At 48.5% G+C, this 122,054-nt stretch overlaps 36 protein-coding genes across 36 annotated transcripts; 19 read left to right on the top strand and 17 right to left on the bottom strand.

Moving 5' to 3' along the window:
• Nucleotides 1-2,518: 2,518 nt before the first annotated feature.
• On the bottom strand, nucleotides 2,519-4,517 carry VTN77DRAFT_3740 (uncharacterized protein; the record flags this gene model as incomplete). Its single annotated transcript, XM_069419722.1, has 3 exons — nucleotides 2,519-2,773; nucleotides 2,829-4,087; nucleotides 4,376-4,517. The coding sequence occupies 3 exons, from the start codon at nucleotides 4,515-4,517 to the stop codon at nucleotides 2,519-2,521; spliced, it is 1,656 nt and encodes a 551-aa protein (XP_069278311.1).
• A 592-nt stretch (nucleotides 4,518-5,109) lies between these two features.
• VTN77DRAFT_3739 (uncharacterized protein) lies at nucleotides 5,110-6,690 on the bottom strand (the record flags this gene model as incomplete). Its single annotated transcript, XM_069419720.1, has 3 exons — nucleotides 5,110-5,302; nucleotides 5,358-6,169; nucleotides 6,223-6,690. 3 exons carry the CDS (start codon nucleotides 6,688-6,690, stop codon nucleotides 5,110-5,112), a joined length of 1,473 nt encoding a protein of 490 aa, XP_069278310.1.
• Nucleotides 6,691-11,713: 5,023 nt separating this feature from the next.
• On the top strand, nucleotides 11,714-13,527 carry VTN77DRAFT_3738 (uncharacterized protein; the record flags this gene model as incomplete). Its single annotated transcript, XM_069419719.1, has 6 exons — nucleotides 11,714-11,905; nucleotides 11,993-12,591; nucleotides 12,649-12,667; nucleotides 12,729-13,039; nucleotides 13,097-13,367; nucleotides 13,438-13,527. The coding sequence occupies 6 exons, from the start codon at nucleotides 11,714-11,716 to the stop codon at nucleotides 13,525-13,527; spliced, it is 1,482 nt and encodes a 493-aa protein (XP_069278309.1).
• An 814-nt stretch (nucleotides 13,528-14,341) lies between these two features.
• On the top strand, nucleotides 14,342-15,259 carry VTN77DRAFT_3737 (uncharacterized protein; the record flags this gene model as incomplete). Its single annotated transcript, XM_069419718.1, has 3 exons — nucleotides 14,342-14,408; nucleotides 14,503-14,980; nucleotides 15,097-15,259. 3 exons carry the CDS (start codon nucleotides 14,342-14,344, stop codon nucleotides 15,257-15,259), a joined length of 708 nt encoding a protein of 235 aa, XP_069278308.1.
• A 40-nt stretch (nucleotides 15,260-15,299) lies between these two features.
• On the top strand, nucleotides 15,300-16,419 carry VTN77DRAFT_3736 (uncharacterized protein; the record flags this gene model as incomplete). The annotated part of the gene is made up of 2 exons (XM_069419717.1): nucleotides 15,300-15,416; nucleotides 15,982-16,419. 2 exons carry the CDS (start codon nucleotides 15,300-15,302, stop codon nucleotides 16,417-16,419), a joined length of 555 nt encoding a protein of 184 aa, XP_069278307.1.
• A 1,090-nt stretch (nucleotides 16,420-17,509) lies between these two features.
• VTN77DRAFT_3735 (uncharacterized protein) lies at nucleotides 17,510-20,119 on the top strand (the record flags this gene model as incomplete). Its single annotated transcript, XM_069419716.1, has 10 exons — nucleotides 17,510-17,564; nucleotides 17,616-17,684; nucleotides 17,750-17,856; nucleotides 17,906-18,079; nucleotides 18,134-18,546; nucleotides 18,594-18,642; nucleotides 18,700-19,066; nucleotides 19,128-19,229; nucleotides 19,298-19,712; nucleotides 20,062-20,119. The coding sequence occupies 10 exons, from the start codon at nucleotides 17,510-17,512 to the stop codon at nucleotides 20,117-20,119; spliced, it is 1,809 nt and encodes a 602-aa protein (XP_069278306.1).
• Nucleotides 20,120-25,053: 4,934 nt separating this feature from the next.
• On the bottom strand, nucleotides 25,054-25,912 carry VTN77DRAFT_3734 (uncharacterized protein; the record flags this gene model as incomplete). Its single annotated transcript, XM_069419715.1, has 3 exons — nucleotides 25,054-25,181; nucleotides 25,253-25,267; nucleotides 25,828-25,912. 3 exons carry the CDS (start codon nucleotides 25,910-25,912, stop codon nucleotides 25,054-25,056), a joined length of 228 nt encoding a protein of 75 aa, XP_069278305.1.
• Nucleotides 25,913-25,949: 37 nt separating this feature from the next.
• On the top strand, nucleotides 25,950-28,488 carry VTN77DRAFT_3733 (uncharacterized protein; the record flags this gene model as incomplete). The annotated part of the gene is made up of 6 exons (XM_069419714.1): nucleotides 25,950-26,143; nucleotides 26,210-26,285; nucleotides 26,429-26,629; nucleotides 27,038-27,592; nucleotides 27,645-27,796; nucleotides 27,852-28,488. 6 exons carry the CDS (start codon nucleotides 25,950-25,952, stop codon nucleotides 28,486-28,488), a joined length of 1,815 nt encoding a protein of 604 aa, XP_069278304.1.
• Nucleotides 28,489-28,905: 417 nt separating this feature from the next.
• Nucleotides 28,906-30,042, bottom strand: VTN77DRAFT_3732 (uncharacterized protein; the record flags this gene model as incomplete). The annotated part of the gene is made up of 3 exons (XM_069419713.1): nucleotides 28,906-29,257; nucleotides 29,329-29,914; nucleotides 29,991-30,042. 3 exons carry the CDS (start codon nucleotides 30,040-30,042, stop codon nucleotides 28,906-28,908), a joined length of 990 nt encoding a protein of 329 aa, XP_069278303.1.
• Nucleotides 30,043-31,302: 1,260 nt separating this feature from the next.
• Nucleotides 31,303-31,886, bottom strand: VTN77DRAFT_3731 (uncharacterized protein; the record flags this gene model as incomplete). The annotated part of the gene is made up of 3 exons (XM_069419712.1): nucleotides 31,303-31,380; nucleotides 31,425-31,679; nucleotides 31,701-31,886. 3 exons carry the CDS (start codon nucleotides 31,884-31,886, stop codon nucleotides 31,303-31,305), a joined length of 519 nt encoding a protein of 172 aa, XP_069278302.1.
• A 2,351-nt stretch (nucleotides 31,887-34,237) lies between these two features.
• On the top strand, nucleotides 34,238-34,772 carry VTN77DRAFT_3730 (uncharacterized protein; the record flags this gene model as incomplete). Its single annotated transcript, XM_069419711.1, has 2 exons — nucleotides 34,238-34,425; nucleotides 34,517-34,772. The coding sequence occupies 2 exons, from the start codon at nucleotides 34,238-34,240 to the stop codon at nucleotides 34,770-34,772; spliced, it is 444 nt and encodes a 147-aa protein (XP_069278301.1).
• A 393-nt stretch (nucleotides 34,773-35,165) lies between these two features.
• On the top strand, nucleotides 35,166-35,951 carry VTN77DRAFT_3729 (uncharacterized protein; the record flags this gene model as incomplete). The annotated part of the gene is made up of 1 exon (XM_069419709.1): nucleotides 35,166-35,951. The coding sequence occupies one exon, from the start codon at nucleotides 35,166-35,168 to the stop codon at nucleotides 35,949-35,951; it is 786 nt and encodes a 261-aa protein (XP_069278300.1).
• A 1,820-nt stretch (nucleotides 35,952-37,771) lies between these two features.
• Nucleotides 37,772-38,133, top strand: VTN77DRAFT_3728 (uncharacterized protein; the record flags this gene model as incomplete). Its single annotated transcript, XM_069419708.1, has 2 exons — nucleotides 37,772-37,789; nucleotides 37,837-38,133. The coding sequence occupies 2 exons, from the start codon at nucleotides 37,772-37,774 to the stop codon at nucleotides 38,131-38,133; spliced, it is 315 nt and encodes a 104-aa protein (XP_069278299.1).
• Nucleotides 38,134-39,533: 1,400 nt separating this feature from the next.
• Nucleotides 39,534-40,599, top strand: VTN77DRAFT_3727 (uncharacterized protein; the record flags this gene model as incomplete). Its single annotated transcript, XM_069419707.1, has 2 exons — nucleotides 39,534-40,489; nucleotides 40,551-40,599. 2 exons carry the CDS (start codon nucleotides 39,534-39,536, stop codon nucleotides 40,597-40,599), a joined length of 1,005 nt encoding a protein of 334 aa, XP_069278298.1.
• A 938-nt stretch (nucleotides 40,600-41,537) lies between these two features.
• On the bottom strand, nucleotides 41,538-43,276 carry VTN77DRAFT_3726 (uncharacterized protein; the record flags this gene model as incomplete). The annotated part of the gene is made up of 2 exons (XM_069419706.1): nucleotides 41,538-42,273; nucleotides 42,381-43,276. The coding sequence occupies 2 exons, from the start codon at nucleotides 43,274-43,276 to the stop codon at nucleotides 41,538-41,540; spliced, it is 1,632 nt and encodes a 543-aa protein (XP_069278297.1).
• A 680-nt stretch (nucleotides 43,277-43,956) lies between these two features.
• Nucleotides 43,957-46,344, bottom strand: VTN77DRAFT_3725 (uncharacterized protein; the record flags this gene model as incomplete). Its single annotated transcript, XM_069419705.1, has 4 exons — nucleotides 43,957-43,991; nucleotides 44,061-44,227; nucleotides 44,307-46,003; nucleotides 46,126-46,344. The coding sequence occupies 4 exons, from the start codon at nucleotides 46,342-46,344 to the stop codon at nucleotides 43,957-43,959; spliced, it is 2,118 nt and encodes a 705-aa protein (XP_069278296.1).
• Nucleotides 46,345-46,770: 426 nt separating this feature from the next.
• VTN77DRAFT_3724 (uncharacterized protein) lies at nucleotides 46,771-48,228 on the bottom strand (the record flags this gene model as incomplete). The annotated part of the gene is made up of 3 exons (XM_069419704.1): nucleotides 46,771-47,531; nucleotides 47,585-47,668; nucleotides 47,727-48,228. 3 exons carry the CDS (start codon nucleotides 48,226-48,228, stop codon nucleotides 46,771-46,773), a joined length of 1,347 nt encoding a protein of 448 aa, XP_069278295.1.
• Nucleotides 48,229-49,494: 1,266 nt separating this feature from the next.
• VTN77DRAFT_3723 (uncharacterized protein) lies at nucleotides 49,495-49,970 on the top strand (the record flags this gene model as incomplete). Its single annotated transcript, XM_069419703.1, has 3 exons — nucleotides 49,495-49,679; nucleotides 49,734-49,761; nucleotides 49,824-49,970. The coding sequence occupies 3 exons, from the start codon at nucleotides 49,495-49,497 to the stop codon at nucleotides 49,968-49,970; spliced, it is 360 nt and encodes a 119-aa protein (XP_069278294.1).
• Nucleotides 49,971-50,787: 817 nt separating this feature from the next.
• VTN77DRAFT_3722 (uncharacterized protein) lies at nucleotides 50,788-52,344 on the top strand (the record flags this gene model as incomplete). The annotated part of the gene is made up of 2 exons (XM_069419702.1): nucleotides 50,788-51,179; nucleotides 51,231-52,344. The coding sequence occupies 2 exons, from the start codon at nucleotides 50,788-50,790 to the stop codon at nucleotides 52,342-52,344; spliced, it is 1,506 nt and encodes a 501-aa protein (XP_069278293.1).
• A 1,128-nt stretch (nucleotides 52,345-53,472) lies between these two features.
• Nucleotides 53,473-54,486, bottom strand: VTN77DRAFT_3721 (uncharacterized protein; the record flags this gene model as incomplete). The annotated part of the gene is made up of 1 exon (XM_069419701.1): nucleotides 53,473-54,486. The coding sequence occupies one exon, from the start codon at nucleotides 54,484-54,486 to the stop codon at nucleotides 53,473-53,475; it is 1,014 nt and encodes a 337-aa protein (XP_069278292.1).
• Nucleotides 54,487-57,253: 2,767 nt separating this feature from the next.
• VTN77DRAFT_3720 (uncharacterized protein) lies at nucleotides 57,254-59,208 on the bottom strand (the record flags this gene model as incomplete). Its single annotated transcript, XM_069419700.1, has 3 exons — nucleotides 57,254-57,264; nucleotides 57,332-58,919; nucleotides 58,993-59,208. 3 exons carry the CDS (start codon nucleotides 59,206-59,208, stop codon nucleotides 57,254-57,256), a joined length of 1,815 nt encoding a protein of 604 aa, XP_069278291.1.
• Nucleotides 59,209-59,238: 30 nt separating this feature from the next.
• VTN77DRAFT_3719 (uncharacterized protein) lies at nucleotides 59,239-62,473 on the bottom strand (the record flags this gene model as incomplete). The annotated part of the gene is made up of 5 exons (XM_069419698.1): nucleotides 59,239-59,386; nucleotides 59,985-60,183; nucleotides 60,232-60,373; nucleotides 60,424-60,968; nucleotides 61,024-62,473. 5 exons carry the CDS (start codon nucleotides 62,471-62,473, stop codon nucleotides 59,239-59,241), a joined length of 2,484 nt encoding a protein of 827 aa, XP_069278290.1.
• A 1,714-nt stretch (nucleotides 62,474-64,187) lies between these two features.
• On the top strand, nucleotides 64,188-65,694 carry VTN77DRAFT_3718 (uncharacterized protein; the record flags this gene model as incomplete). Its single annotated transcript, XM_069419697.1, has 4 exons — nucleotides 64,188-64,247; nucleotides 64,308-64,364; nucleotides 64,437-65,609; nucleotides 65,668-65,694. The coding sequence occupies 4 exons, from the start codon at nucleotides 64,188-64,190 to the stop codon at nucleotides 65,692-65,694; spliced, it is 1,317 nt and encodes a 438-aa protein (XP_069278289.1).
• Nucleotides 65,695-66,333: 639 nt separating this feature from the next.
• On the bottom strand, nucleotides 66,334-67,288 carry VTN77DRAFT_3717 (uncharacterized protein; the record flags this gene model as incomplete). The annotated part of the gene is made up of 2 exons (XM_069419696.1): nucleotides 66,334-67,062; nucleotides 67,127-67,288. The coding sequence occupies 2 exons, from the start codon at nucleotides 67,286-67,288 to the stop codon at nucleotides 66,334-66,336; spliced, it is 891 nt and encodes a 296-aa protein (XP_069278288.1).
• Nucleotides 67,289-68,461: 1,173 nt separating this feature from the next.
• On the top strand, nucleotides 68,462-70,345 carry VTN77DRAFT_3716 (uncharacterized protein; the record flags this gene model as incomplete). The annotated part of the gene is made up of 2 exons (XM_069419695.1): nucleotides 68,462-68,963; nucleotides 69,012-70,345. 2 exons carry the CDS (start codon nucleotides 68,462-68,464, stop codon nucleotides 70,343-70,345), a joined length of 1,836 nt encoding a protein of 611 aa, XP_069278287.1.
• A 798-nt stretch (nucleotides 70,346-71,143) lies between these two features.
• On the top strand, nucleotides 71,144-71,971 carry VTN77DRAFT_3715 (uncharacterized protein; the record flags this gene model as incomplete). The annotated part of the gene is made up of 3 exons (XM_069419694.1): nucleotides 71,144-71,159; nucleotides 71,231-71,575; nucleotides 71,670-71,971. 3 exons carry the CDS (start codon nucleotides 71,144-71,146, stop codon nucleotides 71,969-71,971), a joined length of 663 nt encoding a protein of 220 aa, XP_069278286.1.
• Nucleotides 71,972-72,427: 456 nt separating this feature from the next.
• VTN77DRAFT_3714 (uncharacterized protein) lies at nucleotides 72,428-75,366 on the bottom strand (the record flags this gene model as incomplete). The annotated part of the gene is made up of 2 exons (XM_069419693.1): nucleotides 72,428-75,110; nucleotides 75,173-75,366. The coding sequence occupies 2 exons, from the start codon at nucleotides 75,364-75,366 to the stop codon at nucleotides 72,428-72,430; spliced, it is 2,877 nt and encodes a 958-aa protein (XP_069278285.1).
• A 248-nt stretch (nucleotides 75,367-75,614) lies between these two features.
• Nucleotides 75,615-76,946, bottom strand: VTN77DRAFT_3713 (uncharacterized protein; the record flags this gene model as incomplete). Its single annotated transcript, XM_069419692.1, has 3 exons — nucleotides 75,615-76,598; nucleotides 76,651-76,804; nucleotides 76,858-76,946. The coding sequence occupies 3 exons, from the start codon at nucleotides 76,944-76,946 to the stop codon at nucleotides 75,615-75,617; spliced, it is 1,227 nt and encodes a 408-aa protein (XP_069278284.1).
• A 603-nt stretch (nucleotides 76,947-77,549) lies between these two features.
• On the top strand, nucleotides 77,550-79,391 carry VTN77DRAFT_3712 (uncharacterized protein; the record flags this gene model as incomplete). Its single annotated transcript, XM_069419691.1, has 4 exons — nucleotides 77,550-77,690; nucleotides 77,747-77,832; nucleotides 77,892-78,126; nucleotides 78,201-79,391. 4 exons carry the CDS (start codon nucleotides 77,550-77,552, stop codon nucleotides 79,389-79,391), a joined length of 1,653 nt encoding a protein of 550 aa, XP_069278283.1.
• Nucleotides 79,392-79,969: 578 nt separating this feature from the next.
• On the bottom strand, nucleotides 79,970-81,014 carry VTN77DRAFT_3711 (uncharacterized protein; the record flags this gene model as incomplete). The annotated part of the gene is made up of 7 exons (XM_069419690.1): nucleotides 79,970-79,988; nucleotides 80,038-80,063; nucleotides 80,116-80,464; nucleotides 80,525-80,604; nucleotides 80,664-80,706; nucleotides 80,766-80,913; nucleotides 81,005-81,014. The coding sequence occupies 7 exons, from the start codon at nucleotides 81,012-81,014 to the stop codon at nucleotides 79,970-79,972; spliced, it is 675 nt and encodes a 224-aa protein (XP_069278282.1).
• Nucleotides 81,015-81,439: 425 nt separating this feature from the next.
• On the top strand, nucleotides 81,440-83,650 carry VTN77DRAFT_3710 (uncharacterized protein; the record flags this gene model as incomplete). The annotated part of the gene is made up of 11 exons (XM_069419689.1): nucleotides 81,440-81,449; nucleotides 81,511-81,528; nucleotides 81,589-81,637; nucleotides 81,702-81,795; nucleotides 81,848-81,931; nucleotides 81,993-82,282; nucleotides 82,335-82,983; nucleotides 83,043-83,180; nucleotides 83,232-83,412; nucleotides 83,464-83,552; nucleotides 83,606-83,650. The coding sequence occupies 11 exons, from the start codon at nucleotides 81,440-81,442 to the stop codon at nucleotides 83,648-83,650; spliced, it is 1,647 nt and encodes a 548-aa protein (XP_069278281.1).
• Nucleotides 83,651-92,712: 9,062 nt separating this feature from the next.
• On the top strand, nucleotides 92,713-93,192 carry VTN77DRAFT_3709 (uncharacterized protein; the record flags this gene model as incomplete). The annotated part of the gene is made up of 1 exon (XM_069419687.1): nucleotides 92,713-93,192. The coding sequence occupies one exon, from the start codon at nucleotides 92,713-92,715 to the stop codon at nucleotides 93,190-93,192; it is 480 nt and encodes a 159-aa protein (XP_069278280.1).
• A 4,067-nt stretch (nucleotides 93,193-97,259) lies between these two features.
• VTN77DRAFT_3708 (uncharacterized protein) lies at nucleotides 97,260-99,057 on the top strand (the record flags this gene model as incomplete). The annotated part of the gene is made up of 2 exons (XM_069419686.1): nucleotides 97,260-97,359; nucleotides 97,421-99,057. 2 exons carry the CDS (start codon nucleotides 97,260-97,262, stop codon nucleotides 99,055-99,057), a joined length of 1,737 nt encoding a protein of 578 aa, XP_069278279.1.
• Nucleotides 99,058-102,153: 3,096 nt separating this feature from the next.
• On the bottom strand, nucleotides 102,154-102,494 carry VTN77DRAFT_3707 (uncharacterized protein; the record flags this gene model as incomplete). Its single annotated transcript, XM_069419685.1, has 2 exons — nucleotides 102,154-102,207; nucleotides 102,285-102,494. 2 exons carry the CDS (start codon nucleotides 102,492-102,494, stop codon nucleotides 102,154-102,156), a joined length of 264 nt encoding a protein of 87 aa, XP_069278278.1.
• Nucleotides 102,495-102,895: 401 nt separating this feature from the next.
• On the bottom strand, nucleotides 102,896-103,744 carry VTN77DRAFT_3706 (uncharacterized protein; the record flags this gene model as incomplete). Its single annotated transcript, XM_069419684.1, has 2 exons — nucleotides 102,896-103,209; nucleotides 103,486-103,744. 2 exons carry the CDS (start codon nucleotides 103,742-103,744, stop codon nucleotides 102,896-102,898), a joined length of 573 nt encoding a protein of 190 aa, XP_069278277.1.
• An 8,774-nt stretch (nucleotides 103,745-112,518) lies between these two features.
• Nucleotides 112,519-116,349, top strand: VTN77DRAFT_3705 (uncharacterized protein; the record flags this gene model as incomplete). The annotated part of the gene is made up of 12 exons (XM_069419683.1): nucleotides 112,519-112,576; nucleotides 112,853-112,990; nucleotides 113,199-114,785; nucleotides 114,849-114,936; nucleotides 115,034-115,146; nucleotides 115,207-115,254; nucleotides 115,440-115,471; nucleotides 115,527-115,615; nucleotides 115,732-115,767; nucleotides 115,883-115,936; nucleotides 116,018-116,154; nucleotides 116,261-116,349. The coding sequence occupies 12 exons, from the start codon at nucleotides 112,519-112,521 to the stop codon at nucleotides 116,347-116,349; spliced, it is 2,469 nt and encodes an 822-aa protein (XP_069278276.1).
• Between the last annotated feature and the right edge of the window lie 5,705 nt (nucleotides 116,350-122,054).

The raw sequence follows: 122,054 nt of genomic DNA, 5'->3' as shown, positions 1-122,054 counted from the left end.
CCTGTTCGGTTCGCTTGATCCTTCCCTGACCACCAATCTGAGTATCTGCGACTACGGTTGGACCCAGCGTGTAACATATGCCTAATACCCTAGCACATGTTAAAACAGAGCCTAGTTTGGCCTAGTTAAATAAGAAAGTGCAAAATCTAGAAGAGGCGTAAGTTGTCTCTAAGGACCTCTAGCTAATGTCACTATCTAACAATTTTGATAGGGTTAAAGAAATATCTAGGTACTATTTCATGCAATTGAGAAATAATGGGTTTAGACTAATAACTCATAGTGAACTATCCAAGATAAAGGGAAGAGAAAACAAAAATAAGAAGCAGATAAAACTGTGACTAGAAGACATTAGCAACATAATAAATGATCTAGTCAATTATGACTGTAATGCCCCTTATGCAAACAAATGGCTCAAGTGGATGAGAGTACTAGTTCTCATGATCCTAAATGATACTGCACTCACAGATAGGGCGGGAACCAAACTCGATGGGGAAGAATGACCGTCCAACATGGGAGGCCGATTGCTGGCACTGTTTCCAGAGAAAAGCTTCACCAGGGAGGCTATCTGTTTAGACATTTACTGTACCTTAGCTTCTCTCATTAGTTCGACATTGGGTTACTTTCTTATCATCTCATTGAGTATATTCCGAAGGTGCAGCAACTAGACCTGTCCAATTTCTCCCAGAGAAGAATGGTTACGCTTTGTAATATCCTCAATGATATCCATCGCGCTAGAGTTCTTCATGGAGACCCGAAGCCGCGAAATATGATAGTCGTACCAGGGGATCCGGACAGGGTCCTCTGGATCGATTTTGATTCTGCTCAGACATTCTCAGAGGAGTTCATTACAGAGAAACAGGAACAATGGATAAAGGAAGAGGAAGAGATGATGGAGTATTTTGCCGGAGCTTTGGTACATATAGACCCTCCACATTTATATCATTTGGACTAATGGTGTCTTCAGGCCCAAGATTATAAGGAGGGAAGGCTAACGCGCGCTTATTCTTACTATCATGACTGGTTTCTATGAAACGATCTAATGTACTATTACAGACTACGCTCCTTGCAAAAGACTAGCCGATCAACCAGGAACCTCCATAGATGTCATCCCGGCACATAGATTAAGGATCTAGAACGGCAACTTAGGAGTCGCGGGTCACCAACAGAACACCCATGTTCCTCATGAATACAAATGTCGCACAGCGAAGCGAGATCAGTGAGATAGGATTCCTGGCGACAAGTCACATGCGCTGTTTGAGGTCTCCCAGACTAAATGTCCATTGAGGTATAGCTCAGACCTTTATACACATTTTCGTGGATAAAGAAACCGTCATGGTTTGGGGTCTCCTATCAACGAGGTAGGCTGGGACAGGCCGGAGCATATCTAGAAGCTGGACATAATCCAGGGGAAAGTGTTACTTGTTTGCTTGCTAAAGCCTTCAAACTCGCCTATAGATTGTAGCTTCTTACCAGGCCTTCTTCCACGTCTTGACTGCTTGGATAGACAGGATGTCCTATCTTCAACAGTAGTTCCATCTATCATGGAAGCCATGTAGGGATGCCATAAGATGAGGGAGATGGCATTGTCCACCCCAGGTCAGCGTAAAGAAAAGAGCATCGACGAAAGGCCACTACCGACATAAAAAAAAAAGTGCAGCATCCAACAATAAATGAAGATGCTCTGCAGACTAAATACCTGGGGATAAGAACTGGAACTTCATTGTCATGTTCCGCAGAGACATGCGGAGCCACAATTAGCGGGTCTTAAGGCAGCAATAGAAGAGGCTGTGCGAATGTCTCTAAACCAATGAGAGATACAGAACTGTCATATTTGAGGTGCAGAGAACTCCACCAATGGGAAACTATGGTGTGGAGAATGTGAGACTAGTCCAAATTAGCTGAAAGACCAAAGTTGAACCGGCCCTGCACTAATGACTTTAGTCGCACGACCGTCGCACGGCGATCACCCCACTCACCCACCCCTCACCTGCGATGGGGTGAGCTCAGGGCGGCGATGCTCACCTACTAAAACGAGAAGGGCAGTCGACAGGGTGCTCGTAGATTTTTGATCGGTAGGTAGTACCTGACGGGACAGGGATGGTTCCAACTTCTGTCTGTCAGACTCTGTCTGTTCCAATCTATTATCTCATTCTTGAAAGGGTGGGGGAAAAAAAAAGTGATAGTGACAGAGGTAAAGAAAGAAGAGCCGTAATTACACCAGCAATCAAGCAGGTCAGGTCAGGCCAGGTCGTCAAGAGTCGAGTCGACCAGAATATCTATCATATAGGAGGAATAATAGGATATGTGATCTGATCTGATCTGATATAATATGACTATATGCAAAATGTGCATAAATTGAACTTGACGAAGAGAGGGAAAAAAAAAAGAAATTGAAAATGGATGGATGGATGGATGGATGGATATATATAGCCGCTCCGGCTGCAAATGTCTGAACAACTCTGGACAACTTCTATGCTGATATATATACCTATATTCAAAGACAGCTTCAACTTCATCCTCATCGGTACTCATTCATGAACTTCTCATGGAACTTCGTGATGCGCTCTACCCACTCCGTCCCCGGAGCCAGGAACGTCGTCCGGAAATGAAGCGTGCCCTCCTTCTGGCCGAACCCGGAGCCGGGGACGACGCAGATGCCTGTGGCATCGAGCAGGCGCAGGCAATAAAACTCGTCGGGCTTCTTGTTGGCTGCTCGTGCGGCTTCAATGGCTTTGGGTGGGAGGGTGATTGTTGGGAAGAGGTACATGGCGCCCTATAGGACAGTGTTAGACATTCGGTCCAGAAAAGAAAAACCGAGAGAAACATACCTGAGGCTCCTGGCATTCAACACCCTCCATCTTTTTGAATGCCTCGTACAACGCCCAAGCGCGCTGTTGCAGCCCCTCCTTGATGCTGTTGTACTCTTTCTGATAGAGCTCGTAACTCGGCTCGCCCTCCTTGGGCGGGTTGACCATCAGCTCGACCAGACACTGTCCAATGACAGGTGGGCAGAGCATGATGCTGACGAGCTTGTAGATCTGGGCTTGGACCTCCGGGTCAAAGTTGACCAGTTCAAAGTAGCCACCCCGGTGACCGCACTCGCCCACCATGCCCTTGGAGACACTGTGCAACGATGCCAACTCGACGTGGTCGTACTTGCCCGGGAATTCCTGCTGCAACTCCCGTAACCGTTTCCGGAACGAGGTGAATTCCCCGATGAAGACGTTGTTCTGGTAGACCTCGTCCGCAATGATGACCAGATTCTCCTCTACGGCAAGGTCGAGGACGTCCTTGATGTCCTGCGGACTGAGACTGGCACCGGTCGGGTTGCCCGGGTTGATCACCACGATGGCACGGACATCAACCCCGTCCTGCTTTGCCTTGGTCACAGACTCCCGAATGGCGTTGACATCGGTGCCCCATGCCTTGCCCTCTTCCAGATAATACGGAACGCAGTGAGCGTTCAGGACCGCCAAAGTGGCCGTGTAGAGAGGATACTGCGGGATGGGGACCAGCACTCCCGTCGACGGATTCGCGCAGATGACCTGCAGAAGGGTATTGACGCCGGACGAAGCTCCGGCAGTGAGGAAGATGTCCTTCGGGTCCGCGGGGAAGCCATCACGCTGCTCGATGAATTTTGCAACGCTCTCCCGGATGATTGGCGCTCCTTGGCTGTGGCTGTATGCACCCACCGTTTTAACGCCCTCCAGCAACCTCCTGGCCCGGTCAATCGCGTCCTGCTTGTATCCAAACGCCGACTTCAGGACTTCCTCGTTCTCCAGCAACTTGGGGTGCTCCAGAAGGCTGAGGACCTGACGGAAGAAGGTGATCGGCTTTTGATCCAGCTGCTGCGGATTGCCAATATTGGCAAAAATGACCGTGTCGAACGACAACGACTTGTCACCCTTCTCCAGCCGCACCCTGTATTCCTCCGCCTTTGTTGCTAGTTCCCCGCGGACGGCATACTGAGCGTCCCGGACCTCCGGTCTGATGTTGTTGATGTTGAGACGACGGGTCGCCATGCTGCGTCTACTCGTATAGGAAAAGGACGAGGATGAGACCTGTGGAGCAGAACTGACTACGTGAACTACGCAGTAAACTCATTAGCAACCTCAAAAGCCCAAGAAAGCAAATTTGATATAATATTTTTGCACTTTGTTCTGTGCAGGACAGTCACCACACCCCCACTCCGCGACGCACGCACAGAGCGCGAAGATTTCCCGGATCAGCCCAACGTCTGAGGCGAGTGGGGTGCGTATGGGGAATCAGGCAGCGGGGTGCCAGCCGACGCCAGTCCTGATTGATCAGATCCAGGAGAGGGGTTGTCACTGTCATATGACCATGAAATGCTTCAAACGATTCGAGTTTTTCGTACCTGAGGATCTGGGGTTCGAACTACCCAACGAAGACACAAATCGATGCCCAGAGAGCCGGGCATTCAGCTGTGGAAGAGAAAGAGAACACCGTGGCCGCGGGGACGAGAGGAGGCGGGACACGGCGATGGTCTTGGAGGGCATCTTGCTGCTGTCCTCAACAAGGATGGTAGGGAGGTAGGTAGGTAACTACCCGTAACTACTCCTCCAATGCTGGCCGACAGGGAGTGAATTTAATGCAACACGGCAGAAGATGGAGCGGTTGACAGGCACGCTGGCGCTGCACGCGAGGCGGTGAGTCGCGGGGCCGATGACAGGTCGGAGGAATCCGAGCACGAATGAAAATGAAGGATGGCATTTAATATTGCACTGTGCACTGAACTACGGTACGACCTGTCGGCCGACACCAATATCGAATTTCCAATACAAGGACAAGGACAAGACGATTATTAACTGGAGAACAATGCGAGAGAGGACTGTTCGGGCCTCGCAGGACATGTAGAGAGGATCGAGTTGAACGGGATACGGGGTACATACAATACTGTCTAATGTGTGTGTCTATACGTTACGCGATCAAACCCGAACATAGTCCACACTCATCAGGTTAATCTAGCTGTAAGACTCTAGCCGACATGCGATTTTCTTCCAAATCAAGACCATACGTCCAGTTCAGTTCGTGAAGTCGAAGAAGAAGAACAACAACGGAAATGCATCTTGCGCAGTAGTTGTACAACCCTTAGCTTCGTTCGCTTCCCCGCAGCCGGACAGCCTGGCCGTACTTCTGCAGCTTCGTGATCAGAGCATCTCCTTGCTTCACCAAATCCGCATACTGCTTGTTCTTGTCGTCGGGCCGGTTGGTCTCGATGACGCCCTGGACGCGGTCTATCGTGCAAGATATCCGGTCGGCAGCAATGAACTTGGCCAGATCCCTGCGATGATGTGAGTGACCGGATGCTGAAATGGAAAGGAGCACACTGTCCGTACCTGTCCAAGAAATCCACTGTGACGCCAAAGTCGTTCGCCATGCTGCTCAGTCCAACAACCCGGTAGCTCTGGAGCAGCTGCTGGTAACCCCGCAGCCGCATCTCACGCACAAACCAGGCTCGGTGCTCGTATAGGTATCGATCCTGGTTCAGGAATTGTTCCTCCACAGCCGCCAGCGCAAGGAAGAAAGACCGGTAGTTGCCATTGTAGAGACTGCTGACAAGGTTCGCGAGGGGAGAGAAATCCATCGGAGCTTCTGCCTCTACCTGCGCGCCCGAGCCAGTCGTCAGAGTCGTCAGGTTGACGGCGGTGGCCGCGGTCCCCGGGGTGACATCTTTCATCTCCTCATCTCCGGCCCCAGGTCCCGAAGAGACGGCTCCTGTCAACGCAGAGAGTCGGTCTTCTCCCTCCCCAAGGATGGCTTTGATCTCCGGCGCATCGACCACCTTGGCCTTGAAGTCGACACGTTTGAGGGAGAGTGAACCTGCAAGGACGGCATAGATCACCAGCGCGGAGTAGGTGCAGAGTTCGTAACTCGTAAATGTCGACAAGCTGTCCAGCAAGAGAGGTGCAGCCAGGCTGTACGAGCGGATTGTGAGGAGATGGAGACCTTTGTAAGCCTTCAACCGATTTCTCCTGTCCCAATCACCACCGCTTTCGACCAACGCATTCGCACGTTCCACAGTCTTCTTGACAAATACTTTGTCACCGAAGAAGAGCCCGACCCGGATCATCGCCAGAACCAGATCGATCTTCGTCCCCAAGATGCTCGTCTTCTCCAGCACGGCTTCATATGATCGAATTGCCTCGTCCTGAAACATATCCCCGTTAGCTAAGATCCTCACAGAAATGATCGTAATCTTACCTTATCTCCTACTCGTGCCCAGAACTCTGCGCGCTTGCCCTGCGCGGCCTGCACCTCGGTCTCACCGGCGGCTTCGGCAGCCTCTTCCTCCTCCTTCTGGTACCTTTCCAGCTCCTTCTTGTTGTCTTCTCGTAACGACTCGTAGAGCTTCTCGTCCCATGGGAAGTCGATCTTCTGCGGTAACTTTCGTCCCGCGAGCATATTCGAGGTGATGACAGGTCGATTATTCGCAGCTCCGGTGGTCGGAGGGGTTGGCTGCTGCGAAACCCCTTCGCCGACGTTTAAGATTCCCTCGGTCGGGTGCGCCAGATGCCGGTACAGAGGAGCCATCTTATGTTCCGTGATAGCATTTTGAATCTTCTTGAGCGAGTTCTGTCGGACTGCCGGCGAACATGATGGGTTGGAGAGATTGAAGATGTCTTGGGCGAGGCTGAGGTCAGGATATTTCGCGTACTGTGGCTCAGCCATGATGGCGGAGAAGAGGCGAACTGAGACCGAGCAGAAAAGAGGAGAGAAACGTGTCGGGAAAGAGGAGGGGGTAAGGGTTTGGTGATGGAGGAGATCGATCTGGAAGGCGGAGGTGATCTGTCGCGTGGATCATCGTACCTGAGCTGAGCTGGAGCCATGTTTTTCCAGCTCCGACGCTTGTAGGAGCCGCCATGATATTATTTATTGCACACATCAGATCGATCCACGGGTTATTCCACAGGAAGGAATGGAATAATTATTTGTACTTGCTAATGATACAGAGATATGTCTTGCTCACTACTATTTCCATAAATATGACAGCAGACATTATGCTTCACAAGAATGGATCAGCAAGCACTAATCTGGACATATTACCTCACTAACCTTACAACACAGCAGTTCCTCCAAGTGGACGATTTTAAGGATAGTTTATGGAATTAAAACTTAATAATTTTCATTGAATATATTCTACCTTTCTTTTCTCCGCATAATTAATTTTATCCAGACGGGAAAATAAAGAGAATATTGCAAGGAATATGAGCAGGGAGCCCACCTGGGAAGTAGATATAATAAGTACTACGTAATACGGTGAAGAGAATATTGTAAGGAATAATAGAAGAAATGAATTTTGATAAACATCCCAAATGTTCCAAATGGCCGCTAATCTGGATTCGTGGAGATACATACCTAGGTGTATATATATTTTGAGAATAGTGTGATTGAGTTCGCAGTTTCAGGTGTATTACCTTTTCCTCATCCTGCAGCAGACATTTTCTTGTTTTCTTTTCATCTTCATCTGCGATGCACATCATTATGAAAGCATGTACTGAAAAGTCCAATTAGAGAAGTTTCCATAGTTGAAAAAGAAAAAAAAGGTGTGGACAAACCTAGTATTAATCATCCACTCCTGATTTATCTCGTACTTCTTCTCGACTACAAGCCATGCAGTAGTCATTCTTTCACGATTGTAAGTTGGCTCACTACTACTCAGTGCTTTAAAACATGCCTTACCGCAACGTCTATGGGCCGGGACACCACGGGGGCAGACATAGATTTTCTTTTTGGAGGACCCGATTAGTGCTGAAGCCATTGTATGCGGCAACAGACCCTTCTTCCATCTTCCGTACTTGGCTCGAAACATGCCAGGAAACGCACTTGTGATAGTACCTCCTCTCCGGCCAGTCGACCAGCAGGGGGGATTGAAAATTGTGGACCTCTTCAAGGATCTCGGCGTGTACTACAGTTTGTAGTCGTGGCCGTCCTTCTGGCTGAAAATTAGAGGAAAAATCCCGTAATGGAGGTACCTGAGAATGTGTTCAAAGAACGTCGTAGTCGACGTCAAGGAAAATGAAACCGCCCGGTTTGGTTGCCTCTCCACCGGCGACCTGCTAAGAAAGAGAGCCTCGAAGTACCCACTCCTTGTACATACATACATACAAGGGTACCGGCCGTGATGTGGAAAAATTGGTGGCCAGCTTGCAAGGTGGCTTTTACTCTCAGACACACATCGTCGAATTCGTTAGATGTCCAGTCTGCTTCGGAACAGCTTTCAGAAAGATCACTGTCGTGTGCAACATCCATCTCTTCCCAGTAGTGAGTGATCCAGATGCGACTTCGATGAGTATCTCCAAAACGCAGTTGGAGACAGATCAAAACGGGGTCAAATCTTTTCGCTTTCACCGATATCGAGGAAGATAATATTGCTTTGTTGTGTATTAACCATCTTCTCTGGACTGCCTTATTGAGTAGGCAGGAGTGCATACGGACTGATTTTCTAGTTATCGTTGCTGCCTCATGATGTCTGACGATTTCATGACATGGTCATGGGTTGGCCGCGTCATCACCACGTTATGACCATATCGACTGATCATCGTACAAGATGTGCTGAGAATTCCTGAGTCTCTGATCGGATATCCATTCCAGATTAATCTAAGCCCGCAAAGAGAACATGCCACTTACTTTCATGGAGCTTGGAAGAATTCAATACAAAAAAAAAATCTCAGCATGCTAGTAAATACGGATGATGGAGCTCTAGTAACCGTTCATAATCCTGGACGACGATCTAGGAGAGCATTCAGGGAGTCGACGGGTCGGGAGCTGGCCTCCTGACTCCAAGAAAACCTGAAGTAATCATAGCCGCCTTCCTTCAGTTTTTTTTCTCAATGGCGTTTCCCTAGTATAACTAGCGCACCGAGTATTCTGACTGCCAAGGTGTGAGGCATCTAATTTGGTGCAATCCTTCATCTCCTTGCTGACAGATGGCGGCATAAGAATTTGAAATGACACTTGCTATTTCTGGCCAGTTCCCTTCCTCCGGTGATCGACTCATTTTGCATGTATTCCGTTCTCCTGAAGAAGTTAGAACTCCGTACGGAGTTGGTGCAAGTATCCCTACTGTTTCATGAGGATGACCCTCGGATGTCGGTAGATCGGCCGGCTTGGCCTTTCCAGAACCATACTGTAGGTGATTGTCAAGTTTCACTTTCAACTTTCCTGACGGATGGCTGCAGCCGTTGCACATCCCTTGGCGTGTGAGCGTGTGTTTGACGCTTGGAGCCTGTGAGGAGCCGAGTTGTAGCCGCGTGGGTGCCATTGCAAAAGTTGATTGGCCAAAGTCCCTGGAGCCATCCACGATCTAAAAAGCTTAGCATAACATCTGGGGCTGAAGCTGACCGTGCTCCTTCTAATTTGGTAAACGATCGCATGCCTTTTTTGGTCATTCTTTTCTTTCTTACCCTTGTTTTGCACGGACACTATTAGCCGTCGTAGTATGGTGAAAATCAGAAGAAACAGGTCTCCATGCCGCGCATGCTCATATTTAGATGACAGTTCAGGCTAGAGAAAGGACTCCCGAGCAAGACAAAAATACGGAGTAAAGAGCATTGCATCGTCCAGTATCCACATCATAGACCGGATTAGTAATAAACAGTTACGGAGTACGGAGTACTCCGTACAACGGCCCATAGCGGCGCGCGGACTATGTATTATCCACGTCCACGCAGCTGCTGCAAGACAGGCAGCTATGTGGGCCGCCAGCCTACGCAGTACGGAGTATGGAGTACTCCGTACCTACTACGTATGTTACTACATGACGGTCTGCAGAATCCAGCTTCTCATTAATTATTGAACTAAAATACTCCGTACAGCGAGTACCTAGGTGCTTACCTGATCTAGACGACTGGCAGCGAATAGAGGCCACTCAAAAATTATAGTTGCATTCGTAGAATCCTACGATAATTGCAGGCCGCTTCTATGATGCAAGTGATAGCGGAATTCGCCACCGCTTTGACGGGGTGCAAGTGTCAGCCGAGTCTACTCCGTAGAAAAGCGCGCGGATGTTGCAAAGGCGGGTAACATGACGACGCCTGCCGACAGAGGAAGTCAGCACTTCAGCCCTTAATCCAGTAACGAGGAAATCAAGAAGCACGTGATGATGAGAAGTGCGGGACCGGTTCTTGGTAAGCACCTACCGTACTTCATACTACACCGTTGCTGTCGTCGAACGTGGAGCTGGAGAAACCCTGTCGAGGACCCTGTTTCTTCATTCAAGGTTTGATAGGGGAACTTGGTAGGTTGACGTAGCGCCCACGGGTGGTGGGCACTGGACTGCTGCCGTCCATGGCCCTAGCTATCTCTTATTCACGGCAAGGTGGCCCGCTTTAGACAAGAACGTTGAATTGCACAATTTTGGTCCAGTTAAAAGAAAGAATAGCACCCCATGGGCTACCTCGAATTGTCGCCTCAAGAAAAGCCGATTGGCGTTGAGCCGTCAAACGGTCAAAGCTCCTGAGTTCTTCAAAAGTACCGCGATTTGTTACAGACTGCCATTAGCGCCCGGTCCCTATCTAAAGTCTCCACTACTATCCATGACATGCGAAAGCACAGTAGAAGGCAGAGACCGTTTTCCTTTCATGGCAATCGTGTTGTTGGGTCTCGGTTATCAGGCCGGCATATCGAGAAACAGCGTGTTTCGATCGTGGTGCAATTCGAGGTTCGTCTCTTCACGAGAAAAAAGATTCTACGGCATATGTACTACGAGCTGGTAGCAGGAAAAATTCTGGTGTAGAATGGGATAGTAACAGGCATGAGGTCGGTAGTGGATCGAGAGAATATAGGGTTTTGCCGAATATGTCGAATATGTCGAGAAGACTTGCGGCACACGTATGCGACGGCCATGCGGATTGGTGGAAGTCGGCACTGCTGGAAGTTTCCGAAAGCTGTGGATCGGAGAAAGATTAGAGTTTCAGAAAATGATCACCAACATAGGCCACGACTGATCGATGTAGGCAATCATTATTAGTGGATGAACTGGAAAATGGAGGCTGTAGTTGGACCTCTTAACCATGCTTGTTAAGCATGTGATGGAACGCTGTGGCTGCGCCGCTGCCGTAATGATGCAGGTTGCGGAGGGCTGAGCTGAACACCACCACAGAACGGTGCTACAGGTCTGGTGCACACTGTCGGACCATCCCCAAATCAAAACCTGCCCGTGTCTTTCGCGACTCCTATTACTGAATAGATGCCAAGGTTTGAAGCAATTTGAAGGATCGGCGGCGAACTGGCAACAGCCAACAGGCGGCCCCCAGCCAGCAAGTACGTTTTAGGCATGGAGGTCTAACCGGAGTCTTATCAGTTTCCGTTCCAGTGCCTCAGGATTGGAGCGCCCGCCCACAACGTGAGCCGCGATGTGCTGTGGCGCTAGCCAATCTAGTTCGGGATAACGCTCAAGGTTGGCCCCTAGTCCGGAGTATACGCCTGGCCTGCCTTTTTTTTACCTTTTTTTCTTCGAGCTGCTGCTACCTTTCCAGAAACCGCAGATCTCTAGTGGACCCCCGATTAGCCATGGTCACATCCCGCCTGCGAGCGCAGTACAAGAACTGGCCTGGCTGCCATCCCGGCGCAGTCGCTTTTCTTCGGCCGGTTGTCGTCCTCAGCGGATATCTGCTTCCAATCTGGCTGAAGGTTACCCCAGATAGCGGAGCCCAGTTGCGCTTGTGTTCCTGTCCAGACGACATCCTACACCATGGCTTTGAAGCCGGGCGAAAACGGGTCTGCAGGAATCCATCCTGTAACTGAAGAAAAGACGTCTGCGCCGCTCGAGGAAGTCAATGTGGGAGTGGTCCCCTTGGACGATCTCCCCAAGGGTCGCTGGGATCGCAGCTGGCCCGTTATCGCTTGCGGTGCTGGTCTCTTCTCGGATGGTTATCTCAACGGGGTATGTTCCCATGGCACTGGCGCAGACATCACCTGCCGCTGTGTGACCTGAATGTCGGTGCCCGCTGACGTGCCTTGACTCCTCTAGGTTATCGGGCCCGTGAATACTTTGCTGGGCAAGATCTATCCCGATACGTATGCCAAGTCTCCCGCCAGTCAAAATGTCTCCTCCATTGCCTTCGTGGGGACTGTCGTGGGCCAGCTGGTTTTCGGTGTTGCGAGCGACTACTGGTCGCGCAAGTGGTCGCTTTTTGCCTCTACCATCATCCTCATTATCTTCGCTGCGCTGGGTGCGGGTGCTTATGGTGCCAATGGCAGCCAGTATGGTCTCTTCGCCGCTCTCACGGCTTACCGTTTCTTCCTGGGCATTGGTATTGGCGGCGAGTACCCAGCCGGTTCAGTCGCGGCGGCAGAAAGTACCGGGGAGCTCAAATCGGGCCACCGCAACCGCTGGTTCATCTTCTTTACCGACTTTGTCATTGATTTTGGCTTTGTCGTCGCGTATCTCGTGCCCATGATCCTGGTCTTGATTTTCACCGAAAATCACCTCCGTGCAGTGTGGCGGATTGCTCTGGGTTTGGGAGTGATCCCTCCACTCAGTTTGCTGTACTTGCGATTCAAGCTGCAAGAGCCGGAGGAATTTAACCGGGAGCGGATGCACAAATACCCGTACTGGTTGATTCTCAAGTAAGTACTAAGCGTGTCGGCAATCTTGTTACCAGCGGTCACTAACGATGGGGACAGGTTTTACTGGAAGCGTCTTGTATGTTCTGAGCCTGTCGATTGACTGGTGGTAACGGAAGTATATAGGCTAACTTGATTAGACCATCGTCTCCCTCATCTGGTTCATCTACAATTTCTCCTCCTATTCCTTTAGCATCTACTCCTCCAAGTGGATTTTGATTATCCTCGGAGACGACGCTCCCCTGTGGAAAAGCTTTGCGTGGTCCGCCCTAACAAATGTTTTCTACCTCCCTGGTTCCTTTGGGGGTGCCTTCGTGAGCGACTGGATCGGTCCGAAAGCTTGTCTGGCTTGGGGGGTTTTCCTTCAAGGTGTTGTGGGATTCATCATGTCGGGCTGTTACCAGTGGCTGGCAACCGCTAAGAATGTGGCCGCTTTTGTCGTCGTTTATGGGTGAGTTCGGCCTCTCATGTCGGAACATTGGGATCTGAACTGACTCTCCTTTTCCAGTATCTTCCTGTCCCTTGGTGAACTCGGCCCAGGAGACAACATCGGATTGCTGGCATCGAAGAGCAGCGCGACTTCGGTTCGGGGTCAATACTACGGCATAGCAGCTGCAATGGGCAAGGTGGGCGCCTTTGTGGGGACATACGTTCTGCCGATTGCGCAAGACAACGCCCCCAATCCGATCCGGGCTGGTCAAGACCCCTTCTTTATCTCCAGCTCGCTGTGTATCCTGAGTGCGGTGCTTACGTGGCTGTTTATGCCTTACATCGGACAGGTGAGTCTTCCGTTAGCTGGGTGGTTGTCCGCTTTCGATCCTGGACTGACCAGCCTTTCTCTTTGTGTAGGATACCATCACGGAGGAAGATATCCGTTTCCGCGAGTACCTCGAGGCCAACGGATACGACACCTCTACCTTGGGCAAGCAAACCGAGTAAATGGACTGTTCGTTTTCCGAGCGTCACACTCCGTGTCCTGCCGAGCCCTTCCTTTCGTGACCTTGTATTTGTACCAAGTTCCGTCTATAGACCATGAATGGAGCTGGGGGCCCCCTGCATGTCTCTCTGATGGATCATGTTCCATAGATGAATAGGAGATCAAGGCGCTATCACATGGGTTCCTTGCTCACAGAACCCGCCTGGAGTTGAGATGTCTGTTAGTTTGTCAGAGCGAATATATACCCAATTTGCTATCGTATCATTTAGAGAGATTGTTGTCTGCTGGCGGTTACATGATCAGGTCCTGTCAAGAAGTATTACAAGAAAGGGAGAGGGGCAACTCCCTACATACCCAGATAGGTAACAGGATGTGCTACATAGGGCTATAGTAAGTATTCCCTATCTAGGTACGAATCGTGTTGTATACCTAGGTAGGTCTAGCGGCCCCATGAGGACAGCCGACGGGGATTGAGCCGAGGTTGTTTGCTCGGACCTTCTCCCCCAGAGTCCGTGCCGTCGCTCGTACCCGCAGTCCGCGTTTGGCGTCTAACCATGGCGGGAACTTTCCCCGATCACCCATCGACCTCACCGACGTCCCAACGACGCTCGCCTCATCCAACCTTCTCCTGCTTTTTGCTTCTCTTCTGGCAGTGCCTTCTTTTACCCGTTTTCGCAGAGGGAAGTCCGTCGGGGTTTACCCTCTCACACCTATCTCCGCCTCCCAGCCTTTAATCCGACGACAGCGCGCGTAAGGGCGTCATCGGCATCACGTGTAAATTAATTGGAGGGACAATCAGGACAATCTACCGCCAACATGGTCGCTGACGCTCTGGTTTACCACCCTTCGGTGGCTCATTACTTGCGCTTTGTCGCTACTACGAGTATGTCATTCAATCGATGGTATCTGTGGCGGTGAAGATCAACGTTTCCATCACCGTCGATTTTATCGTGATACGTAACCTGACCATTCTGCAGTTGGTCGCGATAAGGTTCTCCGGACCCTGCAATACTTTGCGCGATTCTACGCCTGGTACCTCTACCGTACCAACCGTCCGCAGTCGTCGATCGCTCCGTGGGAGGCGATCAAGAAGCAGTTCGGCTTGACTCGCAAAATCCTCCGCGCCGGAAAGTTCGTGGAGCATCTGAAGGCCGCGGCCGTTGCTTTCGACAACAAGAACCCTGTCGACCCTGTCCTCCGCCACCTGGCCGTGGGTCGCCAACTCGGCTACGCCGGCTATCTCACCCTCGACACGGTGACATTGGTGGATGCGATCGGTTTCAGGAAGTTCGAGGCGGCCAAGAAATTGCAGAACCATGCCTACCGTGCATGGCTGTCCGGCTTGATTTTCAGTTTCGTCGCCGGTGTCTACACGCTGTGGAGGTTGCAGGAGAAGGAGAAGACGATCAACCTGAAGGAGGGCGAGGGCGTGGTGGAGGCTAAGAAGATTCAGAGGTGCGTACAGCATTGGTCCTTCCGTTTGATTCTGCTGATGCGCGTCATTAAAGCTGTTTTCACTGTGATACCCATCTACGGTTTGTTTTGCTGACTGTTTGATTTTGAATCTACAGAGAGCGCGCCGCGGCCCGCATCCAACTCGTCTCCGATATCTGCGACCTTACCGTGCCCCTCTCCGCTCTGGGCTATGTCAACTTCGATGACGGCCTCGTCGGTATCGCCGGTACTATTAGCAGCTTGATCGGTGTGTGGTCAGCGTGGAAGAAGAGTGCATAAGGAGTTGGCGCTTTGTGATCGATTGTGAGATTTGGCGGCGATGTCGCAAGAGGCTCTCAGGTGGTCTAAGCTTTTGGGCCATGCGATTTCGGAAGACCAAAAATTATACCGAGGGAGGAACAAGCCCGAAGACTATCGTTTATCTTTCGTGGGCTTTGTATATTCTTTTTGATGGTACCTTTTTCCTTTGTATATCCAACCAGTTTTTCTTTCCTCCTGCAACTGTCAACCAGCTTCTTGCTTGCCCTTGTCCTTTTTTCTTTCCTTGAGAAAAGACCTCTTGGACCTGGGCTGTCAGCAGGTTTAACACATGTTTTACATGCATGGTTTAGATCGGTTATGTCAATTAATTTCACGGCTTCTTGAGCGTATCCGTAGCTGTCTTGTTCTCAGCCAGAACCTCGTCCTCGTCATAATTTATTCTGTCTTAAGATCATTGCAGGCTGGTTGGATATCATACGTACATGCTATTAGTGCTTGAAGCTCTACTCTGGTATCTCCCTGAATGTACTCCGTATGTTCGGTGGGTCAGCCACTAGTGGGAGCTATACCAAATATGGATAGTCAGTTAAGTGACCCCAAAAAGCAACGCACCCAACCCACCTAAGGTACCTAGGTAGGTACCCTGCCTACTTACTACGCGCCTACCTACCTACCTACCGAACCTACTGACCTGACCGAGCCCCTGCCTACCTACGTAGGTACCTGACTGACTGACTCAGTATAGATATGGACCCCCAGACCTCTCGAACTCCCCGGATTCCCTGGATCCCCCGGATCCCCCAGAGCCCGCCAAATCTACTACCCAGAAGCAATGGACTACCCGAGATGAACGGATCCGTATTCACCTTATGCGAGATCTTGGCTATACCTACAAGCAAATTGCTTCCTACATAGGGCTCTCAATAAGGCAGGTCCAATATGCTTGCTCTATTAAGGACCCAGCCCCTAAGAAGCCCCCGGGCCGGAGGAGCCAGCTTAGTGAAGCTCAGCTGGATGCGGTTGAGGCCTTTCTCCGTGCTTCGGAGGAGAATCGACGGATGTCATATAAGAAGATTATCGAAGCCCTAAATCTGGGGGTTAAGGGAGGTTGCCTAGCCCTAGCCCTGAAGAGAAGGGGGTATTCTCGTGGAACTGCCTTACGGAAGCCACCAAAATAGGTACTTCAGGACCTAAGTAAATATATGTAATTAGAAGGCTATGGTTAAAGAATCACGTTAATTCTATGGAAGGTGGAGACCAATGGTGGTAAAATAATAATAATAATAGGAATCCTTAACTGTGGATCCTCCGCGCAAATGGTTGCGAATTGGGTGCGACGAGGCAACGACAATACCCAATTTTCAAGGACAGGCCGGACAGCTTCTTCCTCATATACAGACTATATTTTTTTGAAATTGCATAATTACAGTAGGGACCAAGAGGCACGGATGATCCCAATTTCCTACTCCGTGAATTGGATTGCGCTTGATCAGTCTGAATGATCTCCATTCCTGACCCCACCCATGTGTTTGATATTTTTTTTTTGGCAGCGGCTGGCGTGGAATCAAGCTTTCTCTTGGCGATCCTTGATTGCAGCTTGTTGACGATAATAGCCAACAGGTGGGTACATACGGCAATGGTCCGTGTGGAGAGCTCCAAGCCACTCACTATTATTATTTACTTACCTACCTAGGTACAGTACATACCTCTAGTCATCTATCTACATGCATTTGGACACCATGAGTTGCCTTGCTATTCGATGAAGCTGATGACAAAGTATCCTTTTCGCCTTAAGAAGCTCCCTGAATAGGTGCTAGTTCTCACTGTCTTGAATGGTTATTAATTTTTGTGTGGGCTACATACGCAAACTCCTGCAAGGCACGGGCGACCCACCGAGATATCTCGCTCTGCAGATGCAGGAAGGGATATCGATCATGCCTAATCACGCTCCTCCTTGCTTGGCATTCCATTCCCTATCATTGCATACATACCCTTCTGACACCTGCGCAACGAATTGGACCTGACCTGACAATGCTGCTGATAACCATTCTGGCTGACCCGTACAACGGGGACAACCTGCCACCTCTGATACCCGCATCAATCATGAAGATGCTGAAGGAGAAACTGTCATAAAAAAGAGGATGTCGGTTTTCTTGGCAGGTTCTCTCAGACCACGCTTTGTGTCTCTTTCCATTGGTCTCGACCAGGCTTCCTAGGGCGTAAGGCTATCGAACAGCGTAGCGGTGCTTCTGCGCCGGTCAACTCAACATGTTACGGCCGATTCTTGACATTAACCCTCTCAATGTGGTGGCCTGTGTTGCCGGTAAGATGTCTTCCCTGATGAAGTGGACTTTGAGGACCTGATGCAGTTTAGGTCTCTTTATCCTGATTTATGGATATCTATCGATCAAGATCCAGCAGGTCTGGTATCTGGGAGAAGCCCGTAGGAAACCCTTCCTGCATGTGACCGTTTTGAAGCTCTCAGTTGACAACCCACACTATATACAGTACCTGCCTTCGTTCTCGGTATTCTTCTGGGACCGGTTGGTGCCAACATTCTCGATGTCTCCCAATGGGGAGGTGACAGTGGAGGGCACACGCATGAAATTGCCTATGTATGTGTTCGATTTCAGGCGTGGAAGATGGGATATTGATTTGTGATAGGGTCTGTCCCGCCTGGTCATCGGAATCCAGCTCGTCAAGGCCGGCTACGAGCTTCCAAAGAAGTACCAGAAACAACGATTCGTTGAGATGACGATATGTTTGTTACCGGTGATGACTATGATGTGGCTTTCCACCACAGCCTGCATTAAGCTGATGGTTCCAAAAATCTCTTTCGTACGTCCGCGGCAGCAGTGAGTTCGTCAAAATTCCTAACACTGACACTTGCAGGTCGCCGCGCTGATCATCGGATCCTGTGTCACTTGTACGGATCCGGTTCTGTCCCAGGCCATCGCGAAAGGACCATTTGCGGACAACTACGTCCGTCGACCTCTGCGCGAATTCATCTCGTCAGAGGCAGGAGGGAACGATGGGTTTGGATTTCCATTTCTTCTGCTGGCGGTCTCGCTTCTTCGTTACGCAGAAGCCCCCGCCAACGCCGTTTCTCTCGATGAATATGACCAAGAAAATGGAATACCGGACCAGCTGGGAATGGAAGAGACGGGGCGGTTTGGAGGAGGTACGGCGAACGCATTAAAGCACTGGGCGATCGAGGGGGCACTCTTTATGGTGTTGCTGGGGTTTGCGTATGGTGCTATCATCGGAACAGCAAGCCGAATGGCTCTGAATTTTGCCTTGAAGAGGTGAGTGCATTCCCTATCCAGAAGGATTCTTCTGACAGGTGAAACAGGAAATGGGTTGATAATGAGAGTTATTTAATCTTTCCATTAGCCATCGGGGTACGATATCTCCACTTGATTTATACGGCAGGACAGCACTAACATGACCTGCAACAGCTTTTTATCATAGGAACTTGCGGCTGCTTCGGTTCGGACGAGACACTGGCCTGCTTCGTGGCGGGCAACGCCCTGAACTGGGACGGGCGTTACCTGGCTGAAACGCATGCACGCCACGACATGTTCAACGCGGTCATCGAGCGACTCCTGAATTTCGGCGCGTTCATGTTCATCGGGCTGATCATGCCGTGGGATGCACTCGCCTCGCCCGAGAAGACTGGACTCACAATCGGCCGGCTCTTTGGGTTAGGGTTTCTGGTGCTGGTATTGCGCCGCATCCCGGCGATCATGCTGTCGTACAGATTCATGTCGGATATCTGCAGGAATTGGAAGGAGGCATTATTCTTGGGATATTTTGGGCCTATTGGTGGGTTTCCACACATTATACTTGGGTTTTATATTTGTGCTGACGTGCGGATGAAATTCAGGCATCGGAGCAATATCTTATGTGGAGTATGCGAGGCACCTGTTTCCTGAACCAGGGAAGAGCGACAGGGAGATCAATAACCTCACTGCTGTGATGATTCCAGGTAAGTCGTAGCCCCCAAATAGGTGGCATGCTCTTTTCACCAGCTGAATTTTGTTTCTATCATTGCAGTGGTCTACTGGCTCGTCTTCTTCTCAATTATCGTCCACGGGCTCTCCGTCCCCGTGTTGAACGCAATCTATAAATTCTGCAAGGTCACCCCCATCCACGACGACCCGGTTGAGGTCGTGCTCCTATCAGAGAATGAGCCCCTGCCAAATAACAGCACCGCAACGCCACAACGACACTCAGCAATCCTAAACAATCGGTTCTCGCGACGGGACGATGACGAGGTCACTACTCATCGTGGCTCAAATGGGAGCGTCATGATCGAGCATGCGAGACACCATCATTATCACAATCATCATCACCTGCATCACCGCCAGTCTCTGCATCCATCGGATGAGTTTGAGATTTTGCGCCATAGCGAGGAGGGCCGACTGAGTGGGGAAAGACCGACGACAACGACAATGACGAGCAGCGGGGAGTCTGTCCAGAAGGATGATAATCACGATAGTCACATCGAGATGCGGAATATTTTATGAAAATCGAAATTGAAATCTAAATTTATAGACATGATCCAGTTAGTAAATAAATAGATTAGATTAGATAGATGGGATAGATAGGTTGGTAGGTAATGGGTGGTAATCCGTCTTTGTCACGATACGGGACTAGATTATTCGTTCTTGCTTGTTCAGAAAGCTGAATCCAGAATAGGATCAATTCATTTTTTTTTCTTAATTTTCTTCAGACGGAAAAAGAGAGAAAATGAGAAGAGAGAAGGGACGAAGGGAATAAATATGTGACATTCAGTGTTTTTCTCTTCTCTGACATAGCGATCTATTCTATTCTCCCCTTCCTTTCTCCCTTTCTCCCTCCTTTCTGAGCCCATAGTCATCTCGTCACCTAGTCACCCCCAACGCCCCAAACGATATGACATGACATGATATTTGATCAATCGAGGGACGGACATAGAATGGACGACTGTTCGTTCGTTCCCTCGTCTGTTTGTTTGTTTGCTTGTTTCTTTGGTTCTTTAGACAGGGCAGCTCTGCAGGAAAAACAAAAAAAAAAGGAGACAGTGGTTAGTAAGCACGATCAACCAGTAGTGTTAGGTAGTCAGAGAGGATAAAGAATAACAATAAGGGATCTTTTGTGTTGATTTTTGCTTACCTTCCCACAAGAGTTGCAAGTCTTGGTCTCGCCTTCGATGGCGGCGCCGCAAGCGGGGCAGGCTGTGTGGCCAGGCATTTTCAAATAAATGGGTTGAGTTGAGTTGAATTGTTGTTGAGGATGAGGGGGGAACTGTCTTCGACTATGACTATGATTATGATCAGCGATCAGATCAGGCTTTGACGGTGACTGGACTTGGACTTGGAGTGAAATGAACTGAAATGAAACAGGTTATTTCTCGAGTAGTGATGAAAATGAATGAATGAATATACGACTAGGATTATTATTTATTGAAACTGCACCAGCAAGAGCAATTACTTACAACGTATGTAGGATCTGTCGGTTGGCTAGTTGGTAAAAGGATAAAAGAGATGGAGAGAATAATGATAGATGTTGAAGAGAGAAGATAAAGAGATATAATCTAAGATATAAATAAATAACCCCGCGCCACGAGTATTAAAATTTAGGGCGTGTGATTTATATTCCCCACCCAGTCACGGGTCATGGTCACGGTCATTATCTTACTTACCCCGCCGGATATCCTAAGGTTGCCTGCATACCTACCTAACGTTAGTTTAGATAGTACTCATGGGATCTGCCCGCCTGACACCTGTAGATAAGAGGTAGGATGGAGGTAGGTACATTACCTAAGTAGGGGTATTAGCTAGATAAGAGATTATTACTCATGCCTTGTATATACATACATAACTCGGTCTAAATTAATTGCAGGTCCCAGCGTGGATGGGTTATTGGCTGGTGATACCTGTCTGACTCGACATACCTACTTACTTACCTTTGGCACAGTAGATATCTAAAGTAGATATCTAACCCGTATATACAACTACTAATGTGTGTTTTTTTTTTAACTCCAGGTGCACGCATTTTCCTACCTATTTTAGGCAAGCTAGGTAACTATATATACAGATCGGCCAAAGGTTGTTTTTGATTATTTTAGCAAGGGCAGATACGGGAGCCCCTCTATAGTAGCTACCTACAGATCAGTCCAGCCAGCTGTGAGGCCTAGGGCCTTCCTCATCTAGTCTACTATAGTACTCTTAGGGTAATTATATCCTTCTTCTTCTCTTTAACAAAGGAATTACCCTTAAGAGTAGTACTACTAATACTCCTACCCTCTTATTTCTCCTCCTTATGCTTTGGTCAAGGGATATTACTTATAGTACAATACAATAAAAGGGATAAAAGGGGACAGATCTATTCTACCTTATTTGTGTGTCCCTTGAGAATCCTGTACCTAGGATCTTCTATCGTAGGCTTGGCTTGTTATGATTCTACTGTAAGGGCTTAAGTTTTTTTTTTTCGATAAGATACCCGTCAGCCAAAAATAGGGCTCTGAATCCATTACGAACAGCCTCCTCCCGTGGTCACGGGTGAGAGAGCACTAATACCCTGACTACCTAGGACTCCTAGATGCTGACATCTCTATCTCTATCTCTATCTCTATCTCTGCATTCTTGTTATAATAATGCATGGGTTACTCATACCGGAGTCACGTCGGGACATGTCCTGTCCTATCCCACGAACTCAGGTAGAGTCATGTTGCCGTCAAAGCCAATTTACACTGTTTTTTTTTTCGGTCAACATGGCAGCACTTGATCACAAGTCCATAATTCACTGTAATCTCTTCGAAAATTACTATCGATCTGGTGGTTTTCACGGTCATCATTTATCTGGTCCCGATACTGCAGTGAAACTGCGTTGACTGCTTGCAGGTTTTGTCGAGAGACTCTCTCTGTCTGGTTCTTTTTGTTGGGGTTGAGGATATGTCCATAATGGGGACCTTCAAAGGTAGACTTTTTATAAGGTACATCAACGCAAACAAGGAAGAAAAATAACAATTCTAGCTGACGCTAGATCTTCTTGATCAATAGATGAAACGACGACGCTAGAAGGGAATCATAATTAGCAGGAAGTGAAGGCAGGCCCATATGAGCCCAATGTTGCAGATTCAGCAAAAAGAGGCTCCATGACACCAACTTCTTGGTGATCTGAACTAAGTGTAGCCCGCCAACACTCAATTTCGATATGAGTCTATCTCCGTCAGTATTGTCCTTGGTGACTGTGGCTGGAATGCTTCGTTCCTAGATACTGAGATACCGCAGACGTGAAAAAGTTCCTTAAAGATGGGGTTGATATGTCAATGTTCCTTATGTCATCAGGAACCATTCACCTGAAACGTCGTACACTGCATTTGTATTGCTTCTCCCCCTTTCCTGGCAACGACTGGAGAAATGATGTTCACTGTACTTGAGAGGTATCATTTATGGGATATTCGTTCAAGCTGCCCCAGTTCCAATCTTTTTAGTCCTTGTTTAATAATTACCTTGGTTCTATTAACCTGGATGTGGTTTATCTATGCCGGCCTCAGGCACAACAATCACGTAGTTCGTAAAATGTCCAATCAGAAGTGAGCAGTCCACCCTGTGAGTTCAATCGGGAGTTTACGGGTGCCATGGGACCAGTAATATTCTGCGGAGTAAACAATAACAAGCTATTTTCTTAATAATTTCAGAAGTCGCACATTCAGATTAGATGCTAGTCAAATAAATGAAAAAACTTCCTGCATGGCTACACAAAACATTGATGTCTTGGATTACATGGACATAAGTACCCGAGATATATTTATTCGGCTAAGCGCAGTAGGTACTACTGAAAGGCCTAGACCCGGCAGACGGTAGTACTGCGGTTCTATTTTCGTTTCCATCGACGTTCCATCACGGAGGCTTATTTAATTACCTATCCACGACTCGCGTCGGAGATACCCCGTACCCCACTGGAGATAACCTGGCGAAAAGCGGGGATGAAGCTATTCCGCACAGACTACGGAGTAATACTCCGTATGGAGTACGGAGTACTCCGTAGCCACCGCGGGATGATATAGTACACACATGTATGTACTCCCTACTCCGTACCTAGGAATCGCAACATCAATCAGATCATAGAAAGCAAAGATGAAAAGAATATCTGTTACGAAATCCTGGATCTGTTGAAATAGTTATAATAAATTGATAGAAAAGTGATACTGTATGTTGTCTGGTCTGTGTCAATCAGGGTATTTCTCGCTTTGTTGTTTTCTTTCCTACTTCCGTCTTTCTCTTCTTTCCAATTTCTCTTCCTTTCTCTAATATTCGTTAGAATAGTACTCCGAAACTTAGAGAAAAAGTCGGATAATGACGTAATGGAAAAAGAAGTCTCCCGACATTAATTCTACTACCTAGGTTTCACGGAGTACTTCGTACGTATTTATATACTCCGTACTCCAGATATGTGGAGTACTCCGTACAGAGTACTCCATATTTACTCCGTACTTCCCCTCGGGTATCCACGGCGTCGGGAAATATAGGAACGGATTGCTGGGCCTGAGGAATCGGATAAGCAAGGATCGGGAACGGCTTTCGGGTACGGTCACGGGTTCACGGGTCACGGGTCCGATACGGGCCAGCCGAGATGGGGAATCCGATATCCCCGACGGAACTATTACCTCTAGGTACATCACATGAATGAATGTACCTACCTAGGTAGGCATTTGCAGTGGACCAGCTAGAGCGCGTCATGATTCATACTGCAACGAAAGAACAGAACACGTCGTGTCGAGATGCTTAGATTCGAAAAATGCCTCACTGGTCCAGTTAAATTCCTTAGCTGAATTCCTCAGAGTCGGGTCCGTGTCCTAGACAATAAATAAAGACTCATAATATACTAATTCTACTCCATACACGATCACCTGACTGAGATGGTAGGGGTTTGGGGTCTAGATGAGGGATTGATTGCCATTAACAATCCCTTCTAGATGCAAAGGAAGAAGTGGGGACTACTCATGTGATAGGCAATAATGTCCATAGTGGACACAAATTATTGAAAACCCACCTGGGAGTGTGGCTCAGAGTCCTACCTGCAAGGACCAGATCGTGACTCATTGCTGGCTATTCTTATCGTAGTACGATTGAGTCTACAGACAGGTTCTAGATGAATTCTATTTCAGTCACGAGGACGAAAATGAAGACATTCTAGAAAAGTATGTCAAAAATCATGACTATTAGATAATTCTCTGTCTGTGCTGTGGCTGTGTTCTGTAGTGAAACGTGACTCTTATCTAAGCCTTTTCCCCCACCTTCAGATTACAGACTAGAGGGACGATCAAGCAGCAATTCTTTCAGGGGTGCATATCTTTGTTGTACGGAATAATTCGGAACAAAACACTTAGTAGATTGATAGTATACACCATCAGTAAAGAGCTCAGACATATTCTCTTTTTCTCTTCCCTTGTTTTTTGTTTCTTTACAAAGAGAAAAAAAATATAAAAATAACTGCCAATGGCTTGTGTATCTTCAGGAATCGTGCTGTATACCCGAGATACAGTGTCTGCCGAGTTCCATTGTCGGTAACTTCGCTGACTTTCCGATGGTGGGGCTATAGGATACGCTGAATATCTCTTTCAAAGGAATAAATTGCTTGCTAAAAATAAATATCGCAATGTATGACTGCATCCAGTATCTTCAGACATGACGATCGTCATACAAACTGACCTCCTTTCCATTCTCCAAGAGTCAATATTCTTCTGAACCATTTTTCATCCAGAGTGGGTTTCCCGATTTTCTGGGGGAGACAGATCTGGACGGAGGCTTACCCTAGCTGGACTAGCCCGGCATGCGGGCGAAAGGCTTAGCCGAGACTGGTGCCGGAGTGCGGGGCTTGGCCGCTTTCGTAGCAATAGTCGGCCTGGACTGCGTCAACTGTTTCAAGCCGATTGCAGCCCCACGAAGGCCTGGGCAGGGTTCTCCGCAGTCAGCTTGGATCGCAGATCAATGGAGAGACGAGGAATCAAGTATCTCATACATGTACAGTACAGTACTACAAGGACAATCCACTGTACAGTACAAAACTTCTAGATGTTGTTTCGGCGTTTGTCAATTGCTCAATTCCGCCATGATGAGGTCACAGTAAAGCAAATATCTGCAGCAAATATCTTCTACCCTGGAACTTCAAACTTAATCAAGACCATGGAAATAAATGATGCGACATTGAGGATTCGTGAGATCATCGAAGCCGTATCCCAGACAGACTCGAATTGAAAGTGGATGAATAACGAATAATACGAGTTCTGAGTGTAAACTATAAAATAGAAATTCTAAGCAAGAGCGTTCTCCATTAGTATAAGCGTTTAGCAAGTCAAGTGATCTGACTGCCCGCTAAGGCAAACCAAACTTGTATCTGCATTCCGCGACTCCTTTTTCCACTCCTTGTCTGTTCGCCCAAATTCCATTCCGTTAGGCATCTGCAATAATCGCTCTCGGTGCCACTCTCGCGTGCTTGCCTTGTACTGGCAACATTCGGGTTATCTCAACCCTGTGTGTCCCTTCCGTCGTTCGGGTCATTTCGGACACTCTCGTCGCGGCTTCACAACCACTCACCTCCACAGCAACCCTGCCCAACTCTCAGCTCCATCATACTCGCCCCGGTATCTCCCGTGGAACTGTGGAGAACCACATGGGACATTGAAGACTAAATGTCCTCCCTGGCTTCATCAAACACGATGAATCCCGCTGCTGCTGTGTCTGCCACGGCTACTCATATACCCCCTCTTCGCCCAGTCTCTCCAGGTCCTCATCACTCAGACTTCATCCGACAGCAGATTGCGAAGCAGCAAAACAACAACTTCCACTCTTCCTCTCTCAAGATGATCGCCAAATCTGTGAACCGGACTGCTCTGCACCCAGGCGGTGTTCAGTATGTTGACCCTGAGCTCAGCCCTCTTGCCTTTGGTGACAACGCCTTTAACTGACTTGCCTACAGGCCTGGCAAAGGACATACTGAGCTCGAAGAGGAACTCCACGAAACTGCCCACATCGACTACGAGCGTGTCGCTATTGTAAGAAATGCCTCAACCTCCCCCCTGACCACCGGATGGCGGCATCGATCATGTTGCCTGCCATTTCGATTGTCGGCTACGATACACGACATACCAAAGTGCGCCATTTTTCGTTTGCTAATTATATTCCTTCTGTTGTCTAGGTTGCCAACCCCTCCGTTCCTGCCCTCTACGAAGATGCTCTCGTCTACGAGACTGGAACTGCCATCACATCGTCCGGAGCTCTGACTGCATACTCGGGTCACAAAACCGGCCGCTCTCCATCAGACAAACGTATTGTCAAGGAGCCAACCTCCGAAAACGATATCTGGTGGGGACCTGTCAATAAGCCGATGAGTCCAGAGGTATGTGTTTTCTCCTCGTCCCTCCATTTCCTTTCGTGTGCTACATTATTTTGCGGCTTTTTGTCACATATTGTGATGTCGCGTGTCCTTCACGCTTGCATCGGCTCCACCTGTCGGCTGTGTTCCTTGCATATGCGGGTGACCGCAGCACCGGGACTGGTCTTTTTGGTACCACCCTTTCTGCATCAACCTCAGGAATGCGCGATTTTTTGAGAACCACATGGCAGATGGACTGGACTTGAATTCCAGCATCATTCTTTGTCACTCGAACATTGGTTCTCGTCGCTTCCTTGCTGCATTTTCTTTCTTGCACCCGGCTCTCGGCTCTTTCTTCCAGCTTTCCCCGCAATTCGGAATTGGGGTGCAAGTCACGTGCATGACGTAATCCTTAGCTAACCCGATCGGCAGGTCTGGCGAATCAACCGCGAGCGTGCCGTCGACTATCTCAACACTCGAAACCGAATCTACGTGATTGACGGTTATGCCGGTTGGGACGAGAGATACCGTATCAATGTTCGCGTCGTCTGCGCTCGTGCCTACCATGCCCTGTTCATGCGGAACATGCTCATCCGTCCCACCCGGGAGGAACTCGAGCACTTCCACCCCGACTATGTCATCTACAATGCCGGTTCCTTCCCGGCCAACCGCTTCACAGAGGGCATGACCTCGGCCACGTCGGTGGCCATCAACTTCGCCGAAAAAGAGATGGTCATTCTGGGTACGGAGTACGCCGGAGAGATGAAGAAGGGTGTCTTCACCATCTTGTTCTACGAGATGCCCATCAAGCACAATGTCCTGACCCTGCACTCCTCGGCCAACGAGGGCGAAAATGGAGACGTTACTGTCTTCTTTGGCCTGTCGGGCACAGGCAAGACCACCTTGTCTGCTGATCCCAAGCGCCGTCTGATCGGTGACGATGAGCACTGCTGGACGGACCGGGGAGTCTTCAACATCGAGGGAGGCGTAAGTAGATGACTGTTTTTATCCTTCTTCATCAAGCTAATAAAATGCACAGTGCTACGCCAAGTGCATTGGTCTGTCGGCTGAGAAGGAACCCGATATTTTCAACGCCATCAGATTCGGCTCCGTCTTGGAAAACGTCGTCTTCGACCCTACGACTCGTGTCGTTGACTATGACGATGCTACCCTCACCGAGAACACTCGCTGGTAAGTTGCGATTCTCTGGTTGATGTCCACTACATGTTGCTGATTTTTATGATAGTGCCTACCCCATCGAATACATTTCCAACGCCAAGATTCCTTGCATCACCGAGAAGCACCCCTCTAACATTATCCTGCTGACTTGCGATGCCCGTGGTGTGCTGCCACCGATCTCCAAGCTTACCACCGAGCAGACCATGTTCCACTTCATTTCCGGCTACACCTCCAAGATGGCTGGTACGGAGGATGGCGTGACGGAACCCCAGGCGACCTTCTCGTCGTGCTTCGCCCAGCCCTTCCTTGCTCTTCACCCGATGCGCTATGCCAAGATGCTGGCCGAGAAGATCTCCCAGCACAAGGCCAACGCGTGGCTGCTCAACACCGGCTGGGTTGGCGCTGGCGCCACCACCGGCGGCAAGCGTTGCCCACTGAAGTACACTCGTGCCATCCTCGACGCCATCCACAGCGGCGAGCTCGCCAAGGTCGAATACGAGGTTTACCCCGTGTTCAACCTCCACATTCCGAAGTCGTGCCCTGGTGTGCCCTCCGAGCTGCTGAACCCGAAGACCAGCTGGACCGCCTCGGTTCCTTTCCAGGACGAGCTCGTCAAGCTGGCCAAGCTCTTCAACGAGAACTTCAAGAAATACGCCGACCAGGCCACCAAGGAGGTCATTGAGGCGGGTCCGGTTGTCGACTAAATGTGCTAAAAGTCTAGTTTTGCTCTCGCATCCGCAGGATAAGAATGAGTTGCGGCAAGTGAGAGGCTCGAGCATGTCTGGTGTCGTCTGTTTTAGAGTGCATTTCACCTTGCATTCTGCATTATTCCCTGCATTTCTGCTTCCCTGGCGATTTCTGAGCTGCGTCATGTTTGCTGTTTCTGTTTCTAATGGGATATTCATCTGTGGGATTATATATTTGGACAAGGAAAGCCTCTAGGCACCCAAGGTAGTATTTATTGGAACGAATGAAATTTGATAATTTTCCAGATACGTGAGAAGCAATGTTGTAGGCGAGTGAACTTACGCACGTAGAGCGTCACAGCTAGTCTCTATCCTGCTGTCGTTATTCGACGTATGACTACTATAATATATTTCATACCATGGTCAGAGAATCGTCTACACCAACCAATTCCCCTTCTCGTCTTCAAACCCGAATTCCTGATTCGTCCACCCGAGGAGCGTGGTCCCCTTCCCGGGCACATCATACTGCAGGATGTGATCTGAGATGCGGAACTGTCGTATAGTGCGATGCGCCTGGTTCATCGTGTCCATCTCCTCCGGCGTCAACTTCACCAGTCGGATGTTTTCTTCGATGCGCGCCAGCGAGCCGCTTCGCGGGATGACGATGATGCCTCGCTGCACGCACCACGAGAGCGACACCACGGCCGTAGAGCAGTTGTGGTTCTTGGCGATGTCGACGAAGAGGGGGTGTGTGAGGATCTCGTTCGCTTTGTGGCTTCCGAGGGTGCTATCGTACAATCGCTGTCAGTATTCGTTCTGAAAAAGACAAGGCTGTATGTTTGACAGATGGATGTCTACCTCCAACTCATGACTTGAATCCCCCTCGACTGACAGTAGGGCACCAGATTCAAGTTCGGGTTCAGCGCATGCAGCTCCACCTGATTCACGACAGGGACAACAGTGGCCTCTCGCAAGAGCACCTCGAGGAGTTTCTGCGTAAAGTTACTGACGCCAATACTCCTGCACTTCTTCTTGCCCTCCCCTTCAACCAGCTTCTCCATCATCTTCCACGTCTCGACGTACGTGGGCGACTCGTCCAGCATAAGCGGCTTTTTCCCGTCGGGAGTCAGCGCGCACGGCCAGTGCATGAGCAGGATGTCGACGTAGTCGAGCTGCAGCTCGCTCAGCGACCGCTCCAGCGAAGTACCCGGGTCGTGGTGCATGTCGCACCACACCTTGGTCACGACCGTGATCTCCTCGCGCGGCACGCCGCTCGCGCGGATGGCTTCGCCGACGATACGCTCGACGCCGTACAGCGAGGCGGTGTCGATGAGTCGGTAGCCGGTGCGGAGGGCGTGGACGATCGATTCGCGAAGTTTGTCCGCGTCGTCGGTGCCGTAGCGGCCTTGCCAGGTTCCTAGGCCGACGGCGGGAATGGAGGAGCCTGAAGAAGTCAGTCAGTCGTCAGTCGGTCGGTCTTGCGATGATTCTGCACTGAATTGAAGATGGGGACAACAGACCATTGTTCAGCTTGAATGTCGTCTGACAGATCGGTTGTTGCTTGACTGCCATTGTGGACAGAACACAACAATAGTTAACCAGCCCTGATAATGACGCTCTGTGGAGAGAGTATACTATCTGGCTGTCTGTCTGGATGGACGAACTCCACTGCGGGATCTACTAGGTTCCTACCTAAGGTGCGGAGTGCGGAGTATTTAAGCAATAACAACGGTTGGTTACCTCATTTATATAGTTGTGTATGTCCCGCAGTTGTTATCACGATCCAGCGGTGTGTGTGATGTATGTACCTGGATGACCCCACATCGCATCGGAGATTATTCTACTAAAATCCGTCCGGCATTTGGAACTGGCGTCATTCTACGAAGTACGGACTCCGGTACGGAGTACTGTTGGTTGGTTTTCAGACTCTCTCTCTCTTTTCTTTTCTGTCTTGTTTTTTTTTGCTTGCTGTATCTTCCTTATTCTTTCTTTCTTGCGAGTCAGAGTCAGAGGATAAACAAGACAAGATTTGTGTGGTGTGGTGCTCCGAACATAGATAGGCTATCTATGTCAACAAGTACATAGGTCATCTATCTAACATAGATAGTCTGGCTCTATGCAGTCAGCACCTAATAATAATTAGTCCCAGTTCCTGGCGAAGATCTATCTACTGAATGTGTAAACCACTCTGAGTACGGAGTACCTATGTACCTAATCCTACCGTACCTTACCTGTATCAACGGTCTGGCTACTTCCCCACGCACGGCACAACCTTGAGAGCACCGCACTAGGCGGGGTGGTACCTAGGACGGGTCTTTCTCTCAACTTCATGGAACTTGCAGAGAGAAGAAGAATTCTTAATTGATTTATGGATTCATGACATATTATTAACTGAAGTTAAACACACAGTGAACAGCGGTCAAGTACTAACTTTTTTTTTTCACGGGCGGTGGTTTTGTTGGTTTCAGGATCGGGCGGGATATCTAATGATGGTTCCAGATAAGGTGATTAGGGCAGGATTAGATTGATAACTGGGAGCAAGCATGGGGAGATCATTCTGAAGTGCTAATTATCTGGTATTTTTTTTTTAAAAAAAAGAGCTGGCTCGACCTGCGCCTCCTCACAGAAGATGCCTGTCTGTCTGTCCGTCTGTACCCTGTGAAGTGAAGCAGATTTGAACCTTGGTAGTAAATAGCACCTTTGTTGGATGGATACAAAGTGTTCCTCTTCTCCAGATTTGTTTCCATAAGGCCTCACACTCGTCTCGACGTTCTTAAATCCTCGTCGCCCACTAAACAAAGGATTGGTATGGTATGGTATGGTGGTATCCAGCTAATGCTTCCACACCATCCCCAACCGCTGGAAATACGAGAATAACGATCCTCGAGGCACATAGCCCGCATATCTCGTCTGCCACCAGGACGCAAACGACCCTTCGATTGGCCCCAACTCACCAAACCCCAAAGCCTCAATGACAGTAGAACCAAAATGCCCAAGGCGATAATCGTACAGTAGATGGGATGCTCCCGCGCAAAGCCGACGGCTGCTTCGGTGGCTTTTGCGAAGGCTTCCTTAATGGCCGGACCAATCGCAGTAGAAGTAGTGGTGGTAGTGATGCTAAGGCTGATAATGCCCTGCTGAATTGCTTCTTCGAGACGGTCGAGGATCGCCGTGGCGATGGATTCGGTCCATCCGTATTCTCCGACCGTCTCGTCCAGTCATTTCTTCACGTATGCGTCGACCTCATCGGCGGTAAGAATCGTGGAAAGGACACTGTTCGCAATTTCTTCTTCACTGGAAGAACATTTGGTGAAGTTATTATTGGGGATCGCGGTTTTCTCAGCACCCCATCGGTCATCGGACCGTTCGTGTGCACACCCGGTGAGACACTCTAGAATCGACTTGACGAAGTCCATACCGTCGTGATCAGTAGACGATATGAGTGAGGAGATCACAAGGCAGAGTAGAGATGTGATCGTCTTTCTGAAATCTGCAGTCAGAGGAAGTTCAATGTTTTTTTTTAGACTAAGTTTTGTTCACCAGCAGCGGCGGAACTTCAACATCTGTCTGTCTGGACTAGTAGAAAGCAACCGGTAGAAATGCACAGAAGACAGAAGCGAGATGAAGGACGGTGAAGGTGGTGGCAGAGAGGGAGAGAGTGGCAGAAGCAGAAGGTAAAGGAAAGGAAGAAAGGAAGGGCGCGTTTTGTCCCTTCCTTAATATTAATGCCAGCTCAGAAACCTGTCTGCAGCTACCCGTGTCTTCGACGGAATGGGCCGCTATTTTTAGCTAAGGCGATCTTTAGCCACTTGATTTAGGAGGAACTCTGCTAGTATAAAATCTTACTATTAATTTTGAATTGAGGAGATATTATATCTTGATAATACTGCCATAATCAAGAAGCCCTACTTTATATAATGCTATAGTTTGGTATGATCTGAGATATTATGATGACTCTGACCGTATGTAGTAAAAAGTAGGTAGGAAGTAGTAGTTAGTAGGTTTGTGTCAACCGGATGACAGGGGTATCCTTCCCCGAACGCCGACCTCCTCGCTTATGCACGAATTACCGAATCGGGTAATCAATTAGCGCTTGATTTTGATTATTTATAATACAGATTCTTTTTGACTGCTCACAATATCGAGCAATTGCCTATTTAGCTAAAGAAAGGAAAATATGGGCTCAGAAGGGTTATAAATAGGAGTAGGGGTTCAGTTTTCATGTAGATAGGCAGATCAGACGTAGAGCAATCGAGTCAAGATTTTGATTCCTCATCATCGTTCCCGAAGAAGTTGACAGTTTGGCACTATATAACCCGTCTATGTAAAGACCTCAGTTCGAGGTAGTCAAATCTGAATCCAGCGATCTTTTACAAGTAAGGCCTATAAATTACTCTGCTTCCAACTCGATCATCGTCTACCTTTCTAGCTCTAAATCTTCTTCTCATAACTCAATGGAACTAGCAGCATATATGTATACATGAGGCAATTCAGCTTCTTCAGCAAGATAAGAACTACCCATATAGTTCTCTAGCCAGCTTACTGTATGTGCAACAAGAATTCCATGAAGTAACTACATATCATGAAGCAGAATTCTTCTAGAGTCAGCAATATGCCTTTCGGTTTCAAAGATTACGAGGAAGATATTATTACATTATAGACCTAGACACCTCTATGTTTTGCAAATGCTATATATGCGATGTACCTAAATAGACCAAGAAGGCTATAGATGAAGCAAAGGCTTTAGAAGCACGGTGCATTTACAAGCTAGAGAAACCGGCAATTGAAGACAAAGACAGGTATCTGAAGAAGCATTAGAAGTCTGCAGGGATGCAACCGGACATTTCTGTCGACGCAGACAATAAACAATAGAATTTTGCCCAGACTAGAACTCCTAGTATGAAATGAAGGAACAAAGGTGATTAGGAGAAGATCAAGAAGCTGAGGAAACAGGCTGATTTTAAGCCCCAAAAACCAACATGGCCGATCAGCTTCCATCTCCTTCCTTCGTCTTTGGTATTTTCTTGGTTCACGGGTGAGATAACCACCTAGAACTCCTAGGCGCTGACATATATAACGACATGAATAGCGAATATGTGGGGCTTTGACGGGGTGTTCAGAACTTCAGATTCATACAATAGGTGATATTATTTCTCTGGCATAGCTGTGTATCACGGCGTTCCAAAGGTACAGGAAACTTGATTTATTAGTGTCAACCGGAGCTAAGGTGCTGGTCCCAAGTGTGTTTATTAGGTATTATTCTTTTTCCCCCTAATACATAGTTCATTCAGTGTGAGCCCGAGCCAATCTCACGTCAGAGTCTAACTACGAAGCCGAGGAAGTAAGTAGATTCTTCAAAATGCGACTAACCTGACGTAGAGCGATAGATCTCACGTCAGTCTGAGTATGAAGCTGAGGGAATTATTACACGAGGGAATAAGACTAACTCATGCGACATTGATGGTAGAGACAAATTGTTATCATCTGGTATACTCATAGTAAATATTAAATATCCTACCCTACACTATGTTATGATGCTGACGAAATGGTCATCTTCTTCTGAAATGACTATTTTTGTCACAATAGTTTCCTTACTCAGATCTGAGAATCGGAAGGCATGTAAGTCTGGGAGTCGAACTGATAGAATGTAAGATGTCTGTCGCTCATAAAATTGATATATTCTTCGTATAATATCTGCGACTTTTGCGAGCAAAACCATTTGCAAAAAAGCTATAGTCATTCCATTTCCACTTTTATGACCACTACTATGACATCCTTCCATCCTCCCAAGAAACGAGCTCGTGCCGCCACCATCACCGGGCTGGAGCCACCACCTCCTCTGCCTTCTCTGGAAACCTATATCGCCAACATCTTCTACCTCGTCCTCATCCAGGATGACGATGCCATATTCGAAGCAACCTATGAGAAGAACTGGAGTCGGCGTGTGAAAGAGACGTGTGTCTTTACCCCCTTTTCAACCTTCGCAGATGTTAAGGTTCTAATATTTGGTTTACCAGTAAAACGGCAACCCCTTAACTTTCTCAAGTTTCTTCACCTTCGTCCTCGAGACGCGCAAGACGATTTCCGATAGACGCCTTCTCAGTCAGTCGTTTGTTGTGCATTCTAACGATGAGGATGACGATGATACTGGGAGAACTGGCGTAGTGGCGCATACATCGCATTTTTCTGGTGTGAAGGACGGGAAGAATATCACGGGAACGGTTGTCTCAATCTTAAAGGTTGGCTGGCAGGATGGTCGCAGAGTTATCCTGACGGAGAGCTTTGTGCTGGAACTCAAGTAGGCGGGTTGCAGTAATATTATGTACCATCTTACCATCTACGTACAGAGAGAAGAGTATGGATGTTATAGTACTGTATGTACATACATAGGACGTACTCTGAAGAAGGTCGGGTCAATTTTTAACCATTTTAGGAAAAGCTAGGGTTGTCTTGCGATCTCAAAACTTGGAAAATTCGATAAATTAAAACAACCCAAGGACAACCGGCAGGAAGAGACAGGTGCGCAGGAGGTCGCAGTCAGGCAGCAAACTAGCTACCTGACAAGGGTAGTCTGCAGGGATCCCCGCAGGCGAGTATCAACAAGCTCAGTCCCCTCAACTACACCCACAACCGCCAGATCAAGACTTTTTGAAAACCTTCATAACCAGAGCCATTACATCCATTACAGCGACGAAATGGCTGCGCAAACAGTCTCGCAGATGGAGAAGGAATTCCGAGCTCACCGCATGCAACAAATCACCGACGTCTTGGGGACCTCAGTAGATAAATTTCTGAAACAGCCATGGAAGGACCGAAAACAGCTCTATTGCCGTGCCTTGACGGCCAAAGGCTTCCTCTTGATGATAGACCACGAAGCTCTGGACGAAGAGCTAGGGCCGGCGGTGTTACTCTTGCACCAAGAGGACACTGGCAGTCGCCAGTTGACAGAGGAGGCCCAGAGAATCTATTTGTCACGCAACGCCTTTCAGGTCAAGGGCTCTTTTGTTCACGAGCTGCTTGCCCGACGGCGCGATGAAGCTGGCAGCTTTGATCCGAAGCGGTGGGTGAAACGCCTCAGTATCATCCTGTACTGGGAGGATGAAGAGGAGCACCGCGAGCTCGGTAACGCTGAACACGGGGTGGTGACGGAGATTCTACGACTTCTGATGGAATGTGATCGGCTGAGAGATGTGGCCTTCGAGATAGCCGAACACGAGAAGAAGGCCGACCAGTTGTTAGCAGACTTGCTCAACGCTACCCAGCCTAGTCTCCAAGAGCTGGACTGCCGACTGGAGCGAGGAGTCCTGATCTTCGGGGGGAAGGGAGGGGATAACATAGACGGATCTCTCTACGGGGACATGATTCCTCTGCCTTGGTGGGATGAAGAAAAACGGATGATAATGAAAGAGGCCGAAAAGGACTGGGAGAGAGCACTATGCGCCACAGACGATGAAGACTCAGACGATGAAGACACAGAGTAGGCAAGGCAAGCGCTTGTATGTCTCCAGGGGATTGCCTAAAAGATATGCCACTTACCGCAAAAGTAGTGCTATGACACCGGTAAATTGATATATCGAACCTCAGAACAAGACTAAGCAGACGAAAAGCAAAGGCATTTTGATATATCAGGTATCACCAAATCATCAAAATGGATCACCCCGCCTTGATCTGCCGGGCCATAAAACAGCATGGTTGTGAAAGAGTTTATTGGTTGACTGTAGTGTCGATGCAAAGTCTAAGATGACGAATGTCTCAATCAACATATATAACAACCAAAAAATCAACGAATCTGCAATAATGTCGTACGTAGCAGAGTAATAAGTACACAAAGAGGTCACTCAGGGGGATTAAGAAGCCAAGGGTCCCCACGTAGGGGCAATAGGAACTACCACATTGCCGGGAATATTAACCGTGATAGTATCTGGGGGTCCTGATCAATGCCACCAGTTCAGGGTAAGAGAATAATGATAGTTGTGCCCGGAGAAGAAATAGTAGCGCCACGTAGGGTAAGCGTAGTCCCTGGTCGTCGGGCACTTGCAAAAGTTTCATGATATCAAGTAGAAGACGAGAACTTCATGAGGAGCACCTCGAGAATATTCTAGGCATACAAAAAAAAAAAGGAGAGAGATGATCTTTAGAAACATTCCTGGGGAAAACCGTATGTGACGTGATATAATATTATACTATCACGATTCAGAGATATCCATGGGAGTTCGATATTAACTCCACATGAATGAATCACTACTCCTTTCCATGTTATCGCATAGACAACAAAGGATCGGATCTGAGTGCGGGTCTAGAGTAGAATAGAACAATAACGAGGTGGAGCAGAAGCAGTGGTAATGTATACCTCCCTACCTAGGGTTCCTGAGAGTACTACTCCATAAGTAGTGCAGAGCTAGGTGAAATGATAGCCTGTATCATAGCCTACTTGGAAGGCACCTGGGGTAAACGATTATCAGCCCCGGATTTCATCCCGCTCGTGATGTGATCACTTCTCGTCTTGCCGTCTGTCTATCCCGCGTGGGGCCCCAGCCCCATCATGATGACTCTGTAGTTGGACTCGTATTCTGACTCCGTATTCTGCTTCACGGAGGACGGTCCTCCGTAGTCTGAACTCCATGCTTGATTGCCATGATTACTTTCCGATCCCCAGACACTAACGCAGGGCCAATTCCGGGCACCTATTCGGGCCCTATGTTCGGGATGGAGATTCGGAATGGAGACATACTCCCATACACATACAACATCTAGCGGAAGGAGACGATTCTCAGTCTTCGGTCTTCCGATTCGATCCTAATAGTCAGCACTCAACAGACGTCTGAGACAGACTGAGTCTCGTTATTGTTATCCCTTTGAGAAGGAGGCACAGAGGAAACTTGATAAGGACGAGCCAAGATCCGATTCTCGGTTCAACCATCAGGTCCGCTGCACGATTCGGACATATCGCTAGGTGCACGGGGGCCATTGCATCCCCCGGACGAATCGGAATCATTGCGAATGAAGTAGTCATCGTTCATCAGTATTGTTACTGCCGATATTGGGCAGACTTCCATGTTGTCTTCGGAAAATCCCCCCATCTCTGGTAGTCGAGTTCGATGCCGATTCTCGCATTCCACCCTCCCCACAACAGTAGTCCGCCGTCACAATCGGAGGATTGAACCCGGGATCTTGGATGGCTTCAAACAATCGCTAGAAGATAAGATAGTGCGCGGAATCGGATGAAGGGATTATTGCTGACCCGATAACCGAGAGAGTTTTGCCGACTCTATTTCCGAGATACTGGCCCCGGTCGCCCGAAATGAACCCGATAAGAGATGTGGGCAAGGGACATAGACGGGATGATTGATCATTGCTTGGATTCAGAGCCCTTGCAAGGCTCGTTGTTTTGTGATTGCACTTGCATGTCTGCGTAGACACAGACATATAGTTCTCTCGAGACGGAAGACGCCGGAAGAGCGCCAATGGGACCAGGGTCCTTCCGGGCGGTTCTCGTGGGTGCCCAACCAGGGAAAGCGTCGAGAGACCCTGCACTCGGGCGTGACGCCTAACCGAGAAGGGGATGGACGCGATCATGACGTGGGCGGGTCTCCTGCACGGCAGCTGCTCATGTGGGGAGCTCCAGAGAGCAAGGTGAGACTGCTTTGCGACTTCGATTTCTGACTTCTCTACGAGGTCAACCTCTCAGGGACGGAAATATCTCTACGATCAGTCCAGCTGAGAGAATTCACCCCGCGTCTCGATCGACTGGTTCAGGGACTCTGGGGTCATGGTTGCTCATTGGCCAGAAAGCAGAGAACGCTACCCCGCATTTCAAGCAGCATGATCGGATGTACAGGCGATAATCGTAGAGCACGAAGTACCTCCAAGTACCTCTTTGTATAAAGCTGATCGGTGGACGTGCGTCACTGCCATCCACTTGCAGGGCTGGCCCGCCGCATCCTAACTTGCCGTTCCATCCTTTTTGGCTTTTTGCTACCGTCCGTCCTCCCGAAGCCCTCCGTTCGCCTATTCCTCTCCAGTGGAGCCCCAGCGGTATGTCGATTTCCATTATCAAATGAAGCCACTCAAAGTGCCAGTCTGCAATTCCGCCACTGGCAATTCCACTCATCTGGAGACAATCTGGGTGAATAATGGAGCCCCTTCTCTCCCGCTTCTAATCCCGCCTGGAGATGGAGCAACTTTCCCCGGTATATACGAGGTACCTCGAGGTACTTAAAATGTCTATATATCCCACAGCATCCGGGTCGCCCCCTGCTACCCTCTCCGCGTCTCATTTGCTCTGCCAGCTGTCTCCTGCCCAAGCAGAGTGACCACTGACTGTCCTATCCGGAGTTGCAACTGGGATCATTGGTCGCACCTGCCGTAACTTCCCATCCCCTGTTCTCCGTTTCGCTGTGTTTCTGTTGTCCACCTGATATTACGTGGACCAGCATATATACCTGTGTACCAGTGCTTGATTTCATCCCCTCAGCGAGTCTTCATCAGCCAAATCCCTTCCCCGCACTCCTCGTGGTTGTCCTGAGCAAGCACGCGCGTGACTGCGACTGGGCTGGACTGACGATCGTCCTCTCTCCCGTCGCTCTTTCCCTGGGTGTTCCTTCCCAACCGAGCAACCACCCTTGGTGCCTTCCTCGCCAACCCATTAATTGACTTCCTGCTCGTTCTCGTCCCCTCCTTCCTTTCCTCCTTCCCCTCACCTCGGAGACGTGGATCATCTCCCTCTGTCAGACTACTTGTATACCTCTGGATCTATATTCCGCTGCAGCCGTCAATCACAGAGCCTTTCTATTCTCGTGCAGATACCTTCCTTAGGAGCTGGATCTTGTGTGACGTTGAGAAACCAATCTCCGGACAGATTGGACAACAGACAACAGCACCTGGTGAGTTCCATCTCATTTGATCCACTGAATGCTCTGCGGTGGTCTGTCTGGGGAAAAGCACGATGGAAGCAGCCTTATACGCAGATGCATACCATGCCTACGGATGGTAAGCTAACATCATCGTATGCTGAACCTCGAGAAGAGTGCAACCACTAAATCAGAATCGAATTTTCTGTCAATATGGCGTCCAAATCCTTCACAGAGTCCGCCAGCAATGCGGCCAAGTCGGCCAGGGGAACTACCAAGAATGCCTTTGAGAACCCCTCTCAGGCAGCAAACAGCTTCCTGCACCAACCCTACGTGCGAGCCGCTCTCCCCTTCATCAACGGCGGGCTGGCCGGCATGACGGCGACGGTGGTGGTGCAGCCGATTGACATGATCAAAGTGCGCCTGCAGCTGGCCGGAGAGGGCCAACGGACCGGCCCTCGGCCCACTGCGCTCAGTGTCACCAGGAACATCATCGCATCCGGAAAGGTGCTGGATCTGTACACCGGATTGTCCGCCGGTCTGCTTCGACAAGCCGTCTACACCACTGCCCGCTTAGGATTTTTCGACACCTTCATTGGCACCCTCAACCGCCGGGCCGAATCTGCTGGCCGAAAAGTCACCTTCGGTGAGCGTGCAGTTGCCGGACTGAGCGCGGGCGGACTGGCAGCCATGATCGGGAATCCCGCGGATCTGGCCCTCATTCGCATGCAGTCGGATGGCCTGAAGCCGCCAGAGGCTCGCGCCAACTATCGTTCCGTCGTCGATGCCCTGGTGCGGATCTCCAAGAACGAGGGGATTACGTCGCTCTGGGCAGGGTGCCTGCCTACGGTTGTCCGCGCCATGGCCCTCAACCTGGGCCAGTTGGCCTTCTTCTCCGAGTCCAAGTCGCAGCTGAAGGCTCACACGAACCTGTCACCGCAGAGCCAGACCTTCGCCGCCTCCGCGATTGCCGGTTTCTTCGCCAGTTTCTTCTCCCTGCCATTTGACTTCATTAAGACCCGCCTGCAGAAGCAGCAGAAAGACCCCAAGACGGGAGAGCTGCCATACAAAGGAGTGCTGCACTGCGCTCGCAAGGTTGCCCAAGAGGAGGGTTGGTTGAGGTTCTACCGCGGGTTCGGAACATACTATATTCGCATCGCGCCCCACGCGTTAGTTTTGCCCTTCCCCCCACCCTCGCGTAAGCAGAGACTAACCAGTTCTCTCTAACAGGATGGTCACTCTCATCGTGGCCGACTATTTGAACCTCATCACCAAATAAACTCGAAATGGCCAATCTGAAAAAGCTCTGCACTCAGGGTCCACGCTCTCTATCACGACCAACTTTCTTTTGAGATGATTAGCACTATCGTTACCTCCCTTCCGGTTGCGATTCTAGACCGTCTTGGTTCTTCTCCCTTTGCAGCGTGATGATGACCGTCTTTTCATTAGACCGGCATTTCCATGAGGTTCCATCGATTGCTTCTGATCTGTTGCTGCCTCTGTTCAGGCGTAGATTTTTTATGAAATCAAGTGAGCAGGCATCACACTGTACGGAGGCTGGAGTGAAAATGCCGAAAAATCTCCTTCCAGAGTTATGTGAGCGCTGTGGACTGAAGTCTTGAAGACGTGTACGTCTACGAAGCTTTCATGAAGGTGGAGCAAGGTAAAGCCTCGAAACGAAACTTACAGGTCTACGGGTGGATGCTCTCTTTACTCTGCCATCTCGGTTCTCTCCGTGATTTTCTAGGAGACCGAGGGATGAATCTTTGATGCCTTTCCTGCTCTTTGAAGCAGCTCTGCATCTCTGTTTTCTTTCGTTATGCTGGGTTTGTCTGCGTCTGTGTCTGTGTCTTTTTTTGTTCTCTATTATTATATAGTCTTACACGTGGGTTCACGACTAATTGGGTCTGCTTCGTCTTCTCTGGCGTGGCTGATCGTTTGCCATGCCCAACTCTATATGATTCACATGTTCGCTATATGTTTTACGAAAAGCAGGGATGTCCTACGTCTCTGTTTATGAATGCTGGTGGTACGGAGGCTGGACTGGGGATGCAATAGTGTAGTGTTTCAATTCGTCATGGCAATCCACAGGTTTTCATTACACTTGCTAGAGCAATTGAAAGGATGTCCAGATATTAAGGAATTATTATACGATTCAGCTTGTGCTTTCTAGATTATAGGCCAAGATGGTAAAAGATATGCGTGGCTTGTTTCATTTCACTCATCTTCGCTCTCCTCCTCATCATTATAGTGCGACGGTTCTCGTTTGATACTGACTCTCTCCTCACGCTCGATTTCGACCTCATCTTCATCGTCGTCGGAGGCTACCGTGATCCCACTCTTGCGTCCTCCCTTGGTATGTCTCCGTCTGCCAGTCGCCCGGTCAAAATCGTCATCTTCCGCTTCCCGTTGCTGAGCCGCCTCAGCGCGACGGACGCGTCTGAGCAGGACCGGATCACGCTTCAGATCGTTGAGCGTTAGGGTCACGGTGCAGACGGGACACTGGACACAGCGGACGCGGCGGGCGCGGGTTGCTGGTGCACCTCGGGCGCCGCCGCGCGGATCTGGCTCCGCAGGGACGGTCATGGAGCTGCGGTTGATCATGTCCTCGATGGCCTGGCGCTCGAAGCTGTGCGGGCATTTCGTGCTCGTCACGGGGTCCGTGAAGGGGAGTAGGGTCAACGGGCATTTGAGCGAGATGCGCTCGCGCTCGATGGCGATCTCGTCCGAGTTGGCGGGTGATGCGGAGCGCTCGCGGTTTGCCTGGCGTCTTGTTCGCCGTGGCTGTGGTGAAGTCGTGCCATCAGCCGCTGCTGCTGCCGCCGTGCTGTTGGGGTCTTCGAGGTGCGCGAACCACGTCGAGGCGTGTGGCACCGGAGGCATGTCATCTCCGGGGTGTTTGGCTTCGTGGACCATGCGGTAGAAGCCGATGTAGGCGTTGTTGGTTGTGTACCTAGACAGGTATCGTCAGACATGTGACTTTTTCTCTCGTTGCAGCACGGTCACAAAGCCATGGAAGATGGACAAAGATGACGAGGGGTATATGGGAGTAATGCGCACCTCTGTGTCAGCGACAACCTTTGCCATTGGGCATTGTTCTCCGCCAGCTTCTCTTCGAGCTTCTGACTTGGCGGCTGCAGTTCAGCATGTCTGTTGCGTCTCTGTGGACTAGCCTCGTAGTCCTGATCGCTTTCGTTCTCGTAATCGTCGTCCTCGTCGACATCCATCATCTCTTCATCCTCGTCACCATGTCTATGTCTCCTGCTACGTCGTCGACCACCACCTCCGTCGGCTCGCCTTCGCGCTGCTGCTACTCCCCCAGTAGCATCCGCCTCTTTACCCAGTTCCTCCACCACATTCTTCAATCCGTCAAGTTTGACCTCCGCGTCGACCACCTGGCGCATTTGCACCTCCAGCCGTTCCGTCACCTCCTTCACCCTTTCTTCCAATCTGGCAAGCCTGGTGGCTTCCTCATTGTCCTCATCGTCATCTTCCTCGTCTTCATTATCGCTATGGGCCTTCTTATTTCCATCCTCGCTGTCTTCCTCTTCTTCCTCATTATTTTCCTCGTCATCATCGTCTTCTTCCTTTACCGCTTTACTGCGGTTGTTGTTGCCATTTTTCTCCGCTCGTTTCCGCTGCTTCTGCTGCTCGTATCGGACTCGCGCATCGGTCGCTCGCTCGTTCACCTCGCCCGCCGTCTCCGTCAGCTTGTCCGCCGCCTGCTGCAGATGAGTCTTCAAGTGGCGGTACGAGCTCGACTGGAGCAGCGCCGCGAGGGCGCGCTGGCCAGCCGCGTTGAGCGGCGCTGATAGAGGCTCGTACTCTGGCAGGGTTGGTCGCGATGATGACGATGTCGATCCATGATCGTCTCGTCTTTCCTCGCGATGATGTCGAGAGTGTCGGTGTCGTGACGATGACGCGTCTGGGGTAGCCATCGCCGCGGCCGATGCCATTTTTTGGAAGCTCTGACTGTTCTGTTCGATTCCTTCGCCTGCGCACTCCTTTTCGTTCTGTGTAAATGTCGCCTTAGTACGATTCATTAGTTACCACTCAGTTCTGTGTACGTACGTATTGTACAAGTCAAAGATCACTGGTGATCTCAGTGCAATAAATAAAGTACAATAAAAATTGGGGAATTCCTCTCCCCGATAGCGAAGTTTGTTAAGTTAGGTAGTCAGGAAAATGATGCATGCATGCATCCGATAAGATAAAATCGACTCTACTCGACACGCGACGGCGGACGGACGTGTCGTGTGGCCGCTAGTACTGTTTAGGATATACAGTATGTACATATCTTTCCCGACACGGAATGTTCACTTAGGATTCTCGCCCTCTGCTACAGTACTCCGTCAGTGTTATGTCGAGTCGAGGCGGGCGATAAAGATAGAATGATTATATTGTCAGGTAGGAAGAGATCTACGCATTCATTAGTTTTTTTGTTTACGATTTGAAGTCTCAATATAATATTTTTTGGTTTCACTTCCCTTTCTACTACATACATATACTGTACATGTACTGTACATGTACTGTACAAAGCGAGCTTCTTCTTATTCCGCCCCAATCACAAACGCAATGGGTATAAAATGTACCTACTTACTGCATGCCTCGGGCAGCGGGCAGCAGCATTCCTTATCTACACCTTGTAGAAACAAAAGGCGTGGTAGAAGCCTGTGAAAGTAAAGGCGTAAGCGTAAGCATAAGTTCAAAGCTGGAAGTTTAACGCAGGGGAAAACATACTAGCTGCCTCGAGCTCCTCGTCAGTAACCAACAGCGGGCCACCCCCTCTTGCCCTGACCCCCATGCGTTCGCTCAAAGGCCCCAATTCTGGGTCATCTTTCTCTTCCTTCCAGACATCCAAGAATGGTTTGCGGTATTGAAGCTCCAGGTTGTACTCCTGGGTAAGTCTGTTGGCGACGGAGCGATTAGTTACAGAATCAATCTCAGCTGGAAAATGTACCTAGGCAGGAAAGTTGCGCAACTTACGCTCGAAATGCTTCCCATGGCACCACGTACTCCGGAATCCCCTCCACGGCCTCTTCCATGTAGTAGCTATATTTCCAACCGAACGGAGGACGGAAGACCCCATCTTCAGGTGTAGCACCAGGGAATCGCACCCGATAGATACTGTTGCCCCATTCCGGAGTCTCTTCCTCCACCTCACCGTCCTCGGGAGCCTCAGCTTGCCCCTGTTTCTTAGCTTCCTCTCGCGCCTTGCGTCTCTGGTGGAATTCCACCACTTTGGCGCTGATCACGTCGGAGTTGGGTCCTACGCCCAGGAATCGCCCGCCTTTCTTCAGTAGTCCCGCGACATTCTGCAGCATTTGTCGGGCTTTCTCTTCGCTCTCAAAAGCGTAGTGCATCGCGAACATGCTCGCGACCACGTCGAAGCCGCCGCCACCCCACCGGGAGCTCATGAGCGATCCGTTAGGCCCTACGTTAGGGTCGATGCCCACCTGTTGAATGATGCGGATATCGCCCAACCATTCCCCAAAGCAGTCCTTCGGGTAGAATTCGGCGTGAAAGAGTCGATTGCCTCTTCGGCCTCGTGGACCTCGCCCGTTTCTCATGCCGTTGTACCGCTCACGAGCCTGCTCGATGGATACTTCGGCCGGGTCGAGCCCAACATAGAGGTCGACAGGCTGAGGAGCCAGCTGCCATTTTCCAAGATCTCCTCCCTTGCCGCAACCGAGGTCTACCACTAGGAGCCTCTTCTCTTCAATGGGGGGAGGACCGACACTCTCAGCCCAGTCTTTGGTGCCACTCATCCGAGATAGGAATTCCTCGTCGGGAGAGAATTTCTGGATAAGGGTACTCTTGACCCAGTTGTTGAAACTCCGTAGCCCCTTGATTTTACTGTCGGTTTTTCTCCACTCGCGCCCCCTTTCAGGAACGGCATTGTAGTGCTGGCGGACGACGTCCGCCACACCGCGATCCCGCAAGGCTCTCTCGACTTCTTCCTGCTGAGCGCGCTCCCGCTCCTCTTGTCGACGCCTCAATGCCTCTTTGCCTGCTGTTCCCAATCGTGCGCCTCCGCCTGGGCGTTTTCTTTGCCGTGCTTGAGCTTCTGGCGTGGGCGATCGTTCACGGGGTAGCGGAGATGGAGAACGTCTTGGCGATACAGACCGGGAATCCCGTGTTTGGTCATGGCGGATTGGGCTTCGGGAGCGATCTCGACGAGAATATGCTGACGGTGGAGTTGGGCCGCGTTTTCGAAGTTTCAGATGCCGTTCTTCCTGTCGCTTTCGCTTTGACGAGGCTAGTCGTGGTTTGTCCGAAGCAGGCTCCTCTTCAGTCAGTTTTCTTTTCTTTTCATTTGAGGTTCCGTCCGGCGTCTGAGTCTCATCGGCGACGCCATTGTTCCGTGACTCGGTGGCTGGGCTGTCGACCTCATGTCTGGCTTCAATTGAACTAGGAATCTGGCTTTGATCACTTTCCAGGGTGTCGGACTGTTCAGGCATTGCTCCCGGAGGGTGTACAGGTTGAGCCTCGAGGTGAGAGGATTCAAAGTGGTCAGGCTTGACGGAGGGGGTGTGAAGGCGAAAGGATTTTCTAGCCTGTTCCGATGGTGAGTGGTCTCTCGAAACGGCTGAAGCCGAAGCTGGAGGTTGATTTGAGCTTTCACTCTGCTCTGCGCTGCCTTCAATCGCTTCTTGAGGCGTTGAGTGGGGAGCTATCGTAGTCTGCAAATAGTTAAAACTAGGTCTTATGGAGCCCCAAGCGCGCGACGAAACACTGCCGCTCTCCGCTCGATCCACCCAGCGGTGAATGAGCGCGATGTTTATCCAGGATGGGGTTTGCCTACCGAAGCATTAATCAGATTGGCTGCAGCGTCTGTCTGTTGCCCTGGTGGATGGGCTGAAGCACCGACATGGTCTGTGTCGCGCTTCTCACCTTGGTGGCGCGCATCGCGTTCTGCCGAGCGGTCGAGGTCCTGCTCCTCGGAGACGGTGTAGATATCCCGCGCTGGATCGTACATGGCGAGCGACGCGCGACGGCTGTTTTCCGATGGACACTCCGCCATGAAAGACGATGAAGCCGGGCGATCTTTATACAGATGCCTCTCTGTTTGCATGCGGCATCTCTCTCCGCGACCTCAGGTCGTCACGGCGATCCCTTTCATTGATGCAGCACATCCTGTTCCGGTCTAGCGCCGGCTGCATCTCTGGTTCACCAATAAAGTCCATCAAGATTATTAATCTCTGTTGATCTCCATGCAAACCATCGAGCAGTCTTCTATATTGACACACAGGTTGTAATGTACATACATGCAAGGACAATGGACGTGGCCGGAGTGTTGACACTTTCGTGTATGATAACTACATTATGCATTATATCCTTTTACCTATGTAGCAAACTCTCAAACCCCAGTCCACCCGCTAACGCCACGCTTGTAAGGAACAATGACACGAGAGTAACAAGTCTTGGCTTAATAAACCGGTCATCATCGTTATTTGTCCCCAGAGACTGACTTCCTGTGGGCCCTGACATGAAGAGCCTCTCTCACTCGCCGCAGTTTCGACCACCATTCTCTGTCTTTAGCTTTTTTAGTTTCTTCATCAAGAGAGGTGTAATCGAGAGAGCTGGCATCGGAATCCCGGCGAAGCTTCTCAGAAGCAGAGGACCGGACTCGCCGGCGATGTTTCGTTTTGATACTTTGAGCTAGGATCTCCCAGCCACTGTGAAGAGCTTCCACCTTTTCAGTCGCCTTCCCCGTGCCGCTCTGTGCCTTGCCATTGATCCAGGGGCAGTAATCCATGTGCTCATCTACAACAGAAAGCTTGCTGTAGACTGCGCTCTGTCCGTTCTCCTTTGGCTTATACAGCCACAGACCCAGCCGCCTGAAACAAGCCCGGCATTCTAAAAGACCGCTGGAACCGTCTTTCACGACGTCCCAACCGAAGAATGCCAAAGACAAGGCCGTCTCGTCGATCTGTTGTTCGACATTATCCGGTTCCGCCGGAGTCTGTCCACCTTCTTGACTTGACTCGCGAGAAGCTTCAGTCTCCGCTGAATCCGCTGTGGGTTTCTGCCGCCGGAGGAACTCTGGTGGTAACATCTTGATGATCTCGTCCAGCTTCAGATTCTCGGGCACTTCAATAATGTCTCTGGAGGGTAATTGAGATCCCATATCTGCGACCTTGAGATATCGTTTTTGAAGTGCACTTATGGCAACATCTGGATTCGTCAACGGCAGGCGATGAATCGTGGCTGAGAATTAATCCTTAGTGTTGGCTACCACGTATTATGGTTTGATTACGTACCATCGCAGCCCTTGCTCCTCCACGGGCAATTTTCACTATGGCCTTCCGACAAGATTCGCGTGTATTCCTCTACAACCTTTGCTCCTAGGAGAGGAGTTAGCATGCTGAAAGAAATAAGAGCACAAGCTTTGCTTCAACATACGGACTTCCTTCCTTTCCCGCACTTTGTCGCTGTCCAACTCATCGAAATCATCTACCTCCTCGGGCAGCTTGACAACCACCGAGCTCCCACACCCGCCGACACATGTAACGCGCATGTAATCCGTGCATGACCATCCACGCTTTGCCCATTCGACCTCATTGATAGGCGCCGGTTTGGGGGACCATCGAGTGACCGGGCGGAACGTCTCTAGCCGCTCAAGGAAACGCTCACGGTCCCAGGGAACGAAATTGGGACGGTCATTCGAGGGAGCGGGAGAGGTTCTGACAGCTATTTTAGAGATCCCCGTCTTGGTCGTTATCCCTTCAAGAGATTCGTCGCCGATACGGACTCTCTTGATCGACGGTGGAGTGGCAAGGCGTTCGCGTACCGCCATGACGGGGTCCTTTGTAGTTTTCGAGGCTGCATCGTTGGCCAGAGGTTTGGAGATTGACTCAAGGACCCTATTGAACTTGCGCTTCTTGGTTTCCAGGGCGTAAGACATTGTTGTGTAACTGCGACAACGACCGCACGGCGAAGTTCCTAAGATGGAACTCCCTTGTGGAACTGCCGCGATCTGCCTAGTGGAGCCAGACTAACCAATCTGGGGTTGTATACAAACCATCAACAAAGACTAGACCATATCCTGTCCATTCAAAATTCCGCCTCACTTTCTCTCGGCTCGTCAGAATTGAATAGATGAAGTTTGTAAAGGCTTTTGTAGTTCAGGCATGTAACTGGGTGAATGAGTTTGCTTGTAGGTCGGAAGTGACATCCGACACTGAAAAGAAAGCCCGCCTCCAATCACAAGATGTGAGGTTCGAAGGCTCCTATTGAGAGCTGGGAAAGAGCAAGTCCGTTGCCGCACTAGCCTGGACTATAATTAGCTATATAATTAGCTATAGTTTGGAACGGCCCATTAACAAATGCGCCACTGTGATAGCGAATCTGTATAATATAACTGACTTTATTATTCTTCTTCTTCCATTTTATAGAGCGTTTTTCAGTCTTAGACTATGCATGCTCTCAACAGTCTAACATACATACAACGGACTTAGTGATGAGTAGAAGGAGGAAGTCTCCTGTAGACTTTTCGGCTCTTCTCCCTTTTAATGATCTCCTGAATACAACCCATCTTCCTAATCGCTACTCGAATTACAGCCCCGTATTAGATCTTCAACAGTTATGGAATCCGAAGAAGGCGACAATCACCTGATTAGACCCTTTCCAGTGGATGAAGCTACTTAGGCTCGATATCACAAGTCAGTTATCATAAAAGCGCTCTAGGAATATTCCAGAAGAACATCACAGGTAAGTGGCTCAAACGATAGATGAAAATGGGAACTCTTCTTTTGTCTAATAATGATTTTAGATGGAGAACGGATTTGATTGAGAAGACGAAATACTTCATCGAGGCGAATTCCAGGTCAAAACTATTATGAGCGATTGAAGAGACCACTCCGAGCGCACGAGACCCTTAGCGGAAGTGTTGGACAGCGAAAGAACTGCGCCACAATCTCTCTCTCAACGCTAGTAACATTTCAGATATGGAAATCGGGCGAGCGTCGTTCCGATAAGCTCAGCTGCGCCCTCCAGCGGAACAAGGCCGCAGGAATCACGTAAGTCCTCCGCTCATTTGGCATGTCTCCGACATTGATTACAAATACTAACATGAACTTGTACATATTTCTCGCATATCATCACCAGCAGCCTTTGATTTCTTTTCTATCTGCTGCTGAAGTGATTATCTCCACGGAACTATACAGTTACAATGTCTTCCTCTTTCAAGGGCGTGAGCCTTCACGTCACAATCACTATTGCCCCGGAGAACGTCCCGAAGTTCTTTGAAGCATTCAAACCAATCTATACCAAGGTTACTGCTGAGCCCGAATGCACCTTTTTCGAGGTGTATCAATCGCCAGACGAACCAGGCGTGCTTTCGTGGGTCGAGAATTGGTCAGCCATCTGCAACGCTGAATTGTAGTTGAGATGAAATTAACCAAGACGCAGGTCTAAGCCAAAGGAGTGGCTGATACAGGTAACAGCGTTGCCCTCGTGGATAAATAATGATGGATTGTCGGTATTAATATGTGTCTGCAGACCCAACTTACGAAAGAGTACTACAAAGAATACTTTGCCATTACGGAACCGATGTTCTTGAAGCCACGTGAGGTAAAGATCCTCGACCGTTTGGGTTCTCCCTATGCCGTGGTCAAGGAGGAGAATGGGGGGCTTCAAACCTCATAGCAGCAGTCTCATTGCTGTAACTTTCATAGCTGCTAGAATCGTTGCATAACGTGAGGAAAAAGAAGATGCCTGCCTTGATCCACCACCGAATACAATTATAGAAATTGATTTCTCTGTTTTTATGGCCTTTGAAGATGTCTCATCAAGATAGGGTATTGATTATTAGTGTCCTGAGAGTTGTCGAAGACGGCAAAAATTGGCTAACAAGAGATAGTTGCAACCCCCACGCAGACATATCATTGTATCTAGAGTCCACACATAAGCCAATGTAAAACGAGTAAATTCAAGACTGAATTAGATGACTGTTCTGTAATTTCGTCTTTCTTCTATTCTTTCAGGTTGTTCCAGTCCGACAAAAAGCTGGCGTTTAAGAATGAATATTATTGCAGTGAAAAAGGCATTTCTGGACCCTCATTGACGTTAAGCCTTGTTTGATATATAGCATACGGAGTTTTGGCGGTCTGTTTCGAGCTTGTTGATGACTGCCATTACAGTAGAAGACACACCATCCGTCTGACAGGTCATATACCTTTCGAGCTATTATTAATCACAAGTCTTGCAGGTCTCGTTATTATTAATAATAATGCAAGCGATGAAGGTGAGCCAAGAATGGAAAGCGGTCCGAAGCGGAACATACCAGGTGATCTGTACGTGATCTAGTAAAACGCCCATGCTGATTGGCCCGAAGGCCCCGCGTCCCGGGATATCGCCGGGCAGAGAAGGACCGACATCTTTTGCGATCTTCCGATTCCTGAAATCCGATCCCAGGCATTTCAATCTTCTGGATCCCAGGGCGATTGCCCCTATCGTCCGCGAAATGGCCTCCTTCAGGGGTCCGGTTCCCATGTTTAGGAGCCTGGCTCCTCGCTTCTCGCAGGATTTCTTTACCTGCCGCCAATGCTTGCGAAACCAAGGCTTCACCACGAGATCGTTCATCAGGCGGACGACTCCTATACTTTTTCAACAGAATTCCGGAAGACTCAATTCATATCTTGCGAGCCTCAGAAGCAAGCTTAGAAGCTTCCCAAGCTTGAGGACGGCGTCACTATCGACAACCGCCGTCCGGTCACTGCAACATGGAGCTTCGACGGCAAAATCCCGCTTTCCGGAGGTCAGCGATAAAATTGTGGCATACTGGCTGTTAGGCAGCGCTGCGAGTGTGTTTGGTATCGTCGTGTTCGGTGGGCTCACGAGACTCACTGAGTCTGGGTAAATATGCTCTGTGTTTGCTGAAAAGCGAATTGAATTGACAAAGCGCAGACTAAGCATCACGGAATGGAGACCCGTCACCGGATCGATACCTCCATTGACTGCCGAAGACTGGGAGTCGGAGTTTGCGAAATACCGCTCGTCCCCTGAGTATCAAGTGCTGAACCCTCATATGACTCTCTCGGAGTTCAAATCGATCTACTACATGGAATGGATACACCGTCTCTGGGGTAGATTCGTGGGCTTGTCCTTCGTCATCCCCGCTGTCTATTTTGTGGCCAAGAAGAAAGTCTCGAAACCAATGGCTTGGCGGCTGGCGGGTATCGCTGGGCTAATCGGGTTTCAGGGATTCATCGGATGGTGGATGGTGAAATCAGGCCTGAAGGAGGACCTTTTTGCTCCTGGAAGTCACCCAAGAGTCAGCCAGTATCGGTTAACGGCTCATCTGGCGACAGCATTCGCATGCTACGTAGCCATGCTGTGGAACGGCCTAGCAATTCTGAGATCTCATCGGCTTCTTTCTGACCCGGAGGCCGGCATTAATCTCCTAAATTCGTTGCAAGACCCGAAACTCAAGGTCTTCCGTCGATCTGTCGCTGGCCTGGCTCTGTTGGTCTTCACCACCGCCATGTCGGGCGCCCTTGTTGCTGGCCTCGATGCGGGTCTTATCTATAACGAATTCCCGTGGATGGGCAATGGCCTTACTCCGCCGAAATCCGAGTTGTTTGATGAACGGTATTCGCGTCAACCAGACAAATCTGACCTCTGGTGGAGGAATATGCTGGAGAATCCGTCACTGGTGCAATTGGACCACCGCATCCTAGCTATGACTACCTTCACGAGTGTCATGGCTCTCTGGGCGTATACACGAGGTTCGCCCACGATGAGACGCTTGCTGCCTCCGGCGGCCAAGAAGGGAGTCCACGGCGTCGTTGCTTTCACATTTGTTCAAGTAGCCCTGGGTATCTCCACCCTGCTCTATCTGGTCCCTACACACCTCGCATCTACACACCAGGCTGGGAGCCTTTTCCTGTTGACTTGGGTCCTTGTCCTCGGGAGCAGAATCTGGCATCCATCAAGGACCGCTAAATTATTGCAGATGGCCGCAAAGGCTAAGAACCAGCCAGTATCAGCATCCACCCTGAATGCGACGAGCAAATTGTAGAAGCGAGCTCATCGCATTGGTTTGCTAACCTTGGGACATTTTCCCATCGAACTCCTCTCCGATTCAACAACGATCTCCTCTCTCGCCGTATACCACGGCTACGTCTCATCTCCAGTCTTTGTCTGCCCTATTTGGAACGGCTCTGTGACAAACGCTGCCCTTCTGCTCCATATTATAGAACTTCTCCTGTATAAATGCACTTGTATTATTAGCTTTTCGGCCGAGTGTATTTTTTTTTACAGGCCATTTCCAAATATTGGAAAGACTCTGACGCTCGATTATGCTGTTCCGTTATTTTGCCTCAGAACTTATGACTTGACCATTGAATTTCTTACTGGTAAAATCATCTTCATTTACCTAACTCCATACAGAAAACATGAATTTGTCAAATGGAGACAAGGACAAGCGGTCGATTATCGGTTCGATGGTTGCCCAAGTCGGTACAGTAGAAGACGCCTAACACGCAACCAGAAAAGCTTCCTCTTTAGCAGACCTGGGGAGAAAGACTGATTGTGATGTGCAAAGGTGATAGGCATGCCTCTTTCCTTCCCCCCTTTTTTTTTGCTTTTCTTTCTTCAGACAAGACAAAAAAGAATTTGAATCCGTTTCTCATGACTCATGACAAGGGAGAACAATCCTGACACAAGCAGATTCAATTGGATGCATGACTTGGAAGGCAGAGCCAATAACATCTGCTGTGAACAGTCTTGAAAGAAATGTGCGAAATTAAAATGAAACCTGACACGGCAAAGGTGAATACAGGCTGGAGGTGTATGTGTTTGCAGAGGGCTAAACCCCAAGCCGAGCAGGACACATTAGGTCAGTCGCTTCTTGTTTCAGTCAACGTCACTGTCATCCTCACTACACGCTTATTACCCCTCATCTCCGACATGGGACTAGAGCATCTCTTCATCATTTTCATTTTGGTCGGTCAGAGTGCGGTGATCAGCTTGAAGGTGAGGATGGACCGGCGGACTCGAGTTCAGACTTTGTTCTCTCTGTCTGTAAGACACTGCACGTCTGAGCAGCGCTGGGGAGAGGCTTCGACGGCGGGTATGGGACATATTTTCAGTATCCTGTTAAGTGTCAGCCTCATCATCCTTCCTCCGAGGAATCGTGGGAAAGTTGTCAATTGCTTGCACTTACCGATGAGTCCGGTCTGGTAATATCCGTTGGCATTTCGGTTATGACTGACTCTGTCCAAGATTGCGCCTGCGCCGGAGAACTAGCAAGGTCGGTCGGATCGTTAGGACCTGGATGTGGCTGAGCTGACTGGTTTCTGACTTCGGAGGTCCTCTGCGCCGTTTCTTCTTTCTTGAGCTGCTGGTATGCTTGATCTGCAGCTAGCACCAGGAACCACCAAGCTCGGTCCTGGTTGTTGCTCAGGTCTAGGCCGTACTCTCGCGCCGTTTCCTGTTCCTGTTCTAGGTGTACCTCCCTGGTCTCGTGCCGAGCTTCGATATTGGTTTGGATTGGATGCTCTTCATTCTCATCGCTGACTGAAACAGTGGAGATATCCCTGTTTTGAGCAGTTGGAGAATCCGGGGCCTCCACGTACAGAGAGGACAGCGAGTCATCAGTTTGAGGAGCTCTGTTGAACTCGGATCCAGCCATTCCCACGCGAGGGTCAATGTCCATATTCATCGGCTGTGCTTCGAAGGTATCACGCGGAAAAAGTGGTCCACGGCCGGCTCTACGCTGTGGTTGGGGGAGAGGTCCAGGCTGACCACGTCCTCTCATCGCTACTCGATAATACTGCTGTGGATGTGGCAGTCTGAGAAGACGATGAGGTTCATGAACATAGTTTGGCATGGTGGCAGCTCCAGTGGCAGTTCCAGTAGCAGCTCCGTGAGGGTACTGCTGCAAAAAGACAGGGTTAGGTTGTCGTAGCAGCTGCACATTGCCATTCTCATCGCGGTATACTGTGCCTGGAACAACGACTCTTTCGTTCTGCCGCTGTGATCTCTGAATCTGGTGGTATCGAGTTTGTTGAGCTTGACCATATCCACCTCTCTGATTCACTGGAACCCTTCTAACTGGCTGAGATCGTTGTCTGACAGGCACATTATGACCCTGTTCAATGCCTCCCTCTGCCTGCACAGGATTGGCAGGGTGTTGCTGCACACGCACGATCTGAGGCATTAGCAGTGAACCACCAGAGACTGTACGATTGCTAGGGCGTGAAGGTATGGCAGTACGCCTGTATCGACGATTAGTGTTGTGCTCCCGAGAGCCTCCTCGGTCTCTTTCGCAAGGCGAGCAAATCTGCCAGCCACAATCCTTGCAGCGAAACATAACCGATTCATTTCGAAAGTTGCATACATCACACTTGGCATTGCGGACTGTGATCTCATCCCATCTATCATGGGGTTCCGCGTTGTCTCGGACTATAGCTCGAAGTCGTTGAGAAGCAGCAATTATGAGAGGATCAATAGGCAGAGGATCGTCGGTGGTGTTTCCTGTTGTCTGGCCTCCAGAGCCTTGCTGCTGAACAGGGCTGTTATGAACCATGTGTGGGTGTGCGTGTGACGAAGCTCTATCTGCATCGTGGGCTTGTTCCTCATATGCTCTGGCCTCTGCAAGTCTATGGCGCAATGCATAAAGGACTCGTCCGAGGTGGTCGGTCCTTGTCAGGTTTCCGAGGAAGATGTTGTGACCTGGTCCTGTATTATGACCTGGTCCATGGACTGGAGCAGTTGACTGTTGGGCAGGCACAGTTGGATCAGGTTCCTGATCTTCGACAGGTTCTCGAGCACGAGGGAGCCTGCTATTGCCGTGTCCAGACATCCTGTCGAGTATGGAGGGAGAGAAGGTATTTGAGGACGACCGATCGACGTGTCACGAGGCAGAAATTGACTTGATTCTGCTCGCATACAAAAAACAGATGTGTCACTATTTTTCCAGATGGAAATATGAGACAACGTTAGATGAGATGAGGCGAAGCTCTTGGATGAGACGAAGATCCCAGACGCTGCAGAAGGGTCAGGACCCTTGCAGGAATGAAACCTGGGTATCAACCCAAACAAGGAAGGGTTCTGATATCTCAGTCTTCCAAGATGATGAGGGTCTTTAACAAGGATGGAAGATGTTGAGATGGTATGAGTAAGAAAGTGCTTGATGAAACTGACAAGACAAGCTATGTGGGGAACAGACGCGGTGAAGAAGAGATATTGCAGGTGCGAAGAAAAACAAAAACAAGACAAGAAGAGAAAGACAAAGACAGGGCAAATCACGTCCTGTCAGTCACTCACGTTGATGGAATTTGCAGTCACCGCCAGGACGCGCTATATGCCGGGTTACCTGTTTAGGAAAGGCGAGATATCAGTCAACAGGCAAGATGGGATGAAGAAGTGGCAAAAACAAGTGACTGAGGGTCTTCCACCTCTTTTTCACAGGTGAATATTCTTGCATTTGCCATGATTCAGTCCGACTCTCCCTTCCAGGAGTGCTTTCCAGGAAAAAAGAAAGACTTCTCCAAGCAGAGAAAGAGAAACTGTCTTGCAAGAAGAGAGAAGGATGGAGGGAGAGGTTGTCTTACAACAGTATTATCGATCCCCCTCCACCCAGGATGACAAAAGTGCAGGATTTTACCTACCTACCTACTGTATGTAATACTGATTCCTGGTCGGAAGATTCCAATTATTTTATTCTCCAGACTCCTGGCTCCTGGCTCCTGACTGCCAACTGCTGGCTGCTAAGGATGATAGATCCCTACAACTACTACCACTACGCAGAAATACGGAGATATCTGTTAGACTGCCTAGGCAACCCTCGTGAGGAACGATATTGTCGGCATGTCTTTCTTCCATTCTCGTCTCATCTCCACTCGACTCGTTTCATCTGATCGGCTCGGCATATTCCACCTTTTTGGTGCTTTTCTGCAGGTATGTACCTTACCGATAGTGATATTGTTACTGCAGTAAAGGACCGGACAGGACGACAGGACAGCAGGACAGAACATAGGGCTCTCGTTCATATCGTATCGTATCAGACTCGTGCACAGCCTCAGACCCAGACTCAGAGTCGAGCGAGTATGGAGACGGACGAAAAGAAAAGAGATGAGATGAAAGAGACAGAAAGGCATACACATAAATAACCCAGTAGTCACGTTCATGCGTACCTATATATTAGGAAAATAAATGGAAAAGAAAGGGGAGAAAAAAAAGGTCACGCGCTCCCAACTTCCTGTTTATCGTCATCGTTATCGTCATCATCACTATCGCCATGGCCCATGATCGATCGAATTGCTTACTTACTTACTTACCTAGGTAGTAGTCTTCTACGAAAGAAAAACTTCCTACCCCTCTCTTCTCCTCTCCTTTCCTTATTGCAGCAGGAATTTATAAAAGGAATTTATTTACTACCTACTCTCCTACTCCTGCTGCGAGACAAGGGGAGAGTCTAGACTAAAGCAGACGGAACGAGGTTAGGTAACTACCTACCTAGGTACCTAGGTAAATACTTGTTTGTCGCTTTGTTCATTGTTCACATCTGTTCATATTCAAGACTTCTCGTCTCCCTGGCACCCTCCTCTCTCCATTTTTTTTTCTTTTTTTTTATCTTTTCTTTTCTTTTCTTTTCTTTTCTTGTAGGCCAGGTAGATCATCTTGATACGTTAACGTTGAGGGAGAGCGACCAAAAAAAAGGCTACGACACTCATTTGTTTATTATTCAAGTCATTTTTCTTGATTTTATTTCCTAATTTTATCCACATTTCTAACGATGTTTTTGTTCTGTTTAGTTTAGTTACTTCGTTATATGTCCTCCCTACCTACCAAAACAAGCATAACAGACAGACAGACACCATACCATAGCATACCATAGCATACACCGTTATGATTGTTGATCGTTGACTGATTGATTGGCATGAACATCGACATCACGATTCATGGTCGTTTTTCTCGTTTGTTTATTTGCGGGCTAAATGAAAAGAAAAAAAATTAGTTCTGAGCTCAGTGACTTCTTAATTATGGTTCAGGGCACTTACGGATTCCCTCCTCAGGAACGGGCTCGATGCCAACCACCTCCGCAGCAAGCTTCTCCTCCTTCTTGTCCTTGTCCTCCTTCATGAACGGGAACGCGAGGACCTCCTTGATGCTGTAGTTATCCGTCAGGAACATCACCAGCCGGTCAATGCCCATACCCCAGCCGCCCGTCGGCGGCAGACCGTATTCCAGACTGGTGCAGAAGTTCTCGTCGATCAGCTGCGCCTCGTCGTCACCCTGCAACTTCTGGCGCGCCTGCTCCTCGAAGCGCAGACGCTGGTCGAACGGGTCGTTCAGCTCCGTATATGCGTTCACGATCTCCTTCTTGCAGACGAACGCCTCGAAGCGCTCGCACAGTCCGACGTGCTTGCGGTGGTACTTGGCCAGCGGGGACATCATCTGCGGGTGGCCCGTGATGAAGGTTGGGTTGATGCAGGTCTCCTCGATGAACTCGCCGACGAGCTTGTCGAGCATTCGCGCGTTGGTCAGCGGAGGCGGGCATTCGACTCCGGTCTTCTTCAGCAGGTTCTTGAGGAACTCGTGCGTCTCCTCCGTGTGCAACTGGTCGCCAGGAGGGAACTTCTCGCCCGTAGCCTCCTCGAGGGCCGGAATCATCTCGACGCGTCTCCAGGGCGCCTTCCAGTTGACGGTGTAGACCTCACCGGTTTGCGTATGGAAGGTCGTCTCGTATCCACCCGTAATGTGCTTGACCAGTCCGGAGATAAGCTCCTCGGTGAGGTTCATGACATCGTACACGTCGGCATAGGCCCAGTAGAACTCGCAGGTCGTGAACTCCGGGTTGTGGGTGAGGTCGATACCCTCGTTTCGGAACTGGCGACCAAGTTCGTACACACGCTCCAGACCACCAACGATCAGCATCTTCAGGTACAGCTCAGGCGCCACGCGCATGTAGAGATCCATGTTCAGCTCATTGTGATGGGTGATGAACGGCTTGGCCGTCGCGCCACCGGGAATGGCATTCATCATGGGCGTCTCGACCTCGATGAAATCCCGGCTGTCGAAGAAGCGACGGATATAGCTGATGATCTTGTGTCGGGTCACGAAGACATTGCGCGACTTGTCGTTCATGATCAAGTCGAGGTACCGCTGGCGGTACCGCTGCTCCTGGTCCCGCAAGCCGTAGTGCTCCGAAGGAATCGCGTGCAGGCAAGGCGCCAGCAGGACGACTTCTGTAGCGAAGATGGACAGTTCGCCATCGGGCCGGTTCTTGGGGTTACTGCGCCCGGGGAATCCGACAATACCGATGATATCTCCTCTTCGGAGGTGTTCATGCTGCGCCTCGAAGGGCACGTCGCTCTTCACATTTTGCGCTTGGCAGACCACCTGGACCTTGACACCCTCGGCCCGGATATCGTAGAAGATCAGCTTGGGACCCGAAGCTCGCTTGGTATAGATCCGTCCCGCGATCCGCACGGTGACGTCCGGCTTCTGTTCGCCCTTGGCCAGCCCCTCGTACTCCTTGAGATATTGCCGCAAGTCGTTGGTGACTTGGAACTTGTGTGGGTAAGGGTCCGGGTTCTTGGTTTCTCGCAACTTGTTGATTCGCGCGCTTCGGATTTCAAAATATTGCTAGACAGGATTCACGTTAGCCACGCAACAAAAATTTTCTTGAGATGAAGGGAATAAACAGCGACAAACTCACATTCGGAGTGAGATTGCTCTCCTCCTCTTCCGCCGAGACTTTCTTCTCCGGCTTGGGCGGCGCAGCAGCCTCCTTCTCCTTCTTCTTGGCTTCCTTCTCGCGCGCCTTCTGGCGTCTCTTCAGTTCGCTCTTGGACACCTTCTCGCCGGTGACCTCATCGAGGACCAGGTTGGCCATGCCGGCCTCAGCCTCCTTGACTCCGGCGGAATCCGTCATGGTGGCTGTGATTTTTCGCGCTGGAAGCTTTTATGACAGAAAAGTTTCTTTCCAGCGATTAAATTTCCTCCTGGTTTCTAGAAGGGCGCAGGCGCAGTTGAATGGAAAGTTCAGTACAGTACGCAGAAAAAGATAAAAAGATGTGCGGGGAACGGTCGCCGGGTTGGTCCCCTCAGAACTTTTCGGACGTGAGTCAAGGCGGAACGTCTGGACGGGTCATTCATTGGATTCTGCATGACTGACTGCATCCTACTACCTAGGTGTTATCCGAAATATAAACTATCTAGATTTATTTTCAAAGGAGCTCCCATTTGTATTCTTAATTCTTTTCTTTTCGTGCAGAACAAGACATGCTGCGTCAGTCTGTCGATCGACGTTTTTGTCATGCTTAGGGCTTAGGGCTTAGGGTAGCAATGAGGGGCAACCCCGCCTTAAAGCGGTCGGCTTGGCATTTACTCAGTAGGAAGCGGAATGCTCTGGACATTGTTATTATTCTATCGACCTGAAGCTCTTCTGACCTAAAATCTCCGTACAATATTTTGCTTGATGCAATTTCCGTGCCAAATAGTCTTGTGATTCTGAAATAATGCTGTAGCATCATGATGTACGCGGACGGTGTCAGAATTGGGTCCGGTACTATGCCTCAGACAAGCAATCAATAGTCATCCAAACAATTGCTCTTGCCAGACTTATTCCACCTTTGTTGACGGCACCCATTTGCGAGACACTTCCAAGTTCCAACATCGACAGTTGTTTGCTCAAGTTAGACCTCTAACATAGTCTTGTCATCCTCAACACCCAGCATGCCGAAAGACATCGGATAATCACCTTCCGTCTTCACATCATCTTCCTCCTTTGTCTCTGCTGCAAGCCACTCCTGAGCCTTGGTCAACTTCGCTCGCTCTTTCACGAGGTATTGGCGACGCTTTTGGCGTTCCGGGTCCTCAGCCATCAGGATCATGCACCGTTCCAGAGCTGCACCACTCGTCAGTACAGTTCTAGCAAATACGCAGCAGTACTTACCGTTCTCCTCGAGTATGCCAAGCGCTTTCTCAATGACCAGAAACAGTTCTTCACGACATCTCGAGAACAATTTGATATGGATACCCTGGCAAATGGAATCAACAAAGCGGGAACTGGCGACCTCATAGTAACCTCGAACGGTCTCATAATCACTGTTAGCTGCTGACTACCATCACAGTTATATGAACCTACCGCCATCATCTCGATTTCTCTCTCGAAGGGATCAGGCCCCAGCTCTCTGTCGCTAACCTTCCGGATCTCTGCCTCTCGTTTGTGCGGTTCATCAGGTAATCTTCCCTGTAGTTCCAGGAAGCGGCGGACTCTCACCTCCCGGCGACGGGCTTTGAGAGTTACGGAGGCGTCTTCCTTGGCTCGCGTCATGAAGGAAGTTGCCATTGTAAATGGCTTGCTGTATTCGAGCTGATAAAGTTCAAACGCTTGGGCGTAATGATCCTCCCGGACTTCTGCCAAGTAGCTCTCGATGATCTTCACAAGCTGTCTGTAAAGATCAGTCTGTTTGTATTGCGAAAAGACCTTGTCGACCTGCTCCAGGAGCGTATCCCGTGTTAGCTTATGGCTGACCGCCAGAAAAATCTTGAGCGGCTCGACCCAATGCCGAACGCTGATCTGATTCATCTGCTCGATGGCTTTGGTGTGAATCTGTCCCTGAATACCTGTGCTAATAGAGTCTTCATTTATGCCACGAATTTCTTCTAACGGGAAGACCTTCGCAGGGCCTAGGGTTCCTGGGTTAGCTAAAATTGCATCTAGCTTCAGTCTTTTGGTACTTACGTCTGAACTCGTTGAAATGGGTGGTGAAGTCCCCTCTACCCTGGCTAGAGGGTTGCGGCTTCACGTCAACAGGCGGTTTCGTCTCTCCAGGTGACTTGCGCTTCAGCGTGCTGCGAATAATCGTCAATTCGCAGTCCGAGTCGCCGGCTCCCCCTGGCTGCTGGGGAAAAGTCTCCGTTTCGGCAATTAACTTCATGTTGGGACGAGTACGTCTGATGGCAGCTTCGAAATCCTTCGCAATATGGACCCAGATTTTTTGCATGGGATGCTCTTTTGAGCCACCATCGATGTGAGATCTGATCTGCACTTTCAGGTCATTAAGTTTCGAACAGAGTATGTACGGGAAATTTGCAGACGGTGGTTCAGGCAGGGTGAGGAGCTCATTGTCTATTTGCTCAGCTTTCTCGTTGATCTGCCTGATAATGAGAGGCAAGGACCTCTGAATCTGCTCCAGGAGCAAGCCGGATAAAGCAGTCTGCAGCTTTCTTGTTCCAAATCTCTCCTGGAAAGCCACTAGTTCCGTCGTCCATGGAGGGGAAGCAAAAAATTGACCTTCCTCCAGCCGGGCCTGCGAGTGTCCTACCGATGGGTCTGGGTTATTACGGACAACGTAATAACCGTGACCAAATGCGAACTTGTCACCGCTCAGGATTTCAGTCCACTGACGAAGATCTTCCACACGATCCGGTTTCGTAAGGACACCGAGCGTCCTCGTTGTCGCATTTTTAATGTCTCTCACGATCCGCGCTGCACTTGAGTTTGTCGCGTCATCTGTCATGGGTAGTGTCAGGAGAACGATACAGTTTTCTTGAGATATGTACTCTTTAACCAAGTTCTCAACCAACGTAACAAGGTAACGTTCCTCATCAAACTCTGCCTGGCTTATGACTCCGGGTAGATCATAAAACGACAAGTTGGGAAACCCTGGCGCGGAGATGTCAAGCCGGATGACGTTCGGGGAAAATTTGACCTGCGTGTCCTTGGAGTAAATGTCTGAAATATGATCGGGATGATACTTGGCCGGGTCGTCTTTAGGGTTCAGGATGGCGAGCTGGGCACACCTGAGCGCTTCCTGGACTTTATCCTTGTCGTTCAGTGTGATGAAGTCGACTTTTTCCTGATCCTGTTCGACCCAGGGACCAAGAGGCTGTGATTTCTCGGGTAGCTTTTTGATCTTTCTCTGTCCATCGTACATGTAGTTGGAACACAGGGAAATATGGCAGGTCCAGGGTTGATTTGCCTCAGTCAAGTTGATCTCTAGCGGGCACCGCGTACAGGTACCTGCACTGCGCGGGACCTTGATTTCACTCATTCCCTCTATGAGGGAGCTCTTCCCAGTCGACTGATCACCCACAACACAGATCTTTGGTAAAGCGATCTTCGAATCTTCGATCCCAAGATGGCGTAGGTCTCGTATTTTTCCGACCAAAGTCTTCATATCATGAGCCATACGCTCGATGGAATCAGAGCCATGGGCAAGGGTCTGAGAAACGCAAGAGCTTTCCCGGTGAGGGAGATCGAACACCGAACTGCTCTCCTGGAGAGTTACTGGAGTTGCAATCAGTCAAATAACACTTCTCCTGAATTTGTACATGAACTTCACCTGCAGATTCGAAGGTCAGCCGTCTCTGGTAAGAGATCCCTGTCTCCGTCTTTGGAGACATCGACGGCCGTAACATGCTGGATGGCATCGAGATGGTAGTCTTGAGATGCAAAAACTCAGACAAAATATTTCCACCTGTTCCTCGTACACAGATGATCCAAGGTGCGATTTGCTAAGACATAGGATTCCACGTAATAAAGATGGCTAAAGACCAGGTAAGGAACAAAGCGACAGGTCTCTGACAGAAGTCTCACTGATGACAAGTTTGTAGAGAAAGAGATGAGATGGAAGAAAGGAAAATGAAATGAAAGGATCTGTGGGAATCTGTGGTGGTGAGACGATGTGTTGTGGGCTGGTGAAGGTAGTGTTGGTTGTTTGGAGAAAGAGAAGTGAATGAAAGCAAGGCAGAAGTAAAGGGCAAGTCAGTGAATGAGTCATTTTCGTGCTACTGATGATCAAATCTTATGGCAGAAATTTGAAATTTGTGATGGAAGTCTCCGTAGACGACAGCAGAAAGGTACACATCTGCATATACTCACCCGCCAAAATGGGCAGGAATAACCCGACAGTCCTGCAACTTCAGAGCTAACAAGCAGATTTCAATTGGACCAGAAGAGGCGAACAAGAATGGGAAAACAAACCAGGATTTAATTCTCAAGTTGTCATTTTTGAATTCAGATGTTTAGACTCTAACAACGACATCAGAAGTGAGAGTCATTTGAGTACACAGTAACCATGTCGTGGATGAGAAGCAATTCCCAACAAGCAAGATTTTCAGCTTCGTAATCTATTTTCATAGAAAAAAAAATCCGGCACCATAATATATTTCTTGCGATTAGCATAGAGTAAGAAGGATATTATCTTCCAGTATAGAGACAATAACTAACAGCCTCATCAGCCTCCTTAAGTGTTGTTGAACTGCAGATTGTAACACAACAAACACAACTTTTAATAAAATTTACTTACTTCTCATAATAGTACTAAAAGAATTTTCTGTATAAAATTTTTAGCTTAATCAAAGATCTAAAGGAAAATATATTTCATTATAAAGTTACTATATAATCATGTTGAGAAATAATTAAATCAATTCATCAAGTCTGCGGGAAAATGGGTTGCAGGTGGAAACTCATGAACTAGTACTGGTTCCTGACTGACTCCTGCAAGTCCTCAGTTGTCCGCAGCATCAAATCATTGCAAATTGCATACTGCGAACGGAATTGCTGGCAGAGTAAGATGCTGTTGAAGTGATGAATGCGGTGAAGTAAATTAATTACGAGGTCGTCCCACTTGACCCAATGCGGGAGCTTGTTTGTGCAACTTCGAAAGCGGGGAAACGCCGTTGGAAGGAACCAAAATTGCCCCAAAACCAAACTCAGGGACTGACCTGACCGCCTGGAACGGCTGCGTGGCAATCTTTTGGTCAACTACCTACTGCAACCAAGCTGTCCTTTCCTCCGATTCTTCGATTTAAACGGCTCTGCGCGTACAGGAGGGTTCCTGTGAGAGCACTGCTATAACCTTTACGTGTTTACTTGGTCTGCGCAGTGAATCTCTCGGCCCCATGCTCCAGGTTCCATATCGGGACGCTAACACCATGGCTTCAACGAAAGCCGTGATTCTGGTGAGCTCGATCTCTTCGCCTCAACTGCTGCTGTCTACTCACGGGGAGATGTCTGCCTAGGTTGGTGGTCCTTCCAGAGGTACTCGTTTCAGGCCTCTGTCCCTTGATGTTCCCAAGGTGCGCATGCGAATACCCCTGACCCGCCCCGCAGTGGGAATTTCTATCGCTGAACATACAATACTTGTCTAGCCTCTGTTTGAAGTCGCGGGCCATCCGATCATCTACCACTCCCTCAAGGCCCTTGCGAAGGTGCCAGGACTGCGCGAAGTCATCCTGGTGGGCTACTACGACGAGATCGTCTTCCGCGACTTCATCAAGGACTCCAGCAAGGAGTTTCCCCATCTGCGCATCCAATACCTGCGAGAGTATCAGGCACTGGGCACCGCTGGCGGTCTGTACCATTTCCGCGATGCCATTCTGAAGGGCAAACCGGAGCGCTTCTTCGTGCTCAATTCCGACGTGTGCTGCTCATTCCCGCTGGGTGAAATGCTGAAGCTGTTCGAAGAGAAGGATGCCGAGGCCGTCATCTTGGGAACAAGAGTCAGCAACGACGCTGCGACCAACTTTGGTTGCATCGTGTCCGATTCGCACACCAAGCGCGTGCTGCACTACGTCGAGAAACCCGAATCCCACATCTCGAACCTGATCAACTGCGGTGTATACTTGTTCGCGACGGAGTGCATCTTCCCTTCCATCCGCAGCGCGATCAAGCGACGCACCACGCGCCCCCGCCTTCTCTCCTACCCGTCGTCGGAGAACCTCGAGGCGGCGTTCGTGGCAGCAGAGGACGAAGATGCGGAGAAGCCCGAGGTGCTGCGCTTGGAACAAGACATCCTCTCCAACCTCGCAGACAACAACCGCTTCTACGTCCTCGAGACCAAGGACTTCTGGCGACAGATCAAGACAGCTGGCTCAGCCGTGCCCGCTAACGCCCTCTACCTGCAGAAAGCGTTCCAGGCGGGATCGGATGAGCTCACTCCCCCTTCGGCGTCCATTGTGCCGCCCGTCTACATCCACCCCACCGCGACGGTCGACCCCACCGCGAAGCTGGGCCCGAATGTCTCCATTGGCCCTCGCGCCGTGGTCGGGGCAGGGGCGCGGATCAAGGAATCCATCGTTCTCGAAGACGCCGAAATCAAACACGACGCCTGCGTGCTGTATTCGATCATCGGATGGAGCAGCCGTGTGGGCGCCTGGGCTCGTGTGGAGGGTACTCCCTTGCCGGTGGGGAGCCACTCAACGAGCATCATCAAGAACGGCGTCAAGGTGCAGAGCATCACCATCCTGGGCAAGGAGTGCGTCGTGGGGGACGAGGTGCGAGTACAGAACTGTGTCTGCTTGCCGTACAAGGAGTTGAAGAGGGTGAGCATGTCGCAAAAGCTTACGTCTGGTTTGATGACTTACTAACTTGATTACTTAGGATGTCGCCAACGAAGTCATTATGTAATTATCGATCGATCGATATCTCTGTCGAGCCTTAGACTTGTCGAATGTGTATGATGACCATTGTTGTATTCCATTCTGGATTCATAGCCAGTATGCCGCATATCTTCATCAACTTAGTTAATATATAATAATATCTCTAAAACTTTTGTCCGGTTTCGGAAATCTTTTATTCTGTGGCGTGCTTAGGTAGGTAGGTAGGTAGGTAGGTAGTTACCTTCCTGTCCACGTTATCCTGATGCAGACATACCGAATAAATAGCTAGCTAGGTTCATAATACATGCTATATCCTAATATCATATTCCCAGATCCATTTTCTCTACAAGTAGTCATGATTGATTGACAGTAAAGAGAAACCCACCCAGATGTGAATCCTGTGATGAAGAAAATAGATAAGATAACACCGCCAACGCCAATCCCGGAGGAGGACCATCCGATGGAAGAAATTCCTCGGTGATCCCTAGAATGAATGAGGTAAGAAAATCATCATGAGAAGTGAGAACAGTTCGGCTAGAACACCGGCGCCACGGTCATGAGGGTCAACCGAAAATAAATGTGGAATGAACATGAACACAGACTTCGCAAGAAAAGATTCAGCGCCGGCCGTATCATGCGCATAGAAAATCCCCAAGGTTATTACTGTTCATCGGTAATTCCCCGGATCATAATGCGTCTCTTCCGTCGGCGCACTGTACCCACGGAGATCATCCATTCTCGTCCTTAACGGAGAGTAGTGAGGATTTCCCTTAGTCCAGGCTCCACCACCACCAACGGCGGGGACATTATCGTAGTATTCCTGCGCCTCACCGGCATGGTGCTGATCCACGATATCATCTTCACGGTAGGGACTGGAATAATAGCCCGTCTGGCTGCTTTGTCCGTAGCCGTATTGCGGTGGCTCCTGCGGCCGGACGGTGCCGAACGCGTTGTACGCGTCTGTCGTCGGGTCGTTGGGATTGGTGCTGGTGATGCCAGTGGAGGTCAGGCTGCTGCGCTGATCGAGCTTGACGTCCGTGAGCATGGTGTCGCTGGTCATAGCGTTGTAATCGCCCATGCTGCGCTGGTGCCTGCGGGCAGCGGAATCGACGACGAGGGCGACGAACTGCGCGGCGAAGGCGACGACGACGAACGAGAACAGCGTCTTGTACACGCGACACACCATGACGCCTGTGTCAGTGCCCCAGTGGGTGGTGTCGCATGTGGTCGACAGCGTGCCGGACATGCTCCAGCTTAGCAGGCCCAGGGATACAATCCAGAGCAGGAAGATGGCCGTGTTGAAGACGAGGGAGAGCATGGGCGAGAGGCTGCCGCAGCAGAAGAGCGCGCCTGTGAAGGCGAGGTTGAGGAGGGTCAGGAAACATGTTGCCATGATCTAGCAATCATCATCAGCTATCCGTAGTGTCCGATAAAAATGCGCAATGAATGTGGCTGCTTACCACAACAAATGTCCACGGTAATTTGAAGCCATCCTGATGCAGGTGGTACGCAAAATAGATCATGATAGCCGCCACAATGATGGTTGCGACGAAGCTCAATGCTCGGACGGCATGGAATGCCCCCGGCGAGTAGGGAGAGGGGAGCGTTCTTGCGGTCCTCATTTTGGTGTCATATGCTGTCTTCAGTCAAAGATTATTAGAGGTGGGGTAGCTCTTGTTTATATCAATGTAACCGAGGTAAACTGTAGAGAGATGCGTTGTAGCTGGATGAGGAGAAGGTCAACAGAAATATTTTACAGGAAGAAGGCAAAAAGAACGTGCTGTCTGTCAGTTGATCAATCGTGAGACACGAGGCTGTGAGCATCTCCACTGATGGCCCGGCAACACCAATAATGGCGACTGATCCGCCTGCCGTACGTCAGCTGTGTGGCTTGCCGTAGACCGGGAATCATCCATGGATATTACCTTGGATCATAGCTGATTTATCAAGACACTGTACTGCATTGACTGCTGGATTAACTACGAATTGACTCCGTTATCAATCTTCAACCATTAATCATCCTGCCTCTTCTCTATATATGGCAAAGCAATCTGATTCAGTACGTATTCTATCTCCTACATACTTGCGACATAGTGGGACTGATTAAAACTGCACTGATTAAAATTTAAAGGCTGGCTAGTCTCCCCACAGCAGTTCTAATCTTGGAAGCAAAGCATGGGCCCGGCCGTCCGCGCTCCCGTGACTGCGCCCCAAGGCACGCTCCAGCAAGGAAAGGTTCCAGGAAATCAGATCCTTACTTTTAAAGGAACATCCACTATCTATGCAGAGAGACAGTTTGACGCTACCATCAGAGATGACGAGTCATTCCTGTCTGTGAACTGATGAAAGCAGAAATGTCAACAGTGACGGTGCCTAGGTTATGTACATACTGTACATACCTCACAGGATGAGAATTCGAGGCTGCTGTCTTCATTGCTCGACCACCACCATGATTACTCACCATAGGCCAGTTCATTAGACTTTGTCAACCCCGCAGACAGTCTTAGGGGAGCATGCCTCCCACCTTCAATATTAATGAAATGTGAGTATCACAGTTGCTATTTTCCTGCTTAGTAATTATTCGCTGACTGCTGTGTAAAGGGCATTAATAATATTGTCTGGGTTCCTGCCAATCAGTATTGGTGCTGATGGTGATATTCAGTAGTCACCTGCAGGGCGTGACATAGGTAGTTGAACTACCAACCCCGATAAAAGTCCAGACATCCACGAGCTGCTCGACGCAGTTTGTCCTTTACTACCATTGTATTATTATCCTGCTATCAGCAACAGGAAAGATGGCCTTCGTGATCGCAGGCGAAATCCTCTGGCACGACGGGGAAAAAGAGATGCACAATCTCCTCCGTGTCCCGGAAAGAGAAAACCCATCAGTTCCCTGTCTCAGCCCTGGAGCAGGACATCTGCTCGCCAAAGCGCCATTGCTGGCTCTCGGCGCGATAGATCAACACGGCAGGCCGTGGTCGACCATCTGGGGCGGAGAGGAGGGTTTCGCACGGCCCATCGCGCAGTCGATTATCGGCATCAGGGCGCTCGTGGATCGCGTCTATGATCCCGTGCTCGACATCCTGCTGGGTAAGAGTTCCGACGGCGAAGTCGTCAAGGCGGAAGGACAGCGCAAGATGGTCTCAGGGCTTGCCTTCGATTTGGAGCACAGGAAGAGGGTGAAATTGTTCGGCAAGATGGTGGCTGGCTCGTTGGCGGAATCTGACAATGAACAGACCTCAAAGGATCTCGGACGAGGCCAGGTGCAGTTGGTAGTGAAGATTGAGGAGAGCTTAGGTGAGACGACCTGCATGATCTTTCTCAAGATTGTCGCTGACAACACAGGCAATTGTCCAAAATACATGAATAAGAAACATATAGTGCCAGCCTTGCCAGAACCAAAGCTCATCTCTGACTCTCCCCAGCTTCCCCAGCTGGCAATTGACCTGTTAGACTGCGCTGACTGCTTTTTCCTCTCTTCCTCCCACCAAGACGTAGATATGGACACCAACATCCGCGGTGGATCGCCCGGATTTGTCCGAGTTCTCTCCAACGACCCCAGCGGCGCCGTGCTCGTCTACCCTGAATATTCAGGCAACCGACTGTACCAGACTCTGGGCAACTTGCGCACGAACCCCCGTGCGGGATACATCTTTCCGGATTTTCAAACCGGTGATGCGCTTTATCTCACCGGAAGGACGGAAATTTTGGTGGGCAAGGACGCGGACGCAATCCTTCCGAGATCGAACCTCGCCGTCAAAGTCACCGTCGCAACCGCTCGATTTGTCGAGAAGGGCCTGTCCTTCCGCGGGATACCGGGGGGGCCATCACCCTACAATCCCCCGGTGCGATATCTGCGCACTGAAAAGGAGGCTCCTGCGGCGCAGGGGTCAGATCAGCTGTCTGTCACAGTCACCCTGGTGAAAAAGGACGTGCTGACCCCGACAATCAACCGATTTCGATTTAAGATCTCTGACCCAAAACGAATTGGAAAGTGGACGCCAGGGCAGTATGCCATCTTCTCCTTCAAAGACGACCTAGACATGGGCTACAGTCACATGCGCGACGACGACCCGACGAGTATCAACGATGACTACATCCGGACGTTTACCGTGTCTTCATATCCTGGCAGCAAGGACCTCCCAGATGATGAGTTCGAGGTCACGGTGCGCAAGCACGGCAGCGTTACAGCGCACCTATTCCGCTCGAGCGATCGTGCCGGGGTAGAAGTGTCCCTGAGAGGATTCGGCGGAAGCTTTCAGATTGAAGACAGCAGCAGCGCGAAGAGCGACGTGATCATCCCATTCGTCGCAGGCGGAATTGGAATCACCCCCGTTATCGCCCAGCTTCCTGGTATTGATATCTCGCGTCTCCGCCTCTTTTGGTCCGTCTCTGTTAGGGACGTTGGGTTGGTGCAGGACACGTTTCGGCGGTTCCCGCGACTGCTGCGTTCGACGACGCTGTTTGTCACGCAGTCAGCTAAGGAGACTGATCCTGATATACTGCAGAAGCTCGTTGATGCCTCGGGTGCTGTGGTCTACCGTCGTCGACTGGAGGCGAAGGACTTGGACATTCCCAGCGCAGAGACGTGGTATCTCTGTGCGGGGACTGCCTTGAAAGCGGCTGTCCTGATCTGGTTGGCGGGGAAGAAGGTAATTTATGAAGATTTTACGTATTAAAATGATGAATGTATAGTTGTAGGCCTGTGTACATGCTATCCGTCCTATGACTCTATATAGAATAGTAGTTTTAGGTTTGCTATTTATTCTTCTTCTCATTCTTCTTTTTTATCCCTTATTTGAATCCAACGCTTAGTTATAATAACTAGTTAATAATTTAGAGAATTACGCCTAAAACCCCACAGCTTACCTTCTACTCTAATAGTACTCGACAACTATATACTGCTGTATGTGCAGACATATATTTATTTGAACAACCTTCCAGGCAAGATTATGGGTATTGATGAAATATAGCTAAGCTTAACGACTGCTCTAATAAAGCTAAGTGCTGATTACAATATCGTCTCCCAGCGTATGTACAGTCCATACCTAGGTAGGTATTATTTGTGTGCTGTGGCAACTCACTTTATCTACTGTGCAATAAGCTTGTGTCCCGTGGGGACGCGCACGTGGATTTCTGCCTGTCTCCGACTCCCCGCGCCGCTCCGCTTCTTCTATCTTGCCGCTTTCTAGAAAACTTATCAATCGCCCTTGCTCTCTTGAACTCTTGACTAGAGAACTTCACACGAACGCAAGCTTATTGCCCACCAAAAACTCCCTTTCTCATTATAATTGGTATTGCCACTCCTTGCGATTGCGAATCTGATCTAATAACGTCTTTCACGCCGGATTTGCTCCTGAACGGGTCGCGGGGAGCCGAGTATTACCTACCTACTCATTCTCACCCCGCATCGATCTATCGATCGTTTTATTCGAACGAATTTCTTTGAGCTGAGTCGAGTCGACGCGCGCAAAAAGATGGTTACGTACGAAGGTACGCATACTATACATCCCTAGCAGTACCAAATCCAGCGCAATATCCTAACCGTCAATCTATGTGTCTAGTCGAGCACAACACCGAAAACCCCAGCTCATCTACAACCCAAACCCGCCCCCGTCGCCCAGACCTCTCCACCTTCTTCGCGACTCTCTCGCAGATCTCGCCCAATCCAAGCGAGACACGCACGAGGCAGCATGCCGTCCCTGTCCCGGCAGATGTCAGCGCCGCGTTTCGGACGTTGGCGGAGGCGTTTGATGTTATGAGGAGGCAGCATGAGGTTGGGAGCAGCGGAGGAGAAGGACAAGGACAAGGTGGGCAGGCGCTGATCGATCAGATGATTGAGGCGCTGCTGCGAGAGGCGGATATGCCGCCTAGAGAGGTGGAGGGTGTTAGTGAGGAGTTTTGCGATGGTGAGTACAGCAGCCTTGATCCATTACCCAAATAATAAATTAGATCCCATAAACCTCATCTAATGTCCGTCACTGACTATTTACCTGCCTACAGCACTCGACCGCATCCCCCGCACATCCCTCACTCCCTCCCAAACATGCCCCATCTGCAACAACCCTTTCCTCGACGACCCTTACCCGCTCGTCGTCCGCTTACCGTGCCATCCCACACATCTCTTCGATCTCGAGTGTATACGGTCCTGGCTCCGCCTGCGCGGGACGTGTCCGCTTGACCGCGTCGATTTCGGGAAGCAGCAGCGTGAGAAGGAGGCGGAGAGGCGGAAACAACTACATAAGAAGTTGAATGGGGGTGAAGGGGAAGAGGAGGAGGAGGAGTGGGATGGGATGTATGCATGAGATGAATTAAACAAAGTGCGCTTATGATTGCGCTTTATAAATGATGAGAGCCCCTTCGTTTTTTTTTTCTCTTTTATTACTATTTCTTTGCTCAGGACGAGCATACGCATGAGTTAGCTGGAGTTTGATTTGACGGGTTTCTCTTCGAGCAGGCAATGCATGTATATATCATCACGTCATCTGTATTGTTGGTTAGATGGAAAAAGCAAGCAATGAATGAATAATACCTATCTTGTTTCGTCAAGGCTTTACTTAATTGTTATCGTTGTTATTATTTTTTCCTTCTCTCATTGGATATCATCTAGTTCTATCTACTGGATACTGACATATGGTTAAATTAACCATGAGACCTTGTTTTTAGTTATCCTAGTATTTACACTTCGTAGAAAGTCATCAATGGCGTCAAACTCATCAGTTGCGTAATCTGCGTCAGTCAAACTCGTCGTATGCGTCGCGTCAAGATGAAGCATTCTTGTTGGTTTGTTTAGTCTTTTCGGTCTGGGTCTGTGTCTGAGTCTGTTCGGTTTTATCGGTCTGCGTCTGCTCCCCCTCTTTGCTCTCTTTCTCTTTCGAGTCTTTTGACTCCTTCGGTCGAATAGCCAGCTTGCCAACCTGATCGATGACAGCTTCATATCCGCTCTTCTCCAGAATGCCGCTCTCGTCCTTGACGACTTCTCGCGCCTCGAGCTCCTCGACCAGTTTCTGGTTCTCCTTGTTCCCTTCCAGCAGGAACTTCAGACACATCACGGCATGCTCCTTAATGTAAGGGTTATGCGCGTCGAAGCTCGTGCAGGCGAGGATCGCCTCTACTCCGCCGTACTTCCTAATCTGGTTCTGCACCTCGGGACACTTCCACACGAGAGACGACAGAACCAGCACGACGAGTTTCTTCAGATTCCGCCATTCGAATTCCGACGGGTCCTCCGTGATTGGCGGCGATTCCGCGCCAGAACCGGCGCTGCCGGCTCCAGTATCGGCGGGGTCAACGTCGCTAGGATCATAAGGACGCTCGACAGCCACTGGCCCACTCGGTCGTGATTGTTGCGACTCCTTGGGCGGACTGCCGCTGCGCCCGCCCGCAGCTGTCGTGCCTAGCGAACTCAACGCACCTTTAGGGATGCTTGCCTCAAGCTCCTTAATCAACGTAACCAGGTCGTAGACGATCTCCCACTTGACCAGAAGGTTCTTCCAGTCATTGTTTTCGGTGAGGACGGCGAAAAATTCAAGGAATTGGTAAACACCCTCATACACTCTCTCCATATCCCACAGGTTGAGCGGGAAATCCTCCGGGAGAGCTCTCCCAGCACGGATCTGCCCCTGAAGGTAGATGAGAGCACACGTCTCCGGGATGATGTTCCCGCGGAATATCGTGAATATGTAGCGAACCGTGAGAACATCAACCTTCGACAGTTTGGCTGGTGCCTTTGCGTTGTTTGGCTGCGCAGAACCAGTGACAGATGCCGGCGAATATTTCGCTCGGAAGATATGCGTGAGGATCTTGATGACAACAGCTTGGGCGGGAGATATGATGTCCTTGGGCTGGCCAAAATCCGAGTAAGCGTGAGACATCAACCCGTTCTTCAAGATGGCCTCCATGATCTGGACCATCATCTTGAAATAGAATTCATCATCAGGAAGATCCCAGGCTGCGATGAAGATCAACAGCTCTCGAAGCAGGTTGCGACCCGTCTCTTGCGCCAGTAAGATGTGACAACGCACCGCCTGCATGTTTCTCCCGCCCGTTCTCTCCCCGCCTTTGAGTCCAAAACTATCAACAATGCCCGCCTGGATGATCATAGGAAGGGCCTCAATCTCTGCCGGCCCCAAGACTAGCGGGATGTCCGTTAACAAACCGCGCGCTTGGTCGCCAGGTCGACCTCTGTAGTCGTCATCCTCGTCGTCGTCCTCCTCTTCCTCCTCTTCCAGGCTTCCTTCTGCGCCCCCATCAAAACTGCGTCCGTCATCTTCTCCTGCTGGCCCGCCATCTCCCCCATCATAGTGTTGGTCTCCTTCACCCATGATCTGCGAGGTTTCTTGCAACCTTGCGATCAACTCATCTTTCGCTTCCTGCAGCGTCTCAGCAGCGGTCTGAGGAGAACGAGGCATGCTCATATCCTCTTCTGTCACTGGTGCATCGCCCGCTGCTAGAGCGCTGTATTCATCAAAGTCAGGGAGATCAACCCAGCACGTCCGCGGGTACCCCGCCGTCGCACTGCGGTCGATGCTCAGGATGGGTCTCTTCCGTGGTTCCTCATCTTCGGGAAGAGCAGGGGGCAGCTCTTGTGCTCTTTCCTTGAGATCTGCCCAGCCATCCACTTTAGCGCCGAGAATGGCAGTAAGGGCTGCGCGAATCTCTTTCACTTGTTCCGGGTCCTTACCCATTTCCTGAATCTCCATCAAATCCCGTCCGAGGAGCTTCTCCATATGATCTTTGATATTGGCAAGTAAAAGCATGGCGGCCTCCTCCTTGATGCTGGCAGGTTCCCGGGGGAAATTCGAGATTGTTTCCAGCAACAAGTCCTCCGCAGTCTGATCGTAGAGAGCTCTGATCGGGGGATTCTCCAATCTTTCACCGGTCATCACCACAGGAGCAACACCTTGAGTGGAACTGTAAGTAGGATCAAAGGGCTCCTTGGGTGTGATAATCTTCGAATCTCCGGTTGACTGGTATCCGAACAGATCAAGCCAGAGGACCAGCTTTCGTTGCTCATTGTGCATAATGAAGTTGTGGAGAAATTGAAGACACGTAATCAGCAGACGCTTGTAGAGATTGACGACTTTCTGCCAGCGTTCCTCGTTCCTGGCATTGGTCTCTCCATCGAAGCCTCGCGCAGTCACTCTCACGCACGTATCTATCAAAGCTAAGACCCGCTGGTCGAACCCTTTCTCAGCCGCCAAGTTTTGCGCCCTTTTCGTAGTTGCAAGAAGGTTCCGAGCAATCGTACAAAGATCGTTCAGTCGCTCAATGTCCTTGACCAATGTGAAGTAGTTGAACGCGATCAAGTTGGACGACGAATGCTCATAGTTCGGAGACGGAGGGCTCTTCCAGGAAAAGGATTGCGACTCCAGGACTGGAATGGCCTTGGTCAGAACGTCGGTCAGGCCTTGCCATATCGCTGGTGACAACCCAAGACTATGTCTGTGCGGGGCAGGAGAATCAGTACGAGGAGCTGAAGACCCACGATTCCAGTTGATACGCACCTAACGTCAGGTTCCTGATGACTCTTGTACAGAATCTGCTTGCCGGCTGACAGCATATGTTCCAGCCGTTTGTCGTCGATCATGCCTCGAGTCTCATAGTGGCTCAAAGTCCCCGCCAGGATGACCTTGAGCATCAGTTCTGCCGGTGTGCATTTTGGTCTCGCCTCCGTAGGAGGCTGAGGTTGTTCCGTCATTGCGACCGGCAGCGAAGGCTGAGTGCTGGTAGAAATTTTTACCCAGCCTTGAAGAGCGAAGAGAATGTGAAGAACTTCTGATGTGAAAATCAAACTGTACAACGCGGTGGGATGGTGGCGGAGTTTTTCCGCTCCGGACGGAAGTGTGCCCTAGCGAAGTCTGGCTTGCTATCAGCCAAGGGAAGACAAGACACCGGCGAAAAGTTTAAGTAGAATAAACATATTTTTACAACTTTCGTATATTCCAACTATCGCACAGGTAATTTCAACGCGTCAAGCAGATTACGCCAAAACCCTAGATCATAGATGTTATCCACATCCTTCAGACTTTTGACCCGAACCCACCTCGGATCAACAACGGCGTTTTCATCCTCAGACTGAATGATCGAGTTTGACCGAGTGGATACCAGAAACCCAACCCTTGGCGGTTCTCCATCTGTCAGGATCAACATCTGATCGCTGGTTCCGGGCCATGCTGACTTGGGCTCAATCGACTCGTCTCGAGGCCATGTTGGTTCTGTGAATATTTCGCTCCTTTTCGCTTTGAAAACGAGGCCATCTGCAATGTCCGCCTTCCAATCATCCCACTTGGCGGTTTCGTTCGTCGTCGTCCCCGCCCAGACCAAATAAAGGTGATAGGAGAAAAATCCCAAGGCAAGAGGCGCCGTCATCATCGCCAACAGAAACACCGTACCAATATGAATGTCATCGGCAATAGCTAAAGCCCAGAAGTGGAAGCACGTCGACCAGGATTGCCCTTTGCTCCAGCGAGTGCCTGATGGAGACAAAATTTGTTGTAGAGTTCCGTCGAGAAGCGTGTAGCCCAGATACACACCGTACAACAACAACACTGATAAAGACAACAGCAAGGCTAGGAAATAATGATAATTGTTACGGCCAACACAATTGTTCAGCCACACGCAGTGGTGGTCATGTCGAGAGATACAGGCCTTGCAGAGACTACAATGCTTGCTCCGCGCGGGCTTTAGAAGATGACAGGTGGAACATTCATTTCCTGGATGGAAGAGAACTCGATCAAATGGGTATCGTTTCAACTCTTCCTGGATATTTTCAGGCGTGATGAAGGATTTCGAGACGACACCCGCGTACAAAAAGATATATGGCAGTGCTATTGCCACGGGAACAAATAGTCGATGTATTGTTCCAAGTCGTGGCCACGCATCTGGCACAAACAGAATTTCTGATATCGACAAGATGGCTACGAAGAAAACCTGCGCTCTATTAGCAAACGGAGCCAGCCTTGTCTTCTGCAAAGCTACTGACCAGTACCAACGGGTGGTTCTCGCGCATCAAGTACCTCCCAGATCTATTCCAGCAATAGAGAGCGCGGCCACCTAGTAAAAAGGAGTCCAGACGCACCAGACCATTTGGAATGTAGACCCAAATGACTCTGTGAAGGAAGCCAATGGGGGTTCTCCTGATGGAAGTCGTCAGAACCGTTTGAAAAAAGAAATCGCATGTGCAACCCACCTGAAAGCTGGAAGCCGACCGAAAAGAGCGACAAATGTGAGAAACGAGACCCCCAGTACTGCAAGGGCCACGTTCCTCAAGAGACCCATATTGGCGACTATCGACTGCGAAGCTCGCCGGCGGGAGCTTTGCAGTGGCCGGTTCGATCCGGCCGTCCAGTCTACAAATAAAGTGGCAGAAGGGAGGACCAGCACTGCTTCGACTGAGAAGGACCTAACAAGCCATATTGACTGCAGTGGTGAGTGTGGGGGTTGGATCCTCGTATTCCAAGGTTAATATGAGTCTTCTCCGTTTAGGTAGTCAGATGGCTTATGGTAAGCGCGCCCAAACGCGCCCGACCACGCACGTGATTTCATTGGGGGCGCGTCACCCTGAACCATTCATTCATCACATGTATTATTGACAGCCACATGATCGCTTTCTATTGATCACAGACATTTTAAATTCTGAGATTAATATTAGCCTAAGAAGTCTTGTCGATGTCACAAGTAACATTAACATTATATACTGGAGCTGTTGTGCAGGTCTTCTTATAACCACTGGATCTTATGACCGCTGCAGTGGCGAAGCCTAACTAAGGGCTTGGAAATCCAGACTTGAATTGCAATATATTACCATCACTGCGAAGCATGTGGATTAGAAACTGTTCTTGCTTTGAAGCTTGTTATACAGTCTTCTAAGACTTTTCAAGTATGGCAGATGAACCCGTCGTCTATACCGATATCAATCCCAACGGCACTTCCAATGGCACAACCGGAACACTATTTGAAGGAAAGAAATTCTGGCTATCTCACAATGTGCCTCAGCGATCCAGATTCAAGGAGCTTATTCAAGTGAGCATACCACCTCCCTGTGCCTTTATGAATGAGCCGGTCTAACATCCTCTTAGATGAATGGAGGTATTGTCGTCCTCCAAGAGAAAGATGCGGACATCAAGCTTGTGGACCATACCAAGAGAGAAATTCCTCTTAATACGTAAGTCACATGCATTTTACCTCCTGGTCGTAGCTTCAAACTCAGAGATTTGTCCTTAGATACTCGTACCAATACGTGGAGAAATCCATTCGTAACGGCAGACTGGAAAACCTTGAAGATCATCGTGCTGGAAAAACGACTCGCCCTGTTGGGGCGTATGGGATTCCAAGCAGATCACGTAGGGTCCCTTTTTCTCTCGAGGATGATCAAATCGTGTGGGATTGGATGCAACCTTACGAAGTGTCCGGTGCGGCTGTCTCGGGCAACGTCATTTATGAGCAGTTGGCCGAAAAGGTAACTATTCCTCCTTGCTCTATGACTCGTCAGCGGTCCCCAGGTACTAACAGTATGATTTGGGACGAGCTCAGTATCCAAGGCACACCATGCAGTCATGGCGTACCCGTTATTTGAAACACCTTCGTGGACGTCCACGTCCAGGCGGTCCACCTCCGCCAGGTAGACATGCTAACCCCGAAAATGAGAGTCCCACTGATGACATTTGTAACAATCTAACAGTACCAGCTGATACAGTACGGCGTTCGTCTCGTCTCCACACCGAGACTTCGAATGGGGCTCAAAATGGGGTAGAGAATCTACCACCGTCCGGGAGAGAAAGAGGGGGTGCCGATGTTTCTCCTTCCAGATCAATCACGAGACCCGCGAGATCACCACAGCGAACTCCAGAGGTAACTTCAGCACGGCAAGTTGCTTCGCCAGTCGTCAAGTTCCGTGACAGCCTCCTTGCCGAACTTCAAACACCAGATATCCCAGACAGAAGAGCCACTATATCAACGCCCACAAATCTGAATGGCCAGATGGGGGCCAGTCATAGCACTAGTATAAGGACGGCAACGCTGCCAGAGAGTACGAAGAAGCGAAGGCGTGAAGATGACTTGGCGATACCGACTTTTGATGCAGATGATCTGACAAATCGCAAACGACGGGCTACGGACTACATACCACGAACACTTCCATCAACACCAGATCAGTCTCATCCAGTCAAGAGAAAGACAGCGCATGAAGCCTTGCATGATTCAACAAGCGATGAAACAGATGCAGAAACTGCGCCACGACGCCAGCCCACCTTAAGGAAAACACCAGCTCGACCGCAGGCGGACGCGTTAATGACGGAGGAAGAAATGAACTTGAACGCTTTTATGGAACTTCCCTTCCCACCATTACCTTCCGATTCGGAAGACCTCGAAAGCACAACCAAGGATGACAGCCGTGACAAAGTCGTCCATGACATGGACGAGTGGATCGAAGAGCACGTCCGGCGCCTCGGCACGGACAGGGCCACGAGTGAGCGGCTGATCATCACGGCACTGCGCTGCACGACGATGGATCCAGAGTTGGCGGATCGCGTCCTGGAGCATTTGGCTGCGGGGAAGGGGATTCCTCAGCACATGCGAGGAGTCTGGACGGCTGAAGACGACGCGTGTCTGGAAGGGACCGATGCCAGGAACATTGATCGCTTGCTGAAGAAGCATGGGACGGAGCTCTACAATGCACGGTTCGAGTACCTGGAGATGGTCCGAGCAGCAGGTCTGAAGGCTTGACTTTGACTCACCGGTGAATGTGATGCTTGATACCCATCAAATGCCTGTATCTTAATCGACTCACTGTTATTGCTTTACAACCGCATCAATACTGTATTATTAGACCAGAATTACGATGAATGCAGATACTTAATTAAATTCCGAGAACACTTTCCTTTGATTCTCGCCTCACTCCAATTTTTCTCTCCCTTAAGCTAACTAAGAGTACATGTGAGCAAAGACGAATCATCACGCTCGAAGCAGCAGAGGAAAGGCCTCCGTGCGTATAATCACCCAGGCAAGAGGTTCTAAGGTGATCAACAGAACCGTAGGCTTTACCGCCCTCAGAGAATGCTCGACTAGTGAAAGGAAAAGAAAAAAAAATTAAACTCCCAGTCATCACGCCATCGAGAACGCCCAGTTAAACGTGACTAATCCAAACTAAAATAAAATAAGGTTAATGATAGAAAACGAGATCGTACAAAACGGAATTGTGGAGAGGGATGGATTGGATTTAGCAGATCGCCTGGTTTGCTGAATGGATCTGCCGATGTTATCCACACTCCATACTGGTACTGACATGCATAGTACATGCATGCTCAAGCTTCCTTGAAAACCCTTCAAGTGGATTAGCGCATGCTCGTAGAGTTCATTGCCTTAGACTTACAGATGTTCTTCATAAAATTTAAGCATCTACTCGATGGTTAGCTCATGCAACCTGACAACGGGATGAGGTGTAGCTCACCTTCATGGGAATCTTTTCGTAGCACTGGTCAATCGATACGCGAGACTTCTTCCCGTTTTGCCATTGCAGGTATACCATTAAGTTACCGGTCTCCGGATCTCGCATTATCGTCTCGACCTTCGTGACTTCTCGGTCCCAGTTTTTGCTGTCAGGCATCCAGGTAGGAATTTCGGCGTATTCGGGAGTCTTTGTCCCGTTGGTGGCTCCTCTCGATTTCCTCCCTCTCTTTGCGCCAGCTGATTCTGGAGTGGCCGCCATCGATTTTCTCTTCTTTGTTGGTTTCTCTGGCGGTTGTGGTCGGCCTCCTAGCGATTCGAAATACTCCTCAACGGCCTCTTTCGCCCCTTCTCTGTACGAAGTCAGGATTGCTGAAGCCAGGTCGTCCCAGGAGCTAGAAGGCGGATCTTACAGCAAATTCTCCTCCGGCTCTAATGTTTGGTCTGCTGGATCATCGTATCCTTTCCACTTCACATTGAGGTAAAGGCTTCCCTAATACCAAGTTAGAAGAGTCGACGGCAGGATTCGCGCGAAGGATCTGGACAACGAACATCTTTCCCAAACTCGTGGCCCACAATCTTTTCGACGACGTATCTAAAACTCTCAGTATTCATGACAGTATATCAGTAGCGCATATCATATCGTGAACGTACATTCCTTCCTCAGGGTTCTCGTCGCTCTCTTCGTCTTCCGGAGCTTCTTCCTTCGGCTCCTCTTTCACCTTGCCCTTCTTCCCATTCTCGGCAGATTCGAAAGGAATCGCGTCGCCGGTAGACTCGTCGTCAGAGACATCCTCTAGCGCTTAATGAAATCCAGTCAGCTCACAGGTACAGGCATTGATGGTTTCAATCAGCTGCAGTGGCTTGAGCGCCAAGCTGAAAAGAACACTTACACGAAGGCATGTTTTCGCTGGAAGCCGAGTTCAACAGCGAAAAGACACCACGGACAAAATCCAATTCGGCGTGTGAGATAAAGACTCCACAGAAAAGGGTTCACGCGCGGTTGGCGCAAAGCGACCTGCAAGAGCATAGGGTTCAGCGACAGTAGGCAATCAATGAAGCCGCGCGAAGGTCGCGTGGCGAGCGGTCAGCGACGAACGGCGCCAAGCCCCCTTGGGTAAGCAGCTCACTAGCCCGATTTGCGCATCTCCAGAAATTCTAAAAACGTCCCATGCGTGGGCAGTCTGGACGCCGCATTAATTCGTAAGAGCGAGGCACCACAGCTTGTTCTAGCATTCTTTCCAAAGCTTTGACTTTATTTTATATCTTCCTGACAGCCCTTTTGATTACGTTTCGGGAACCCTGCCGCGTGGCAGACCACCGTCAAAATGGCTATGCGTATGTTCGACTACCCCTCATTCTGGATGTGGCATGGTGGCTGACCGCTGTTCCTGTTCAGAGCTGGACTTATCCCAAGGTATATCGAACCGTATCTGTTTCCTGTACTCCGTCGAGCGATGCTGATGCCCCACGATAGCTGCGGTAATGAAAGATGAGCAGGGCCGGCCATTCATTATCGTCCGAGAGTACGCATTCTTCCTCAGCCTTGATTTGGGAGTATTTGGGAAATGGTGTTGACTTTTATTAAAGTCAGGGAAAGAAGAAGAGGCAGCATGGCACCGATGCCGTCAAGTCGCATATTGTCGCCGCGAAGACGGTCGCCAACATTGTCAAGACTTCACTGGTATGGTCAGGAGACTCATCATCTGCGGGGCAACCTAACATTGGTATCCCAGGGACCACGAGGACTCGACAAAATCCTGATCTCCCCGGATGGTGATATTACTGTTACGAACGACGGAGCCACGATCTTGTCGCAGGTTCGTACACCGCACCCTTGAGCCCCGCATCGTTGGCACCTTTACTAAGACGACAATTAAGATGGAAATCACAAACAATGTCGCCAAACTTCTTGTGGAATTGTCAAAGTCTCAGGATGACGAGATCGGTGACGGCACCACTGGCGTCGTTGTGTTGGCTGCTGCTCTGCTGGAGCAGGCGTCGGAGCTGATCGACAAAGGCATTCACCCCATCCGAATTGCGGATGGTTACGACCAGGCCTGCGAGATTGCCGTTGCAGAGCTCGACAGAATCAGTGATGAGATCAAGTTCACTAGGGAAGACACGGAAAACCTGGTCAAGGTTGCAAAGACGAGTCTGGGCAGCAAGATGTATGTTATAGGCTAGGCCATGGAAGGGCTCCATGCTGACTGCTTCATATAGCGTTTCCAAGTCCCATGATCAATTTGCCAAGATTGCCGTCGATGCGGTTCTCTCCGTTGCCGACCTTGAGCGGAAAGATGTGGACTTTGAGTTGATCAAGGTTGACGGTAAGGTCGGCGGTGCTCTTGAGGACTCCATTCTGGTGAAGGGCGTCATTGTCGACAAGGATTTCTCGCACCCTCAGATGCCACCAGAAGTGCGGAATGCCAAACTGGCGATCCTGACCTGTCCCTTCGAACCGCCGAAGCCAAAGACCAAGCACAAACTGGATATCACGTCGGTGGAGGAGTTCCGGCGGTTGCAGGTCTATGAAAAGGACAAGTTCGAGGAGATGATCCAGCAACTGAAAAATGCGGGTGCCAACCTCGTTATCTGCCAGTGGGGTTTCGATGATGAGGCGAACCACTTGCTTCTGCAGAACAATCTGCCTGCCGTGCGATGGGTTGGTGGACCTGAGATCGAGCTGATTGCCATTGCAACCAATGGACGGATTGTTCCTCGATTTGAAGATCTCAGCCCGGAGAAACTTGGAACGGCAGGACTGGTTCGGGAGATGACCTTTGGTACGACGAGAGAAAAGATGCTCGTGATCGAGGAATGTGCCAATAGCCGTGCTGTGACTGTGTTCGTGAGAGGTAGCAACAAGATGGTATGGCCCTCGCACTGGAAGGAGGTGTTCTACTTGCAATGGACTGACGTTGTCACTAGATCATCGACGAGGCTAAACGGTCGCTCCATGATGCTCTCTGCGTTGTCCGCAATCTCGTGAGGGACAACCGGGTTGTCTACGGTGGCGGTGCTGCGGAAATTGCATGCTCTCTTGCTGTTGAAGATGCTGCAGTGAAGGTCTGTAGGAAGCACTTTCTTGTTGTTTACGATGCTAACTTGTCTCTACAGAGCCCCGGTATTGAACAATATGCTATGCGAGCCTTTGCCGATGCCCTGGATTCGATACCCATGACGCTGGCAGAGAATTCGGGTCTCAGTCCGATCGAAACGCTTGCCTACATTAAATCACGACAGGTCAAGGAGAAGAACCCCAGGCTTGGAGTGGACTGCATGGGGACGGGCAGCAATGGTGAGTCTTGCAGTCCCTCTAGTCGATGAGATATGCTGACATTCTATGCAGATATGAGAGAGCACTTTGTCATCGACCCTCTCATTGGAAAGCGTCAGCAGCTGCTGCTCGCTACTCAGCTGTGCCGGATGGTTTTGAAGGTGGGTTCTCATCCTGTGGACTCTTGCTATCAATTTACTAACCCTCATAATAGATAAACAACGTCATCATCGCCGGCGACGAGGACAAGGAATTCTAGATTCCGTCGTCATCTCTCTGGCGCTGCAGAGAAAGATAAAAGCAATGCTATACAGATTCTCTCCCATGAGTATAATGAGCTGAGCCTAGTCCATCCAACTCTGTATGTAGACTAGGTAGAAAGAGAAAAATTCGTCGCACCGGAGCAGACCCCTACCTATCTACATTGCTCATTGAGGTAACATACGTAGGGAATGTGACTACCACGAAGGACTCTGTACCGTACACAGTTACTAGGTTGCCTCCGTACGGGGGAGTACATACGTTGTTGCTGCTTGCCGTCGTTACCATGAATGGGCCCCTGACCAGGGGACCTCATCGATGGAGCAGACTGACTCTCTATCTTCCTACGGAGTAAATGATAGCACTTACCAGGTCTACGGAGCACAGACTGCCCCCTAATTAATCGCTCCGTCCCTGCGTACCGGTACCTACCTAAAATTGTGCCTAAAAACAGGGGGTTCCAGGAGACTGGTAAGTTGGTGCCTAACTGATAGTTCATATCAGGAGTATGGAGTGCAAAGTCTACGAAGTATAGTTCGGTATCTATGGAATACAGACCTAAATCGTGCCTAAATTAAAATCAGGGGTTCCAGGGACCGGGAAACTGGTAAGTTGGTGCCCAACAGATTGACGGGATATTAGTTAGTCCATATCAGGAGGACGGCGTACGGCGTAAGTTCTCTAATTAAGTGAGCACCATCCAGGGCGGGTCAATTTCTTTTTTTTTTGAAGACTTTGAGTAGGCAGTATGGAGTACACTTGTACAGTAATTACTGTTATTATTGCTGGCTGTATGTATGGATACTGAGATAGATAGATAGATTAGTACTGTACATACATACATACATACGGAGTAGGTAAGGTGTATTTCTGGATTAATTGTGCTGAATATAACATTAATTTACTGTGCACAACGAGACAGACGACAACAAAAATAATAATGTCCCTTGACCATCTTTGTTGAATCAAGGAAGGGATGTCTACCTAGGTACGGAGGACTCCGTACCTAACTCTGTATTACTATTCGATTTCGCCCCTTGCAAGTTGCAACTCCAACTCCAACTTCAAGGCAAGGATTGGATTGATCGTCTAAGTATGTATGTATGTACAGTACATACATACGGAGTTAGGTACGGAGTACCTACCTAGCTAGCTAACCTGTTCCTTAGAACTGGGTCGTTGGGTCGGTACCACTGGGTAGGGCCGCCGTTCGACGTTGCAAAAGCAAAAAAAAAAGCTCCACATGCAGTTCCAGCAGCAACACAGCAGCTATCAGCGGGGGTCAGAGTCAGAGTATCACCGTCATGAAAACATTTTCGCATGTAGCAGCAATCCAGGCAGGGGATCATCCCGTACGGGACCGTCATTGATTCAGCATTCAGGCAGGCATGGTTTATTATAGCCGCTGGTAGTGATGATTGACCAAGGAAGGTCACGCGTGCTGTTCTAATCAATAGTGATATATATATTACTGCAGAGCATATTACCTCACTATTGACTGCACCAGAGGGAAGAATGGGAGGGAGGAAAGGGAATCGCCAATTTGTGAGTGAAGTCCAGTCCAGTACACTGAAGGATTTCTTTCTTCTTACCTTGATCGAGTATTCAATTCAATGTCAGACCAGACGCGTCAGTGTCAATGACAGCGACATATCCTGTGTTGAAGGTTGAAACAGCGCCACGATACTCCGTACAGTGTAACATTCATCCATCATCCTCCATCATCCATCATCTATCCTTCCTCCAGAATCTGATCTGATTCGGGTGGCGAGCATTTCTTGTCGTGATGCAACGCCATGAAACAAGCCACATGGGCGTCCACATGAGAGATAAAGATCGTCCTTCTGTGGGGTTTGGTTTCATCAGTAAATAATACTCTGTACGGATCAGAGTATGGAGTAATATTCTGATGGTTTGTACAGTAATCGTAATAGTAATATTCATTCTTTATTTATTATTTCTTACACGGCAATCGGACGTGAATCGGCTCCGTTGTTGATGGACGGACATGACTATCGGTTCGAAGATACAGCCTAAAGTCCTCTGTACCTACCTACCTACCCCATACAGAGTAGCTGCAGCATGTGCCACTTATGAATTAATATGACCCTATCCCATCCTGTGGAGAAAGACAGAACATGAAAGACAAGACATAAATTTGGCCCCCAGCCACGGCGCGGTCCGCTGCTGCAGGGGCGCAACTCCGGTGGAACGCCGGGGCCAACTAAATCGTTAAGGCTTTCTTTAAGGCTTAAAGCTGTTACAAACCGAGTCCTGGGCGGGTGGAAGCGAGGTCCCTGGTTCCGGCGGATATGGACGGAGTACGGATAATCCTGGATCAAGTCGATAATCTGTAGCTATTGCTGTTGCTGTTGGGCATTTACCTAGGTAGGTAGGTAGATACCTACCTACGTAGTACTCCGTCTGTCTGCTGTCTGCACTTTGGCGGCCCCAGTCCTGACTCCTGTCACCGTCACACACAGGGCTTGCTTGGTTGGAGTCGGAGTTGGAACTTGTATGTACGGAGTACTCCGTACTCCGTAACCTTTCTTCGTAACTTGTGACTTGTGACACCAGAAAGAAAATAAAGATCGTGGAGGAGCTCCGAGTTGGTGGTCGAACTAACTACGGAGTAACTAAACTAACTGTTAGGAATCAGACTCAGCTCTGTGCGGGATGGTGCATCAAAGGAAGGATCAATAATATTTTAGCAGAATAGCCTTCTTTTAATTATTTGGCGCTAAGTTCGGATCTGCAGATTATTTTATTTTATTTATGATCTCTTTGTGAATCAATCCAACATACTCTGTACGGATCCGAGTACTTCGCAATGTAACCTGCCTGATTGGTGGAGTATTTTTCTGACCTGTCGCCTATCAGAAAAAGAAAAATAATCCAATAAAGTCATCTATCTGATACCAGACCTGATCTAGTGGAATTGATTGGTGTTGAAGTAAAAGAATTGAGTCTTCACATGTCCTTGACTCGTTGAAGGTGATGCTCTAGGAGACTATGCGAAGGCAAATACCTAGACCCTTGTCTGACAGCTCACTCATGTATGCAGATATACTATTTGGGCCAGCCTGTAATGTCAAAGGTTTGTTTGGAATCTGTTGCTGCCGCCGCTGCTTCTGCTGTCCACATGATACGAATACAATTCCAACCCTGGACTCAGTCTCAGCTCGGTGAATTATCCATTATTCATCCTGTGTTGGCAGAAATGATTGATCGATTAGGCCGGTGTTCGGCGACTAAAATGAAGTTTCATTGACAGTAGATAGTTCCTTTGATGATGCAGGCTAGGATGGCCCCTGTCGCGGCAGCTTAAGAAGATTGAACCCTGAGGTGGATGCGGAAGTGGTCATCTGAACAGTTAGACAGGCGCTGCACGGCTGGCTGTAGTTGGTTAGTTTGTTGGTCTGGGTGTAACATTCTCCTTTGCAACCGAAGTGAGGCTCTGGATTAATTAATTTATCCTGGTAAACGCGCTTAACTCAGGGTCCGGTGCTAAAATTGAACTACCCTAGATAGGTAGGTATGCTATCCAATGGACAATGACTAGAGTAGTACCCGTGTAGAATCTCTGGATAGTTTCTAGAAGATGTTGCTTCTGGCTGCCAGGATGGTTATGTTTCAGCCGTGTGCACCCCCATTGCATACATCTGTGTATACAGAGAGGTATCTATAATCCTGACATATGGTATTGTACGTAAAGAGAATACTCCGTACAACATCCTTGAATTACTATATTACCGTCATTATTATATATAGAATAATATGGATTAATTTTAGTAACGGGCTAGTAACCACTGAATCAGCAATAAGTAGTTACAGAATCAGAAAATAATCCAATAGGGAATGATATCCTCGTGTCATATCACTCCAGTTGAAAAATAATAATAGTAGGCGTTGACCTCATTGATGTCTCAGTTCATTTCATTCTATTTCCAATTCTGGAATCACTCCATCCTAGCACTGTTATCTACCTGTGTATAGATGCAATCAATCGTGGAGCAGGTCCATCTCACAGTATGAAGGAGCTAAGTATTTCTTGGATGCATTTTTTTCTCCACTGGAGAAGAAATATATAATTATATATATTAGATGATTGAGTGTGGGTACGAAGCTGAGACAAATGATAGAGAGTACTGTACTCAACTTTACAGAGATCAAGTTGACGATAAGATTTGCTTTCTAACTATGTAGAACTATGGGACAGTAACAGATCAAAAGAAGTAGGATCTCCTTGTCAATACTAGACACTGTAGAATGTATACTGTAATATAATTTATAGATTGTGTAAACGAACTATATCTAGAGAAACTGGAAAACGAATAAATAAATGAAATCAAAAATAATAAAAATAAAAATCAATGGTCAGCTATACAGGTTCATAAATACAATTCAGCCCGAGAGATAAGAGATAACCTTTCTATTCTACGTCAATCGGCATCATCAATGGCAAATCTTGAAATAATTGGCCTAGTTACCTAGCCTCCTTCGTTCGAGTCGGGACTTGCATGATCCTGCATATATATAGACGTAGATAGGTACCTCACTCTCCGTAGCAAACGCTTTAACGAATGGAATGTTTTTAATTTCTTTGCTGTCTTGTGATGATGATGATGATGATGAAAGCACATGTTATGGTCGTGGTTGAAAAAAAGATCTAGAATGGAAGCTTTGAACAGACCATACCTAATTATACTCCGAATTAGATCGTACATCATCTTTGGGGTATGGTGATGAAATCAGTGACATATATCTATCGATATACAGGTGATGTATAGATATACAGGTAATGTGGTTATAATCGGGTTAATTAGTGGTTGTCTATTTTAATCCTGAAGAAGAGTAGAAGAGTAGCGTTAATAACGATGATTGCGACAAGCTGGTTAAGGTATTCTCAGCCACATATCTATATATTTATCAATCACCATTTCCTGACAGCTACAATAAATAGGCATATATATACCCATAACATTATAGATATTCACGATCCTCTCGTTCAGCAGTATCACAAAATCTCATCTCGTACTTCATCAGAGTACCCCGTCCACAGCTCTGAGACGAAATCCCAGAAACGACCTTCCTTACCAGCACGTCCGTCCTCATAACGAATTAAATTCCAACCCCACGGAGATGTCCGTCCCGTTCTGGTCTGGTTCAAAATCCAACGAACAACCCAGCCAAGCCAAACCATTCCATAACCGCACCGACGAATCCGAGATCATCTGACGAGGAATATGCCCCGATTTGAAAGGTCGCTTGTTGTACAGCATATGTATGTCTTTCCTTTCAATTGATTCTGAGATTCATTTGTTTTTCTTTTCTCCCTGAGGAACCGGATCTTGCATCGTGCATGACATGGCGCATTGCATTACATTACATGACATGGCATGAACCTGTTTGCGACGCATGCTGATGGATTGAGTGATTGATGCATGGTTATAATGCAGGCAGGCTGGATGCAGGGACCAAAACACAGACACAGACTGAGCCTGCTGCATCTGCAGGTCGAGCCACACTGGCTGTGCTTGACCTATCTACATACTCCGTATCTGTGTCTCTATCTTTCCTCGCTGCTCAGTAGATCAGTACTACAGTACGTACAACCGAGGTAGATCATATTTCACATTCTTTCTGTACCTGTCTGTACTATTTCATTCCTGCATTCTGAATTAATATTCATAGTCTACCTACATAGTTCAATGGAGCAGTGGGTCCTGCGCCACGCGGATGTACCCCGTGCGCACCCAGAAAACTGGGAAGAGTCAAGATCCATCACATCCCTTAGATACCCCTTAATTAAAGGCAGTAAAGCTGCCGATCAGTCAACTCCTGAGTCGAGTCTTGATGGTAATTAATTAAGGATTATAGTACGGAGTAGTAAGGAGTATCATGATATGATACAATACGAATTGACACCTCAAATACTATTTCGAATCCGTAGCTGTATACCGAACTCGACCGGCCGTGCGTGCACTAGACGGAGTACTTCTGTCTACTTACCTATCCAGGATGAATATGACGAGGCGAGATCTGGTTCCAGCCGTATGTTTAAAACTACTGTAAATTGACGAGACGACCGTCTGTGCGGTGTCCGGCTCACGCCTCCGTCCTTCCGCGCTCCCTATCTAAGTTGCTAGCAACTCCATTTCCGGGCTTCCGCGATGCAGGATGCCTGATCGGTAGGTTCATCCCTTGCGTGGTTCATCTAGCATGCAGATGCGGCCGTCCAGCTGCCAGTCGACGGTCCGCGGTCCGGGGATTTGTTCCAGTTCTTTGGTTATAGTTTGGTTGTGGGATGGAAATAATGACTATGGAGGACTGGTCCGGACCCATAGACTACGGAGTACTCCGTACTAGTTGCTGATGTCGGGTTGGTTATGGTTATTGTTATGGTTACCAGGATGCTGGGTCGGTTAGATAGCATTAGCAAAGCTAGCATCAGCCTGGGCTAACAAGGAGAGTACTCCGTACGGAGCATGAACTACCCTTCTCTCTCGACTTCTGGCAACTTGCCCAGACTAGAGTATAATATAAGAATGCTGTTCTTCAAGTAGCATGTGGCATTTAACTAGATAACGAATAAATTCCACGACCTGGAATTATTGACTACATCTAGATCCCTACATCTGCAGTTACGCCAGCCAGCCAGATTGAAGTCTAGTTCTAATGAAGGGGCTGGACCCTGCATATCTAGGATAGTATGCAGTACTGTGGCAGGCGCACAGCCACCAAAGTATCCAGCCACCAATACATACCTACCTAGTATACTATATATCTCCGGACATGACCGGAATGTGATATATCAGAAGGTGTTCTCGATCGAGTCAAGTCTGCAGAACTCAACATAACATAGCGTAGCAAAACATGATAAGTCATTCAATTACTTCAAATTCATTCTCTCCTTCTTTCTTGGCCTGGATACTTAGTTATTTTTCCTCGATCAAATGAACAAACAAACTTCGGAGATATCGAGGTATGGCATGTTATGCCATGCCATGTCAAGACTGGCTTGATCGCAGGCACGTATGTATTCCTTCCAAATACTCCGTAATGAAATGCTAATCTTAAATCTCATTCCAGCTGAAGGTTCATATGATCCTTCTAGGTGTATTCTGTCGATAGGATGAAATAGAATAGGACGGATATATCGATATAGATACCTACAATACTGTAGATATGCTGCGTGATATAGCTGTAATTGCCAGAATGGTGCGAGGTACGGTCCGACGGATGTAGGCAATATTTTCAAGAAGAAGAAGGATAGAAAAAAAATTAACTCAAGAAAAGAAAGGTTCCATATAATATTACGTCTCTACCCGTATCAACTACTCTGTACGGAGTAAATACCCTGTAATTTTTTTTTTGGTAGGGCGATTTTTAATAGTTGGAGGGTTCATATATATCCCCTACATAAAAACAGACTATTGACTTACTTTTTGATATTATCGTTATTATTTCGCATTACATAGATCCAGAATGTTTTTTAAGGAGTCCTGAAAGAGTAGTCAGTCAGTCAGTCCATTTAGTTAATATGCAATGGTAAATTTTTTTAATTTTTTTTTAAAAAAAGCATGCATATGCATATGCCTACATATTTGCTGCTGCTAACTCTCCACTTCAATCAAGAGGGATCTACTCTGTACCTAAGGACCTAGTCTTCCGGATCTGCAGAATGCGGCTAAATAAAATCATTGGATAATCCAATCTACTCCATAGAAATAAGAAGAATAATTAATTACCCTGACATCAATTTCTGACAGACTACTGACAGAGTCACAGCGATAATCAATTAATTACCCGTCCCTCACCGGATAAATATATGTGTGTCATGACGTGAACATAAACAGGAAACTTTGTGTGATAGAGAATGCATATACCGAGTTCCTACCTACCTAGTCACAATAATCTGATGATGATGATAAATAATTAATTATGCGTAAATCATGCTGACAACTACGAACTATACTATACAGTACTTCGACTCTCCTGCTTACCTACCTCCTAAGCACAAGATTCGATATCCTTTGGGAACTAATAAGCAGTATGAAGTAGACTTGCAAATTTAATAATAATTGGTGATACAGTCAATCTGACCGTCTGGGTTGATGCCTGTCTTGTCTGCCTGCGATCAGTCATCAATCGCACCACCTGTGAAAATAGTGCTGACGCTAGTTCAGGCAGTTTCTTTAGGTATTTTATTTTTCTCCCTTCCTCGCTCTCTCTACCTCAGCAGACTCGGTAGATTTTTCGGTTGATGGATGGCCTTGGTTGTCGAGGGGAAGGGAGGGAATAACCTCATTGGGGAGATACTGAAAAAAAAATTGACAACAAGAATGATGTTTTCTGTCTGATGATGATAGCAGTCGTGCTAATCAGTCATCATGACAATAGTAATTGATTGATTGATTAGCTGATGGATTGGCAGTGACAGCAAAGCCACATTGCCAAATTTGTCATTGTCCTAAGTATTACCTATTACCTGTCGACTGAGTTAGTGGAAAAGGCACTTTGTTTCTTTTAATAATTCTTCTTTCTGTTGAATCTGCAGTCATGCTCGAGCGTCGTCGATCGTATGTGCTGTGCTGTACATCCACACATTATTACGTGCATTGCATCGCATTGCATTGCATGAGTGTATTGTACTCCGTACTCCATACGGAGACAGCACATCACATCCAATCCCATGCTGGTGGTATTCCGTACTTCGTAGGCTAGTTATGCGCCTCGTAGATAGATTCTTTCGTTGCGGATACTTATGCCTTGACGCCAGATTCTAGTAACGTCTGGCGTCTTCGTTTTGCAGCAAATAAATAATTCTTGTGGGGAGCTGATTAGTAATAATTCGCTAGTTGTACTAACTATTCCACACGCTACTATTAGTGGATGCCACTGGATGGAGTCTGCTGCCGCTGGCATTTTTGCCATTGCATTGCATTGCCATTGGAGTACTTAGTATTTTCGACGAGTATAGGAATGAGGCGCAGGCAGGTGACAGAAACAAATAATAATAATGATTCATCATCATCATCATCCATGGTATGATGTTCCATGCTGAATGGATTACCATCAATCGACTCCGGCGAGGCTAATAGTTTGCTGCTGGCGCTGTCCCGTGACCACTGCCCTTGCCGCAAAAATCCCTCCGGACGCCACGTAGCTGGCCGCAGTCACGAGGTCTGCTTCTCGCCCTGTGTAACAGTCGAGATCTACATACACCCCCCGCACGCCGCCATCGTAGCTTTTCTCTGTGGCCGATGCAGGGTTCCTGTGAGTGATCGTGATCGTGTTGAGTTCTGTTCAGCTCAGCTCAGCTCATGTCAATGTCCACGTGCCCTTAACCTCGGTGTTGGCAGACATGCCATTGATGCGTTGTCCAGCTTCCCTCGGCGGTTTTCGTTCCGAGGATCTCGACGAGTCGACCTCAGCGTGGAGGCGAAACTGGGCCATGTGGCATGTGCTTGCTGCTGCTTGTCCCATGGGGCGAGACGATTCCCTAGTATGGAGTACGGAGTACTAGCAACTATCTAGGTCCCGGTACTCCGTTCTATACGGAGTAGTTCTGCTAATTATTGTCCAGCTAAGAAGAACGAATTTTTGGTATTTCGCATCGTGAGTCGTGACGACTGACGAGTTATTCGATCAATTGGCATTTAGTGACTACCTAGGTAGGTAGTTATTAGGTCCTGCCTACCTGCCTAGGTAAGACTCAACCAGCCTTGTGGGACATTTACTCAGTATCATCCCTCCAGAAGACTCCCCGGGGCCAGACCCCAGGAACAATTTAACCGGGGGGTCCATGTCGATCTCGAGAGAAGCACTGTGACTGCTCCGTTCGTGATTGTAGAGCTTCGAATCAGATCGTTTTCGTGAACAGGGTAGAGGTGCCAGGTGATCAAAATCAAATTCATCTCGTTGAGGAGAATACCAATGGATGTCCGTCTCTGTTAGGAGTTCATTTGGTTCTGTGCTGTATCGTCGACTCGTTGTATTCAGCATTTCAGCAGTCGTTGAGTATGACTACCCCATACACTGTTGCCACTGGCGTGTCAGCATCAGGATATTAATGTGGGGTCAGAAAATTGCTGTCTCGACTTGACTCTTGACACTTCGACAGAGGAGGGTGTCGAGAGTCGAGACAGATATTATTGAACTCCGTAGGGAGAATTCAGTGCAATAGATTATCTCCCCGGGTAATATGAATTCTGGTCGAGACTGTCCAGTAATAACCTCCCCTGATTGTCTGATTAGTATTGCCAAATCGGGTATGTGGATCAATAATATCGAGTGCTAAATTCGGGTACCATGAGGAAGCAGACGAGAAACGACCTCGTCTCGAATTTTCCTCCCGCAGGCGAGTGTACGTACGTACGAATGTCTGTACGGGCCGTTGACTGGAAGTTTATTGCTGAAAAAATTTTTTTTGTTGTCGGTTGTTGTCGGTTTCCTTGAAGTTAACCGGAGTATGTCTTCCAAATCGGGAAACAGTGGACCTCTGAACCTTACTGTGTATTCATCACATGACCACTCCCGAAGACCATCGCGCGATCCAGTCTCCCTGGATCAAGTCCCAAAAGTCAGACAATCCGATCGACACTGACACGTAGGCAATAACAATAATATTAATGTAGTGAGCAAGTGATATCAGTCTCAGATATCGCTTGCTGATACATTTCTGCAAACTACTGCAGTATATCCCTGTCAACGCAATTAATAGGCTGTGAGGCGCTCTGGACCGTTGTAACCGTTGCGTGTCAACGATCCAATCGACTACGCCAGGTTGGGAAGTTGGAACGCCCCTGCCTACCTGGTACGGACTAGTAGCGACCGGTCCAGGCGCTAAGGCTCCAGCCCGTTGGGCGGGGATGACGGCGCATCGCTATCTAGTCTCTTCAGCTGATTGCGTTATCATTGATCAATCATCAACTGAGATAACATAGCATGCTGCATGACAACATCAATAAACTCAGTGGTGTTTTTGGATGTATAAAGATTAGGATGCTCTCTACCTTGTACGTAAGTAGATATGGAGGCACTGTACGGAGTATGGAGTATCCTGTTGAGGGTCACAGTAAAAGTTTGCAAGTCACGGGGTTTCCCCGTGACGGGGAACCACCGAAAATAAGAATCCCCGATCGGCCCTGCGATTGGCGCGTTGCACCCAACAGGCCAGCCCGGCCGTCACACAATCCGCGCCCGCGGCTCGGGGAAGCTCGATAGCGCAAACCTTGTCGGCTAGACGCGACTTGTCGGGCGATCATGTGGCTGCAACAGTCTCGTCTAGAAGGAACCATGCAGTTGATTGGTAAATTTAGCCGTGTCTCATCTTGTAGCCAGTTCTCGGTAAACGCATAGTAATGTTCGCATCACTTTGTGCGTTTCTTTTTTTGTGGCGAAAATATACCAGTTTCCTATAGGTATCTGTAGACAACCTTGGAACCCGTCCTCACTATTGAGTACGGAGGAGCCGAGGGTCACATATACATTACCTAATCTCGTACCCCAACGCCATCCTCTTCCCCAACGGATGCGGAAGAAATCCATTGCTAGAGGTTAGAAGAATGTCCAGAGTGTCAATTGACAGGGTATCATTCAGTTGTGAATCACTGTTGAAAGAAATGAAGAAAGACAAAAACAACCGCCTGTCTAGGCCTGTCGATCCGACTTGATCTAGGGCATGGCGGCTGTTTTCCGAAAACAGCCCGAAAATGAGTCCCGACGCCGGGTAAATCAGTAGTCTCAGGACATCTTAGATTCCTAATATTATACCTAGGTAGTACGGCAGTCGTACCGCCCCTTTTTGTGTCTCCAAACCAATGTGGCAATTGGCATATGCTTTCCGAATCCCTGGGACCGGAAGAGCTAGTTCAACTTCGATCAGGCTCGGTCAAGGGGAAGTGCTGCTTCGGGAAAGACAGGAGGAATCTGGAGACACAGACTGCATTGCATGGCATGGCATGGCATGGCGTCTGGGGAAATCCTGGAGAAACTGACTGGGGAACTGTTACTCCAGATTCCATTTCTCACGTTGTTACACACGGATCCGCGCAAACGAACGAGATTTTCCGGGGTGCAGCAGGCTGATCCGTAAATTCTGCCTATTCTGCCTATTATTGTCGTCTGCGGGTGGCCTTGGAGCAGAAGTGTAGAAATAGGATAGCTACCGCTTGTCGTTTCCCGCAAGCGGCAGAAAACTAAAAAGAATATTCAGCCGCCCGGGAAAAGGCGGGTGGTTTTCCGCCTCCAAACAGAAACAGCCCAGTGGCAACGGTTAAATCACGGGACCTGAAAGTTTTACGTACGTACTGACGCCTCAGTTTCGCCGAATTCTTCCCGAATAGGATCGTGAATATGAGCAATAACAATGGCATGTGTAAGGAGTATAGACCTCGATATATTCATTCTTCCATTTTCAGCGAGTCGATGACATGTAGATCGAGATAATGGCATATGCGGACAGCCAGTGTGCAGCGTGCGGGAGGAATCATGATTAGTATTAGAGAACGGAAAACGGAGTAGACTTGGCGAAGAAGCTGCCGCATGAACTCGCGATCGGACAGCCGTCGTTTAATATGAGGATCGTTTGATGATGACGACTGCCTGTTCGTGGGGTGATTGCGGAATCCTTCCGACCAGGAGAAGGGAGGAGTAATAATAATAATAATTTTCTGGTGTGGCTTGCTGGCAGCTCCCCACATGTGCTGTTACTACTGTACCCCGGCCAACGGACATGACGGATACTGACCGGTAAATACGGACGCGTCATGACGGCGTATGAATACGGCGGTACCGTACGGAGGACTGCCTACCTGTACGGTACTCGGTACAGGTCTTCTGAGGCAAGTCACCGACGCGACCAGACCATGGCGATCCAGGGCGAGACATCTTTCCCTGGCGACTGGCGTCCCCACAGGGCGGTGACGGGTCGCCAGTCCGCCCCCTCCATCATGCCCCATCGCTGCCCCTTTCCCCGAGCTGGAAGCCATGACACGCACAGGGCAGAGCGATCCTGTCCCTCGGTACGGAAGTCCAGTGCCACCCTCGCTAAGTCCAGTCCACTCCCAGTCAAAACCTCCCGCTCGCCCCCTCGTCTTCGTCATATTCTTCTATTCTTATTCTTACCAAAACTCCAGACTCCAGACTCCAGATCTCCAACTCCTCCACTTTCACCTCGTTCTGCTCTCTGCCGTGTGGTGCTCCATACCGCCGTCTGCGTACCGCTCCTCCCGAGTCCTCATCTCACATTCCCGTCGATCCTCGCACACTCGGGCCACCGCTAATCGAGCAGAGAACCGAGTCGACCTTCAAAAACATCATCATATCTTCTCGCTACGCGTCGGACCCTCCCGCGGCGGTGCCAGCAAGTCGTACTCGTTGCACAACGACTTTGTCAGACAGCCACCAAGACGGCCGCCCTCGTGCCGTCCAGCGTTTCGTGCGACCACTGGCCAAAAGGATTGGATAGCTGTGTCGAAGGAAAGGGGAGAAACTGCTCTCCCGTCACCATTCACGCGCCGTACGAACACGCTTGGGGAAGACGGCGGCCCCAAAACCATCCACCTTCAATTTCTCCAGATAGACCAGATTTGTCCGTCAACATGCCGTCACGGTTATCGACGCCCGTCCTGACGGTGGACGCGGCCAAGATTCGCAAGGTCGACACGGCCAACACGCAGAGCCTCCATGGCATGTGGCTAGGTAGGTTTGCCCAGGAAAAGGTTGGTGAGATGACTCTAAGCTAATGATAATGGTTGAATAGTCTTCTCGAAATGTGCAGACTACATGGAAGAAGGTCGACGGCTAGAGAACCTCAGCTGGCGGTTATGGACCCGCGAGACCTTCTGCGTTGAGCCTGAGAGCTCCTGTGACACCTCCGTTCTGCCCTTACTACGCGCCGAAGCCGGTGAAGTTCCTCCCTTGTCTGTCAGCGTGGATTCGGCTGCCTCCGATGACGCGGAGAGGATCGAGTCTCATATCAAGCGGCCGCGCACACTGGACATCAAGCCTGACGTGGTTGGAGAGGACCCCCTTGCCATGTGCCGCGGCAAGGAGAAGCACATCACGTCTCTGGGACTGGAGCGGATGGTGCTCAACATCAAAGAGAAGAAAGGCCTCGAGCCCTTGACAGTCGAGCCCCTGTCGACCCAGGTCAACCAGATCACGCCGCCCGTGGTGGACGTGACGCCACGGCCATCATCGCCCACTCCCGCTTCTTCCTTCCCTGCCCTGCGTCAGCCTCTTCACTCTGCTGAGTCCTGCTCTACCACCGCTCCGGAGGGCAACGAGAGCGATGCTGTCGCTGCTGCCGGCTCCGATACCAGCGTGTCCTCGTCTGGCATCCTTCCTCCCCAGCACGCTCTGAAGAAATCTCCTAGCATCGTCCGTGGGTTTTCGCCTTCCCATGTATCCTCTTCATATCGATCCAATCCAAGGCTCTCTGCCGACCAGAGCTCCGCCAGCCAAGCGACGACGCAGCAGCAGCAGCAGCAGCAGCAGAAGCTCTCTCCAACGAAGCGGAAAGGAGGCATGTTCACGCTGGGCGGGTCGTCTGGCGATGACGAGAGCTCGTTCGAAGAGCGCATGGCGGCTCCAGCTCCTCAACGCAGCTCGCTGTCAGAGGAATTGAGCAAGCCTGGCAGCGCCAGCAAGAAAGTGGCCTCGTTCAAAGACGAGGTGGAATCCCGGACGATCAAGGAGGGTGCCCACGAAGATGAAGATGCCATCGAGACGGAGGACGAAGAGATCTCGGAGAGCGCCATCGAAGACGACGAGGACGACGAGGACTGGGAGGATTCGGTGACGGAGAGCGGGCAGTCCAGCGTGGACGACAAGGAGCTCTTCCAGCGGGTGGATTCGCGGCCGAATCTGGTGTCGCGACGGTCGTTGCTGACGATGATGATGCACCAGCCGGCCAAGATGAACACGACCCGCTCGACGCCCGCTCTGCAGCGGTCCCGACTGACGTCCCCCAACGGTCCCTCGGTCGGCGGCTCTCCAGAGGACGATGGCGAGAACCTGACAATGCGCGGACCCGATGTGCCACGGTCGAAGCCGATCATCGTCAAGCACGCTCTGCAGGCGCCAGTCGCCCACTCGCCCCGGACGACGCGACGGAACATGCTTGCGACAGAATTGACCGAGTCTCTTCGGCGGCATCTGCTGTGGGAACGGCAACAGAAGAGCGCGACGGCGAACGCGGTCTTCAAGCGACGCCACACGGCGCACGACATGGCCAATCTGCAAGAATACCCCGGACCAAAGGGCAAAGGGTCGAAGCCGGGCGTCAACGTGCCAAGCAGCAGTGCCGCATCGAAAGAGAAGGATACGTCGAAGAACAGCTCGTGGAACAATTACAATGACTACGGTCCGTGGGAATACCACGTGAAGGGGTGGTAGTGATTCTTCCTAGAACCTACTCCTATTAAATCGAGAACCCACACCAACTAAGTCTCCAACCTACACCTAGTCTCAACCTGTCTCTCTTCTTTTCTTGCATTTACACAGGCGAATTACGGTTACTTCTTTCCTTTCATGTTCGATTATTTCCTTCGGATAGCATTGCGTGGGTGGCGGTTTGCGGTTTTCTTGATTCATTCTCATTTACCGGGAGGCTGCGCGTTCCTGGTGTCCTGTACGATGTTTGTTTCCTTTTTTGTTTTTCTTTCTTATGGTGGCTGGCTTCTCTGGATTGTTTCAGATTTGTCATCATGCTCGCTGATTAATGATGGCACGTTATGACGGCCGCAGAAAGTATTATTTCGACTGCCATTTTTTTTTACCCCCTTTGTTTGATACCACAATGTGTTTTTTTTTTCCTTTTTGCTTGTCCTGTCTTTGCTTGCCTGGCGGTGTTGGTGCGCCGGCTACCTGTTACAATAGCTCGAGCTCGAAATCTATTCACATGACCATTTTATTTTATTTAAAATGATGATCTCCCAACCGTGTCATACTTGGACGGCGGTGATTGGCGGGGCAAGCTGTCTTTTTTCAGTTGAATTTGGCCTGCATCCGTCCGTATGCATGCTCCAGCCATCACGTCCGCGACTCCACCATGCTTATGTGCATGTGGCTTGGCTGTTAATGCAAGTCACGATCCCCGCCGTCAGGTTGGCCCTGATTAAGAGCGCGTCCCGCGGGCCGTCGGATATCGACATGATGACTCGGCTCGACTCGACTTGACTTGACTCCAGACTGACCGGTCAGACCGACCCTCGCGCGTGCCCTCTGCCACGTCAGACACCACCAGAAGAAACATTGTTGAGCGATGCGATGCAATTGTTGACTCGATGCAATTGATTGTTCTTTTATTATCATTGTCATGCTATCTCATCACATCACTGCTGTTTGTTTATTTTATCTCGAATAATTATTAATGCTTAATTCTTAATTAATAATGCAAACAAGCATGCTGTGGAGGTCCGAGGTCTGTGGTCGGGGCCGTCCAGTCCACTGTTCTACCCCCACGCCAGTATCATTAGATCACTGCCTAGAGGGACTTCCTACTTAACCTACCTAAAAAGGTACCTAAGCTTATTTAGGTACCTACTTCCTTACTTTCTCACCGAGAAAAGCAAAAAAGAAAATACAAATCTTCCATCTGTTGACTGTGAGGGGCACCTGAGTGAGTGAAGGAGTGAGTGGGGTGATTGATTGATTGATCATCGCGTGACTGTTGCTGTTGCCTTGAGAAACTACCTAAATAAATAATCTAAATAGTATTTTAATAATGAATAATACCTATTGAGTACCTACTGAACCATGTAAACTTTTTTTTTTGCGTTAAATACGGAGTAATCTCAGGTGATTTTTTTTCCCTTTCCCCTTGTAAATGATTTTTTTTTCGGTGCTTTTTTCCCTTCTTCTTGTGGACAGTAGAGACACATAATATTGACAGTGCCTTATATAATAAAAAAAAAAGAAAAGCTGAAAAATAACAGGAAGGAAAGGAAAGGAAGAAGGCAGGGAAATAAAATCAGAAGAAGAGGGAGCACTAACAAAATATGAAAAGAGAGACAAGACAGACAGAAGAACACTCTTGGTGGGTAAGTGTCCATCTATATTCTATTACTAATGACATTTCGCTTGCTTAGGACCAGTCCAGTCACCTTCTTTCTTTCTTTCTTTCTTTCTTAACTTCCTTTTTTTTTTTACCTCTGGGTGTATGTACGTAGACTTAACTGTAGAGTAGACGATCCCAGCCGAACCGAACCGAACCGAACCGAACCGAACAAAGCCGAGTCGAGAAGATAAGAGACGAGAAGGGACGGGATGAATAATAATAAGATAGGAGAAGGGACGGGTGAGATGGGATGAGGCTTGCAGTGCAGGTTGACAATGGCTGCAGGCTGCAGGGAGGCTTGCAGTGAGGCTTGCAGACAAGAAACTGAAATGGAAGAGAAAACCGTTCTAGACGGGTTCGAACCCCCTCCCGAGTGTCTCGCATCCATCCGTACATCCATACTTCTTACCTAGTTAGGAAGGTTAGATAGATTAGGTTACCTAGGTAGTAGGTAGATAGGGATATAGATAAGTAGGTAGGTAGCCCTGTAGATTAGATAGGTAGATATTAGCTGATTGCAAGGATACTTTACTATCTTTGTTTTTCTTTTCTTGTTGCTTCTGCAATGAATGGACGAACGAATGGATGAATGGTCTGGGCCAGGGCCAGGGCCAGGACCAGGACCCCTTACCCTACCCTTGCCCTTGCCCTTGTTAGTTATTATCCTTGTCGGTCTGCGAGTCTGTCAGTCTGTCTTCTTAATATCTGTCTGTCTATCTTCCAGGACTGCCAGATAGTTGGGTTAATTCGGGGATTAAATTAATAATTATAATTGATGAATTTCATGATCGTTGTAAACAGGGTAATTAAAAAATGAAATTTTGTTGCTCTGTACTCCGTATGTATGTACAGTTCTTGTGCAGAGGTATAGATGTTGTTACTAATGGATAGATAGGTAGGTAGGTAGGTAGATGGATGGATGGATAATAATTGCTTTTTTTTTTGTTGACTGGGGTTAAATCGACTGTTGACCAGAAAGAAATAAAAAAAAATCCCAAATAATGTACGTATAAAGTGCAGGCAGGTCCTAATATTTAGTAATGGTGATGACGATGACGATGACGATGACGATAATGATGATATCTCAGAAGGTAGATATGTATGTAACTATCTACTGACAAAAGCTTTTAAAAAATAGGGAAACATGAACAGAAGGAAGAGGAAATCGAGTTTCCAGGGTTAGGTATAATATCCAACTTATCCAGTCATCAATCTAATCTATCGAATCGACATCGATATCGATATACAATATTCATATCATCCTTGACAATAATGTCGTCGATAATAATATCCTCGATAATAATAATACGGAGTAGAGAGGGTCGAACGACAGAACGATAGAGGAGCAATGATTACTGATAGACTTTTTGTCTTCGACATATGAAAGACACCGGATCATGACTGAATCAGCAAATGATAGGGCAGCTGACGGATTACTCGCTTGAGTATTGATCGCAGGGGACAAACTCCAATATCACCAGGGCCAACTAAAGAGTCACGTTTATTGCGGCGGCTGTCTATCCCTGAATGAGCTTTTTATCGCGTAGACGTTACACAGACATACTGGTTTCAAGGCATAGTTTCTGTGGGGTACGGTCTTGGAACGTCTCCTCGATAATTGAAACAGCCGCAGAGGTGTGATCAGGAGCAGCAGGGCAGAGGGCAGAATGGACAGAATGCTTTGCTCAAAGGTCAGCGTGAAGTCGAAATCCCGCGTGCAGCTTGCTGGACCGAACGCGTTGTCGGAACAGTCAGCAAAGGAATTGGCAGCCATTGATTGCTTCGTTCATGGAGATGGAGGAAGATGGACAGAGAAGAGGAACGCGAGAGATTGGAGATTACTTCGTAGCGATCCTGTCGAGAATTTGAGCCAACATCAAGCTCGCCAAGTGACCTAACTGGCCACGCTACAGGACGCTGTCTCGCATCGCCAATGGCGTCATTCAACTCTCCTACGTTGGCGCATTAATAATGGATTTCCCGATGTATGCATTTGAGATTCGACTGTGATCATCAGCTTTTACGTAAAGCCAACGGCATATGCAGGTCCACCACGACTGCACCTGCCAGTTCGTACGGTACTCTTCTGCCTGCGACCATGTCGCTCGTCCAAGCCTCCAAGTGGAGCGAGCAGGACGGTTCGACCTCTTTGTCTTCTAGCTTACTGTTCTCTATTTACGTGGGCATTACCTCGATACGAGCCATGTTTTTTATGGAGTTCCGGTCCCCTACACCCAACCTCTGAAGCCCGTCCATAATCATATTGCGGCGGTCCGGGTCGTAGTCAAGCCCTCCAGGATAGACGATGATGATAGTGTACTGCGGCCAGTTTGCAAAGCACTCGCTTGTCAGTCTTTTCTTGACCTTCTGCATTTGGTTCCTGACATCATCCTTAGAGGAAGCCCGCGGGATATGGGCGATGATAGCTGCCTTCCCCGAGATAATCATCACAGCAGAATTAAGTTGCAGCTCGCTTGTTTCGATGGTGTCTATGTTTATGTCTCCCAATGTAAAGGGGATCAGGGAAGTCTGTCCGATAGATAGAAGCCACGAGATTTCCCGGCGTCGTTGGTCCAGCTAACGATCCAGGGGACAAGCGGGACAACAGTCCTATATCTCCTCTCCGTCTTCCCATGTTGTCATCCCAAAGACGCGTGTCTCATTGCGTTGTCTATCAATCACGATCCTCATCCTATTCTTATGTCCACGAGAAGTGTTAACGACGACGGGCATCGGTACTTCGACCATCATCCCCTTTCTAATACCAAAGCCCGCAATCCAGGACCAGATCGTCAGACGGCGCTCCTCAATATTTTTCCTAAACTCTGGCGTTTGGCTGTTGATGTAGTCATCGGTAAAGTCAGCGGGATATGGATGAGGAGGATCGCATTCTCTGAGACAAATGCCACTGCACAACCGGTGAGATTGCTTGTATCGATGACGTTGATGTCTTTGTTTGTAGAGTTGATCAGGAAAAACCTCCTCGGCGGAAACCACGACGTATCCTGGGCGGTGTTCTGGCATCGTTTCAGAAATTTCTGAAAGAAAAGAGATCGAGTTAAGTCTGGTTTGATTAAAATCAAAGATTGTAGGATCAAGCTCAGGATCCGTCTTGATATGTGTTGATTACTGTACTTGAGAAGAGTATAGTACTCAACTTGCAGACTTCCTCAATATATGCTAATGACATAGCCATAGTTGACTGTAAGTGACTCTATAGAGCAAGAGTCATATCACTTACTCACCATAAATTTGTAGTAACTACATTTCGGTTAATGGGTATAGATATCTAATTTACTACTAGTGAGTCGGGACGTTGAGAACGTAGGAAGCACATGATTGAGGAACAGTTCTGCGCGGATTCGAGCCATGGGATACTTAAATATACAGTACATCTTATTCAGAAAAAATCGACCAGAGCTGTTATAATGGTAATAAGGTTCTCTATCCACCAACAGACTGTAATCTACACATCTGGAAATCCTAGATAAAGTCCCTAGTGGTTACATAATGATACTATAATCCTGCTTGTAGTAATCGCCATTTGAACCTTTGGTAATTGTCGATACCTAGGAGGTTTGCCCACGCCCTAAGGCATCACAGATAAGGGCATCACCTCTTGAGACATCATGGGAAGGTCGTTCTTTACGTATTAGAACTTCATGGAATCAGCTGTATTTTGGGCATAAAGTAGCCTGTCTTCCCGTGGATAGGTTCTAGTTTCTTGATCTTCCTTAGATATTACTGACCATGGAGAATTTGAGCTTTTTCATCGTTCTATGAATCCTGCCTGTATGGCCGACAGTAGTGACCTGCACCTGTGGTGTCCGCCTACTCTTAGTTTGACTGCGACACTCCCAAATTGGCGTTCGTAGTCTACCATCGCAGGCTGGTCTTGATGACTTGACGGGACCAGATAGTGATAATACTTGATAGTGAGAGATATGACTGTCTTCCAGGTCTGCCCAACGACTTCGATGATAATTGCTTTCTGGTTCTCGCCAGTCGCTTGCTGCCATCTGGCCGCTCCTCCACTGCAACAAACACCTAGACAACAGACTCAAGAGATCGATCAGAATCGAATGTCGTGTCCAAGCTAACCCCAATATCAATTGTTTAGTTTCGAGAGAACCCCAGAAAAGGAGTCTTAACGTCCGGGGGAGCAGTGCGGAGTAGCTGGCTGCAGCACTGCAAGTCCAATGCACGTTCTCACTATATTTAGAAGGGATAGTAGCTGCCTAATAACGGCTACCATTTATAGCTCACTGTTATGGGTAGATTGTACTGGCCGTTGGCGGGCTGCGGAGTACTGTACCTAGTTCAGATTCACCAAGAAGTTGAGTGTCATGGGACCTCTTTTTGGGCGAATCTGCAATACTGGTTGAATTCGCAATCAACTGTCCTGTAGCTAAGGATGTAACTACAAGGATACTAGTTCAGCATGATTTTTAAAAACTTGCTAAGCTCTGTACAAAATATTGTAAAATAGGTTACTCCGCTAGAAGAAGAGACCAAGTTTGTGCAAATATTCTACCACATAAAACAGAGACTATCTGTCTACCGGGTTTGGAATTAAGCAAATAAAGTCGTACTTATAAAGGTGGACTCTCTATATAATTAACTAGTGGGAATATACGGAGTATGCCATTCTTTTATAGAATATAACCAAGGATCCTATTCATACCCAATAGGAGTGCATACATACAAGTCAACACAGAGTTTAGTCTATAAACATTCTTGCAGAACAACTTTACTTGCAAAATTATCATCACCCAAAATACGTCTCAGTAGTCCAGGACTAGGAGGTGATTCATACACATCCATCTCTATTCACCAGTTAAAAGATCATATGTATGTCTGCCCAGCTAGGTAGCCAGCGAAGTACTCCGTACATGGGATGACATGACATGACATTATTATTGTTATTATTGGCTGTCAGAGAAATGCATGTTGCAAACTAGCTAAGGAGCAAGTGTCATGGCACTTCTTTTTGGCCCAGTTTGCAACGTTAGCTAAGTAAAGGGAGTACATACGGAGGACAGTAACTCCTCCCAATGCACATTCCTACCTAAATACTCTCTGTACAGGTGCTAATGCACCCAGCCGGCATGAAGGATCGATAAGCTACCTACCTACCCAAGGTTGGCACGTCACTTTCCTAGTAGTCACACTACTACCTATGCACTGAAACATACCTTAGTGAGGGAGCAGTATTAGCAGCTGGCTGCAACTGCAATCCACGCTGCGCAACCAGGAAACGAGACCACGGCTGACTCGATCAGTAGCTATGTGACATCCAGTGGTGTCTGGTGAGCTAACTGAGATGTGGAGCAAGAAAAAAAAAGCACCCTAGCTAGCTCAACTCTTAGTGAAACTGTCTTACTTTTTTTTTCTTTTCAGGCCAAGTTTCTAACTATCGATTGTCTCCGCACTTCGGGAAGCCGATGAATCGATCCCCTTGTACTGTACACTCCGTACCCTCACCGGTAAGGGGGTCGTATCGGTATTGCCTGTGACGAGGCCCGCTGGAACGTACTTGTAAGCCGTACGTATGGATGATTTATTAATAATAAATACGGAGGAGGAGATGGAGGAGGCGTAGTATGTAGGGCAGACAGGGCAGGCAGTGGGGTGGATCTGAATGATTTTTTTTTCTTCTAGTGCACGGAGACCCGGGAAGCCGAGATGCAATTGCTAGGTGGTGTACGGAGCTCCGTACAAAATTAATAACTACGAATATGCAGTAGGACAAACGGATAAAAGGCTTAGAAGGGAATATTGTCATTCTTTATTATTTACCGATTGATAACTGTTTTCTTTAAAAGGTCAGATATTGATCGGACCGTGTACTGTATACAGAACCGACACGGCCTGCCGATGAAATCCCGTCGCCACTCGGCAAACCATCGGAAAACTACTGCCGTGACCCGTCTATAGGGATAGGGTACGTCACCTGGAACCTTTTCAGCCGGCTTATTTTTTTTTCTTTTCTAGAAGAAAAAAAAGGGTAAAAAAAGAAAATGAAAGGATCTTGTTGGATGGGTACGGAGTACTCCGTATAGAAGAAAAGGAACCTACTCCGTACCGAGACCCGCCTCTCCAGTCTCCACCCAAGGGGATCTTTTTCCTCTTTTGTTATAATCTCCGTTCAGGGCTGGGATGGATCCGTAGAATTTTTTTTCTTCCTTTTTTATTTTTTTGCTCTTCTTTTTTTTTTCTCTCTCCTCTTTTCTTCTTCCCGTCTGACGGTTCCGCAGATCTACCGTAGAGTGGATGGTTACCCAAGGTACGGAGCAACTACTCCTATCTGTCGTCGCAACTTTTTTGGCCATGCTTCCTCCTCGGCTATCTCGAATAGTTCCCGTTGGTCCGGCCGGCCTAGATCGTAGACGCCTAGCTGAGGCGAAAGTTGATCGACCATGCATGCATACCTAAGGATCGGAGATTTTCTGCAAGGCATGAAACGGCGATGGTTCGTACAAAATAAGGGGCTCGAGCGTAGTAGTAGCTGCCTGGGTCTATAGCTAGCTGCACGATATTCGTACGTAGCTTGTCAGGACTCAGTTGAGTCGAAACTCAGCAGTCGTGAGGGGTGATGGAAGTACAGCACTGCGTATATGCACATGTCTGTACAATGATGTCATGATCACGAGCCAGGTACACACCAATCAATATTATCATAGCATTAGCATGATGAAACAGAAACATCGCCCGTGGAACGTTACATAGCATGCTACACGACCACGAGATGTTTCCTCCTATATAGAGTAATTATTATTCGTTTCTTGTAACCAGGACGTGGGGGCCGTGCAATGGTCGATCACCTGCGTTCGGCGTCTAGTGACCGAAAAAGTCGGGCCATTGGAGTCCTCGGATGATGCCGATTCTAATGATTTCACATGACGAAGTCTTGTTCTGGTTTTGACTCCTAAGCGTGGGGGTTTTCGACAGCCGGTTGTCCTGTGAATAGAGCTTCATGAATGCTCGATCGATAACGCTTGGTTCGCTTTAGCAATACGACATCGAAGTGTCAAGAGGCCGAGTTTCTTCAATTTCCGGCAGGCAGATCATAAGAGATTGTCGATCGAGCTAGCCATGTCTGTTCTGCAGTGAGATGTGCATCACGGTCCACCAAATCGGGGAGCTTGGGATTGAAAGTACGGACACATTGTAACTTCATCACAGACGTCGATGGGAATTTTTTAACAGTGAACACCTCTCCAGCTTAAACATGCTATGCACTCTCTCAATGTTTTTCATGATTAAGAACCTCTTCTTGGTGCTATGTTCAATGAGCTCTCCATGCTTCTCTGAATCTCTCGGCGAGCCTATTAGGTCACCTGCCTAGAGTCTAGGGCTTAGGGCTAAGGCTTAGGGCTTAGGGCCAGGGCTGCTTGCGTCGCCGTCTGCGTACCTACCTCTCGCCCGCTTTCTAGCATCTTCATCTTCTCGACCTTGTTTGATGGATTCATACTGTGAGAACCTTTCTCTAAATTTCTGATTTCTTACTGAAGTATGGATGCCACTATGTAAGTAGTGCTTGCCTTGCGTTCGCTGTTGACTTGATTCATTTGCGTGGTGTCCTGTCCAGGCAGCAGCCTAGCCAACGCCCAGTCTGCAGCAAACAAAGAAAAAGAAAAAGAAAAAGAAAAGAAAGGCTCTGGTCTGACTCAAACCCCCAACCTCGACAGGGGTTATATATCAATATCAAGGAGCGCTACTAACCTCCATACAGTCAGTGGTCTAGTGGTTAGAAGGGGCCCGCATCCTCCCTACAATGCTGGCACCTAGCGTAGTGCTCTCCCAGTGCCCTGGAAATCCCACCCCTGGCTAAAATGGAGGGGCTGGTTACAGGTCGGGTCAAACCATGGGGAGACAGTGGATGGCGCCTGATAGTCAGTCATTCTTTTTTTTTTCTTTTTTGAGGCTGGCACACTGAGGAAGTTGGTTTTGAGAACACTCGCAGAATCGCAATCAGAATTGCAAAAATGAAGCGCCACACAGAAATCGTGCGCCTCAACTAAGAATGCTGCAGATCTCCAAATGGAGAAGGTACAGCCCGCATTCCGGCCCCACAGGCGGCTGATCAGACAGACCTTAAATTGACCTCCATTGATCGTCAAGCTATAATTTTAGACTTGATGGCGCAGCACCAAAAGAGATCTCGATCTGCGTCTCATTGCCGTGTAACTGTACTAATCCCAACGGACGATGAGATGTGAGGATTGCACCTTAAGAAACAGCTTTATAAAAAGCGTTGAATGTTGTCTACCTAGTTTACCCTCCTAAAGAAAAGAAAGAAAGAATTGCATTTGTTTTCCCCTGCTCATCATGGTAAACCTGCTATTGCGGAGCTGTATAGAATTATTATCTCCAAACCCAGCTGGTTCCGAAACGAAGCTCTTTCATTTTTGCTACACTCATTTTAGTATTATTCTGAGCACTACCTAGTCGAGTATATTCATTCCCTATACTCTTATCTAGAAAATAGCCAGGCAGGTGCAGTGCCAAAGGCGAATTTAGGGTAGTTACGCAGTGATAAAACCAGCACGGAGAGGAAATTAATATTGCTATCAAGTCCCGCACTCGGTACACTACCTACCTATCTAGGTAGCTAGCTAGAGAGCTACTCGGTACAGTTGTACTGTACAAAAGTATAGACCTAGGGTAGGTAGTCGTGATTGCGACATTACGTACTGGCATACTGTATAGCGCAGGTGGATCGTCGGATTTTTAATCCTTTTTTTGATTTTGCATTAGTTGGTGCGAATGAATAATGACGTGAACACTCCGGATCTCCCTATACGGAGTACTCCATACTGACCATAGATCTGGAGAACAAAGACGGAGATAGACGCGGGGGCCGCGGGGTAGGTAGGCAACCTTTTAGGCACGGCACCGAAGATACCTACGCCTCCCTACCAAATTGGTATTAGTATGGAGTATTGCCCTACACTACGGTTCCCTATCAGGATGAGTCGTGAGTCGTGACGGGAAAATTTGCATTCGAACCAGCACTGGCTGTCGAGGAAGGAGTACAGTATGTCCTATCTGTGTACTGTATTTGTACAGTCCTTACCGACTTGTGACGTCTAATAACACTGTAGCAATAATAATGTTTCACTGACTGTGTTAAGTTAATATTGTGATATGTCAAGAAAGTCTGACTCCGTACTATGGGGCATTTTGCATCATTGAACGAATGACGTTGATTGGTGGGTTGAAAAGGTACTTCGTCCTTCGTACTGGTATCATTACTGCTCACCACCTTTATTTACATCACGACATCGACCATTTATTTCTTCGAGATGCTTCCATGAACCAGGCTAGAAGCAGTGATGCATGCATGCGCTGTGATTATTGACCTTGACGCAGTGATAACAGCAATTAATGATAGATCATACCAACATACTCTGTACCTAGGTATCTACCTATCTATCTGACACTCACCTGCCCAGGGTCGGAGACTCGGAGTCCATCCGAGTTTTTTCTTTAACAGGGATAGGCCTTTCTTCTCCAATCGTCTGGATTCATTTCATCATTATTGTTGGTGTTTTTGTCGGGCATTCGACCAATCGGAATATTCGTGTGCGTTTGTTTGTACATATTTCGTAGTCTAAATTTTATACTCCGTAGACGCGTGACCCGACAAATTTTTTTTTTGTTTTCTTTTATTTTACTCCGTAGACTCGAGTGCAGCAGGCTCAGCAGATTGGCCAGTAGAGTTTCACTTCTCTCTCTCTTTTTTTTTTACTTCCTTTTTTTTTTGTTTACTTTGTTTCCTGCTTCCCCATACTAGGTTAGGGAGGTAAGAAATTATTTTTTTGTTGAATTTGATTGGTTGGGTTGTTGTAGATGTATGCGCGTTACGTAATCAATACAGCACGATCGGGAATATAAAACCTTCCCAGTCAGCTTTTTGCTAGGCTCTCCTAAATATTTTCGTCCCTGTTTTCGTCGTCCCCAGGTGGAGTCTGGAGAGAGCAGTCAGCGGGGGTGGTTGCGTCGCGTCGCGTTGCATTATTGACCAGGTTTGAAACTTTGCGTTTTCTTTTTCTTTTGTGCGGTGTAAGGATGAGTTAATAGGTGTAGTTTTTTTTTTCGGTTTGGCGTGCTTTCCGCCACGAGGCAGGCAGGCTTTCTAGCCGGCGTTAAATTATTAATAACCCATGCATGCTGGCAAGTGGAGTAGTACGGAGTACATCGTACAAGGTGTTCCAGAATTCGTTCGATTATCGGGAATGCTCCGAGAAGGAGCATTAATTTAATTACTCCTACATGACGCGTCTGCAGTCGCGACAATGATGGTGAACACAACTTGAGACGTACTGCTTCAAGTTTCAGAATAATAAATAAGACTGAGTTTGCCTGGCGCATCACTTCGATCGAATGTGGCTGACAGCCGTTGAGTACTCCGCCTGGGCAAAAACGTGACAGCAGGCGTAATATCGGAAGTGGCGGTCATGTATCGAGCTGTTTCGTGTAACGCGCGTTACATACCGCAGTACTCGACAATACATTACTAAGGCTGAGAGTACGAAGTACTCCCCGCACAGCACTCCGACCGCGATCCATCCGTACTGTGGTTCCACTAGTAGTTGACTGTTGACTAATACTGTGTCCTGTAGATCACACAGCAGTTAACGTGGATCCGGAATTTTGACCATCCTTGGATTTCTAATTTGAAGTGTGGTGGTGTCAAGGATGATGCGGATACACGCAATAGTGATGCTTGTGGCTTTGCCTGTATTAGTGGAGGCTTGTCACGAAAACACAGAGACAGTTAATGGCCACCGCCAAAGTGGCAGAATGACGGACAGACTTTCAAGGAAGTCATTATGGTCTGTCTATAATCCATAATATAGGCCACTCGACTGATGGTAACTTAACGATTACGATGCCGCCGGAGATTGACCCCGCGGGATGCGTTCCCATTTATTGAGCAAAAAAAAAAAACGTATTTGCCAAGCTGAATGTCGTAGATAATCTCGATATCTCGCCATATTCAACTTTATGGAGGTGACAAGTATTAATTCTATAGCAATATGCTGTGTGTAGCTGACACCAAATCGAGGCGACCAGACAAGTGCTGTATCTGCAAGGAGGTACTCCGTACTGTATTTGTGGCTCAGTCATGATGACTACACATGTCATAGTTACTCGACTTCGATAGAGGTACTCCGTAGAGCATGATGGCTCTCGTCAAACACTATCACAATCGGTCTAGTCTCTTCTGCAAGCCATACTTGGAGCATTCTGAGTCATCTGCAGTAATCATGAGTATGAGTTCAGGTCCCTGCACAAGACATTAAAATGCAGTCAGCAGCAGGCATGGTAGAGTTCGTACGATGAGTCAATGATGTGGTTATTCTCCGGCTTCCACGGATTGGCATCGTGAAGACATTGGTTCGATACGAGCACTCCAAGGGCATAAATTCGTCTGATCTGGTACCAATTGGTAGTGGAGTGCTCTGTTGATCTCGATCTCTGGATAGTGACTCGGCGGGGTTCCTCACGTGGCTGCTGACCGCCTCGGCGCCTTCCGCTCGATTCATCGCGAACCAGACAGTTCTTTGGCGGGCTCTCGTCGTGCGACTGATCTCAGGTCACCCGATTGCTTTGTTGGCATCCAGTCCAGCGCAGCTTGGTAAGTCACTAGACGCCAAACATCGCTCTCATGCACGCCATACCCCGCCATCCGGCTTATCGCGGTCAGCGTGTCGGTGGCAGCTTGCTAATAATAAAATGACTGTGGTACAGCATAGTATTTACTTCTACTTTACCGCTGATTAGCGGTGATGGAGGCGAGCAGGAACAGGTCACTTGACAACCCCAACTCTGGGGCTGAAACAGACGGTGAGCATTTACTTTCCTGTTGTGATTTCTTTTCTTTTCTTTTTTTCCTGCTTGTAATACCACTCCACGTCCTCCTCCCTCGTATCATGCCTGTCAACGCCGTGCTGCCAGGCTGACCAGGTGGAATCGTCAAGCGCCACCATGTACCTCATACAGGCGTTTCTGACCCCCTGGCGCCTCGTGCAGCGCTGGACTGCCGTCCCTGTCCCTGTCAGATTCGGGCGGCCCGCTACCCTTTGGTCACACGCTCATCCTGATATCCTTATTTCGACATAGGCCAACAGCAGACTACCGCGGGTGCTGAGTTGGCAAGCGCTCAGCCTCAAGGCCCTGCAGCATCACTGCAGAGGCCCACCCATCCACAGCCAAGTCGAAAGATGGCGAGGAGGTGTCGCTTCTTTGGGACCAAGAAAGGTAAGGCTCTCGCCAGGCATCCGTTCCTCTATCAGCTTCCATTTCTGTCGTCGGTATTGCCAACTTGTTTTTCGATTACACCGTTTGGTCTGATACAATTCTGTATCAATGACTCAACGGATGTTTCTTATGCATTGTCACTTCCTGTTCACTTCCTGTTGAAGGGAGGCTTTGTTGGCATGCTATTTCACCTGCTGACATTTGTGAGGATGCCGCGCTGGTGATGCTTGCCCTTACTTGCACGAGGCTGCAAGCCCCGACGTAGAAGCCGCTTCTGGCGCAAGTTCGCATCCACGGCCTGACGGGAGCCCTTCTCATGATGACATATCTGAGCAAGTAGCAACGGGAAATTCCGGACGCCCAGAGTCTCGTTCCACCGGTACAAACCGCCATGTTAATGCACCCGTCCAGAAACCCATCCCAAAGGCCCAGAAGGATGCCCCGAGAGAATTTCAAATTAACCAATTAAGGCGAAGATTCCATCCCAAAGAGCAGAATGATGAATCAGGAACAGTGCTGACGTTCGGAATGGCCCCTACGGATCCTGATTTTCCCTTTGAGATGGACGAATTGCAGTGTGTCCTCCATATCCCTCGGGACTATCCACTAGGGAGACCTTCACTTAGAGTCACGAATCCTGATATGCCAAGGGGCTTCCAGATCAATGTCGAGAAGGGATTCGACAAGCTAGTGGACTCTGCGGTAGAGAACAATCGCCAAACGACCCTGCTTGGGTTGATGAATAGTCTTGATAGGAACTTAGAACGCCTCCTGACAGCAGAGAAAGCTCCGACCATCAAATTTGTAGCTAACGTTGGCAGCAGAGAAGATGCAAAGAGTGCAGAGAAGACTGCTGCAGAGAAGATTGCGGCTCCAACAACCGCTCAGTCTGATACGACAGACAGCAGAGATCTACCTGCAGAACCTGTGCATGTTGCTCCTAGCGTGCAATATTCGCCTGAAGAGAAGTTACGGGCGGAAAAGACCAGGAAGGACGAGACCAGGCAGCTGGAGGCTCGTCTTGGTCGACTTTCTCTGTATCAGAAATCTCCCGATGGACTCTCCTACGTAGTTCCCGTCACCCCAAACAAGCCTGAACGACTTCCTGAGTCTCTCCGGGCTGTCAAGACCGTCAAGCTTGTTGTGCCTCCATTGTATCCACTGGAAAAGAGTTCAATCGAACTTCAACAAGTCGGAGGAGATGCGGCGCGAGCGACGGAGGAGGGATTCAAGAGATGGGTGCACGAAAGCCCCCGTGTAACGTTGATGGCTCAGGTCAACTATCTGGCGCACAATATGCATCTTCTCGCCAACACACCGGTATCGGATGATCGAGGCTCCCGTGAACCCCCTTCCGCGGTCGCAGAGACCAAGACTGTTCCGCAGGAGGTGCAGACAGGAAGCGCAAAGGATGAGATTGGAGACGACCGGTCTCACATCAAGGTCATCCCCCGGCCGCCTGAATGGTCTGTCCCAGATACGGAGTCAGACAGTGACTTTTCTTCAGATGAAGAAGATTCCGAGGAAGAGGCTTCAGAAGACGAAGAAGAAGGGGGAGCTCCCGTGCCTGAGCCTTCTGCTGCCAATCCCGGCAAAGGCGTTGCACTGTCCTTGCCTGGTTTGGAGCTATTCGGCGTTGAGCTTCTGGAAGTCAAGATGCTATGTGTGACGGTGAAGTGTGAACGCTGCAAAGAACTTACGGATGTGAAGAATATCAAACCGACGAATGACCCTGGCGTTGTGTCGCCTGTCCGGGCGGAATCATGCAGAAAATGCGCAAATCCGATGAGTATAGGTAGGCTGACTCTTTCCGATTCTTTTTCGTTTGAATGTCGAATTCAGACTGACCGTCCGCAAGGGTTTCGACGTGAATTGATGCACCCGACGTCCCATCGGGCTGGATATCTTGATCTCGTTGGATGCACAGTTTTCGATCTGCTGCCGAGGTAAGTCAGCAGCCTCGTTTGAGGCTCTTATGTCGCACAGCATATCTCTGGTCTTCCACATGCCAGTCCTCAGATGGAAACTAACATGTGTCAATAGCAACTTTGTGCCTACTTGTTCTGAGTGTTCGACACCGTTCCCCGCACCCGGTATTGTCGCTGTTCGAGGGGAGAGTGCGTTTGCGACATGTCGGGAGTGTCATCGCCGAATGGGTGTGTCGTATTCTTTTACTCATGCTTTCTCGAGCGCTGCTGACGAGTTTCACATGCTAGTGTTCAAAATCCCGGAGGTTAAATTTCTGGTCGTGGGACCGTCTGCATGTGAGTGTTGCCTGATATTTCTATCATCTGCTGTCAGTTTGTAGACATATCGTCTTGGCTTCGATATCATGTGGCCTTCATCGCTGTTCTGCAGCATTTCACGTGATGCCCCAAGCCAGAATGGCTGAATTGAGATGAAGCATGGCTGTACGATGGACCATCACTGACATGTGTGTCGACTCTAGTGACCGCTCCCCGTTCACTTCCACGGAAGAAGGTACGTTGTGGCTGTCATCTATGTCAGAAGTAACGATGTAACACTCGTCTCTCAGGTCAAGGAAAACTTGGGCATCGTCGCGGGCCAGGAACTTCCTCGCCGTGGGCGATGTGCGCATTACGGGAAGAGCTATCGGTGGTTTAGGTAAGTACTCCGCCAGTTCTACCGAATTACGTCACGAGATAGGAACACCATACAATATATCTTTTGGGGATCTCATTTGGAGCTATCAAGTGTATTTCCTGCTAACACAATGACAGATTCAGCTGCTGCGCCAAAGTCTTTCCATGTGATAAGTATGTCAGCCATCTTCTTGTTTTACTTCAGTTTTGCGGCCTCCATTCGAACTCGTATTCAAACGAAATTCATTCATATCATGACCTGAGAACAAACACTGAATCGGTAATATAGATGCCACGACGCAGCCACCGACCATCCCAATGAACACGCCAATCGCATGATCTGGTATGCCCATCCTTACCCATTCAAACAAAATCTCTATATTTTGCAGGATTCCCAGCTAATCCGACCCTACTGTATTTACAGCGGCTTCTGCTCCCGTGAACAGATCTACCGCCCGGAAGACTGCGGCATCTGCCGGGCCGTCCTCGTCGGTAAATCGGGCAGCGGCTTCTGGGAAGGCGGTAAGGGGACGAGGGACAAGGTCAGGATGAGTCGGAAGGGTAAGTTCTTCAGCAGCATCTCCTTTAAAAAGACAATCTCGAGATTGGGGAAATCGATACAAGACAGCAATGAATGTTCATGTTGGCTAATGGTTGAACCTTGCAGATCCGCGAAAGTACAAACGTCGTGGAGGGACGACTCCTAGTGGTAGCGGTGGCGGTGGTGCCGGTGCAAGCTCGTCGAAGAAGAAATGAGACATGATAGTCAGAGAGCCAGGTAGTAATGAACGAACGAACGAATATTATGACTTGATTAAAAAGGACAAAGTAAAAAGTAATGATACAGAATCAATCGAATCCATCTATCTACTTACTGGATAGATGGAGGAAAAGTCTAGTCTAATTCGTATGCGATATGTCAACCAGAAAAAAAAAGATCCTACAGGTAAAAGGCAGTCGTCATGGCACTCTTTTTTAGCTGAGTGAAATATTTCTGACACCATAAGCGTCCCTGTATGATAAAAAACTGACGATCCGATCTATTTTTGACTGACTAGCTTGATTGACAAGACTGACTTTATTTATTTAGAAAGACGATGGACGACGACGATTACAGAAGATCATAATCAGAATAATGAGAACGAAAATGAGAAAAAGGAAAAAGAGAGAGAGGGAGAAAGAGAGAGAAATAGGCAGATTGATTAAATCATTATGAGCCTGAACCCTAACTAAGGTAGGATCCTAAGGGTAAACCCTAACCCCTAACCCATCAACTAACTGCCTTCCCCTTCTCCTTCCTTCATTCATTCCCCTCCCTCATAGTGAGAAAAACAAGACAAGACAAGTCTCGAAGACTGAAGGAGATCATCGACTGCTCTAATGAAAAAAAAAAGAGAGAGAGAGAGAGAGAGATGGATGGAGGAAGAACAGAAAGATATGCTTTTTATTTATAAGCTTAAAAAAAAACCTCCTATATTTGGTGGATTTTTTTTTTCACCCCCGGGCAATGGCATTAACTTGGGCATTCCCACACCGGGCCCGTTTTCGCAGTTTTCATCCAACCTGCTATAATAATATAGGTCAGCCAGCAAAGAATGTCATTGATCGGAGCCGCCTAGAATAATAACCCTCGTGGAACTCAGGTATGGCATGTCTAAAGATGCTCAAAACATCCTTGGGGTTTGTTTGCTTGAGATAGGGAAGTCCAGAATGACATTGTCATCCATCTCTTGTCTGGATCGGAAGCTTCTTCTTGTCTTGACATCTTTTTTTTTGGCCACTTCAATGATGTATAATTAGGGTTACTTTCTCTGATTTATTTGTCATCAAATCTCTTGCGAAGAGTTTTGACTTCCGGATAAAGAACACCCGCGTCATTATCTCGTTGTTTTATCGGAGCATTGTATAGCAATAGATGTCTCGACAGCAGTGGAATCAATTGCTTCATTCTCCAAGTTTCGAGTCGAGATCCAATTCCACATCATAGTTCTCAACTTCATCATCCTTAATGAATGTGTTGAATATATCCTCTATCTCAACCAATTCGTCATCAACAACATATTCCTCGTCGACGTCTGCGGGAATGCCGTTGTGAAGCCAAACAGATTTTTTGTCCAAGAAACCTCCAAAGCTATCGACGATCTGATATGACTCAAAGGAGCCGTCTGGTTTGAGCTTGGCGCGGAGAAAGGCGCAATTCGACGAGTTTTGCCTGTATACTTTCGGTTAGTTCGTTGTGCCTGAATTATGTAACTAGCTGTGTCTGACTTGGTCCGTAAACTTACGAGGGGTATATATGTCCGGTGAACGGGAATGGGCCTGTCTGATCGAATAATGTTGGTAGCCGGTCACGGATACCCCATGGATGTGACAGTGCCGCCTTTTCAAAAAAAAAAAAAAGACGACCTCGTCTTTGATAAATACAGATACTGGAAAATCCATGGTAAACTTGTGAAATGAACAGAATGATCAAAGTGAAAGTGCGTAGGAAAGTCCGAAGTGCACGGGAAGGCCGTGAAATTACGATCCTTCAGCAAATAGGTCCTCGATGCGGTCCACGATATACTGTGGTCTGTGATGCGCTGCTTGGCTGGTTAATGAGAGATCATTGTTGTTCAACAACCTGAGCAGTGCATTGATCTCATTGCAGAGGATTTGCACTCGTTGTCAAGCAAAGCAATTGCAGGAATTGGATCTGTGCTGTTTGATCATCAATCCTGGTGGCATTCAAAAAGGATGGGATATGGTCTGGAGGTCCCCGATGGTACGCTCGATCTGTTGGCATCTCCCGTTCAAGTTCGTCTTGACTTCTTGGACCTGTCGTCGTAGAGCCATGGCGCTGGAGTTTGCCTGATTGGATGATTGCTAAAGTCGGACATGCTCTGCTTAGGCGTAGGTTTTTGACAGTGGCGAGCTCGGCCTCGAGAGTCTTGATGCGTGAAACTGATTGCCTCTTTGGATGACCTCCTGGTGATAATAGCGTCTGCTTCATGTGCTCGAATGTAAGTAGGCCAGTTGTTCAGGTTAACGATCCCAAGTTCGCATAACAGACAAAAGTGTCTTCTCCTCATTGACAACAATGTCATGAAGAAACTATTCGATGTCTGCTTTCGCACATGCACCACACGATACTGAGACAAGAGGGAGGACTCTGCCGAAATAATTCCTTCGAAGAACCATTAATCCGCCGTACGAGATATACATATTATAAGAAAAGAAATTCCGAGTCTCGTTTTCTCGATTCGCAGACCGCAATGTCGTCAAGGCGTATTGAATTTCTGGATCCCGATAGAAACTGGCTTCATCGAATATAAATAATGACAACCGGCTCAAACTTGCGATTACTTAGTTCCAATGCGTTCATCACCGTGGTGATTGCAATTGCAGTGTCTTCCATGACCTTCTCTAGAAGGTCATGCCGCTCTTTCATAAAATGCTTTCTTTTTGGTGGATCCAGGATGTGGAGCTCCATGGTTCTTTTCAAGAACCATCTGGTCCCATGCCATCGGTGTTGTTGCAAAGTGTGAGAATTTTCATGTCGGTGACGAATGACGCAGTTGGTGCAACTTCGAGGAAAGTAACTTCGTCGAGAAGTGGGTAATATGTCGATATATCCTGTACTGTGTTAGATGGCATGAGAATATACCGTATTAAATGCCTGATGCGTAGACGTAGAGGAGGTATGAGGAGAGGTACAAGAAACTGGTAGATTGGACTTAACTCACCTGCTTTACCTGGGCTTGTATATATATTGAAGGCGGCAGAGATTGAGAAGGAGAGGGGTGCGAGAACCGGCAGATTATTCAACTTCATTCCCGTAAATATATGAATCTCTTGTTGGGCTTGTATATATACGAAGCCATTAAACTTGAGTCAGAATTTTTTCTATCTGAGTGTGGGTAGGTAGGAGCTATTTATGCCTGACGGGGTCAGGTAAAATTCAGATGGCAAATGAATGACTCAGGTAGTGAATGGCTCAGATAACTTATCTTAAGGAATATTCCACTGAGAGTAAGGCATTCGGTGAATTCCGGGGTCATAAATTCGACAGTGAATTTGAGTGCAGAAACATACCTAATCACTTCTTCCTAATTCGGTAAGAGCCAGGAGGATTCAATGTGCAACCACTGAAGTTTGACACTATCAATCTGGCATATCCCTACCTGGGATATAATCTAGAAGGATATGGTACGCCAATCTGAGCTAGATTGGTACCTAAACCGGAAAAATTGGAATTAGGATTAGAATTCGTCGGGGGCTAAAGGAGATCATATTGAGAGGCTAGCAACCCGATCCAAAGAAAAGAATAAGAACGATGAAGGAAGAACAGAAATGATAGGCTTTTTATAAGCAAAAACATGCATATTCGGTAGATTTTCATCACCTTCCTTGTCGCGGGTAGCTGCAGGCTTCACAGCCAGATCGCAGAATCTCGACAGATTTCTCTAAGCAAGAAGGGAGAAGGAAAGGAAGGAGTTGTGTCTAGGCATGTGATATCTTCTCCCACTCCAATAAAAATATCATAATGTTATACTAAAGCTATCGATGAAGATGATGAAGATGATGAAGGCGATCTATCTGACTAACTCTGACTAACCATGAACTAGAACACTTAGCTTAACTAGACTATAGATGATTGTTAGTGAAGATGACAATCCTGACAGAATAGGCTGATTATAAGCCCAAAAAGTTCAATATAAAGTGGTTACAAGTTTGTCTGGCTGGTCAGAAACTGTATATTCTTCCCACGAATTCAGGAGGTAGGGCAATGGATAGGACAGACCAGGTCTACTGCCCCATGACTTTCCCCAATCGGTCAGGCCAGTCGAATTTCTCCCTCCGTCTTGACATCTCTTTGGTCATTGGAGTTGCCCGTCATTCTCTCTCTTTTTTTCATCCCACATAAAAAGCATGAAATTTAATCCTCCCTTGGAAACTGGAATGTGGCAGCTCATCAGAACTCTCCTCCAAAGATGAATCAGATGAATCGGCCAAAGGAAACCCTTGTTATTACGTACCGCAAGTTGAAAGCAAAGAGAGTCTAGATTGTTAACGAGCATTATAGCACTGAAGCATAGAGATCAGGTTGTGCCCGGGGCTGGAAGTTCAATATCCTTAATTTTCTGTGATGGGTATACTCAATTCGTTAATTTCCATCCATCACATTTCATTCATGTCCCAGCATGCATTCTTATTAAATATTATGGAGGTATCCAAGTCCAAAGTCCATAATTACAATACACATTCCATTCTGCAGCAGATTTTCTGCTGTATCTCATACCAGTCAAACTGTGGTACTTGAGATCAATTGACTTGATATAGCCTCCCTAAGAGGATCTCAACACACGAACCACCATCGAGAGGACATTGCACGAGAAGTTCCCTAGGTTAGAGTTTATATTAATTATCTGAGAACAAAATATTACTGCAGGTGAATTTGACAGAGGGCTAAAAGAAGATAATTAAGAAATAGATAAAGTCGTATAATATAAGAAATAAGATACAGGGGTTGTTTAGGTGCGCAAGGAATAGGATAAAGAGATTGCTTATATATAGTAGGGTTTCTAAGCAATCAAGGAAAAAAAAAAACGCAAAGTGCCCTTAGAGTAAGTAGATAATAATAATAAAGGAATTGATTAACTCAAGCGAGAACTTACTACTATTTAGACTAAGCTTAATAAATAAGAGAATTCGTAATCTAAAGGTATTGAGCAGCTACAAAATAGAGCGTTATATATAGAGAAAGCTAGCCTTTAAGATTACTAGAAAAAAATAATAACAGATATAGAAAGATAGATATACTCCAAGATAGTATTACTAAGTTCGATAGTTAGAAGGAAGAGATAAACATATAACTTGAAGCTATTTAGAGATTAGGTAGACTAAAAGGAGTCATGTATAACAGAAATAGTCAGTTGTATGGCTTACTTAAAGAGACTAAAAATGAATCTTCAGAACTGCCACACAAGAAAGTTCAGGATAAGAATGGTATTATATGTCAGCACCTCGGAGTTCCAGGTAGGTGGCAGAGCTCTTACCAGTGAAGCAAGCACGTACCCGAAATAAATGAAGGAGATGGAAGCTGATGGACCATATTTTTTTGGTAGTTGAAATCAGCCTGTTTTCCCATTTTCTTCATCTTTTCTAATCATCACTGTTTTTCTCGCATATTATACTTGGAGTTTAAGTTCTAGTCAGAAAAAAAAAACTCTGTTGTCTTCTCGTTTCCGTCGACAATATGCAAATCAAAGAATGAAGCCAAGGGCCTTACTTAAGGAAAGTATTTCTAACCTGGTATCCTAGGAACCTAGAGGAGAAGCGAACAAGATACTGTAATCTCGACTTACCTCCTAAGCAATCCAACCATAAGGAACCCCTCAAGACTAGGAATTTAGAGATAAAAAAAGACTGATAACCTAACGTAGACCCTTATTATCAAGCCTGCTAAGTATAAATAATTT

Source organism: Rasamsonia byssochlamydoides (assembly GCF_041956645.1).
Source record: "Rasamsonia byssochlamydoides strain NRRL 3658 unplaced genomic scaffold VTN77scaffold_26, whole genome shotgun sequence".
Classification (NCBI taxonomy): Eukaryota; Fungi; Ascomycota; class Eurotiomycetes; order Eurotiales; family Trichocomaceae; genus Rasamsonia; species Rasamsonia byssochlamydoides.
This window is presented reverse-complemented; position numbering and strand designations above follow the sequence as displayed.